The 138,596-nt window shown below is 43.7% G+C and overlaps 3 protein-coding genes across 3 annotated transcripts; 2 read left to right on the forward strand and 1 right to left on the reverse strand.

The window, feature by feature from the left end:
- Positions 1-27,529: 27,529 nt before the first annotated feature.
- PEX10 (peroxisomal biogenesis factor 10) lies at positions 27,530-35,657 on the forward strand. Its single transcript, XM_043998928.1, has 5 exons — positions 27,530-27,726; positions 28,699-28,779; positions 30,608-31,014; positions 32,582-32,893; positions 34,930-35,657. The coding sequence occupies exons 1-5, from the start codon at positions 27,615-27,617 to the stop codon at positions 34,996-34,998; spliced, it is 981 nt and encodes a 326-aa protein (XP_043854863.1). The 5' UTR covers positions 27,530-27,614; the 3' UTR covers positions 34,999-35,657.
- Positions 35,658-37,584: 1,927 nt separating this feature from the next.
- Positions 37,585-54,964, reverse strand: RER1 (retention in endoplasmic reticulum sorting receptor 1). The gene is made up of 7 exons (XM_043998929.1): positions 54,758-54,964; positions 51,089-51,176; positions 48,907-49,011; positions 41,613-41,712; positions 40,276-40,354; positions 39,461-39,596; positions 37,585-38,705 (listed from the first exon to the last, which is right to left on the reverse strand). The coding sequence occupies exons 2-7, from the start codon at positions 51,167-51,169 to the stop codon at positions 38,616-38,618; spliced, it is 591 nt and encodes a 196-aa protein (XP_043854864.1). The 5' UTR covers positions 51,170-51,176; positions 54,758-54,964; the 3' UTR covers positions 37,585-38,615.
- Positions 54,136-120,969, forward strand: MORN1 (MORN repeat containing 1). The gene is given in 16 exon segments (XM_043993864.1): positions 54,136-55,069; positions 62,154-62,225; positions 63,125-63,223; positions 64,573-64,662; positions 64,665-64,682; positions 68,902-68,992; positions 70,291-70,378; positions 89,797-89,893; positions 98,177-98,287; positions 106,755-106,878; positions 111,282-111,460; positions 114,652-114,778; positions 114,880-115,115; positions 115,224-115,304; positions 120,713-120,833; positions 120,957-120,969. Coding segments are annotated over 16 exon segments (2,481 nt in total).
- The last annotated feature ends 17,627 nt before the right edge of the window (positions 120,970-138,596 follow it).

The raw sequence follows: 138,596 nt of genomic DNA on the forward strand, positions 1-138,596 counted from the left end.
GCCCAGTGCAGTGGGGTCAGGATACAGCCTCGGAGTCCCAGGCCTTGGATTCAAATCCTAATTCCACTATATGAAATCAGTGTGACTTCCGTCAAATCACTTCCTTTCTTTGGGCCTCGGTTTCCCCATCTGTAAAATGGCGGGGAGGGGGGTGGGGTGGGTGGATGTAAGATATCTAAATCACTTCCAATCCCGAATCCCTCCCCTGGCTCAGGGGTCTCTCCTTAGTCTTCTGCCCAGTTCCAATTCATTGTCCTACTGTTCCTCACCCAGAATCCTAACAGGGCTGGTACTGTGACCAAATTCAGTAACGTAGGTGAAAAGCGAATATTTTAATCATGTCCTAATCAATAGAATACGGGCACTTAGGTAGTTGAGTGGATAGAGCACTAGTCCTGGAGTCATGAACACCTGAGTTCAAATCTAGCCTCAGACATTTACTAGCTGGGTGACCCTGGGCAAGTCACATAACCCTGTTTGCCGCTCATCTGTAAAATGAGCTGGAGAAGGAAATGGTAAACCATTCCAGAATCTCTGCCAAGAAAACCACAAATGGGGCCACAGAGTTGGACACAACTGAACAACTAAACAATAGCAACAACAAAATCAGTAGAATCACAAAAATCTTACAGAGAGACCCCAGAGTCTAAACTGTACCTGGGGGGCAGCTAGGTGACGCAGTGGATAAAAGCACCGGCCCTGGATTCAGGAGTACCTGAGTTCAAATCTGGCCTCAGACACTTGACACTTACTAGCTGTGTGACCCTGGGCAAGTCACTTAACCCCCATTGTCCCGCTTAAAAAAAATTTTTTTTTTAATTTTAAAAATTAAACTGCCCAGATCCTTTCAATTTCTCCAACAAGGGTAGGACTAGGGACAACGGGGAGACATTACAAAGGAGAAAATTTAGATTTAGGATTAGGAAAAAATCTCCTAGCAATTAGAGCTAGGAACAATTTAAGAGGTCACCTCAGAAGATAGGGAGATCCTATATAATGGAAGGTCTTTAAGAGGGGGCTGGGTAACCACTTGTTAAGGGGTGAGGGAGAGGACAGCCATGTTTCAGGAATGGGTGAGACTCACGAGTCCATTCCAGCTCTGAGAGTCAACAATTCTATAAAAGAATGAAGGTAAAAGTAAATGGAGTGAGGGAATGAGGGAATTCAGTGAATGAATGAATGAAAGAATGAACGAATGAACAAATAATGAATGGAGTGAAGGAGGGAATGAAAATTGGAATAACAAAATGAAGAATTGGAGTAATTGAATGAATGAGCAGAATTAAGTAAATCATGATGTGAATGAAAGAATGAGGATGGAATGAATGAATGAATGAATGAAGTAAATGAATCAAGTGAATGATGGGTTACTTAAAACCAACCTGCTATAACATATCGGGGTCTTTGCATTGTACCTGGACAAGCTCTTTGCCCTTGTAAGAGCACCTCTACCTGAGAAATTTATGTGATTTTATAAAGATTAAGGAGCCCATGAATGGAAAGAACAACTCCAGTGTCCTGGCTGCCAGTTCATTAGACAGTCTGCTTCCAAACTTGGACTTGTTGTCAGGAAAACCTTCCTAATTGTGAGAGCTCTCCAACAGTGGAATGAGCTGCCTCAGTTGGAGGAGCTGGGTTCCCCAGGAGGTCTTCAGGAAGAAGCTGGATGACCAATGGTCTCATATGATATAGAAGGGATCCCTGATCAAAGTCAGTTTGGACTAAATGGTCCCTGAGGTCCTTTTTTTTTTTTTTTTTGGTGTGAGGCAATTGGGGTTAAGTGACTTGCCCAGGGTCACACAGTTAGTCAGTATTAAGTGTCTGAGGTCAAATTTGAACTCAGGTCCTCCCGAATCCAGGGCCGGTTCTCTATCCCCTGCACCACCTAGCTGCCCCTCACTGAGGTCCTTTTTAATCCCAAAATTCTCTGCAATTTCTAACACTGTTGTCTACCCTTTTCTGTTAGATGAGAGGTTCTTCTTTGATCCTGGACCTCTTGGGCAGTGTCCATGGAAGCCTGTGGACCCCTCCTCAGAATCATGTTTTCAAATGCATAAAATAAAACATATCAGAGTACAACAGAAAATTATTATAGTGAAATATTTATCAAAAAAAAAATTTAAGTCCACAGGGGGCAGCTAGGTGGCACAGTGGTTAAAGCACCAGCCCTGGATTTAGGAGGACCTGACTTCAGATTTGGCCTCAGACACTTGACACTTACTAGCTGTGTGACCCTGGGCAAGTCACATTGCCTCGCCAAAAAAAAAAAAAAAAGTCCACAGGCCTCAAGTTAAAAATGCCCAACCTAGATCATTTCCCTTAACTTCACTAACACTCTTTCTTAGTTTACATTTATTTGTATGCAATTATTTATGTCTCTGTTGATTAATTTTGGATTTCATATCTCCTCTGACAGAATATGAGATTCTTGTAGACTGTTTCCTTTTTTTATTTCTGTATACCCAACACAGTGACTGGCCCATATTGGAAGCTTAAATAAATGGGAATTGATGGATGGATGGATTGATTAATTAGCTTTCTGATTGCCTTCGCTGGGTTATCAACTTGCTTTTGTCCACTAGGGTGGGCATTACTCAAAATTCTGTCTTGGACCATTTTCTCTTCTTCTTCTCTTCCTACTCTCTCTCTATTCATGACCTCATCATTTCCCATGGATTCAATGATCAGCTCTATGTAAGTGACTCCCATATCTGCATAGCTGGCCCTCATCTCCCTCTAACTTCAGTCTTGCACTACCAAACCCATGCTGGGCATCTTTGCCTGAATGTCCCATAAGCATTTCAAACTCAACATGTCCAAAATAGAAATGATTCCCACCCCCACCCCCACCCTCCTTCTAACATCCCTATTTCTATCAAAGACACCACCACTCAACTTGACAACCTTGGACTCATCCTTGACTTCTTTCTCTCCTTCATTCTGCATAGCCAATCAGCTGCCAAATTCTGTCCCTCTGTGCTTGTCCCTTTCTCTTCCCTCCACTTCCACCACTTTAATTTATATTCTCATCACTTCTTGCCTGAACTATTGCAATAACCTCCTGATCAGTCTCTCTGCTTCCAGTCTCTCTGCTCTCCAATCCAGCATCCACATAAGTGCCAAATAGATATACCTGAAACAAAGATCATACCTGAGCAGTCATCTAGGACACAATACAAAATCCTTGAGCTGCCATTTAGAACCCTCTACAATCTGTCTGGGGGCAGCTAGGTGGCACCATGCATGGAGATTCATCTTCCCTAGTTCAAATCTGGCCTCAAACACTTAGTAGCTGTGTGACTTTGGGCAAGTCACTTCACCCTGTAAAATGAGCTGGAGAAGGAAATGGCAAACCACTCCAGTATCTTTGCAAAGAAAACCCTAAATGGGGTCACAGAGAGTCAGACACAACTGAACAAAAACAATCTGTTTCCCACCCTCCCATTTTTTTCTTCATACTCCCTTTCAGGCACTCAGCATTTCAATCAGATTTGCTTACTACCTGTTCCCTATACATATGATTCCATCTCTCTCTCTCTTTTTTTTTTTTAGTGAGGCAATTGGTGTTAAGTGACTTGTCCAGGGTTACACAGCTAGTAAGTGTTAAGTGTCTGAGGTCAAATTTGAACTCAGGTACTCCTGACTCCAGGGCCGGTGCTCTATCCACTGCACCACCTAGCTGCCCCATGATTCCATCTCTTACCTCTGTGGCCTTGCACTAGCTGTGCCCTATGCCAGAAATGCATCCCTTCTTACCTCTACCTCTTGGTTCCTTTCTAAGCCTGACCCAGCAAAGAATTGGAAATCAAAGGAATGTCCATCAATTGGGGAATGACTGAACAAGTTGTGGTATATAAATGCAATGGAGTACTATTTGATGTAAAAAATGACAAGCAGGCAGATTTCAGAAAAACCTGGAAAGACTAAGTGGACTGATGCTGAGTGAAGTAAGCAGAAGCAAAAGAACATTGTCCACAGTAACAGCATACCGTTTCTACTTTTTGGTTGTTTTTTTTTTTCTTTTTTCTTTTTTGAGGTTTTTCCCTTGTGTTCTGATTCTTCTTTCACAACATGACTAATGCAGAAATATGTTTAATGTGATTGTACAGATATAACCTATATCAGATTGCTTTCTGTCTTGGAGAGGGAAGGGAGGGAGGGAAAAACTTGGAACTAGAAATCTTATGGAAACAAATGTTGAAAATTATCTTTACATGTAACTGGAAGATCATAAAATACTTTTATGAAAAAAAAATCAAAGCCTGACCCAGGTCCGAATGGGACCTTTTCATATTCCCCAATTTTTAGTGATCCCTCCTATTTGAAATTCCTTTACTTTATTTTGTATATATTCTACAGCATATATTTCCATCAATTAGTATACTACTATGTGCCAGGCACTGTGCTAAGCATTAGGAATACAAAAAGAGGTAAAAGACAGTCCCTGCCCCAGGGATCTCATATAAGGGAGGCAACATGCAAACAAATATAAATAAAACAAGCTATGTATAAGATCAATAGGAAATCATTAATGGATGGAAGGCACTGGAATTAAGAAAGTTTCCTGTAGAAGGTGGGACTTTTGTTGGATGTAAAAGAACACAGGGAGGTCACTAGTAAGAAGGAGGGAGAGTCTGGGGGCAGCTAGGTGGCGCAGTGGATAAAGCATCAGGCCTGGATTCAGGAGGTCCTGAGTTCAAATCTGGCCTCAGACACTTAACACTTACTAGCTGTGTGACCCTGGGCAAGTCACTTAACCCCCATTGCCCTGCAAAAAAAAAAAAAAGAAGGAGGAGGGAGAGCCTTCTAGGCATGGGGAACAGCAAATCCTTTACCTTCTCCCAGTTTCTTCATCTAGAAATAGGTATATCATAAGGAAACAAACACGGCAGTGTAGTGACTGATCCAAGGTCAGAGAAAAGATTTTAACTCTTTCTTTTAGCTTCCAGAAAGCTCTCTGAAAACCTTCAAGCATTATGTCAAAGTCAACTTTCACAACATACTTACAGGCCAACATCTGTACCCCAGAAAAATGTAAACTCCTTTAGGGCAGATGCATTTTTGCTTCTTTGTATTCTTAGCAACTAAAATCATGTCTGGCACCATTTGAGCCATTTTCAGTCCCCTCAGACTCTTCGTGATCCTATTTGGGGTTTTCTTGGCAGAGATACTCAATTGGTTTGCTATTTCCTTCTCTGGTTCATTTGACAGATGAGGAAACTGAGGCAAACAGGGTGAAGTGACTTGCCCAGAGTCACACAGGTAGGAAGTATCTGAGACTGGATTTGAACTCAGGTCATCCTGATTCCAGGCCTGGCACTCTATCCACTGTACCACCTAGCTGCCCTGCTTGATACCTAGTAGGCCCTTAATAAATACTTAGTGAATTAAACTGAATCCACTGAGACCATGGTCCAAGCCCAGATTGACTCACCTGGAACACTGAGCTGGATGGGGAGAATGAGGCTAGTATTTCTTTCAGGAACATTTAAATACCACCACCACCCCCTCCAGTCTCCTAGCCATCCCTAAGGCATGCCCAAAGGAGATCTCTAATCAGATGCCCCAGCAGCTAATTGTAAAACACAGCAAATGACTTAAATTACCCTGCCTTCTAATTGCAGTGTCTGAGAGGCCACTTGCCTGGTATTATCTAAATTCCATAAATTACCCGATCTTAGAGACTCAAATATTTCCCCCTGACTCCTCTTAGTTCTGGGAAACCTAGAGATTTCAAATCACATTGAGCAGGAATTAAATGAAACTTAGCCTTAAAGAAAAAGTGAATGCCAAACACGTCTGCTCATCTCTGGAGACTCACCTACAGAAGGGATGAAATTGTTCAGGGAAAATATCTCCTCCAGTGACTTAATAGCCTTCTGTCTCCAGGATGGGAGAGGAAGGGATTTTTTTAAGGAAAGAGAGGGAGGGAGGGAGGGAGGGATGGAGAGAGAGAGAGAGAGAGAGAGAAGAATGAGGAGGAAAAGGAATGGAGGGAGGAAGGAAGGAAGAGAGACAGACAGCAAGAGACAGAGAGAAAGGGAAGAGAGGAGAGGAGAGGAGAGGAGAGGAGAGGAGAGGAGAGGAGAGGAGAGGAGAGGAGAGGAGAGGAGAGGAGAGGAGAGGAGAGGAGAGGAGAGGAGAGGAGAGGAGAGGAGAGGAGAGGAGAGGAGAGGAGAGGAGAGGAGAGGAGAGGAGAGAAAAAGGGAGAAAGGGAGAGTGAAGGAGGTAGGGAAGGGGAGAAAGAGGGAGAGAAAAGAGAGAGAAAGAGAGAAGAAACAGAGAATCTGAGAGAAGTGGCTTTTACAAAGATACAGCTCTCCCTTTACCCTTAACTAAGACAGTCCTGCCAGGTTCTGCAGATCACCGCAAGTGACAGTGAACAGCTGGCACTACCCACACTCCTGGCAGCCATTTGGACAGAGAGTTGACCCTGGGGATGGGTTGGAGTCACTGGGTCAGGGCTCCCTAATCCCCAAGGGTGGTTCACAAAGAAGTCAGGTTAATTGAGGTCTCAGCTACTGAAGGTCTGGTATCTTAGGAAGCACTGGTTCGGGATAACTCAATTCCATTCATTCAGCCAGCATTTATTAACTGTGGTACCATGGAGAGAGAGAGAAATCACTATGAAGTCAAGAGAGGGGGCTTTGAAACCGCAGTTATGCCTCTTACTGTGTGACCATTTACTGTGCTCTTGCTACCACGTGACCTTGGGCAAGTCACTTCACCCTATTGGCCTCAGTTTCTTCATCTGTAAAATGAGCTGGAGAAGGAAATGGCAAAACCACCCCAGTGTCTCCACCAAGAAAACCCCACAGAAGTGTTGGGCACGACCGAACAACAATAAAATAAGGGGGTAAGACAACATGACCTCTAAGTTCCACTGTAGTTCTAAATCTATAAAGCTAAGCACCTACTATGTGCCAGGTGTTATGCCAGTTGGGAGAGAGTATTACAGACTACAGAGGATTAGGAAAGGCTGCCCATAGAAGGTGGCAGCTGAGTCCATGTGAGCCCTGAAGGAAACCAAGGATTCTGGGAGGCAGAAGTAAGGGAGGAGGCATGGGATACCTGTGGGAAGGCATTGCTGAGGGGGAGATGGAGGGATAGAATATCACGTGTGAGAAGCAGCAAATAGCTGGGGCTCTGCAGAGTCTTCTCCCTCCAGGACGATCCCCGGCCCGGAAATTTAAGCCAGTTTAGACAAGGAGGAGGAAGAACAAGGGGGCCGTGGGTTTTGAAAGATAAACAAAATGAAGTCCCAGGCAGAGATCAAGGCAGGGAAGGATAATGGAGGGTGGAGACCTCTGCTTCAGGTGGTGGGCCTCCTTCCGGGAAGGGGGTGGAGAAGGAATCTGTGCCAAGCGACCTCGGGACTAACCTGCCCGCAGGGCAGCGGAAGAGGCAGCCAGGTCAGACACAAGGCCCCAGGGCCTCCAATGTTGGGAATGTGCCCAGAAAGCTCCTGGACTTCTCCCCATCCCGATTCCTGAAAAGAATAGGAACAAAGGAAATCCTGCTCTTCTCAGATTGGGCCCAGAGCCTTTGTCCAGCTTCAAGAATCACCGACTAGGCTATGTTTTCCCTCCTGGCCAATTGTTTCCTACATTCAGACAAGGCCTGTGAAGCAGGACCGGGATGGACAGCAAAGGGAGGGGGAAAGATGGAGAGGGGAGAGAGCGGGATGAAGTAGAGAGCAAGTGTTGGCCTCAGGTCATGCAGGCTGTGGGAATGTGGCCAACCCGCCCCCCAAAGCACCCCAGGCATCTTTCTGAGGCTCTAAGTGAGAGAGAGGCTGCCTCGGATCTGCCAGAGAGGGACAGTGAAAGTCCCCACACAGAGGAAATAGGAGGGCTGGTCAGGGAAGGAGAGGAAGAGATGGGAGGCTGTCCTATCCCCAGTAGTTATACCTAAGGCTGAGCCCTTCATTGGAACACCAAGGCACCAGTGTGCTGGAGTCTTCCGAAGGGGGCCTCAGTTTCCCCTTATTTAGAATGAGGGGCGTGGGGGATTGACTGTTATCTCTAAGAGCCCTCCCAGCTTTGCCATGCTATGTTCTAAAGCCCTTCCCAGCTCTGACATTCCCTGTTCTAAGTTTCTTCCCAGACCTGACATTCCCTGTTCTAAGTTCCTTCCCAGACCTGACATTCCCTGTTCTAAGTTCCTTCCCAGACCTGACATTCCCTGTTCTAAGTTCCTTCCCAGCTCTGACATTCTACAAGTATCTGACTGACCCTGGCACATTTCTTTCCTTCCTTCCTTCCACCGCATAACCCCCTTATTACCACCCCGTGGCCTCTCAACAGACTCGCTCTGGGTCTTTTTTCATCTAGATCTACTCTGTGAAGCCCTTTTTCATCCTCAGTGTCTCCTCCCTGGGGAATGTGATGCAGGCAAGAAGTCAGCCATGAGGAGACTGAGCTCATCAGGGACTTTCATGTGTCCCCCCCTCCCCCCTTCAACCGCCAGAGGAAACGAAGAGATGATCAGAGCTTGGCAGCGGCAAGAGAATAAATTTCCATTCCAGAACTAGGTGCACAAAGGTCCCCCCACCCTCCTTTCCTGGGCAGGGGGTGGGGGTGGGGGCCTGTAATATATTTTAATTATTGGTGCGGGCAGCGACTGGGACAACCCCTAAATCTTAAGAACTGGCTTTGAACAGAAGTCACAGTTAAGGATTCCTACATGGCTGCCCTGGTCCTGACCCTGTCCTAGGCACACCCTTTTACCCTGATGCCCTGGTATCTCTTGCCCTTCCGTCTTTGTCTAGGCCATTCCGGCTCCTGGTTCAACTGAACCCTGCTTGGGGACGGTTACGAAAGAGTATCAGCCCTGGCTTAGAAGGTGAAAAAAACTGGGTTCAAGGTCAAGTGAGATCACGCCTAGGAAGAGTTTTTAAAAACTTGAACCTGCTACACAAAGACAAATGCTGGTTTTCTCTTTCTCCTACTTACTCTTGTTGTGACCCTGGGGACTCTACTACCTCAACTCAAAGAGAAATCTGTAATAATAAGATAATCTAACACCCTTTCCAGATTTGAGAGAATGGAAGGTCAGAGCTGGGAAGGACCTTAGAACACATAAGATCATAGCTAAGGAGGAACTTCAGAATGTCAGTTAGATGATCTCTAAGGGTCAGTCTATGACCATTACCTTTCTCCAAAGGGAAATAACTCCAGGGGCAGCTAGGTGGCTCAGTGGATAGAGCACCAGCCCTGGATTCAGGAGGACCTGAGTTCAAATTCAGCCTCAGACGCCTAACACTTACTAGCTGTGTGACCCCGGGCAAGTCACTTAACCCCCAATTGCCTCACTTAAAAAAAAAAAAAAGGAGGAAATAACTCCTAGGAAGAAAGGTGGAGTACTGGACAGCATCAGGAAGACCTTAGCACAAATCCATCCTTACACATTTCCTGGCTTTGTGGTCCTGGACAAGTCACTTTTTGCAGCCCCAATTTCCTTATCTGTAAAATGCCAATTGTTGTGAGGTTGCTATTTATATGTTATATATGTATTGTTGTGAGGTTGCTATGTATATGCAATTATTGTTATTGTTGTTACCCCGCCCCTCCACTTGTCAGGACCTTCTTAGGCTGCCACTGCCTCTGTTCTGTTGCTGCCGGCCACAAGTCCTCTCTCCCTGCCAATTTCAACACAACAGGCATTTGCTCTTTGCAGAAACAAGCAGGTGCTGAATTTGGCACAGAGACCCTAACCTTGAAGTCCTTTCAAAACCTTCATCTCCGGATCGGAAACTGAGAATTCTCCCCTTTCTGGGTGGAAGTCCATCTCTGCCAAACAGCTTCCACAATACAAAATAAAACACAAGCACCTCTTAAATCATAGCTTTAGGAAACAATTGGAGTCAATACCCCATAAATTAGCAGGGCTGTAGCCGGGCAGGCTTTTTCCAAGTTATAACTACAGTAGGGTAACTGAAGCTGCACAGGAAGGCACAAAATTGTGAGAAGTCTCAAATTTGAGAAAATTATTGGAATTTTCAAGATTCTAAAACTCAGGATTTGAAAACTGTTGGTTCTTCACTTCTTTCTGCCCCCCCTCCCCCTTCTCATGTTGAACTCTATGCCAGCAGCCTTCGACCAAGGGGGCAACCTGGAGGCTCTGCCCTCCCTCCCCAAGGGGTAGTGTCTCAACCCACTACCTTGGTTTTAGGGCACCTCAAAGGCTTCTTGCCTTGGGCACCATTTGTAAAGCTTACACAATTCCCAGATCAAAAGGGATCTGCCCCTTCCAGGAGAACCATAGGTTTCAAGCCGGAAGGGACTTCAGGTCCAACTCCTTTATGATTTCAGAATAGGAAACTGAGGCACAAAGAGAAGTGAGTGAGGAGCATAGAACACACCTGGGAGGGACCTCAGAGGTCTTGCTGTCTTATTTTGCAGAGGAAGACAGCTAGATTGTGCAATGGATAGAGCGTGGGACCTGGAGTCAGGAAGTTGTGTCGTCTTAAATTCAAATCCAAACTCAGATACTTACTAGCTGTATGACCCTGGACGAGTCACTTCACCCCGTTTGCCTCAGTTTCCTCATCTATAAAAATGAGCTGGAGAAGGAAATGGCAAACTGCTCCAGTATCTTTGCCAAGAAAACCTCAAATGGGGTCATGAAGAGTTGGACATGACTGAACAAAAAATCATGCTTTTGCCTTTCTTTGTATTCCCACTCCTAGCAAACATTAGGCACTTAATAAATGCTTGCTAAGTGACATGTAAGGATTAGAGTTTAACACATTGCCTGATCCATAGGAGTCCTTTAAAAAATACCTGCTGATTGATTTATGGGTGTGGACATGCCTGTAAACACCTAGTTGAAGGATTAAGGATTAGAGATTGGGGATAATCCTGGGCCCAGGCAGCATTGAGTTGAAGATGGATGAATTGTTTATCTTGGGTTCTCTTCAATCAGAGCCAGCCCTTTGAGATGGGCCCAGAAGAAGGGCATGGAGGGTGGGGGCAATGTTAGTCATGTGTTTGACTCTTTGGGAGAGTGAAGCGGTGACATTTGGAGAGAACCACAGACCTAACTGGCAGGAGAAGCATTTCATGGGTTTTCAGCCACGTTTCTGACCTCCTTCCCAAATTTTGGGCATGGAGCCACATGACTCAGCTTCCAGGGTAGAAGAGGGGAGATGGACCATGTGAAGTTCTAGGACCAATGAGTGCAGTAAACCCAGTTACATCAAATCTAAATTTTCCTTCTTACAACTTCTACCCATTGCTCCTAATTCTGTCCTCCTTGAATACAACTCACATCCCCTCATTTTCTTCTTCAAAAGCAATTCCTTCCTATAACATTAATTCGTTGTTTCAGTCTTGTCTGACTCCTCATGATCCCATTTTGGGTTTTCTTGGTGAAGATACTGAAACAGTTTGCCATTTCCTTCTCCAGCTCATTTTTATAGATGAGGAAACTAAGGCAAACAGGGTGAAGTGACTTGCCCAGGGTCACACAGCTGGTAAAGATCTGAGGCTGGATTTGAACTCAGGTAGATGAGTCTTCCTGACTCCAGACCTGACTCTCTATCTACAGTACCACCCAGCTTCCTGAGGCTGGCATAATTTTAGGACCTCAGTTCCCTCTTCTGTAAAATGGGAATCATAATGTTATCCCATTTCACAGAAAATATAAGAGCATAGATTTGGACTCAGAAGATGCCCAAGAAGTCATTTAGGACAAAACTTCTCATTTGACAGATGGGGAAACTGAGGCCCCAAGACATAGTGACTTGTCCAAGGTCATACAGGGTGTATCAAAGGTGGGATTTGCGCCCAAATCTTGTCTCTAAATGCAGCTGCATGATGCTGAGATCCTTGCATGGAAAGCACTCTGCAGACTTCAAAGGACTGGTATAAAAATTGGCTCTTAGTATTTCCCCGGGAGGACTTCTCTAATACTCAAAGGCAGCTATCACACCCCATCCCCTCCACTCTTTTTTTTTCCCAACAGGAAAGTCTAGATTTCCTTCATTCATCAGTTGCCAATTGCATTTATAAACTGTAATAGGACCACAGAACCTGAATTGAGTTCAGAGACCAATGTACTCCCAACCCTTTATTTTACAGATGAGTAAACTGAGGCCCTAAAGAAAGGGGACTGGCTTGTCCTGGGTCACATGGAAAATGAATGGCAGATCCTGGGACTCCAAGGACTCTGTTCATGATACCACAATGACTGTCCCTTAGATCACATGGCGGGAGCTGGTGGGTGGCTGTTGTTGGGTGTTGGAGGGGTGGGAAGCATAAATTAAGCCAGGATTTCTATCGGCTTTATTTCATATGATTCCTCTTTGCATTCTCTACATTCTAGTCCAACTTGGCTGGTCTTTGTCCTTGGAGTTTTTCTGCCCTCCCCCATCACTTTTTCTTTGCTCAAATTCTTCCTGATATTTGGAATAGATTCCACCCACTCCTCTCCATATTTATCTGGTCAAGGTCCTGGGAAGTATCTGAGACTGGATTTGAACTCAGGTATGGATGACTCCAAGCCTAGTCCTCTATCCACCTTGCACTCTAGTTGCCTTGATTTTATTCCCAAGGCAAAAGCATATGCGTTAGATAAGAATGCATATGTGTATGTGTCTATGTGTATAAAATAATTAAAATACATATTAAATACATATAAGCACAGTGGATAGACAGAGGGCCCGTGAGTCAGAAGACCCTGGCTGGATGACCTCCAGCAAATCTCTTCCCCTCTGGAGGCCCCAGGTAACTTTCTGACTACAAATGGAAAAGCAGGTGCCAACCTGCATGGAGAGGGAGTTACCTCATCAGTTCTGTGGACCAATGAAATCATATGTCTAGTTCATCCACTAGTCTGAGCAGACTAAATCTTCTATCCTGATCTTTGCCAAAACTTTCTGGAGCTACACGCTTGGTCCCATGATCCCTTCTAGGCCTTGACCAACATTTGGTGGTACCCAGTCCCCACCACCACCACCCCACCCCCTGCATCAGGAAGGGGCAAGGTCCCTGGACAACAGCTTAGGAGTTTGAACCAAGTTTGGACCTCCCAGCTCAGTTCAATTCCACAGCAGGACCTTATACATTGAAAAGATTTAATAATAGAATATACTTGTGTTAAGTGCATAGTATGCAACAGGCTCTGTGATGTGCACTTGAAGCTTCTCCCCTGCAGACATTTAGACCATCTCTCCCCTGAAGAAGTCAAAAGCACCCAAGCAAATTAGAGGATTGGCATCCTCAGTCCCCTCCTGATTTCTATAGGCAGCAGCCTAGTAGATTAAAAAAAGAAGACAAGGACTCCTTGAACAAACCAATTACCTACCATGAGCCTCAGTTTCCTCATTTGTAAAATGGGAATCATTCACATTTGCACAATCTGCCCATCTCCAAGGATTATGTGAGGCAGCTGGTGGTAGAGTGGATACAACCTGGAGTCAGGAAGACCTGGGTTCAAATTTGGCCTCAGATACTTACTAGCCCCTTAATCTGGGCAAGTCACCTCTGCCTCAGTTTTCCTATCTGTGAAATAGGGATGATAATAATAGCACCTAGCTCCCAGGGTTGTTGTGAAGCTCAAATGAGATAATATTTGTAAAGCATTATATGAATACTAACTGCTATTATTACGAAGAGAACTCAACCTTAAAATGGTCTAAAAATGTAAGGTTTATTGTTATTTTTTTAAATGGTAAACACCTTCTAACACTTTTGCAGGCACTAGCTCAGGGAGGATCACTTCATAAAAGCCTCAGATTGGGAACAGAAACTGGGTGAGGTCCTGCCTTGGTTATTGGAATTCCAGCAATAGCTTCTCCCAATCTGCTAGGTGTTTGCAGCAGAACGGAGAGAGGGGCCAAACGTGGGTTTTCCCAACCCTGCCTCCAGTGTTCCTTCTTCATCACCCCCACTGGCTTATCTGGTGTGCTTCTGATCCCAGAAGCCAGCTGCCACTTCTTATCTCCAAATGTGGTGCAAGGAGAAGATAGTCTGAACTCCAGCTGATTCACTTACTGCCTGTGTGACCTCTCTCTGGTCCTCAGCTTCTTCTACTATAAAATGAGAGGGTTGGGGGCAGCTAGGTGGCGCAGTGGATAGAACACCGGTCCTGGATTGAGGAGAACCTGAGTTCAAATCCGACCTCAGCTGTGTGACCCTGGGCAAATCACTTAACCCCAATTGCCTCAGCAGACAAAAGAGAGAGAGAGAGAGAGAGAGAGAGAGAGAGAGAGAGAGAGAGAGAGAGAGAGAGAGAGAGAGAGAGAGAGAGGGTTGGACCAGATGGTCAGTCGCACAGATCTCCAAGTGTAATAACATAATAATTATTCTCTTTTTTTGTTTGTTTGGTTATTGTTCATTTTGATTCAGACCCAGGGGAGGAAACCCCTGATGAGGAAAACCAGGCTAACCAGTGCAGTCTTAGGAAGTTGCTCGGGGGGGCCCATGAAGTTAAATGACTTGCCCAAGAACACACAGCCAGTATGTGGGGAGGGCAAGATATAGACCCAGGTCTTTCTGACTCCTATATGAACACTCTGTTTTATGCTGTCTATGTTTTCATCATCACCACATTACTGCCGCCATCCTCATCTTCCCCCTCCTTCTCCTCATCTTCCTCCTCCTCATCATTTCCCCAGCCTCCAGTGAAGCTCCCCTGCTCCCAAGAAGTCTGCTGCTTTCTACCGTTCACCTACAGTGAATGATTAGAACTGCTTGTTAGATGGAAAAGCACTTTCCTTGAACTTCTCAAGATAAAAAACAGCGGGTGAAAGGGAGCAGGCAGTCGGAGCCCCTGAACTTTACTCTAAGCACCGACAGTCTTATGAACACCGAGTTCACAGGCTTCTCACTCCCCAAACCCCAGCTGCAGCCCTGTACTCAGGTACAGCTGCTTCCTAGAAAGGCCGGCACTGACTGAGCCCCAAGCTTGGAGCCGGGCTCCCTGAAGGGCTTGGCTGCTTCCCCCCACTTCCAACCATTTGAAAAGAATAAAGAGCCCATGGGGCTCTGGGCCCTGCAAATGCTGCCCCCCTCTGCCCCCACCCCAATACCCCTGAACGATCTCCTGGATCCTGCCCGGGGCTTCAGTACCTGCCCAGGGGAGCCAGATGGCCCAGGAAAAGAAAAGCCCCCAGGAGTGGTGGTGACCTACCCTGTGCAGCAGCTTGGCTAGTGGCGGGGAATTTCCAGGGAAAGGTCCTGCTCCCCCAGCTCTCCTGGCCCCACGCTGGCTGCGAGGTTCTCCCCAGCAGTCCTCCCTGGGACAGCTCGGCTCCCCAGGGAGCCAGGGCCAGGGGGCGGGCCCAAGGGATCTCTCCAAAGGTGGCAGCCACTCCCCTCCCCCGGTCTGGACCTGCCCCGCCCAGCCCAGCCCAGCCCTGGTTTCTATGTAGGCACAGTTCTGGGAAACCTGTTCTCCAAGTTGGAAAGCGAAACATCTGCAGAGCTCTGGGAGCCCAGGGCCAGCCCTGCCTGCCCTGCCTACCCTGCCTGCCCCGGGGCCAGTGAGTGGAAGGAGGTCTGTCGTTTAATTACCCGCCATCAGAGAGGAAGACTGGGGGAGGCCAGATTAATAATTAGCTCGTCCCGGGCTCCCTGTGGCTCTGGTCTCCCTCGCACACCCAACCAGGGGCCAAACCCTTCCCTGGCGTTTGCCAGGCTTCCCTGAGTCACCTGGACTCCTCCAACGGCCAGCCGCTCTTAACTAACCTGCGCTGGGGAGGCCGGGGGTCTTGGTCTGCTTACTAGGGCAGGACCCACTGTCGGATCTTGAAGCCCCGTTTGTACTCCTGAGACCTGGAGCTGGACCTTGCTTTAGGGAAGACAAATGGAGATCCAGAGGAATGAAGTGCCGCAGGCCAGAATTCCAACCCGGGTCTATACCTCCAAAGCCCTGCAGACTGTGGTTATAGCGGCTCTCTGATCTGCCGGAGCCCCTAGCAAGGCTAGTGCAAGGACAGGTATCACACTCCCCATTTCACCCCCGTGGCCCAAAGATGAATTTATTCATTCCAAAGGCAAGTAATGATAACAATAATAACAATAATAAAAGCTAGCACTTTGTGGTTTACGAAGCATTTCACATGCATATTTCTTGATTCCCACAAGGGGGGGGGTGGTGACATTATTCTCCCCACCCTCAACTAAGTAGAGTCAAGTGATTTGCCCAAGGTCACACAGCTAGAAAGGGTTTGAGGAAAGATTCGCTCTCAGGAGCTTCCTGACTCCAAGTCCAGAACTCTTCCCACTGTGCCACCTAAGCGTCTCAGCTCAAGCACCCCAAGAAGGTCTGGAAGCCAAGTTCAGGAGTAATCCCAGTACCTTCCTCCTTCCAGCCTTCTCCCCACCTCCCCTACACACACACACACACACACACACACACACACACACACACACGAATCAAAACAGGGCAGTTCCTGTTAGTAAACAGTTTTGTGAACTGATGGAAGAGGCAAAGAATGGGGAGCCAGAAAATCTGGCACTCAAAGGCTGTTAATCTTAAGGGAGGGGGCAGCTGGATGGCACAGCAGATAAAGCTGTGGATTCATGATGACCTGAGTTCAAATCCGGCCTCAGATACTTGACACTTACTGGCTGTGCGACCCTGGAAAAGTCACTTAACCCTTATTGCCCCGCAAAAACAACAACCCCCCCACCCAAAAAAAATCTTAAAGTATTTATTCACTCTCTGGGCCTGGATGGAGTGGATAGTTTCTGAGGTCCCTCCCAGCCCTGACTTTCTCTGTTCCAAGGCCCCTCCCAGCCCTGACAAATTCTAAGGATTTAGATCAGGTCGGACAGTTAATACCCTAAGCCTCCTCCTGGCTGCTATTCTGTTCTAAGGCCCCTCCCAGCTTGACTGGCTCTGTTCTCAGATTCGAGCCCACCTAGCCCTGACATTCTTGTCTGGAATGCTTCAAATCTCTTAGCTCCTCCTGTCAGAGATACTGGGTCGGTGTTGTCTGGGAGAGAAACAACCACAGACGTGACATGGTGTTCCTGGATTCCCCCACACCTGGGCTCCCACCCTATCTTCTGCAGACAACTGTGAATGACCAATTGCCCCAGTGCAGGAACACTGCAGCCACTTTCCTCTGGCCCTTGAGGGTCAGAGCAGGGAGAAGCTGGCTGGTCATTTTGGCAGCAGCTTCTGTTCAGTGGGCTGGGCCCCCAGTGCTATCTCTGAGAGCCCTTAACATGCCCAGCTTACTAGAGAAACTGCATGACAGCTACCCCCTGAGCCTGCTCTGGAGCCGAGAGGGACTCACAGACCATCCCCCTGAAGCGTAGATTGGGAAATCAATCCAAGACCCGGGGCGTGGTTCCCAGTTCACTCCCGGGACCTCCTCCAGAGAGTCATAGAGTCTTCCAGCTGAATGGGACCGATTGTTATTAAGCACTTCCTGTATACAGAAAGTTTAAAGTAGCTGCTAGGAGGAGATAAGAAGTTGAGTTCAATCAGTCCAACCTGGGCCAGTGCAAGACTCCTCCCTCTATCACCCCTGACCAGCAGTCAGCCTGGCTTCTCAATGAACACTCACACACAGCCTCTACCCTAACTCAAGACCTCTTTACTTCTTTTTTTTTTTTTTTGAGGCAATGGGGGTTAAGTGACTTGCCCAAGGTCACACAGCTAGTAAGTGTTAAGTGTCTGAGGCTAGATTTGAACTCAGATACTCCTGAATCCAGGGCCGGTGCTCTGTCCACTGCGCCATCCAGCTGCCCCCCTCTTTACTTCTTAAATGCAATGTTGCAACAACTTCCTAATTGGTCTCTCAGACTTTGGTCTCTCCCCTTTCCAATATGTCTGCCAGACAGCTGCCAAAGTGATGTTCCTACATCATAGACCATGATATTCTTAACTGCTGAGAGAGACAGCAAGAGAGCAAGAGTGAGAGAGAGAGAGAGAGACACACACACACACACACACACACAGAGACAGAGACACAGAGACAGACAGAGAGAGAACACTCTCATGGCTCTCTATTGCCTAAAATGTAAACCCCTCAGCTTCACATTCAAAGCCCTCCCCACTCTGTTTCCCAATACATATTTCCAGTTATATTTCATATATTCCCTTTCACATACTCTTCTTTCCAGTCAAATTGGCCTAGTGGCTCTACTCTCATAAGGAATATTCCATCTCTGGTGTCTGTGTATCACTGATGGTCCTCTATACCCAGAACACAGGTCCTCTTTATTGTCACCTTATAGAATCCTTGGGGCAGCTAGATGGTGCAGTGGATAGAGCACAGGGCCTGGAGTTGGGAAGAGCTGAGTTCAAATTCAGCTTCAGACTATTTGTTTTTGTTTTTGTGGGGCAGTGAGGGTTGACATGCCCAGGGTCACACAGCTAGGAAGTAAGTGTCTGAGGCCACATTTGAACTCAGGTCCTCCTGAATCCAGGGCCAGTGTTTTATCCACTGTACCACCTAGCTGCCCCCAGCTTCAGACTCTTACTAGTTGGATGTCCCTGGACAAGTCGCTTCACCCTGTTTGTCTCAGTTTACTTATCTGTAAAATGAGCTGGAGAAGGAAATGGTAAAAGACTCCAGTATCTTTGTCAAGAAAACCCTAAACAGGTTCATGGAGAGTTGGAAACAACTGAACAACAACAACATTATGCTTAAGGAAAAATCTACTTCCCTAAAACTCCTACTTAGAGGTCTCTGCTCTTCTCCCTTAAGACAGCCCTTCAGATGCACGAATATAGAATCATTCCCCTCTCTCCAGTCTTTGCTTTTTCAGGAAAAGCCTGCCTCTCGCTGAGGAGGGACTTGGTACTCCAGTCACATCCAGTGATTTCACGCATAGAAAATCAATTTAGTTCCTCAAACAAACAGGATTTGGAAAGCCCTTTCACACATCCTCCAGATTTATTCAGAGTGAGTAGCCTTTCCCGGTAATGAACATAGACAGACCAGTAGGTCTGGTTAACAAGACCCTCAATGCTGCAGGCTCTGTTTCCTTACTGAGAAGCATGTGGGACTAAGGGAGAAGACCCTGCCTCAGAGAAGAGGAGCTGACATCTTGATATCAGAGAAGCTGATTGGAAGCATAAGGGAGGTTCAGAGCCCAGAGCCTTATCTTCAGCACAACCTGCATGGCCGATCCATAGGAGGCTCCATAATGACAGCTAACATTTCTATAGGTCTATTCTCAGATTCTATTTCTATATTCTAAAGCCTTCAAAGTGATATTCATAATTAGCACCCACTCCAGGCTCTCGCCTTAGTCTTACTTGAACTTGTTGTGGGGTGCTGGATCCCTAAAGAACAGATACTCTTCCTCTCTCAGGATTTTAGGGGTAATCCTGAGGAGCTATGGTTCTTGAACTGTTGTTCCTGAGTCCCCACCAATGTGCTCCTCAACAACAATCAATCAGTAGACTCCATTACCTTTTAGAAAACTGATTTATTGAGAAGTGATAGTATGAACATTTGCCTCAAATCAGGGACTTACCATTCCCTTATACACACAAGATCCCTAGGAAGAATGGTCTGGAACTTAAAGTAAAGTGATAATGAAGCACGTGTGGTAAAGGGGTATCTTGCACTCCTTTTCTCCCTCGGTATAGTCTTTACCAAGTTTCCCTTAGGCATAGCTCACTGTCAGGTGGGGATCTCGTAACTATGGAAGTACAAACCTCTATGCGACCATACTTGCCTCTTATCTCTATCTTGAAGGGGTCATGGAGATCCTGGAGATGCTGATGTCCTTAGATCATTATCTTTTTTTTTTTCAGGGCAATAGGGCTTAAGTGACTTGCCCAGGGTCACACAGTTAGTAAGTGTTAAGTGTCTGAGGTTGGATTTGAACTCAGGTCCTCCTGAATCCAGGGCCAGTGCTCTATCCACTGTACCACCTAGCTGCCCCCATTATATGTGTTTTTAACCAACCATTATTAAAGTAATTTAAATTAGATTTTTATGGTTCAGAGGGATTTAATACATTTTTTAAAAGGAAAAAAAAAACCCTTGAACCTCCTGGACTAAGCCAAATTTAGGTTTAGCCCACAATAACACTCATGGTTGTTTTTTGGGGGGTTTTTTTGGTGAGGCAATTGAGGTTAAGTGACTTGCCCAGGGTCACACAGCTAGTGTCAATTGTCTGAGGTCAGATTTGAACTCAGGTCCTCCTGAATCCAAGGCTGGTGCTCTATCCACTGTGCCACCTAGTTGCCCCCCACAATAACATTCTTAATGACATCTTGGACTTTCTGACATTGTTGATCACCCTGTTCTCCTTGATGCAGTCTTCTCTCTGGATTTTCATGACCTTTCTGTCTCCTGGATCTAATCCTACTTGGCTATTCCTTCTCAGTCTCTTTTGGCTTCTCAAACGAACAGAATTTCAGAAGTCTTTTCACACATCCTCCAGATTTATCCAGAGTGAGTACCCTCCCCTAGTCACCAACATGGACAAACCAGTAGGTCTGGATAATGAGAAGACAGCTAGGTGGTGCAGTGGTTAAAGCACTGGCCCTGGATTCAGGAGGACCTGAGTTCAAATCCGACCTCAGACACTTGATGCTCATTAGCTCTGTGACCCTGGGGAAGTCACTTAACCCTCATTGCCCCACCCAAAAGAAAAGGGGGGTGGGGGGGAAGAAGAAAAAAAAAAACATAGTATACTGGATAATGAGACCTCCTGATCTTAAAGCTGCAGGTTTTGTTTGCTGGACCTTCATCTAGGTCATGCCTGCTAACTGTGAGTGTCCTCCACAACTGTCCTGGGCCTGCTTCTCTTTTCCTTCTATATGATTTCGCTTGGTTATCTTATTAGCTCTCCTGTATTCAATACTCATCCCTATGCAAATGATTCTTAGATTTCTTATTTGGCCTTGACCTCCACTCTTCCATTTTCAATTGCCTTTTGTTTTTTGTTTTTTGGTGAGGCAATTGGGATTAAGTGACTTGCCCAGGGTCACCCAGCTAGTAAGTGTTAAGTGTCTGAGGCTGGATTTGAACTCAGGTCCTCCTGAATCCAGGGCTGGTGCTCTATCCACTGCAGCGCCACCTAGCTGCCCCCTTCAATTGCCTTTTGGACATCTCAGATTGAATGTCTCATAAACATCTTAAATACATGCTCAAAAGAGAAATCATTATCTTTCCCTCAAAACCCTCCCCTCTTCCAAATTTCTCTCTTATTGTTGAGGGTACTACAATTTTTCTAGTTACTCAGGCTCCCGACCTTAGTTGGGACCCAACCTTTTTTTAGCTTCTCACTTTCTCACAGTCTCCATGTCCAATGTGTTGCCAAGTCTAATCGATTTTACCTCATAATGTCTCTTATATACTGCTCCCTTCTCTCTGACACTGCCACCACCCAGTGCAGGTCCTTGTCACCTTCAAAAGTCTCCCTGTCTTGGGCAGCTAGGTGGCACAGTAGATAGAGCACCAGCCCTGGATTCAGGAGAACCTGAGTTCAAATCTGACCTCAGACACTTGACACTTACTAGCTGTGTGACCCTGGGCAAGTCACTTAACCCAAATTGCCCCGCAAAAAAAAAAAAGTCTCCCTGTCTCAAGTCCCCCCCTGCTCCCAGCTCTAATCCATCCTCTACTCAGCTATTAAATTGATCTTTCTAAAGTACAGGTCTTATTATCTCACAGACACCTCACCCCCAATCAATAAACTCTAGTGACTCCCTATCACCTCCAAGATGAAACACAAAATGCTCTGCTTGCCTTTTAAAGCCTCCCATAACCTGGCCCCGTCCTACCTTTCTAGTCTTCTTGCACCTCGATCCCCTCCACCGACTCTGAGATCCAGTGACACAGGCCTCCCAGCTGTTCCTCATTGGAGATACTCCATCTCCCATTTCCCTGCATGTTCATTGGCTGCTCCCACCCATGCCTGATAGCTTCTTCTTCCTCACTTTCTCTCTCCTGGTTTCCCTGAAGTCCCAGCTAAAATTCTACCTTCAGCAAGAAGTCTTTCCCAGCCCCGCTAAATGCTAGGGCCTTTCTTCTGGAATGATCTTCAATTTATCTTGTATATATCTTATATGTACATATCTGTTTACATGTTCTCACTCTGTTTCTCTTTGTTTCTTCCTCTCTTAAAATATATATATTATATATACACACATATATACACATGTATGTATATATTCATGTATATAATTATGTATATGTGTGTGTGTGTGTGTGTGTGTGTGTGTGTGTACTGGAACTGTTTTTGTCTTTCTTTATATCCCCACCAGACTCTGTAGAGTGTTATTAAGCACCTCTTGTATACTCGGAACCCAAAGACAAATAATTCCTACCCTTAAGGAGCTTATATTCGAACAGATGCAATATGTGTGTGTGTGTATGTATGTATGTATGTATATGCGTATACATATGTATACACACATATGTAAAATAAACAATAGGTAATTTGGAGAAGAGTATGTAGTAGACAGTAAAGATTTTATGTTGAAAGTGGAACCTAAGCTGAGCTTTGAAGAAAACCTAGGCTGTCACGAGGTGGAGATGGGGGAGGGGGGGCTCATTGCAGGCATGGGGGTGGGGACAGATTGTGTAAAAGTAAAGGAGACCAGGGGCAGCTAGGTGGCACAGTGGATAAAGCACTGGCCTTGGATTCAGGAGGACCTGAGTTCAAATCCAACCTCAGACATTTGACACTTGCTAGCTGTGTGACCCTGGGCAAGTCACTTAACCCCATTGCCCCGCCAAAAAAAAAAAAAAAGTAAAGGAGACCAGAGATGGAACTTTAGTGGCTATAAAGACAATGGTGCCTGTCCTCAAGAAGCTTATGCTCCCCATTTTATTTTTTTTCTGTTTAAAAACAGCCTATCTTGCTCAGGGAAAAGTATGGATAGGTTCCATAATGTTGGTTTTTAAAGAATACTATTAGGTTTTATTGTAAATATTCCAGATGAGCTAGAAGCAAATCTGCCCTGAGAAATATAAGACCTGGGCTCTAGACCTAACTCTGTCATTAACTGACAAATCTCTCTAGCACTCGTCTGTAAAAGAGGGTGGGGTGGCACTCTTGGAGTAGACTGTCTAAGCTCCCTCTCAGTTCTCACCCTCTGTCTTTCTAAGGCTCAAATGTGATTGAGTGTTCATATCGTTCTCAGAGTGTGCCTTGGTCGGGGCTTTCCTTAGCTCCTGGCGCCATCTGCTGGTCTGTATGGGAACTGGTCCCCAATCGATCCCTTCTCTAGGGGTGTTTGCATTCTAATGGTGGGGTGGGGAGACAACCTGGACATGAATGAATATACACAGAAAAAATACAAGGGGGATAGATACAAATTAGTTAAAATACAAGGTAGTTTGGGAGGAAGGGCACTAGTTGTTGGGAGCTCAGATGAGTTTGAGTGGAGTGTTGGAGAGCGATTTTATCAGTCTATCACTACTTATATATGCCAGGCATCGTGGTAGGCACAAGGGAAACAAAACCAAAGAATTAAACAATCCCAATTCCTATTGAACTTTCATTCCTAGGGGGAAACAAACACAGATATGAATATATACAGGGTCACTATACAGGGAATAAATACAAATGTATACAAGATATTGTGAGAGGGAGGGAAAGAGTGTTTGGAGGAATTAGAAAAGGTTTCATATAGAAGATGGCACTTGAGCTGCATCTTAAAGGAAGAGAGAGAGAGACTCTTTATGGTGGAAATGAGGAGCCAGTACATGCCCAGTATATGCGACATCCGATGCAAAGACAGAGGGAGAGAAAGTCAGCTTGGCTGGATAGCTAGAGTGTGGGAAGGAGAGTAAGGTCCAACGAGTTAGCTTGGGGCCAGGTTGTATAAGGCTTTAAAAGCTGAACCGTGGAATTTCTATTTCTAGAGCAATGGGAAGCTACTGGGCAATTTGTGAGTAGGGGATCTGGGCACAAGGAAAATTACCTTGGCAGCTCTGTACAGAATGGAGTGGGATGCAGAGGTCCTAGAGACCAGATAGGAATCCATTTCAAGACTCATGGCAAGGGTTGATAAGAGCCTCAAATAAGGTGGTGACAATGTGAGGAGAGAAAATAGGTCAGAGGTGGAAGTGGTTGTGAAGGTAGAAACCGCAGGATTTGGCAAATAACTAGTTGCGTGGGTGAGGGAGAGACAGGTGTTGAGGATAATGCTAAGGTTATGAATCTGGGAGACTGTAAAGATAGTGATGCCTTCAGCAGAAATAGGGAAGCCTGGGAAAGGGGAAGGTTTATGAAGTTTGTCTTTGTAGTCTTTGCGGGGGGAGGGCAATGAGGATTAAGTGACTTGCCCAGGGTCACACCACTAGTAAGTGTCAAGTGTCTGAGGTCGGATTTGAACTCAGGTCCTCCTGAATCCAGGGCTGGTGCTTTACCCACTGCACCACCTAGCTGCCTGCTGAGGTTTGTCTTTGGATGTGTTGAGTTTGAGATGTCCAGAAGACCATTGTGAAACTGAGGGAAAGGCTGAGGCTAGAGACAGACATTTATCCCCCAACCCTCCTCCCCCTCCCCTCCCCCTCCCACACATACAATGAAGGCTCCCAAACTCTCCCCTTCCAAACCAGGTCGTTGGCCCCTCAGGGCAGTTACAACCTAAACCAAACTCTATCCATAACAGATGCAGAATTGCCTCAATTTCCTCATCTGCAAAATGAGTTGGAGAAAGGAAATTTCAACTGCAGTTGCCCAATCCCTGCCAGGTCATCTCATGACCATGATTGGGGGCAGTGACCAGTAAGGACCCTATCTCCCTTCTTTTGGTTTTGACTCGGAACAAGGATACTAGAGCATGGCTGGATTATGATCTGGATTGCAGATTTTATGACATCATTTCCTCCTCTCCCAACAAAACCCACCCATCTCTCTCTCTCTCTCTCTCTCTCTCTCTCTCTCTCTCTCTCTCTCTGCAGGGCAATGGGGGTTAAGTAACTTGCCCAGGGTCACACAGCTTGTAAGTGTCAAGTGTCTGAGGCCGGATTTGAACTCAGGTCCTCCTGAATCCAGGCCCGGTGCCTTATCCACTGCGCCATCTAGCTGCCCCCCCCCCAATCTTTCAATCTTGCCTAATACTGTGCAAGGCATTACTAACCTGAAGTTTTCTACAACCTCTTTTCTTTCCCCAACCCTACATCCCTTGAGCCAATCAGTTGCCAAATTGTCAGACTTCTGCATCTCTCATATTTCTCCCCTTTTCTCAACTCACATAGATGCCACCTTAATTCAGGACCTCATCACCTCTTGCTTGGATTATCTGTAGTAGCTTCCTTATTGGTCTCCCTGACTCATCCCTATGCCCCTCTGTTAGCCTTAACACCTCTAATTCATCCCCTACCCAGCTGTTCCACGACTTTCCTAAATCACTGTTCTAACCATGTCACTCCCCTCTTCAATAAAGCTCAGTGGCTCCCTATTGACTCAAATATTATTCCATCTTTATTTTAGCCTTTCATAATTTCTATTTTTGATTAAGTTTTAAATTGTACATAAATAGTAATAATACATTAATAATAGTAATAATAATAACAGCAAGCGTTTCTATAACATTGAAACTTGCAAAGTGTTTTTACAAATATTATATAATTTCATCCTCACAACAACCCCAGGATGTAAGTGCTATTATGATCCTCATTTTATAGAAGAGGAAACTGAGGCAGATAGAGGGTCACACAAAATAAGTAAATATATACATACTGGAGGTGCCTGCTCAAAAAATCTTTACTGATGGAGTGCAACATCAAAAATGTTTGGAGAGAACCAGAACAATAGCAACAACATCGTAAAGGCAAACAACTTTGAAAGACTTGGGAACTCTGAGCTACACGCTGACCAACCACAATTCTGAGCAGCCATGAAGAGATCTGCTCTCTAGAAAGAGGTGATGGACTCAAGTGTGCAAATTAAAACACATACAAATATGCATGTGTATGTATGTGAGTGTGTAAATATCTATATCTATGTCTAGAGCTGGGTGGCAAAGTGAGCCTGGAATCAGGAGGACCTGAATTGAAATCTGGCCTCAGACACTAGCTGCGTGACCCTGGGCAAGTCACTTCACCCTGTTTGCCTGTTTCCTCATCTGTTAAATGAGCTGGGGAAGGAAATGGCAAACCACTCTATTGTCTTTGCCAAGAAAACCCCAGATGAGATCGGGGAGACTTGGACATGATTGAAAAACCAAACAACATATATTTGTATGTATATATGCATATATGTGTGTGCATACATATACATACATGTATAATAAAGCAGATATAGCTAGATGTAGTGGATGGATGGATGGATGGGTGGATGAACAGACTGAGGGTCAGATAGACATGACTAAGGCAAGGGGTTGCTTGCTTGTATGTATTTGTAACTTTTTTTCTTGCTTTCTCAATGGGAGGCTGGATAATACAGAACTGAAGATAAATCTAATTTTGTTTTTGGACCGCAGACCGCTGACTTTAGTCCAGATGACTCTGAGGTTGGGTCTTGCCCACTAGGTCACCTAGACCAGGGCTTCTTAAACTTTTTCCACTCGAGATATAACCTTTGTTGCCAGATTTTTCTCGACGCCCACATTCAGTTACCCACAGTTTAAGAAACTTTGACCTAGATCATAAGCAGTCCATCCAGGTAGTGACATGAATCCAAACAAGGCCAGGTGGCCCCTTAGTTGGAAGCCCTGTCCAAGGTGCTGCGTGCTTTGGCTCGGGATGGACACCACTACCCTTAGACCTCCATTCAGAGCCCTTTCCCAGCTTGTCAAACCGGACACAGGCTGTCTGAAGCGGGAGGGACCTTGGAACCCAGAATCATAGAATCTTGGGAGGGAGTAAAGACAGGGGCAGTCCGATCCAATCCTTATTTTATACACGGGAAAACTGAGGCTCAGGCCAAAAGTGGACCCAAGTCTACTGACTTCCAGCTTCTGCATCTTTCTGCTACAACTCCCCGCCTCTCTGCCTTCTCTGGGTGGGTGCAAGGCGGGGGTGGGGGTGGGTGGGAGATTCAAGACCGGGGAGTAAGGGGTGCAAGGCCGGGGGTCATTCGTTCTGGTCACGCACGAGGGCACTGGGAAGGTGCGGGGTGGGCTATCCATATCCGCGGGAGGATGCAGGGAGATGTGCACCAGAGCTGGCATTTCAGGGTGACAAGGGAAAGCCAGGGACCCAAACGGTCCATTAGTCAATCGACAAGCATTTATTAAGTGGGGGAGGGGAGAAGACAACAATCCCTGCTCTCGAGGAGTTTCCATTCAATGGCGGAGACAGTGGGTACGGCCGGACACCCCGTCTACACACAAACACACATACACAAAGGGGATCCTGGGGGGAGGCACGAGAGGCTGGGGGAGGAGGGGTTATCGAGGAAGATTTCGTGTAGGAGGTGGCTTGATCTGAGCCTTGCACTGCAGCCTGTGCAAAGGGGGACTGAGAGACAGGTCCTCAGGCCCGGTCTTCACGACCCCCAAGTTCGAAATCTTCGTTTCTCGCCCCACCCCACCCGTCTCGCCAGCCCGGAGCCTCCACAGCGTTCGGCCCCTTTAAGATCTTCCCCTCCTCCGTCCCGCCCCAAACCCTGAGCGAACGTGTGACGTATAATCCCCGAGACGCGGTTCCGCGCGACGGCGGTCACTAGGCCCCGCCCTTTGGGCGCCGTGGGGCCCTGCTCGGAGCCGGGAGATCGTTAGGAGTCGTGGCCATGGCCCTGGCGCCCGCCAATCAGCCGGAGCTGATCCGCGCCGCGCAGAAGGATGAGTATTACCGGGGCAGCCTTCGGAGCGCAGCCGGAGGTGCCCTGCACAGCCTGGCAGGTGAGCCCGGGCCAGGGAGTGCGCAGGCGCAAGTGGGCGCGAGGGCGGGGGCGACTGCTGGAGGTAGTGGGCGGGGCGGGAGTGCGCAGGCTCAGATGTGCGCGAGGGTGGGAGAAAGGACTAGGTGGGGCATAGCGGGAGTTGGAGTGCGCAGGCTCCGATTGGAGAAGGCGGGGCCGGGCAGCCCCCGAGTTCGCAGACGTGAGAGGGAAAGTAAAACAGAAGAGGGGGCGGGGTAGACCCACGTGTGTGCCCCGGCCTCCTAGATTCTCTGATTTAGCTGTTGAGATTGTTTTCCACAAGCCCCGCCCCCACCGCCAGCTTCGTTCACCAATCTTCTGAAGTGTTTATTCCTCTCCAGCTCTAGATCTCTCAATAGCTCCCTACTACTACGAGAATAAAATACAGACTCCTCTCTCTGGCACCCAAGGCTCTTTACTATCAAACAACAAACGTTTTTAAAGTGCCTGGTATGTGTCAGGCACTGTGCCAAGCGCTGGGTATACCAAGAGAGGCAAAGGGCAGCCCCTGCCTACAGGGAGCTTACAGTCTTAACAGAGAAAACATCCTGTGAATAATTGGATACTGACCAGGCATAAATGGGATAAATAGAAAACCATTAACAGAGTGTGGACAGTGTAATGGGGGAGGCTTCCTGTAGAAGGTGGGATTTTAGTTGGTACTGAAAGGGAACATTCCCAGCCTGGGGGATGGCCCTGGAGAATATGGCGAGAGGGAGGGTCTGGTTCGGGAGTGATTGGCCCCAGCCTGTCTTTGCAGACTCACTGCCCATCACCCACCCTGGGGAACTCCTCACCAGTGCCTGTTCTCCTTATGGTATATGCCATCTCTGAGCTGTTTGCCCTTGCTTCCCTCCATGCCAGGGCTTGGCACAGAGCCTGGCACACAGCAGAGGATAATAGGTGTGCATTGACCGGTTGCTCAGATTGCTCTGCCCCTTTGCCCTTTCAGGTGCTAAGAAATGGCTAGAGTGGAGGAAGGAGATTGAGCTGCTGTCAGATGTGGTATACTTCGCCCTCACCACATTTTCAGGTAGGGTGGGAGGTGAGGGGTGTGGAGAATAGAGGCTTCGTCCACAAAGGCTCAGGGACTGGGGGCGGGGGGGGGCCCCCCCGTGGGCCGCGGGATTTGTGGGGGGGACTCTCCAACCCCTCCTCTGCCTTTCCCTCCTTCCTCAGTTCAGCACCAGGGAGGCCTCCTCTGGTCCCAGTTTAGGAGAATACCTTCAGGGGCAGCAAAAAATAACGTGCATTCCTCTGTTTTGTTGCTCACATGCATAGCTTGGAAGTCGTCTTATGAGACTGAAAGTGGTTCTCATGACCAGGGTTAGACTCCCTGAAAGGACCCTGTGCCCTCCCTCTTAACACTGTGGCAGTGCCAGTGCCTCCTTCCCCTCTTGGCCTGGACATGTGCCATTGGCAGCCTGCCAGTCACTTGATAGTGCCTTGGCCGCCCCCTAGACCTGCCACCAGCCTTTGTGCGGCTGGCGGTGGGCCTCTGGGCCTCGGACATCAACTCTTGGTTCTGTAGCCAGGCCCGTGGTCAAAGCCTGCTGGAGAGTCACTGCCCAGCCCAGCCCCTCAGTGTGTACTGGACACCTTGATCCCCCATGCCTGCGCATCCCTGAGTCATGGGTCTCTTACAACATCCCTGGGGAGCCCTTTGGCCCAGAGAGTTGATTAAGTGACTTGGCCTGAGTTCCAGCCCTGTCACTGCTGACTTAAATGACTAAGCTCAGTTTAGCCAGCATGCCTAAAGCACCCACTGTATGCAAGCTCCCAGGGATACTAGCCAGTGAAGTATGTGGAACCCTATTGAGGGCAAGGGTGAAATATTAGCAAAATGCCCCTTAAAGAGAATGTTCTCACTTGTGGAGATGAGGGCATCAAAGAGAAGGATTCAGAACAGCGGAGATAAAACCGATAATGTTGTTTTTTGGTTGTGTACAACTCTCCACAACCCTTTCTGGTTTGTTTTCTTTTGGCCAAGATACTGGAGTGGTTTCTCATTTCTTTCTCCAGCTCATTTGAGGCAAACGAGGTGAAGTGACCTGCCCAGGGTCACACAGCTAGGTAGTGTCTGATGCAGATTTGAACTAGGTCTTCCTGACTCAAGGTCTGGTGCTCTATCCACTGTGCCTCCCAGCTGCCCTAATAATGACAGCTCGAGTTTGTATAGCACTTTAAGGTTTGCAAAGCATTTCACGTGTCTTCTTGTTTGATACAACAAACCTGTAAATAGGTCCGCTTATTATCTCCATTTGACAGATGAGGAAATTGAGGCACAGAGGTAAAGTGACCTGTTGAAGTCACCCAGCTAGTGACTGTCTGAGACCTAATTTGCCCAGCGCTCTGTGAGAAGGTAGTGAGAACGGCTTGAGGCCAGTTTGTCAGACTCTCCAGGACGAGAAGTTCACGGGTTTTTTTGTTTTTTGCAGGGCAATGAGGGTTAAGCTACTTGCCCAGGGTCACACAGCTAGTGTCAAGTGTCTGAGGCCAGATTTGAACTCAAGTCCTCCTGAACTCAGCTAGAGCCGGTGCTTTATCCACTGCACCACCTAGCTGCCCCCAAATCCACATTTTATCCTGAAGTCAGTAGGGAGGGATGTCTGGGGTCTGGCCCTGTGGTCTGCAGATTGCTGTGGAAGGAGAGGAGCCCATCAGGAGGCTGATAAGCTGGTGCTGGGGAGAGGTGATGTGGGTCTGCTGGAGTGGGGAGGTGTCAGAGCTGCGAGGGTAGACTCCATCTTTCAGGTTGACTAGGAGAGCCCCTGCATGTTGGCTCTGGGCCCCCAGAGCCTGGAGCCACCATCTGGGGAGAGAACAGCGCCCCCAACGTCCCATGCACTGTTGCCTTACAGGGTACCAGACTCTCGGTGAAGAATATGTGAACATCATCCAGGTGGACCCATCTAAGAGAAGAGTCCCGTCTTGGCTTCGCCGAGCCGCGCTGGTCTCCTTGCACACTCTTGTACCCTATGCGCTGGACAGAGTCCTCGTACATCTCGAGCAGGAGCTTCAGACAGAAGTGGAGAGCTCCAGGCACATGCAGAACAGCTTCCTGCCTGGTGTCCGAGGGAGGTCGGCGGTGCGACGGTGGCTTCACAGACACATCCGCCATCTGTCTGAGGCGCAGAAGAAGACGCTCCTGCGCACTGTGTACGTTCTGAAGCAGAGCATCACCTGCCTCCACCGGCTGCACGTTGCCATGTTCTACATCCACGGCATCTTCTACCACCTGGCCAAGAGGTTCACGGGCATCACCTATGTAAGTAGTTTCGTGCTCCCCTTGGACAGCACAGCTGGCCTCCTGGCCAACACAAGTGCAGAGCGGGTTTCAGACTGGGAGGCCCCAAGGGCAACATCTGTCACACCAGATGAGGGACACACGGTATCCTTTGCCACTGAGTTTGGGGCATTTGGTGGTGGCTTTCCATCCTGGTAGCAGCCTGATTCCCACCCCCCCATTTTCAGTAGTAATCCTGCCCTTGAATGCTGTGACTAACCAGGAAGCACCATTCCATACCCTGCATTCTTCACACGCCAGGTCAGTGGCAGCAGCCTTCAGGTGGGACTAGACACCCTAGGCTGGCATTGTGGCCATTCTCTAGCCCAACCGCAGGCAAAGTCCTCCTCCTTCACCTCCTCCCTCCCCCTCCCTCCTCCCCCTCTCTACTCCCCCCCTCCCCCTCCCCCTCCCCCTCCCCTTCCCTTCCCTCCTCTCCCTCCTTCCCGCTCCCCCTCCTCCTCTCTGAGTGTGTGTCTCTGTTTGCAAAGTGCTGGGTCTGGCCTGGGTGGCCCCTTTGGTCCTTTCCAGTCCCAGCTGGGATCTTGGTCAGAAGTGGACTGGTCTCCCCTCACTGCAGTCTTTACACCGTGTGTATGGAGCAAGCTCATGGGAGCTCTGTCACAGATTCAGTCGAGGCCGGCTGGGCCTCATGGTGTCACTGGCTGCCTCCTCTGTGCCAGAGCCTGCCTGCTCCAAGCCCACCTGTGCATCTTCTGGCTTTCTGTCTCAGGGCCCTTCCCTGACTCCCCAGTCCTCATCTCCAGTCTCTGGCCAAGTCCTGCCTGTTCTGTCTCCTCACCACCTTTCCCACCGTCCCCTTCTCTCTACCTTTGTTCAGGCATTGAAAGCCTCCTTGGAGTCTTCACTATGACGCAGGGTCACCTGAACAGCTTTTACATCTTTCAGTAAGACCTTATTAAAAGTGGAAAGACCATTCTTGGCTGAGCAGGTGGGCTCTAGTTGACCCAGCCCAGTTGCCAGCCACCTTTCTGAGGTGCAGTGACCGTGGTCCCCTGCCCAGAAGCCTACAGGCTTCCCTGTAGCCCCTGGGCTAGAATGCCAACATCTTGGCCTGGCCTTTAAGCTCCCCTCAGCTTTGGCTTCAGCCAACCTTTCCTGTGACTGCATTCGTGCACTGTGCTCTAGCCCAGCTGAATGAGGGATTGTCTGGCCTCCTGGCCTTGGAGCCGGAAGCCCTGGCTTCTACCCTGCCTCTGACACAGACTGGCTCCAGGCTGCTTTCTAGGGCTCCTGCTTCAAAATTCACTTTTCCCCCTCTCACTCTACACTATCTCCCCACCCCCCAGCCCCTACCTCCCTGCCATTACTGAGTCAAGGTTCAGCCCGGATGCCACCCCCGCCACACAATCGATGATGCACAAAGGTGCGGCTGCTCTCCCCCTTTGGCTCTGTACTGACTTAACATGCAGGCTTTGCCTCTGGAGCCCAATAAAAGCCACCCAGGGTGGGGACTGTGGGTTCTTCCCTTTGTAACGTAGTACCTGACCCATCCATCCTGGGGTGGGGGGCTCTCTGACCTCCACAGCTCCGTGTGCGTGGCTTCCCTGGGGACAACCACAGCATCCGCTGGAGCTACGGGGTCCTGGGGACGGTGTCCCTGCTGCATCTCCTGCTCTCAGTTGGCGTCCAGGTCTACAGCTTCTCTCAGAGGCAGAGGGCACGGAAGGAGTGGAAGCTGCACCGCAGCCTCTCCCACCGCAAGAGCCACGTGGAAGAGAAGTGTGTGGGCAGGAGCTCCGTGTGTACCCTGTGCCTGGAGGAGCGAAGGCGAGCCACTGCCACACCCTGTGGCCACCTCTTCTGCTGGGAGTGCATCACAGAGTGGTGCAACACCAAGGTAAGGGTCAGAGCGTGGAGGCATCTTCAGATGGCTACATCTGAGGAACGCCTAGAGCATGGTTTTGAGCCCCACCTTCAGCCCATGGTGGCACAGGTGTCCTCATTCTTGATTCCAGCTCTGAGATAATTTCGCAAGTCTTCAAGCCTCTGCTTCAGTTTCTTCTTTTTGTTGGGTTTTGGTTTTTTTTTGGCGAGGGAATTGGGGTTAAGTGACTTGCCCAGGGTCACATAGCTAGTGTCAGATGTCTGAGACCAGATTTGAACTCAGGTCCTCCTGAATCCAGGGCCGGTGCTTTATCCAGTTGCCCCAGTTTCTTCTTCTTTAAGAAGGGGAACAGCAACATCTGCTTACTTTACAGGGCAGCTGGGAGGCTCAGATGAGAACCTTAGCCCACCAGTGTGTGAACCTGATCTATCTTTTCCTCATTCCTGTAAGCACTGAGCCAAAGCAAGATTTCCTCAGCTTGACATCCTTAGACCCCTGTGACAGGCTGATGAAGCCTCTGGTCCCCTTCTCAGAATGAGGTGTTTACATACGTAAGAGTACAAAGCAAACAAATACATTTAAAGTTCTTGAAAGAAGCTCACAGACCACACCCCCCCACCCCAGACCTCACAGGTTAAAAACCTCCTGATCTGGGGGAGTCCTGGATAAGTTCCCAGCCTTAGAGTTGCCCTGAGGTTGTGACATCTGTAAGGTCACACAGCCAGGAGATATCTAAGACAGGACTGGAACCCAGGTCTTCTTCAGCCCGTTTTCATGACAGGCTCTGTCCATATTCAGTGAAAAGGGAACAGATTATTCTAGAAAGAGAGCAGGACACCCTCAGCAAGCCAGGTGCAGGTTTTGACTCAGTTCTCAAGCAGCCGCTTGTGAAAACTAGCTACTTCTCCCTGGCCCTGCAGGAGTAACAAAACCACTCCTTAGGAGACATGGCTACATTTCCCCTCCATTCTTACTTCTGTGAGGGCTTACAGTATTCAGTCCTCTAGAATTTGTCCCAGTCACCAGGAGACCTGATGAAGATGAAAAACAAGTGGTTTTGTTAGACTCAGTAACTAGTCTTCTCTCTAAGCGGTCAAGATAGGGGCATTTCAGCATGGGAATCTTAATGATCTATGGGGCAGAGACAGGTGGGTAACTAGTTTCCAAAATAAATAGCATCAGCCAATTGAAAGCAGAATCCTTTTTCTGGATCAAACACACTGAAGAACTAGAACCAGGGGTTCTGATTTTGGCTGAATTGCTTCCTTTAAGGAAAAACCCAAGTTGTCCCCTTCAGTGCCCAGAGCCTGATGATGTAGAAAGCACGTTTAGAAGGAACACCCTCGTGTGCACTCAGTGGCCCTGTCTCTGGGGTGAAAGGTGAGCCAGGCAAAATCTCTGTCTCATAAGAATAAGCGGATGCAATACCGAAATGGAGTCACACTGGAATTAGGACCAGCTCTGTGAGCTTCAGAAATCCTCTTCCAACTTCCTTGTTTTAGAGAGGAAACAGGCTTAGAAAGGTGATGTCTAGGAGCACAATTGGGACTCTGAACCAATCCTCCTTGCCTGCCCCTCTCACCACATCCAGGAGGCTGGCCTGGGGTCTTGCCTGTGACAGAACCACCTCAATCTCCCACAAAGTTGGGGAGCGGGGGAAAGGGGTTGCTAGTGTCTGAATTCTATGTGAGGTTGATGAATATGTTACTTTCACTGGCCAGACTTTTAAAAACAATGCAAATACTTTGCTTAATTTTAATCAGGGACAAAAATGCAAATGTAAGGCATTCTTGCCTTAAATAGACTGCAATAACAAATTTTAAAAGCTGGATTAGTCCAATCAGGGAAGAAATGCCGAGGTAATCTTCATTTCTTCATCTTGGAAACCACACAAACATAAACGTGAATGCACAAAAGGGCTTAGGCTTTTTAATATCCTGCATGTTGTTGGCTTTCCCACAGCATGTAATCCTATTTTCCTCCTAGAAGGCAGCGGGAGCTTCAGAAGGTTAAGTGCACAGTTTGATCCATCTTCATTTTCCCCACAGACAGAATGTCCCCTCTGCAGAGAAAAGTTTCATCCACAAAAACTGATTTACCTGCGGCATTATCGTTAGTGCTAACAAACCCAGCTCAAAGGGCAACAGAAGAAAAGGAAGAAGCTCTCAAGAGATCATGTTTTTATTAATGGACCAAAAGCAGAGTTCATTTTAATTTATCCAGAATCATGAGGGTGACTTAACTTGCACTGAAATTATTCAGTTAATTTGTTTTTGAAATCACTGCATAAGGTACTTTGTCCAGTGCTCAGATATTGAGGGAGGTACAGTGGGCAGTTAGGCCTAACTTAATAACTTTGGGGAGTATCCTATCCAAGGAGAGGACTTCAAACAGGTATGCATATATGCACTGGAACATATACACCAAGGCAAGCTCCATTTGACTCAGAAAATTCATCCTGGATCTTAGACACTGTTGCCCAATGTATGAATGTCCCATCTTCCTTTCTAATTAGGGTGGGATAATTGAGTTGATTATTTTAGACAAGTAGCCTTCTAACTTCCTTTCCCCCAATTTCTGTGCTACTTGAAAACAGTTTCTGAGAAGTCAGCATTTTGTGTATTCAGAAAAGGGCTCACTGTGTTTATCAAAAAAGCAAAGTTTTAGGTTTTCTTTCCTTACCCCCCAACTAATGTGCATCTGAAAGTAGATTCTTTCGAATTTACATTCTAAGCAGTCAAAAATAAAGGTCTGTGTATATATTATGGTATAATAATTTCACTATCAGGTTTATTTATGAGTGAATGATTGAGAAAACTTGGTCATTCATTCAAATGCAAACAATTCGGTTTCAGTGGTTGGTTGCCAAGTGGTGAACTGCCCCAAATGTTCTCTACATGTACTAGGGTTTGCTTGCGTGTCAACCCAGGCTCATCTTGGGCACGTCAGGTTATTCTCCTGTAAAACAAAGCAACAAAACCTATCCTTCAGTCCACTGGACCAAATCTATCTATCTACTCTGTGACTGGAGAAACCCACGCTCAGGCTGGTGATGCGGTTCTCTGCCTCTCAGGGTTGCCAGAGGTGCTACACCATGGGGGTGACCCTGGGGAGGGGCTCTTTTCCTGCCAACAAAGTCAGACCAACTCATGAAGACATCTGTGATTTACACACATGATGACTGTTAATGACACTGACCTCCACAAGTCTTTTCCACAGACCGCACAATCACACAATGTTCAAGAGGTGGAAGGAGCCTGACAAAAATCCAGGCTAACCAATCCAGAACCATCTGCCGTCAGGTGTCAGAGTGAAGCTGTGAATGCCCCCTACAAGCTCCTGATAATCTCTTTCTTTTGGTCCATCTAATATCTACTTCCTCAATTCATGAATTGTACCAGTTCACACAAATCTGTGGAAAAATAAACTTCTATTCCACCAATAGCAATAATCATTGTTATTGGTCAGTGAATAACTTTCCTAACAAATGGCATTTTAAAAGTGCAACAGAAAAGTGTCTCATCTTTAAATCTAGTAGAAAGATTATTCCTGTTACATCTTCAAAAATATTCTAAACAACCCCTCCATTGGCATGCTAGAAGCTTAGAGAGGCAGAAGGGGACTTTTAAGACTAAAATATTTTTTGTTTCTTTCCAAAGTAAACTATTTCCCAATTAACTTCTAATAAAAGCTGCCTGCAATAACCTGTTAGTTTAGAGGATAACAGAATAGTTAAGTTTCATTACAGCCATACTGAACTCAGTGGATTTACATTAGAAGTCAAGTATAACAGGTTACAAAACCACAGAGAGGTTATTAATACCAGCCAAACAGAAGGATTCCTGCCAAGACAGTAGGAAAAAAACACAATTAGCTTCTAAGTAACCATCGCCCCAAAAAAGTACTCACCATGAAAGAAACGTGTCTAGTGGAAAAGCTAAATCCAGTGGCTTTGCCTTTGCCAGATTAAGCTTAACTGAGGGCAGAATTTTTAAGGTAAGTGTTGAAAAAAGTTCTGAACATGCTTATACTGTGTATTTTTAAAAGTTATAAAAATCCTGTAAATTCACATTTTTGTCAAGTGTGCAATATGGTACTGCCACATCTCATTGATTTTAAAAAATCATTTACTAGGGAGTGCGTGATTTAACTACCAAATTAACAATACTTGGAATGTCTTCAGGAAACAAATCTATATATGGCAGAAAATGGCTTTGTTGACAACTTGCCTTTAAAAAGCACAATGTCTCAATTCTGATGACCATTTAAATATGAACTTCACAGAGGGCTGAAGTTTTCAAGAGTACTTTTACTATATAATCTCTTATGCAGAACAAAAAAATTTTTTCAAGCCTCAATTCTAGAAATGCCATAACTGAACACTGCTTAAATACCTGGGTAATATTAACCACATTTATATAAACCTCCAATCTTAGCACTTACAATTAAAGGATATTCTTAAAAATAGCTCTCAAAGTTTCTGTTACTATGCATTGCTCTAAGATTGGAGAACAAATACATTAATTTTCACTAAGGCATATAATACCATAGTGGTAATTCATCCAGAGATTTTGGTGGGGTTTTTTTTCTGTAGCTGTCAGCTTAAATGATTCAGTTGCAGAAAAAAATTAATACTTTTACCAACTGGGTTTTCTTATGGTGTGTGATGAATTGTAGTGTTCTTATATAAAGACTAACACAAGAAAGGGGACACTATCTTTAATAAAGTCTGGAATTAAAAAGTCACTTAATAAAATTTTAGAGTTGTTTTATCACATCAAAAAAGTTTACATGCAGGTCATAGTTCTATTTTTTTTTCCATAGAAAATGAAAAGCTATGTGTTAAAACCCACAAAATTGGTAAATTACTGCCAGTTGTGTTGAGTTCTGAAGGGGATGCATAAAAGAAAAAAGTTAATTAAAAAAAACAAAAAAACAAAACAAAACAAAAACCCAACCCCAAAAGAAAACCAACCCCACTTATTTAAGTATCAAAGAAATGTGCCAAAATAATTTCAAACAATGAAAATATATATATTTATATATTTATAATTCAGGGCCCTCAAAAGAAATCACGATCATTAAGAACAAAGTTTTGAGTCATTATGAAAAGAGCCGAACTTTAAACATCTCTAGTAAGATGCAATTAGGAAACTGGCATTAGATCCCCATACACAGTTACTTGAAAATCACCTTTAAAATGTTAAGTTCTTTAGGAAAAAGGCAGCATTCAATTTATCAGCAGATCTACTATTCAATGACTTGATTATGGCCCCCACATATCATGCATGTGCCCAGACAGCTGAAGGTTGTCGACTGCATCTGAGGGAGGCCTTCGAGATATCCCCATGAAGACACCATTTAGGAAGCAAAAAGCAGCTCCCAGCAGGCTTCCCTCCCTCTTCCCCACTCACACTCGAGGGCCATGCTAACAGATTGTGATGGTGACACGTCACCTTAACATAAGACCGTTCACCCACTGTCGCAATCTACGAATCCCTTCAGAGTGAAACACGTGACATGACCGAAAAATGAATTCGATGCAATTTGGTTTAAATGCCAGCATCTTCAAGAACCTCTCTGACATTTCAGTTACAAATAATTGAAGATCCTTTTTACAAAGAAAATTTCGACTCCCTCGTAATCAACTACTTTATATGAAGAAAAAAGGCATTGTTACAATGGCTCAAAACGGTTCTTCTTGGATTATGTGGCGACAGGGTCAGTTCAGATTCTAACTAGCGAATGTCTTCCCCATGTCTTCCTTCCCTTTGTATTTCCTCTTCCCGTGTGTGAATGGTATATACCTGTATTTTATCATATGCTGCAAGAGAAAGATAGTTCAGTTACATAGAGGTACAAAGTTTTCCAACAGAGCACACACCCCCTGAAACCCATGGGACCAAACCCTCTCAATGTCCTAAGAAAGGAGTCATCTATGACACTATAACCTGGCTCTTCTCACCGTCACTATAGGACAATGTCATTTATCTGGAATTATCAGGCACAACAGCCTAGAGGTGCCAAAGTCCAAACCCTCCAAGAAGTTGTCTCAGAGCTGGCAGCAAAGCTGATGTGGGCCAGCACAGCCTGGGACAAGGCACTACAGGGCAAGATGAAACACTGTACTCAGGTGTGTATAATTCTCTGCCCTAAAAGAGGTTCTGAACATGTGGTAATCTGATCAGGACAAGTCAGACAGAGCCAAGTGGGGCCCAGAGAAACAAAGGCAAGCAAGTTACTGATAAATGCTAAGTAATTTACCAAAAGGTAAAGGGTGGCTGCCACCCCCCCCCCCACTTGAAGGGTTTCCTAACTGCTGGAACCCCATCCCAGATTATCTTGTACATATGGAGTGAGTGAGTGAGTGAGAGTGTCTTCCACCTGCTAGATTATAAACTCCTTTTGTGCAAGGACTCTTCTGTCTCTGTACCCACAATGCCTGACACATAGTAGGTACATAAAACGTAACCTTCCCCTCATTTGAAAATTGCAGCTGAACAGTATGGTAGCATCTTTTCTGAGGCACCCAGTCACTAGAACTGGGGCACAGTCCAACATTCGCTCATTGAATCTTACCTTTATTTGCCTCTTCATGGTGATACAGAAAAGCATGACAAAGTACATCACAAGGATCGGCCAGAACACTGGGACATTGAAAGCGTCAAAAAACGTACAGATCATAGCAACAAGAATGCCCTTAGTAGCAGAGTGCCTAAAAGCCAAGAGAGAAGAAATGAATGCAGCCAACGGCATGCCAGCTAGGGCCTGGCTTCCGGGGCTCAGCAGTGTCTTTGAAGTTCGAGGGAAAGGAATATGAATCTACTATGGGAAGTACTTCTTGCACAGTTGTCATTCACCTCTATCTAACAGCATAAAGTACTGTCTATCTGGCTACCAAAACATTACCACTTTATTCCTTACATCTCAAAGTTGTTTTTTTTTTTTTCCAATTTCTACTTAAGCAGAGATATAAATAGTACCGTGACAGTTACTCAGACAAACTCCACCACAATCGATGGGTTTCTGGCAGCATTTTGGACTGAGAACAGATTACACGTTATCACCTCTGCTTATACAGATATGGTGGCTATTTCCATTCAAAATCTAGATCAGGAAACACTGTATCTTAATATTCAGTACAGTGATAGCACAGGTTCTATAAAAGAAACTCCTTCAACTATGGTAGTCCCCTTAAAGAAAGAAAATGCATGCAGGATTTTGGTTTGTTTCTGTACTCAGGGATTACAATTAGTCCCTTGAAGATCAACATTAAATGAAAGACTGAATCCATCAAGACAATGCAAAAGTTTGGAACTAAAATTATGAATCTAGCCTTTACATTTACATTTCAGTGTGCCTTGCTCGAAGCTCAACAATGAGAATTCACTTACCAAAATTTAAATTCTGGAAGCCTTCGAATGAAAGGACGAAATTCCTCATTTTGTTTTGTTGGTAAGGAAGGCCCTTCATCTACAAAGTGTCACATAAATTTAAGATGAGATACCCTCCTTCCAAATAAGCAATGTTCAGATTGCTATCACAATTATTACATGTCTTCTAAAATCCACTCAAGACATCACTAAAATTAGTAATTGCAAACTCCATACATCAGAGTCTAGGAAAAGGTTATTCACTTTCAAAACTGGTCCTTTTGTTTTATAAAAACAAACTCATTCTGTGTGTCAGCTCCCCTAGTGTATTTTATTATTTTTATTCAACTTATAGACATTTAATGGCACACCAGTTGGAGAAAGTGAGAGCTATAAGGACCACATGAAACAAAACAGTGATCCTATTCAATGCATTCCAAGACTTAAATAGGTAACAAATACCACTCAGTACACTTTATTCATAATAACTAGTCTCACAAGGTCGCTCATTCCTTTCCTAGTATCTTTCAAATGTCATCATTCAAAAAAAAAAGGGGGGGGAGTATAGGCTTGTTTTATCTATCTATCTATCTATCTATCTATCTATCTATCTATCTATCTATCTATCTATCTATCTATCTACCTATCTATCTACCTATCTATCTACCTATCTATCAATCAATCAAATCAATGTTCTAATGGAGGAAAAAAAACACCAATGACCTTTTTTGATAAAGGAACGTAAGCTGAAGGTGAGCCTCTCTATGAAATAAAAGCTTCAACTGTTTTTCAAAGATGGCTCTTCTTCCCATACAAAAAGGGAGCTTATCTTCACAATTGCTTTTCCATCAGTGATGCTGAGATTCCCCCTTCATGAAGAAGTCCTCCACCCTCCCTGCTCTCTGGTAAAAAACCCCTTCCAGGGAGATACTGAGTAATCCTAGAATAGTGACCCCAGCAGCTGCTTTAAGTAGAGACCAAACCCAGTAAGATCAGGACTCCTGAAGAGCCAGCCGGTTTTCAAAAAACAAATAAGTAATTCGGAAAGCAGAAAGCACAAGCCTAACTTGTTTCTGGATTATTGAGCCAGACTGACAAGTGGCTCACAATTTAGAGGAGCTGTGTGAAAGGTCTATTTCACCAGCGGGACAGAGCACACGGTGTAACTGACACCAACGCCCAGGGTGGTGGCAAGCTGGAGAGGAGGCTGGTTACTGTAAACTACCATTGGTAGCAACCAAACCTTAGCTAAGAGCTTTAACCACCAAGAAGAAACCTGACATTGAGGGTTGAGGAATGAGGATCTCCCCAGCTCCCCTACCACCAAACACTCCCAGACAATGGACAACCCAGCATACCTGAGTCTTCCATTAAGGAGGGATCTACCTTTGGCGAAAGGAAAGCTATGAAAAGATTGAGGTGGTAGATTCCCAAGGCGTATGTTACGATGTACCAACCCTGAGAGAGAACAAAACCAAAAGTCACAAACATATCTGCCCCAGTCAACAGCTAGAACGACCTAACGGGCTGTTCTTTTCTAAGGGTTTCGTTGTTGTTCTTGGAAATCTTTTCTTTGACTAAATCATAAGCTATTTGCCCATATAGACTTGTCAAAATCATAAAAATTTCTATCACATAGGGAATACAAACAGCACTGATTTCAGAGTAACTTACCGAACCTACTAATTTCTTGGGGTGGACAACCTAGAACCCAAATTGAAAATTTTTTCAAGGCTATCATTAGGTCTAAATCTATACCCTCTCAATCAAATGTAGAATTTGGAAAAGCAAATGAAGACTAGTATTAAGAAGCAGAAATACTGTTAAAAGATGGCAGCTAGGGGTTCAGACACTTGACACTTACTAGCTGTGTGACCTTGGGCAAGTCACTTAAGCCCCATTGCCCTGCCAAAAAAACCCAAAAAGATGGCAGCTAGCTGGTTTAGTAGATAGAGCTCTAGGCCTGGAGTAGAGAAGACCTGTTTTCTTCTTTCTTTTTAAAAATTTCTACATTAGTCATGTTGTGAAAGAAGAATCAGAACAAAAGGGAAAAATCTCAAAAAAGAAAGAACAAAAACAAAAGTAGAAACAGTATGGTTCAATCTGCATTCAGAATCCACAGTTCTTTTTTTCTGGATGTAGAGAACATTTTCCATCATGAGTTCTCTGGAATTGTTTTGGATCACTGTATTGCTGAGAAGACCTAAGTCTATCACAGTTGATCATACAATGCTGCTGTTACTGTGTACAATGTTCTCCTGGCTCTGTTCACTTCACTCAGCATCAGTCCACTTGAGTCCTTCCAGGTTTTTCTGAAATCCTCCTGCTCATCATTTCTTACAGCACAATAGTATTCCATTACATTCATATACCACAACTTGTTCAGCCATTCCCCAATTGATGGGCATTCCCTCAATTTCCAGTGCTTTGCCACCACAAAGAGAACTGCTATATATATATATTTTTGTACATGTAGGTCCTTTTCCTTTTCTATGGTCTCTTTGGCCACTGGGTCAAAGGGTATGAACAGTCCCATAGCCCTTTGGGCATAGTTCCAAATTGCTCTCCAGAATGGCTGGACCAGTTCACAGCTCCACCAACAATGCATTAGTGATCCAATTTTTCCACAGCTTCTCCAACATTTACTATTTTCCTTTTTTGTCACATTAGCCAATCTGATAGGTATGAGGTGGTACCTCAGAGTTGTTTTAATTTGAATTTCTCTAATCAACAGTGATTTTGAACATTTTTCCATATGGCAATAGATAGCTTTGATTTCTTCTGAAAACTGCCTGTTCATATCCTTTGACCATTTCTCAATTGGGGAATGACTTGCATTCCTATAAATTTGATTTAGTTCCCTACATACTTTAGAAATGAGGCCTTTATCAGAAACAATGGCTGTAAAAACTATTTCCTAGCTTTCTGTTTCCCTTCTAATTTTGGCTGCATTGCTTCTGTTTGTACACAACCTTTTAAACTTGATGTCATCAAAATCATCCATTTTGCATTTCATAATATTCTCTATCTCTTGTTTGGACATAAATTGATCTCCTCTCCATAGGTCTCAGAGGTAAACTATTCCTTCCTCTCCTAATTTACCTATAGTATCACCTTTTACAAGGCCTGTTTTCAAATATGACTTCAGACATTTATTAGCTGTGTGACCCTGGACAAGGCATTTGTTTGCCTCAGTTTTCTTATCTGTCAAATGGGGATAATAACAGCACCTCCCTCCCAGGGTTGCTGTGGGGGGGTCAAAGGAGAGAATATTTATAAAGCACACAGCACAGTGATCGCACATAGCAGGTGCTAGATAAATGATGGTCGTGATTTTTACATGCATTACGCTCATCAATTAACAATCTACTTCCAAATTCATGTTACTAAACACACTGTAAAATGTGTCCATCTTTGCTCAGAGGGAGAAGTAGAACCAGGAGATGGAAATAACTTTTTTTTAAAAGGTCTCCCAGGAGAGAGGCAAGGATGTGGACAATACCTGTCTGCCCCAAGCTTGCTTTTAAACAAGCTTATTTTAATAATGTCAAGTTCACCCAATGAGAAAATGGTATGGTTTTATTTTCCTGTATTAATTAACTAAAATATTAACTCACATATGAACCATACAGAAAGTCACAGGTTGTATATAAGACTCAGTTATAAAAGCTGAATGCTACTGAAGCCACGAAGGGTGAAGATAAGGATTTCAACCACTATCCATTTCCTATTTCTTACTGAGATTACAAAATTTATCTTGCTTTTGCAAAAGGCCTCTCTAAAGATCTGGGGGGAAAACTGGACAAAGCACATTCATAGTGTCATTCTAGCAAAAGTCACATAAATAAAATATCATAAGAATTCTTTTCAGTATTATTAGTTATATCCTTTTAGATTCAAGGTTTTAATAAGACTCAAAATATCTTAGAGATGCAAGAAGACCTGAAAGTTCTATTTCAACCCCCCTCATTCTGAGGTGAGCAAATGGGGCTCAGGAAGTGGAATGATTTGTCTATCTCAGTGGTCAACTCAGATTCTAACCAGGGTCTGACTCAAAATTGCTGCCAAAATTCTTGCACCTACTAGAAGTATTTCAGTATTACCTTCTGAGAATACACAGTCTATACCTGAATTCTATACAGTATAACTGGAAGTGAGTAGACTGGCAGCATGCACCTATTTCTGTCACATGATCAGTCTTATTTCCTTCTTGCTTTGGTACTTACCCTAAAGATGCCTTCCCTCTAAGGTGACCTCTCATCTACCCTGTCCTTGTTTGTACAAAGTCATCCAAATGGTGTCATTTCCCCTACCCCCTTCAAACTGACTCCATGAGATGGGTGTGTGTGCATGTGTGGGGGGGTGGGGTGTTTGCGGCTTTTCTCTGTATTCTCCGGTCTCACCACAGCACCTGGAAAAGGCCGGGGCTTCATAAATGCCTGTTGATTTGAGCAGGCCTTGATCTAGTGGAATCACTTGAATCTTATGCTCAATACAATCATGGTTGCAGCAGCTGCTTTCATTAGACAACTGAACATTTCTTAGACAAAGCAGGCCCTAAGAATTCTCCCTGTACTGGCCAAATGAGAAACAAAGAAAGAAGAATGACTGAGCTGAGAAGTTTATTTCCCAATAAAATCAAGTCAACATTTTTCTTCTCTATCAAATTCTGTGGGGCACAGTGGAAAGATCACTGGAAGTCAGAGGACCTAGATTCAGACTGTGTCTCCACTAACAGCTCCTTCCTCCCCTGCCTGGGCCTCTATCTTCCCCATCCCTAAAATGAGGGGCTGTGCTAGATTTCTGAGATAGATCCCTTTCTGCTCTGAATCCCAGGACCCCAAATGCACTTCATGACCAACTCACTAGGTACAAGGAACAAACAAAATGCCCAATTATCCTTAGTGGAAATAAACACATAACTTTTAATCTGATTTTCTACTTTTGAACATCTCTATGTGTACGAGTGCTGTTTAAATTAAAATGACTAGCAGATAAATAAGAAAATAATCAAATTTATTTATGAAGTTAGGTTCTAAATCTGACCATCTGATTGTTAACTTATGGGCTATGAGTTCCAATCTGGGTTCTATCATAAGATAACAAGTAATGGATTTCCTGGGGCCCTTTTTTTGTTTGTTTTTTTCCCCCTTTTTTTTTAAGGGCAATAGGGGTTAAGTGACTTGCCCAGGGTCACACAGTTAGTAAGTGTCAAGTGTCTGAGGCCGGATTTGAACTCAGGTCCTCCTGAATCCAGGGCTGGTGCTCTATCCACTGTGCCATCTGGCTGCCCCGAAGTTTTTGTTTTGTTTTGTTTTTTTTCCTTTTTTTTGGCCTTTTTTTTTCTCATCTGCATATTTGGAACAGCGATACCAACTGTAAAATCTGTAATCACTCAATAAAGCAACAAATTCACCACAAATATAAAAATGTCACCAAAATCTATACTGTTCTTACTTCAACTACCACTCCTAATGCCCTTGCAATCCAAAACTTAGATCACGGTGTGTGCAACACAGCTCATTAGGTACACTTAAGGCAAGTCTCTTTGGTTTTTATTGTCTCAGTAGCCCCAGTGCCTTAAACACACAGAAGCATTTAGTAAACATTTGCTAGAAATCCAGATCTCATCCCCCCAATAAAAACTTAGAAAACTTAAAAATGTCCCCCAAAAGTCACATTAAATAACCATTTTGACAAGCGGAAAGCCAGAAGTTACAACTGAGTGTGAAGAAGCGCTGAGCCTACAGCTGCAATTTGAAAGGCCCAAGAAAACATGGTATTGCCTGAATTTCATTCTGAGCCTGGAATATGATGCCAGCCTCTCCTGGACTTCTTTAACTTAGAAGTTGTGTGGCCCCTTCAGACATGCCCTGCTAATTGTCTGCTGCATCAAAACAGACATGTGTTGCCGTTTGGTGGTTCTTCAGTCATGTCCTGCGTTTTCTAAAGACATGAACGCTTCATGTGGCCTTCCACTTATCTCTCCCAAATGAAATGCAGCAGACTCTGTGGCTAATTAATTTAAAGCATCAGCATTCTCCGAGTTGGGAACTGACAAGAAAAGAACCTCTCTGTTACAACATCTTTGTTGCATGTAACATGCCAACCAAAACACAGTATCTGGAAATTACATTCAACAAGAATATACTAAGTGCCTACAACGTAACTACCCAAGACAGTCACCATGCTATATCCGAGGAGCACAAAAGTGAAAACCAGTAGACCTTGCCCTGGAGGGTGAGTATGTGATGTGAGTGTGGTGGGGAGGATGACATGGGAGAGGCCCATGTGGCAGACACAAAAGAGAGGAACAGAAGAGTGCTATGAAACACAGAGAAGAGTTCACTTTCACAGTGGGAGGAAGATGGTGTGCCAGAGTATAGAGAACACTGGGCCTGGGTCAGGAAGACCCGAGATCAAATCTGACCTCAGACACCTGCTAGCTACATGACCCTGGACAAGTCATTTCACTGTATTTGCATCAGTTTTCTCACTCGTAAAATGGGGATAACAGCAGCACCTTCTTCTCTGGGTTGTCGTGAGGATCAAACAAAGTAATGATTCGGAAGTGCTTCACACAGTGCCTGGCATTACATTATTATTAATATTTCCAGCACTACTATTATTATTGTTATTAAGAGAGATGAAACTGGGCCTTGAAGGAACAATGTGCAATATAACGTAAACCAAGGATAAGCTGACAATACTTAGCTGGATGGTCATGTACAAAGAGTAGCCCTTAATGGTTTTGTGTCACTGTGGAGAGTATAGTGCCCCATGGATCAATGCCAAGCCCTGTGTCATTTAATGGTCTTATCAATGACGAGTAAAAAGACAGAGGAACAAGCTCATCAAATATGCCAATGATAGCTCTGAAAGGGACAGACAACACACTGAATGATCATCAGGATTCAAAATCTCGACTGGCTAAATCCCTGGGCTTAATCTAATAGCATGAAATTCGGTAAGGATGAGCATGTAGTCTTACACTTGGGTTCAAAAAGCCCACTGCAGAAGAACAAACTGGCAAAGACATAGCAAGGAGCATTTTTCTGAAAAAGACATGGTGCCTCAGTGGACAAGGTGAGACAAAGGTATAGAGAGCATCCAAGAAAGCCTGGGCCCCCCTGAGAGGTGTAGCCAGGACAAAGGAACAGAGTCTTTCTGTGGTTCTGGGTGCCACATTTTAAGAACATGACAGCTCTGCCTCCAGACAATCCAGAAGAGGATGAGCAGCATGCTGAGGAGCTTGAGGGGGACACAATCAAAGGTGGTTATTGTTTGCCCTTTGTTTTCAAAGAGGACCCTGACAGATGTCATGACTTGCACTGAACTGGATACTGGATTTAAGGTGAGTCTCATTTTTTCCTCCAGAGCCATGAGTCCAGTGACAAAATATGTTATCAGGACAACTGAAGATGGCCCTGGATATCTAAGGCTAATTCATTTAGTGACTTGCCTAGGGTCACACAGCTATTAAGTGTCTGAGGTGAGATCTGAACTCAGAGCCTCATGACTCCAGGGCCAGTGCTCTATCCACTGCACCACCCAGTTAGGTAGCTCAAAGGACTAAGGAGATGATAAGACTTAGAATGGGGCATAAGAACCACAAGAGGGACTTCCCTATTCTATAGGGCCCCAGAGGCCAAGACAAGCCATGAATCGAGAAGCTGCCTAAGCACACACTGAGTCTGGACACAAGCAAAAACTTGCCATCCAAAAATCAATTGGCTGCTTCCCCTCTCCAGAGAACTTCAAGTGAAGGCTGGGGTAGAGGATTCTTTCAGTCATGGGGTGGGCCTAGCTGGCCAGAGAGCTCCCTCCCTGCTCTGAAACTCTGGCTTTGATATGGTTAAAAGGTCTTCACTAACTCTTCATTAACTCGCACATACACACACACAGGCACACACCAGAATTTTCCTAAGTGCCTCAATTCCATTTCTTAACACACTGCTCTTCTTCAGTTGAATTTTTTGCCTTGTCAAAGATTTACTATGAGGTAGTGTAATTCTTGTTTGAAAATACTAAAGACATGTGAAGATGCTATATTCAGGAAATATAGTAAAATGACAACTATAACTTATTTCAAGGGTTACTGGCTTAGAGGTCATAATTCTACCTAAATCCAGGAATAGATTCTCTTTAATGCCATCTCTGGCCTAAAGTGTTATTAAGATAAAATACAGGCACTATATGCTTAAATAACAATGTAGTTATAGTCTAGGCTAACACACTGAATAAAATCATTGAAAATGCTGAGACAGATTTTTTTTTTTGGTTTGGTTTTTTTTCTTTTGTGGGACAATGAGGGTTAAGTGACTTGCCCAGGGTCACACAGCTAGTAAGTGTCAAGTGTCTGAAGTCAGATTTGAACCCAGGTTCTCCTGAATCCAGGGCTGGTGCTTTATCCCCTGCACTACCTAGCTGCCCCTGAGATAGATTTTTAAAAGATAATCGCTGAAATTTACTGTTTACTGAAAAATGGTAACTGAATTGCATATCCCATCATAAATAAATCAACAAGCATTTAAGCACCCACTATCCTCATAAACACACAATTCAATAATATAATATCCAACACTGCCTTAACTAATACCGTTTTAAATAACACATTAGCTGGATATCACTAATATCTCAGTTCTTACCTACCTGTAATAGATAAACTCTAATCATGTAGATGAAACTTAGTCCCAAAGTTACAACCCATCGCACAGCTGTATAAGGAGTAGATTTGTCTAACCAGGACTGGTAAATCTAAAAAGACAAAAATGGTGAAAATATATTATACAGACAGTATAACTCCTGTTAAGGTTTTCCTTTAGTTTAAAGTATATTTTCTTTACATATAACACAATGCTCCAGAAACAGGCTTCATTCATCTTTAAGCGCGCGCGCGCGCGCGCACACACACACACACACACACAGAATGCAACAATTAGATCACAAATGAATCAACAACAAAAAATAGAAGCATAAGGATTCTGCTACAAAAAAATGCAGCAAAGTTCATTTTGGACTTCTACTTGAGGCAAACTAGTTAATGAAATACCAAAAGAAACTTGTAATGAAACAATTCAACCAATGAGGTCATTTTTTTTTCATATAATTCCTGAGTTTCATTACTAGGCCCTGGCTTATTTCCACAGGGAAAATGGATACTCCAACCCGTTTTTATTCAATGTAAAAACAATGGGACACTTTAGAAATCAGTTATGTACTATTATGAGTTCGCAAACACGTCCATGTATATGTCTATGTATTCCAAGGAGCAAGGATCTTGATTAAAAATGTCACTATACATAATTATGCATTATAATTATATAATTACAAATATGTTGATATTCATTAACACTATCAGCAGCAGAGGACCAGCAAATTAAAAGACTGATTCAATCAGTTTTTAAAAATGAATTTGTATGGCGTATATGAAATTGCTGGCTGAACTTGTGAAATCAAACATAGCTTCATTTTGATTGGCCAAAAAGCCTAAACACTGACACACACAGGTGTCCCAATATTAAATACCAAGCCTTCTTGCATTGTGTTACCAATGCCTCTCTTCCTTCCTCTTCACTCTTAAGCTCCCATCCAGACTCCTCCTTCCCTTTATATCAGGCCAGTGTCTGAAGGAAGTTTCTGCAAAGTCATGATCTGTGAGCAGACCAAGGCTATCTATGACCAGTTCTCTGCATGAGAGCATTCTGACACTGGTCTGAAAGATGGGGAAGTTAAGGAGATTGTACAGGTGAGAAGAATAGTTGGGCTATTGCAGCATGGGCTGGTGATACCGAGGGCCTGAATTATTGGGGGTGGGGGGACAGAGACAGAGAGAGAACCTTCAGTGCCTCCCCATTTCTTACCCAAGTAAAACTTTCTGATTCCAGCATTCAAAGGCCCTCTACAATCTGGCTTCAATATTGATTTCTGCACTTGTACTCTCCCCTTCACATACTCGATATCACAGGTAAACTGTGCTACTTCCCATCCTCCACTCATCCTACACTCCACCATTTTCATGTCTTTGATCATTTCTTTCCGCCTTTCCCTATCTCTACTGACAAAAATCATTCCTTTACTTTAGGGCCCAAATAAGGTGCCCAAGGCACCACTCACTCACCTCTGCATAAAGCCTTTCCTCGAAGAGCTCTCCCTCCTCAAACATCTTAAAACATTTGCCACTACACTGTACTCAGCTCACTATTCCTTATGCCCATTACTCCCCAGCACTTACTGTGCATTAAATAAATAAACCATGTTAGCTAAACAATTATCAACATATGCAGACCAAATGACTGCTGGCTATAGCAGTGGTAAAGAAATACAAACACACTATCCTGGTTATATATCCTGGAACTTAGAATCTTGTTAGAGAACACAAACCCTTGAAATGCTCAATAACACAAGACATAAATGACAATCTGAGGAGATCCCTGTCCAAAGATAATTAACTGCTAAATAAATGCAACAATATTTAGTAGTTCAAAGGAAGAAAAGACCCCTGTAGACTGGAGTGGTGAGGAAAGGTTTCCTGGAGAAAAGATTTATTCTACATCTCAAAGGTTAAGTGGGACTTGGCTATACAAGAAGAAACAGTAATGATAAAAGTACACAGGCCAAAGTTTTTTGTAGACAGCAATTAGATCATTTTGGAAAATGAAAATGTAAACAAAAAGAATAATTCAAAGAATTCCTTCTCCCTCTTCATGTGGGCAGTAATACCCATAGAGATGTTATAAGCCTATAATTAACTGTTTCAGGAATACAATTACGAATAATTGTTCAAAATCATTAGTCAATTATTTGCTCTTTCAATTACCCACATAAAACCAACCTGTCCAAGTCTTGTGAAAAATCTAAACACCACAGAAGGCTTCCCATGAACAGAATCTCCAACGCTGTCTCCTTCGGACATTCTGTTGCTGCAAGCACATACAAAGTATTTATAAGTTAAAGAAACCCAGAATGTTTGAGCAGTGTTTGTAGATTTTATTCCCGATAAAAAGTGCCTTGGTAGCTGCATATACTATTTCTGGGACACACATTAGACATTCCTTTCCATGGTGGTCTAGAAAAAGACATGGGCTGGGAAAACAAACTGCCCCATAGCTAGCAATTTTAATTAACATTGTGATCTTGATGCACAAGGTATCGAAGATTCTTGGATCTCTAAAATAAAGAAACAGACTGTCTGCTCAATCTCGGGAAATAAATACACAACGAATTTGGCACCCAATCTTACATTTAGTCTTTGTAACCTGCCTGCTTCCAAAAATACAATATATATATGCAGACTGAAGTTAAAATAGATGAGACTCTGTTGATGTACTGGATACTTTTGCTGAACGGCTTCTTTCCTTTTTTAAAAAAAATTTGTTGTAAAAAGGGATGGCCCACTAGATAGGGGGAGTGGGAGAGAGATATTTGGAAATGAGGATGTTAAAAACAGAAGAGAGCAATAAAAATGTTAAAATAGAAGTAAATACTTCTATGAAAAACATTTTCCTCTCCTAATTTAAAAATCAAGAGTAGTATTTAAAAAGAATTTCCTCTACTGGAAAATACCAGGACTCTCAGTTCTATAAATCATTTTTATTCTTAGCACTTCAAAGCAAAAAATATCATGTGTACTTCCTGGGAGGTGTCTCAGGTTTCTACTTGATAAAGCAAGGGCAACAATATCTATTCTTATTAACTTCATTAGGTTATTGTGAAACCATGAGGAGTAACATAAGTGAAAGGTACTCAGAATCAAGGTGCTAAGTAATAATATCCTGTACCCATTTTAAAAAGAAGCCCAACGTCATCGTTATCATGAATGGAAATAGCAGAAATAAAACTTATGCCCTGGCCCCTCCCTTTATCTCCTGGACCAATCTTAAATGTCCCATACAGGACAAACATTCCTTAAAAAGTCAGTTTTTGACATGTAAATCTGCTGGCTCCAGGGTACTGATTTAGATCTTTAAAGCAGGTCAGAATGGACTCTGAGCAGCTAAACTGTGCCACATCATCAAATTCACATGGTTAAAAAGGTTCTGAATGTGACTATACCATTACTTCCTGGAGCTATCACCAATAAGTGGAACACAGTAACCTGGCTCAATGACAGATAATAAAAGCTACTTCAGCTTCAGGTAAAACAAAGCTAATAAGCAAAAGTGTTAAATTGTGGCTGCATTATGAAATTTTAGGAAAAGACTAACTTCAACATTTGGGAGGAGGAAAAAACCAGTTCTAAACAGTCAGGATAAATGGGGATCTAGAAGTAGTTTTTCCACCAGGCCTGCTAAAGACGGACTAAAAGAGGGTCCTTTAGCAATGGCTTGAAAGCCTGTGGAGTAAAACTAAAAAGTCCTAGGATGAGACTTGCTCTATTAATTTTTGTAGCACTTTCAAATGACTTTCTTGACAAACCTGAATACTGGCAATTGCTAGCTCTCTCAAAATTACAAAAGCTTTATAGTCAGACAAATGTAGTCATTTAAAAAAGAAAACCTACTGAGTGAAGGTTGATCATGTCTCAGAACCCCAATACCTAAGGTACTACCTCCTCTTTTCACTATCACTCTGAAAGGTTACAAAGATTCATTAGCCACTGACTTGTTTTATACATAACACAGAAGTCTTCTGTGGTTAAGCATTCCTGGTCAATGTTTCTACAATTTCACTCAGTTTTACAAAGATATACAATGACAACACCATTTGGGCAAGGGGTAGGGAAATCATTAAATTCCAAAGAGCATTTCACAATATTAAGACATAAGATTCAAGATAATTTTTTTTAATAATTTAGGTGCAACTGGCAATAGGGCTTTTCTAACTAAAGAAAAAAAATAAGGCTAGTTTCTAAATACCAACAACAAATGTTTCAAATTAGTTAACATCCCATAGTGAACTGGAAAATTTCAAGAATCTCCAACTTCAAGCATACTTAAACAATTGGGGGAAAGAATTTCACTAAAAGCAAGCACTTGTTTTAATCAGTTTTAGCTCTGAAAGTGAACAAATCAATTAAGTGGGATTGGGGGGGGGGGAGGAGTTAACCACTAAGGGACTTAGACTAGAAGTTAAAATGGGGGACTTTCAATATTTGAAGAAATAAAAGTAGTCCTGATAATTTCCAGTTTGACAAACAGGATATAATAGTCCTTAAAAAAAAAGTGGTTAACTGGAGGGCTTAAACCCTGAAATTCAAAGATCTAAATTGATGTCTTCATTTCTTTGGCAGTTGCTTTAATGAATAGGGAAAGGATCACAACTATATATACAATTCGGCTTTTGAAAATGAAATTCCAAATACTAAAAGTCTATCCTATTTCGAAATTAATAGAAATAAAGCCAATAAAGGCTTCAGATAATTCAGGAAGCAGGCTACATTAAGGGCTATATCGTTAACAGTTACATTGCTCCAAAACCCAAAATCTAAGTTATTAGGGTGACCACCGAAGAAAGTGGATTAAATCCAAACATTATTAAGCTCCAACTGTAAGCAACAAAGCTACAAATGGAAGTCCACCACCTTTGGTTTTGCAGACATTGAGTAATGGGTTCACATATCTATTTAAAACACCTTTAACAATATCATTTGGACAGCTCTCTCTTTTTTTATCAACTCAACAGTTCGCACAAGCCTATTAAAACAATTAAGTTGTCCAGACACGAAGCTCCCAAATGCTTCTAGTAACCACACTCCGGAGCAGCTCAGGGGAGAGGCTGGGTTCAAATTGACCTAATTATCGTCTCAGCATCGTGTGTATGCAAACACACACACAAATGTGTCTACACAGTATCTCATCTAGAACACGTAGCACACACATACACTCTGCACGTCACCGGGCGTGCTAAGTGCTCTTCTTCGGCGGCCTCCCGAGTGTGTGCATGACCATACGTCCCCGGAGGGTGCACACGCACCAGCTTACAGGTGTGCACACACTAGGCTTCTCGAGGACGCTGCACGGCCCGGACACGCGGGGCCCGGGATGTGCACCTGCAGACACACGGTCACGGAGCCGGGTCACGCAGGGAAGCGGCGGCTCAAAGCCCTTAAGGCCCCGGTTGTCACCTCGGGTCTCGGGCTTAGGTCTCCGGGAAGGTGGAGAAAACATGACGTTTCCCGCCGGGCCTCGCCGGCCTCTCCACATCCCGGCGGCCTTTGGACCCCGAGGACGCCGCCAGGGCCCACAGCTCCCCGCGTCCGAGGAGCCCCCCGGGGGACCGGGGCACCGGGCGGGGCGCGGCCGCCGCCCCCCCTTCCCCCCCCCCCCCCCCCCCCCGGTTCGGGCCCGGCCGCAGTCTCCGGCTCCGCCCCGGGCGGGCTGTCAGCTCTCCGGGGGCGGAGGAGGAGCCGCCGCAGCCGCCCAACTAGGCCCCGACCCTGGCTCGAGCCCGGCCCCACCGCCACGCAGCCGCCCAGCCTCCCAGCCTCCCAGCCCCGGCCCGGCCCCAGGCCCCGGCCCAGCGCTAGGCCCCGCCTCCCCCGGCCCCGGCCCCGGCCCCGCACCTCGCTGCGCTGCTGCAGCCCGGCCACGACTCCCCTCAGGGCCACGGGAAGGAGGAGGAGGAGGAGCGGCCCTGCCGCCGCCGGTTCGCTGGCTTTGGGAGGCTGCCGCCCGGCACTTCCGCCCCCCAGCCGCTCCTCCCGGGCATCCAAGATGGCGCCCCACAGGAGGCGGGGCTGCCGGGCGCCAGAGAGTTCCGTTTCCGGCGCCGGCAGCCGAGCCGTTGGGCCCTGCGGGACCGGCCGCGGCCTACCGGAGCAGGGGAAAGAGGAAGGGGAGCCAGGGGCGGGCCGCACAGGCGCACTGCGCTGCCTGTGAGTCGGGTTTTTTTTCTCCCCTCCCTCCCCTCCCACCCCCCCCCCCCCCCCCCCCGCCTCCTCTGCTGGGTCATCGCCCGAGGTAGACGAAGAAGCCCCGCCCCTAGCAACCAAGCGCCCAATGGGAGAAGGGGCTGAGGTTGTTAAGGCAAACTGTGGCGGGCAAGATGGCCTCGGCCGGCAAGGAGGCTGAGGACTCCCGCTCGCCTTACCAGGGCTCGATGCGGAGGATGGTGCGGGACGGTAACGGCTGTGTGTGGGAGGCGCCCGGGGTCCCGGCGGAGAAAGGGTGGATTTGGGCCTGACGGACAGACTGGCAAAGACCCGGCCCCCATCGCCCCCAGATCCCTCCCCTTCCTGGTCCCCAACCCCTCCCCTCATAGCCCCCGAGCCCTACTCCTAGCCCCCAGACCTCTCCCCTCAAAGCCCCAAACCCTACTCCTATAGGACCTCTCCCCTCAAAGCCCTGAGTCTCATCCCTGTAGCCTCCAGATCCCCCAAATATATAGTCCTCCTCTTGGCATATAGAACACTACCCACTTTTCTTCCGCTCTACTCTCCACAAACCATCGGCCCACACCCCGGTATTCCATCTCCCCTCTTGGTGCCTTTGCCCTGGGCTGAAATGCTCGCGACCTCCCCCGCCTTCCTTCAATCCGAAGCCCAAATCCCATTTTGTGCAGGGCGCCTTTCCCAGTTCCGTCCTGACCCCATGCCTCGCTAGTGCCTCGGCTCCAGGCGGACCACTTCTATATCGGTACAGGCTTGTGCGCACCTAGCTAATGGACTGTAAGCTCCCTGAGGGGAGCAGAGGCAGGGCTCAGCCCAGCGCCAGACACGCCACAGGTGCTTAATCAGTGCTTGTTGACCGACAATGACTATCAGTAGATATCACTTAGCCAACCAGACTTAATTAGTTTTGGGGAGTAGGCGCGCAGTAAGAACTACAGCTGGTGTAAATCATTCCACTCAAACTGGGGACACGGTCTCAAAAGTCCTAGGGAGAATGGGGGTCAAACTCAGAGCACGTGATGCAGCAAAGGGGGTCAGTCACAGCTCCTGCAAGTCCTTTTCTTCCTTTCATGCTGCACGTAGAAAGTTCCCCATTGACATGATGTCCTAGCCTCCCAGTCGAGTTCTGAAGCTGCTTCTCCTCAATGGGTCTAGTGTGTCCTCTGCTGTTCCAGAGACCCCCTTGCAAAAGCCTCAAAGCTTCTGACCTCTCAGAATTCACAAGGTCATCCTCTGGTTCAAGGGAGCAGAGGATGCCGGGCCTGACCACCATCCGTGGGAACTCCAATCCTATATCCAAATCCCTAAGGGAGAATCCAAAGACAAGTGCTGTGAACTGACTCATGGGAGCCCCTCTGCCTCCTCCCTCCCTATTTTTGCACTCTTTCTTTTGCTGTTGGTAGCAGAAATGATAAACTTTGTTGGGCTTGACAAGGTTGATTACAGAACATAAAGAGAAAAATGCACTCCGGGGGTGAAAATGCCCAAAGAGTGGGTGCTGACCTGATCCTACTGTAGCCCATTTCTTCTCTTCTTTTTTTCATTTACATGGGATCATTAAAGCAAAAAAGAACCTTAGAAGACATGTAAGACAATCAACAATACAGAGTAAACAGGCAAAAGGACAATCTACACAAAGATTCCAACTATATAAAGTCATCATGGAGCAGCAAGAAAAAAAACCCTCAATATCGTATTGTCAAAACTAGAGGACAAAGAAGGACTCTTTTTGTTAATAATCAATATTCCCTCTCCTCCAGAGTCCAGTGTATTTTGTGAGGAAGGATGTGTTGTATCAAGACAAAATGTGGCTAGAGCTGGGCCTCATCTTACTTCCCATCCTTAGAGGCCTTATATTCAGCTTTTCTTTGTCTTTTTCTTTTTTTTCTTTTTTTTTTTTTTTTTGGTGAGGCAATTGGGGTTAAGTGACTTGCCCAGGGTCACACAGCTAGTAAGTGTTAAGTAAGTGTCTGATCCGTATTTGAACTCAGGTCCTCCTGACTCCGGGGCCAGTGCTCTATCCACTGTGCCACCTAGCTGCCCCTCAGCTTTTCTTTTTCAAATTTTCTTTTTTGTTCCTTTATAAACTTGATAAACATTAACAAACAGGAACATTTGAAAATACAAAGGAGAGAAAAAGGATTCTGTATGAAGTTGCAAATCTCTATTAGGTATAGACTGTTTCTTTTAAAAAAGTATAAAATTTGTTGTTGTTTTTAAATTCTGAACTTAAACCCCCCAAAAAGCATTTCTATGCATAGAGCAAAACACAAAAAGAAAATTCTACAGGAAACCATGAATTTCCATTTCATACTAATTGCTGGCTTTGGGAGGCATTCAAAACATTATAATTATTATATATATTATATCAATATTATGTGCTATAACAATATATGTTATACCAATGTGATTGCAATATTATATATGATGCTAGAATTATAATATAATACATGATATAATGTGATAGTTTACAAATTATAATAATTATTAAAAATAATCACGATAAATCAAACATGCCACTTTCAGAACTGTTTTGCTTTTGTCTATGCTTCCTTCAGCTCTTTTCTGTGAATTTAAAAATATGTCATAATGACTCTCTTTTCTTTTTTGACATCATTATTTGTAATTCCCCCCCATTAAAAACCAAGGGGAAGGGGGCAGCTAGGTGGCGCAGTGTATATTCTTTCTTTCTTTTTTTTTTTTTTGATTGGGGTTAGGTGACTTGCCCAGGGCCACACAGCTAGTAAGTGTCAAGTGTCTGAGGTCAAATTTGTAACGATCGGAATGACACCACCTGCTGGAGATTTACTGTAGAAAAGCTCCGCCATGAGGTGAATATCTCTTAGGGCAAGATGATGAGTCTTTTCTTTGGTGTCAGGAAGTGACATTTGCTGGTGGGAGGAAGAAGGGGGAGCCTGGCACTCTGTCTTGCTCTCTTTTTGTGTGGACTCTAGCGGAGAGGGGAGCTAGGAATGCTCTCTCCCTTTAATAGACAGATGAATGTAGGCCTTTCTCTCTCTCTTTACCAAATTCTTTTTCTTTTTAGTTCTTTTCTCCAGAGTTTTTATTTCATTTTAAATCTCTTCTTCATTTCTACTAAGTGTTCATGAAGTCCTTGTGCTAGGTCTACGCTCTGCCCCTATTACACTTTTTGGTGAAGTGGAGGCAATGATGCAAGCTGGTAAATGCTTAACCACCAACTCTCTGAAAAAAATATATGAATGACACACCTTTAAATTTAACATTTTCTCCATCGCTTTCATTCTAGAGCAGGGGTTGGCAAACTGGATAGCCAGGGAGCCAAATCCAGCCTACCACCTGTTTTTGTAGGGCCTGGGAGCTAAGAATGGTTTTTACATTTTTAAATGGTTGGGGCGGAAATCAAAAGGGAATATTTCATGACACATGAAAATTGTATGAAATTCAGATTTCAATGTCTATAAAGAAAGTTTTATTGGAGGTCATTCATGTACTTGTCATCTATGGCTGCTTTTCATACTACAATGGCTGTGTCCAGTAGTAGTGACAGTGGGGTGGTGCTCTTGTCACCTCCCCCACAGTGCATGCATCACAACTTTCAGTGACACCATCGTAAGTTGGCAGCATTTGAAGTTTCATGCCTATTGTGGCATTTTATTATTACTTTTTATTATCAGTGTATTTCCAACGTGTCAAAATAAGAAAAGAAAAAAAATGTTTGCCATTTTTTTGAGCTCAGGACCAAGGTTGAAATTTTTCTGAACAAGAAGGACCACCATCAACCACTGTCATCCAAACCCTGAATGGCTTTGGAAATTAACTGTCACTACCAACTAGATACTATTTCTTAATTCAACTTACAATTACAAGGCAAAACAGCTATTATACACACAACATGTAAGTACAGGAAGTAAAGTCAATTCAACAAACTAGCACAGTTTGAATCATGTGATGGCAAGCTGCTTTATCCACTTTCTTTGCTGTCAAAAGTTAAAACAGGAAGAGCCCCATTCCTGCTCAAATTTGTAGCTTTAGGACTCTTTAATTTGTACCTTTAGGACTCTACTGGGAGTCTAAGAGAAAACCGCGCCATGTATATGGGAAACTTCTTCTTCTTCTCCTTCTTCTTCTTCTTCTTCTTCTTCTTCTTCTTCTTCTTCTTCTTCTTCTTCTTCTTCTTCTTCTTCTTCTTCTCCTTCTCCTTCTCCTTCTCCTTCTCCTTCTCCTTCTCCTTCTCCTTCTCCTTCTCCTTCTCCTTCTCCTTCTCCTTCTTCTTCTTCTTCTTCTTCTTCTTCTTCTTCTTCCTTCTTTCTTCTTTCTTCTAAATTTTGTGGGGCAATGAGGGTTAAGGGACTTGCCCAGGGTCACACAGCCAGTAAATGTCAAATGTCTGAGGTTACATTTGAACTCAGGTCCTCCTGAATCCAGGACTGGTGCTTTATCTACTGCGCCACCTAGCTGCCCCCTGGGAAACTTCTTAAGAGCACCATGAAGGGGAAAAAAGGACTTGCAGGAGCTGTGAATTTGCTGGATGACACACTCTGAGTTTGAGCCTACTCTCCCCAGGACTCTGAGTAGCCTCGTGTGAGAGTGTGTCCCCAGCCTGAGTGGAATGTTTCACACCAGTTGTAACGTTTACTATGCTACTTTAGTCAATACCTGGTATTCCTAAAGGCTAGTTAAGTCTGGTAAGCTAAGTGATAGCAGATTGAGAATCATTGGAGGGAAGCACATTATTGGGATCTACATGAACTACAATAGCATCCCTAACCCTTTAGAGTTATTCCCTAGAATCCTGAGGGGAAAACTAGGCAGCTGCCCTTGGAGGGGACAGACGTCAGTTGCCACTGTACCTGGGGATTTGGGAGTGTAACCCCAGAGCCTGAGCTGCACTTTTCTCTTTTTGTTTCATCCCTTTCACTAATTTTTCCCTTTCAAACCTCCCCACTCCACAAATTAAGTCCCTCCTTTGTAAATAACAAGGGCAGCTAAGGAAAATCAATCCTACACCAGCTGTGTCTGAAGCCACGTGTCTCCTTTACACCTACAATATTCCACTCTGACAAGAAGTGGGAAACATGCTTCTTCCTCTGTCATTTGGAGTTAGGATCGGTCATTTCTTTGATCAGATTTCTCAAGTCTTCCACAGCAGTTTCCTTTACAATGTGGGATTCCTTGCATGTTCTGGTTCTGCTTACTCCAGTCTTTCCAGGTTTCTCTAAATCCGTCCCATCTGTTGTTTCTTACAGCACATTAATATTCTGTAATATTTCTATAACACATTTGGTTTAACCATTTCTCAGTGGATGGGAATCCACTTTGTTTCTCATTCTTTGCTATAACCAGTAATGTTTCTAAAAGCATCTTTGTACACCTAGTTCCTTTCCATATATCTCTGATCTCTTTGGGTGGGGCAGCTGGGTGGTACAATGGATAAAGCATTAGCCCTGAAGTTGGGAGGACCTGAGTTCAAATCTAACTTCAGACACTTACTAGCTGTATGGTCCTGGGCAAGTCACTCAACCCCAATTGCCTTAAACATCCAGAGCCATTTCCAGTCATCCTGATATGTTTTGCCCCTGGACCCAGATGGCTTTAGAGGAGAGAGTGAGGCTGGTGACTTTGCATAGCCCTGCCTCACTTAAAGCCAATTCACTGCAAGTCATGACATCACCCCGATGTCATGGTCCTCTTTAAGAATGAAGGACAGGGAGCAGCTAGGTGGCGCAGTGGATAGAGCACCAGCCCTGGATTCAGGAGGACCTGAGTTCAAATCCGGCCTCAGACACTTAACACTTACTAGCTGTGTGACCCTGGGCTAGTCATTTAACCCCAGTTGCCAAAAAAAACCCAAAAAGAATGAAGGACAAACAACAACAGTATGGGTATAGCTAGGTCAGAAGGGTAGGCATATCTATCAAGAGAGGATAAAAATTGGAAGAGGCCCCAAGCTCGCTCTTTCTCAGCTGGTGCTTGACTCTCTTGATGAGGGCTCTCCCCCTTAGAACAGAGTAGCTTTTCTGAACTCTCCTTAAGACCACATGCTGGCTTTCTTAGAGACAGCATGGGTCTTCTGGGACTTTTCTCCTGCTTGTCAGTTCTTTACTGGTGTGTGTGTGTGTGTAATATTAATAATAAATGCTTACTGCCAAAACTGGTGCAATAGCAATTAATTTTTAAAAACACAGTTTTAGTTAATTTTTCCAAAACATACCCTATTTGGGGTTTTCTTGGCAGAGATACTGGAGTGGTTGCCATTTCCTTCTCCAGCTCATTTGACAGATGAGGAACCTGAAGCAAACGGGGAAGTGACCTGCCCAGGGTCACAGAGCTAGGAAGTGTCTGAGGCTGGATTTGAACTCAAGATGATGAGTTTTTCTGATTCCTGGCCTGTACTGCACCACCTAGCTGTGACTAAATGTATGAGTCTGGGAGATATCTGAATAGAAATGATCATTGAACCTGTGGGAACAGATGAGGTTATCAAAAAGAGAGAAGTCAGCGATCCCCGACAGCACTCTGGGGGTGTGCCCACACTGAGCGGACATTGTATGAACCAGCAAAAGCTATCTGAGAGGGAGCAGGGAGGCAGGTAGAACGAGAACCAAGATGCAATTCCACAAACATTTACTAAGCACCGTTTATGTGCTTGGAACAGTACGAAGTTGACAATTTGATGGGAAGAGAAAACCCCCAAAAGGAAGCTGGGAGGGGAGAGGGGCCCCCAGGGTGCGAAGCATCTTGTTCCATAATGTCCCAACGAGGCAGAGATACAGAGGGAGGGTGGAGGGCAGAAAGGAAAGCTCTGAGACCTGTAGCAGGGCGGGGAAGGAGGCTGCTGGAGCCGGGTATCCAAGGAGCAGGATGAGATCAGCCATTTCAGCGGACTCTGCAAGGGGCACAACAGCAGCAGCAGAGGGGAGAAAGGAAATAAAATGAGTACAGGGTAAACTTGGGGGCAAGGGCTAAATGCCCATTTGGGGGGTCATATCCCCAGTCTGGGTACAGTGCCTGGCACATCCTAAGTATGGAATAGACAGATGCTCATTGAACTCGGTGGAAATACATCTGGCCTCTCTTCTGTCTTCAGGTTATGGGCACTATCTCTATCAAAATACCTTCTTTCGATATGAAGGAGAATGGAAAGATGGCAAGAAACATGGTAAGAACAAGAGATGCATTCCCCCCCCATTGTCAACAGAGAAGGAAAATTGGCTCAAAGTCTAAAAAAAAAATTAAAGAAATAAACCAGCTTTTAAAATGTTGGCTAAATCTTCTAAAATGATAGCAACTTCTGGGCTTCTTAGCCAGCCCTTCAAGTGGCAGCCCCCATAAGCTGCAAGATGAGAGCCTTGTGTGCCAGAGTCCATGGGAGATGGTTGTATAAGATGTTTAAGAATTGTCATTCTTAAATTCGGAACCGTGTCATGTCCTTTCTGAAACTGTCTAGAAGATCGCCATTTCTACTCAGTTTCAGTTTGACTCTCGCACCCCACCATTTGTTTTCTCAAAGCCTTACTTGGATGAAGGACCTTTTTAGCATCATTTTTTTCTTTCCTCCTTCTGTAATACTACTGTGGCTACTGAACGTGTTGTTGTTTTGACCTCATACTAAGAGAGATAACGATGATCAAATGTGTATTCAGGGGGCATTTCTAGAAGGACTCCCAAGGTTCTTGAAGGATACTAAGCTAAATATTAATTGCATTTTAATGCCTTTATCATCGTTGTACACATTGGACTGAGACACAATGATATCAAAATGCCTAATAATATTTTGGTTAGTATTGTAGAACTATCTGGAATGCTTTGCATTCCGGTGACTTTCAAAGGTCACATGTTGACTTTGTGTGGTGGGCCCAGATAAAAGAACCAACAAATCTTGAGGCCAGCTTCCCAACTCTGAAACCCGAGTATCTACCAACTTAAAGATTTATTATTATGGGGAAAAGGTTTTCATATTTTACTGAGCTGGAATTTGAATTACAATGATGTATATGAATCACTTTGCAAACCTTAAAAATGCTAAATAAATGTGAACTATTATTATCATTTCATTAGGTCATGGAAAATTGTTATTTAAGGACGGAAGTTACTATGAAGGTGAATTTGTAGATGGTGAGATTATAGGAAGGGGAAAGCGTTACTGGGCATCATCAGGTTAGTTTTTGTTTGATTGTGTCCTGTTTGCTAATTTTCACAAAGCATCTGTATTGTAAATGGATCCCCAGCTTTGGAAGGGCCCAGGAAAGATTTTCTATCTGCAGCTTGAGATCAAAGATCGTTTGCAGCGGCTGCATTCTACAAGGAACCCCTTCCACACACTGGCGAAAACCCTTGAGAAGTTCAGTCGATATTCTGTGAACTAAGACTGGAGATTCTCACATGCTGTTCAATTCCATTCAACTGAGTGTCTTCATGCCTACCTCTATGCTGAATGCTATAGCAGATAGGAGAGGTTATAGCCCTATTGGCAAATTAGATTTCCCTAGCTCACTTTGTGGGGAAGGGAAAGAACAATTAATTATTCTTTCTTTATTTTTCCTTTTCTTTAAGTTATTAAAGACATAGTTCATTTGTAGGGAGGTGAGAGAGAAAGAACAAAAAAACTAATGACTTTAGCTCTATACCACAATCAGGAACCCTAGCATAAAATGAGTTTTCAGGGGTGTCTGGATTTGCTGGGTTTAGTAAAAAATTCTTTTCTCTTCCTTCCTTTCTTCCTTTCTTTTTTGTGGGGCAATGAGGGCTAAGTGAGCTAGTAAGTGTCAAGTGTCTGAAGCTGGATTTGAACTCAGGTCCTCCTAAATCCAGGGCCAGTGCTTTATCCACTGTGCCACCTAGTGGCCCCTAGTAAAAAATTCTTAAAGAATTTGGTACAAACTCCTGAGAGCATCCTCTGCTAGAGTTCTGATTTCATTTCCCTAGCAAATACAGAGTGAATCAGGTATTCTGTGAGTGACTTGGATCCACACCATGCCTTCAGGCAAAGAGTGGGTCATTCACGGCCAAACTTCATATTTCTAGGCATGGATATAGAAAACCGAAAGAACCACACACACACACACACACACTCTCTCTCTCTCTCTCAAATTCAAACACATACTCACACTCACACTCACACTCACACAGGGGTAAGGGAAACACAACATTGAAGTACTTCCTATACTACCTACAAAATGTTTCATTGAATCTAGGACCAACAACTTTTAAGGGCCTTTAGTTTTCCCAACCTCAGGGAACATAGATTATGATTTATTAGTTTTAAATAATAATAGCCCTGTTCTCCCATTCATTACACAGAGTAGGTAATTTAAAAAGAGAGAGAAGATCACTCTTCATTCAATGAATCACTATTCATTCCAACAGTACAGTGTTGGCCACTATTGGTCTAAAGGCAAGAACGACATTGCAACAGCACCTGGAACATTAAAAACAGAAATAATAAACAAGAAAACCATTGATGAATCTGAAAATACTTCTTTCCTTTCTCTTTTATCTGATTCCAGGAAACACCTATTCTGGGCAGTTTCTTTTAGGTGAACTTCAAGGTCATGGAATAATGAAGTACAAAGATGGAGGAAAATATGAAGGGGAATTTTCCATGGAGTGAGAGAAGGTATGTTTTTGTTTAAGCATAATTAAGCACCATTTACAATTGTCTAGAAAATGCCCATTGCCAAATTCAGTCTCAAGGAAATTTTTGATGTCCTTTCATTTCCAAAGACTTCTGGCTTTTTTTCTTTTATATATAATCTGGTCAAGGCACAGCTACTTCTGGGTAACTGTGTCGACCGTGACTTGCACGTTCAGATTTTGAAAAACACCAGTGAAATGATATAGTCTGACTATCTCAATATCTGTGAGAGGTTTTGATAAGTTTATGCCCATCTCTAGTGTCGCCTAAAGCCATATGAATGGAACTTGGGCTCAACAGTCACTCCAACCAGCATCTGGAGGCAGTGTAAGCTCACTCTTAAATGCTTGCTCGCTTCTACTGACCAGTGAATGAAAACATAACAACAAATCCATTCTTTTTTTCTTTTTTGGTTTGTACTTGGGGTTTTGTCAGTGTGGGGACCCTCTTCGTGTAGAGAATCCCTTTCATCATGCAGATTGGCCACTCCTCTCTGTCTTGGCCTTAGAGAGTTTCTTGGGATACTGAGAGTTTAAGTGGCTTGCCCCTAGTCAGACATCCATATGTCTGAGGCAGACGCCCTGGCTGGCCTTCTATCCATAAAGACATTTCCTATCATCCCTTCCATAACTCTTGTAAAGTCAGGCATATTTTATTTTAAACACAAGCCGGATTGTCATCTTAAGTATCCTTTGCTCAGATCAAAAGATTTTAAGCATAATCTTTGCAGAAAGGTTCAATTTTTCAACTTCTCTCCTAATAGCTAACAGTATTGTCATATATTCTTCCCCCCTTCCCCTATCTTTGTGTTTAACCCTCTTATTCTGAAGGTCATCCATGCCAATAAGTCCTATGTAGTTTGTTGAATTTCCAATGACCACCTTCTGGTAAAACACTCAAATCTTCCTCTTCTCGTAGGTTATAGTCTAAAAGAAGGAGAGATATATCTAAATATGAGAGAGTCACAAACTCGGCTTCCTCTCTACATGTTACAACTATAAATATTTTCATAGTAATTTATAAAAATATAGGTTCCAGTTGAGGGTCTCTGACTGAAAGACAACAATGACTTATTTTGCTTGACCGAAATGGACCAGCCCTTTCCTTGTTTTTCTATTAGCCTTTCCCAATTGTCATTCTTCTTGGCTCACCCCTTTGTAGTCGAGTCTCTTGATCACCCTTTCCTCCTGGATGCCCTAGTCTTTCATAATACCCTTCTCTCCTGGGTCTCCTCCCATCTGTCCAACAGCTTCTTCCTGGTCTCCTTTGCTGGTTCTTTATGCTGGTTACTCTACAGGTGGTAGTCCTCCAAGGTTCTTTCCTGGCCCCTTTTCTCTGTCCTGTGTCAGTTAGTGATCTCACCCGTTCTCATGGGTTCCATTATCATCACTATGATAGATGGATAGATAGATAGCATTATATATATATATATATATATAGTTACATATGTCATTGGATAGATATATATTTTGCTACCTATGTGTATCTATAAAGATATTTAGATATCTTCTCTATAAATATATACCTATATAAAGACATTTACATATATCTCAGGAGAGAACAGATTTTAAATACATATGTACATATATACATATACACGCATGCACACATAGATATATACACGCATGTATACACATTCCTAGGCTCTCTCCTGAGCTCCAGTTACCTTTGGAACATCTTAAACTCTTGAATTAGATGTCCTATAGGCATCTCAAACTCCACACATCTAAAACAAAATTCATTCTCTTTTCCCCCCAAGTCATTTTCTCTTCCCAATTTCCCTGAAATTGTCAAAGGCAGCACCAACCACCCGGGCATCAAGACTCACAACCTTGTTGTATCTAGCCGGTAGGGTGGCTAGAGCTCTGGGCTTGCAGTCAGGAAGACCTGAGTTCAAATCTGGTCTCAGGCAGTTACTGGCTGTGTGATGCCAGGCAAGTTACTTACCTCCTTAACCTTAGTTTTCTCATCTGAAAAATGGGTATAATAGGAGCACCCACCTTCCAGAGTTGAGTGAGGAACAAATGAAGCAATATTTGTAAACCGCTTCACAAACCTTAAAGCACTTGAGAAATGCTGCTATTATCGTTGTTACTATTCTCAACCCCTTATTCTCATTACACACATGCAACTGGTTGCTAAATAGGGTCATTTCTATCTTTACAACATCTCCGGTGTGGATCCCCCTCTCCCAAATCAATCAAGCACAACCCTAGTTCACACCCATATCATCCCTCACCTGGACTATGAGACCGTCTTCTCCCTGGTCTCCTGGCCTTTGATCTCAGCCAGCTCCCATCCAGCCTCCACTCAGCTGAGTTTTCTAAAGTGCCATCTGACCATCTCACTGCCCCTGCTCCGGGAGCTCCCAGCATCAAGTATCGGCTCCTCCGCTTGGCCTCCAAAGCTCTCCGCCACTTGGCCCCTTTCTGTCTCTCCAGTCTCCTCCTACTCGTCTCTCCTCCACCTGCTTTGCCGCTGGCCTCATTGCAGTGCCCGGCGTAGTCCCTCCAATGGTTCCACCTTCTGTCTCCCTCTCCACACCTGGAATGCCTCCCTCCTCCCCTCTGCCTCTCAGCTTCCCCAGATGCTGACACTTCCCTATCCCACATGGCCTTCTCTTTCCTCGGGGTGTAGCTTGTGAATGCCTGACGGTTTACATGTGATTTCCTCCCTGACCACATGAGCCCTTTGAGGACAGGGAGATAAGGATGTACATATATACACACATATATATTATATATATAATTATCCATTGTCATATATGTATATATGTCACACACACAGTGCACACCTTTCTTTGTATCTCAACTACACAGTACAGCACCTAGCACATGATACATGCCTAATAAATGCTTGTCACCTGGCTGACTGAATTTGTTCTTCACTATTTACATCTGGAGAGACCTGTTGATAGTTTCCGCCACAGAAGAGGAAAGAAGAAAAACTCCCCTTCTAACTCAGTAGGACTCATGCCCTGTGATCTGATCCCAAGGTCAAATTCCAGTGTATGAAAACCCAAATACCACAGAGATACGTGGAGTCCTTCCATCATTGGTCCTGCAGATGAGTCCTACATTCCCTTCCATTTACACCTCCAAGTGATTACCTATTTTTATTTATTTTTTTGTTTGTTCTTGTTTTTTGGTTTTTGGTGAGGCAATTGGGGTTAAGTGACTTGCCCAAGGTCACACAGCTAGTTAGTTGTCAAGTGTCTGAAGCCGGATTTGAACTCAGATCCTCGGGACTCCAGGGCCGGTGTTCTATCCACTGGGCCACCTAGCTGCCTGGTGATTACCTATTTTTATTTTATTTTATTTTATTTTATTTTTGGTTTTTTTTTTTTAGTGAGGCAATTTGGGGTTAAGTGACTTGCCCAGGGTCACACAGCTAGTAAGTGTTAAGTGTCTGAGGCCGGATTTGAACTCAGGTACTCCTGACTCCAGGACCGGTGCTCTATCCACTGCACCACCTAGCTGCCCCGATTACCTATTTTCAAAAGATGCCAAGTTAAATGCAAATGTTTCTTTATCACTTTCTAGCTATTTAACAACTGATTTTAAGTAAAATGACTATGGATTCTGAGATTCAAGAAATCACAGATAAACCCTCAAATTATAGCACCACAGAATGTTCAGTGGCATCTCCTTTTACAGATGAGAAAACTGGGCACAGTAAGATGAATGTATCTGCACTTCATAAAAATGCCTAAAATGGACCCAGATCACTCCTCCTCATATAATGTGCTAGAAAGGTACTTTGATTATTGTTACTGAGAAGCCCCCCGGAGTAAAAAAAAACAAACTATGATTTTAATAATTTTGGTTAAAAGTTAATCAAACTACCTACAGCGCTTCCATTTTTTAATTTTGTCAGAAAGGAGAAATGACAATGGAAATATTCCCATGACATTTCTGGGCTTTCCAGAACCACCTGAAAACAGTGAAAAACTTTGATGAAGCCATATTCTCTTGAGATTTATACTGGGCCTGTAAGGGGTGAAAACCCATTAAATGGACTATCTAAACTAAAGCACCCCTATCCTTATTGGGAAGTGAAGATTTCTTCTGTAGTTAAAAAAAACAAAAACAAAAACAAAAAACCATCTTGGCTAGAGCTAACAGATTTTTATCATAGCCATAAGGCATGATTTTTTTTTTATCATATGTATGAAATTTAATTTTCTTTTTCTTTTCTTTAGGGCATGGGTCCCTCATTGATAAAAATGGACAAATTTACGAAGGCTCATTTCACGAAAATAAAAAGCATGGTGTGGGACAGATGATCTTCCAGTAAGTCTTATTGATTCAGGATCCCTAAGAAAATTGTTTATTTCCTTGTGAAATGTTGTGTCAAGTCCAAAAAGATGAGAAACAAATCTGGGCTCAAATTCATGAAACCCAGGCTTCCTATTCTGCATTTTCCCTACCTAATGGATTCATTGAACACATGAGATATCTTTTGTAATCGATAGAACTCTGTGTGTGTGTGTGAGATTATATGGAGAATCATATATCCTGAAAAGCACTGATATATAAACCACCCCCCCCACTGTTTTTAGCCATAGTTTTGCTTCCCTCTCCAAAACACTCATATGCTAGTTAAAATACATTTTAAACCGCTTGCTTCTTTGTTAAAAATCAGTCATCACTATACTTGTTTAATAAGAAAAAATCCATACCCTTAAAAAACAAACAAACCAACCTCTTCTCTCTTTCCGCCCTCCCCAAACCTTGCAACCTTATCCTTGAGTATCTATCTCGATTTTAGTCTCAAGATCACTCAATATCTGTGTAGATTATACAGTGAAAGCTTGTAAGAAATTTGAAAGATGACACTCTCTGGCAATATATCGGCTTTCTCCTTTCAGAAGCAAGGCAGAATGTTATATGTTTTAAACATATTTAAAACAAATTCTTCAGGCAGATTCTCACATGCAAAATTCTGCTTGTGGCATCCTTATATGCAGTAAAAACTAGCTAATGTAGTGAAAAATATGAAACATCTTTTTCTTTTTATTCTTCTACATTCTTTTTTTATTGGAACTTGCCAACCCCGTACCTTTTCAACCGAATAAAACAGTCTGCACTGATAGAAAGGAAGTGTTGGGGACCTCCCAAGGGTTAGAAAAATACTGATCTCCCTGCACTGTAAGCAGGCCCGTCCCAGCCTTTGTGTGAGGAATGACAAGCCTTTCATTTGAGTGACTGAACAGCAAGGTTCTCAGGACTTTTCCCTTTTGTGGGCCTTCCAAAATCAGGGACGAGGCAAAAGGTAGGATTTCATAAAGAACCATCTGTGCGGTATCTATTTTTGCTTCAGTCGCTGGTGGAAAAGTCTTGAACACTAGTCACAGGAATCCATCTGAATCACTCCCTGTCAGCTGGTCTCCCACTTCCCCAGGCGAGTGCCAAAATCTTGTTGTGAGGCCCATCAACTCATCTTCTATAGGATTCCATTTTCGTGAGGGAACCATTTGCCGCCCAACAGCAGGTGACTAGGTGGAAAGGCCTGGGCCAGCAGAACGTTCTGTCTAACCAACTGGTCAGCCTCTCGCTTCCAGCCTGATTCCTCTCTTTATGTGATTTAGCAATGGCGATAAATATGAAGGAGACTGGATTCTGGACCGGCGCCAGGGCCACGGGGTGCTGTACTGTGCGGATGGATCGACGTATGAGGTACCTGGGAAGCCTCTTTAGGGGCGTCACATGAGGGGCCCCTCCAGGGAGGGAATGGCCACATCCAAGCCGATGGTTTCTCAGGCAGGTGATGTGTGTTCCCTGTTCTCCAGGTCAGTATTGCGATGGACCCATGTGACCTTGGGCTAGTGCTTTCCCTGCTCCGGGCCTCACTTCTTTCACCTTCCACTTTAAGTGTTGAGCGCAATGCCTTTGGAGGTCCTGTCCATCATTAGCTCTGTGTAGCCCCATGAGCCCGCCCATCCGCCTCCTACTCTGGGAAGACCGAGAATCCGTCTGAGCAGAATTTCTGAGACCTTGCTCCATTCGAACCATCCTCCACAAGAACAACAGGCCCCTCATGAGTCTTTGCCACATGAATTCATTTCATGGCAAATGTCGCATTTCCTCATCGTTTCAAGGAGGAACTCTCGCTGCCGATTCACACTTTGGGCAAAATGGCGTTAGGGTTTTATAAAATGCACTTCACCTGCTCTCGTGGCCCCAGTTCAATCTGCCTCCAGGTTGTTTCTTTAGTCGAGACAAATGGTTTTATTTTCTAAACCTCAGATCAGAGGCCACAGTGGAAGGAAGCCACAAGGAGACCTTGCTAGGTTTATGTAAGAATGAGAATTGGCGTTCCCTGGCTCCCTTCCACACCGAGAGCAGTGACTAATGGAGAGTTCTCTTCCCTGCAAAGAGTGTGCACCATAGTGCCCTTCAGAGCTGGGGCAGCCAAGAGGTATTGGGCGCAGAATGAAAAAAAGAAACTTGGGCGGTGGGAATGATATTGCAATTTGGGAATAATCACCGTGTTTGGCTTCCGGGAAACCTGTTTTTAGACTCGATGCCGCGTTTCATTAAGGTAAGCAGGAAGACTGGCAAAAGTGAGATTTAAGGCACAGGTTTTCACACAGGAGAGCAGGCCCTCCCTGGTGCCCCTGGGAGCACATGATCTGTCGCCTCTCATTGCCCAAGAAACGCAGGAATGCCATCCATGCATGAATCCAGGAAGTAGAACGCTCCTCCTGCTGATTATCTATCTGTTAACATGTCTGCCATGCTCCATGCCCCAGAATGCCTCACCAGGGCGATTTTCAAGGGCTTTATTCTCCGTCCCCAGGAAAAACAAATGGCCGTGAAAATAACAAAGTGCTTTGCCAACAGCAAGTGACCTTCCCAGGACTTATAGTCTTTCTCTGCCTGGACCTCTTGGCTTGTCTGCGCAGTCCTCAGCCGCATCCCCCACAGCTTCATGGGAAGGTGCAGGACCACAGTCCAGCGGGGCCCGCTTGGCCACCTGGCTCATCAGCAGGTTTCGGTCGCTCTGTCTGCCCCTTTCTTGGGAGCGTCCATAGTTACTCAGTTGCTGCGGGCAGCAAGCGAGGGAGCTAGGGCATGGGATTATGGATGCAGGCACTTCCTCTTTCTGAGTTCCTAGGGCAGGACCCCAGGCCTGGGGTAACTGAGTCACTCTCACCTTACACAGGGAAGAATTACCCACCCTTCCAGAATACCAGGGAGCCCATAAGAAAAGAATGACGGGCAGGTTGATAGCAAGGGAGCCCCATTTCTACCTTCCTGAAAAAAACTGCTAAATGGTATTCTATGGTAATTACAGCAACGGCCTCCTCCTGGCCTTGGCAGCTCATGTCCACTAGGTGGCTCTCTAGCATCGGGGTAGGGTCTCCCCACCTCCGAGTGAGATGCTCACTTCTCCCTTTGGGGTTGTAAATGTTTAGAACTATACTTAAATTTACAATTTAAATGTGTTCAAAAGTGGGGGAATACGTTCAATGGGAAAATGTCACACAATTTGGGATCCAAACAATGCTTTGCTGATTTATTGCTGATTTATTAAGCATTCACATGGAAACCCACAGATTTATGAAATGTGCAGAAAATAAATTTCAATAAAAACATGCTCTTAGCATTCCCCTCACACATGCGATTTTAAAGAGTGCATTGGTATGTCAGAAAGTAATAAAAACAAGGAAATTCACGGGTAAGTTTGCTATCACGATTTAACTACTTGTACTGTCTTAACTATAATGTATCATACTGTCATTAGGCATGCATAACCAGTCTATAAACCCCGTCAATCTGCCTAACAGAAGCCTGGTAAGGACTGCACAGTGTTTTCAATTCCTCTGCTTGTTAAATCAGTATTTTCTACTTGTGGGCCCCATACAAATTTGAATCACGTTTCTTCACAGTTCTAAAAGCTTGGTGCTCCTTGGCGTGTTTAGTGAAGGGTGTGTAAGAATGACTCTCTGTCCATGATGTATTTCTCCTGCATTTTACCCAGTTTGGCAATTGCTGAGGCTTCCCCTCAAATGTAGGAAGTTGTCAACGGTAACTAACCGTGACAGCTCCAGGGCCCAAGGGAGAGGAGATGACACCTACATGCAGAAGACAAGCCAGGCCTCGTGCACATGGTCCCAGAAGGAGACACCCAGTCCAATCTCCCTTTTAAATGATGAAGAAAATGAGACCCAGATATGGAAAATTCCTTTAAGGCTGTGTCTCCTCCCCACCCCCATGTGCATGCACACATTTCAGTCAAAAACTGGTTATTGGGGGCAGCTAGGTGGCGCAATGGATAGAGCACCGGCCCTGGAGTCAGGAGGACCTGAGTTCAAATCCGGCCTCAGACACTTGATGACTTACTAGCTGTGTGACCCTGGGCAAGTCACTTAACCCCAATTGCCTCACACACACACACACACAAAAAGCTGGTTATTGACCGGATTGATATTTTTTCCCTGATAACTGGTAGAGGCATGATGAGAGTCAGGCAGGCCTGGGCTGAATACTGACACGGAGGGGCCATGTGACCCTTGATAAGTCACTGGACCAGAGTCTGAGATGTAGAGCAGATAGCAAAAGGAGTTCCCTATGCTGATAAAACCACAGGTCTGGTCCCAAACCAAAAGCCTAGGGGTCAGCCCGGATCAGCCTTTTGTTTTCCCCTTCAGCTCTGAGAAGCTTAGCAAGAGAGCTGTCAGCAGCCAGAGGGAAGGCACACAGGTGGATTTTACTTTCAGATTGATGTAAAAAGCAGAATTCTGTGTCCAGCGATCGGGGCCACATTTAGAAGGGACAGTGAGGGGCAGCCAGGTGGCACTGCAGTGGATAAAGCACTGGCCTTGAATTCCGGAGGACCTGAGTTCAAATCCGGCCTCAGGCACTTGACACTGTGAGATTTAAAATTGGATATACGAGCATTAAACCTTCCCTTTAACTTTTCCCTTATATATCTCCCAGACCACTAAGAAAAAGAAGCCTCTGAGCTTTAATCAGTGAGAGATTAGCTTTTATTGTTTGGGAATTAATTAGACAACAAAAAGGTGATACTGATTATGGAAATAGGAAAGTAGAAATACAAATGAATAATCTTAGATCTAAGCTTAGTCTATATTCCATCATAAAACTCACCAAATCCCAAAACTGCCTGCCAGGCCGAGAACCAGAGGTGACCACCAAAAGCCTGCACTGTCAGGGCTAAGCTGCAAAGCCAGAGTGACAGCGAGAACTTCTGTTCCACTCTCAGTTTTAAGTTGGCGTCCCGGAAGTACGGCATGCTTGGCCAGTTCTCCAAGCAGCAGCAGGCGCACGGCCATTCGTCGTGGTCTCCTCCCCAAAAGGGCGGTCCTTCAAAAGCCACTTCAGTAGCATGCGCTCAACTCTCAAATGATTAAGCTAAAACTTACGTTTTTTACCACAACACTTACTAGCTGTATGACCCTGGGAAAGTCACTTAACCTTTATTGCCCAGAAACAAAAAAAGGGACAGTGACCAGCCAAAGCAAGTGCTGGGAAGGACAGCTGGAAACAAGAGAGTCCTTGAGCCTACCTCGCAGCAGCCCCAGGTGAAGGAGCCAGGGATGTTCAGCCCAGAGAAGGGAAGATTGGGAGGGGACATGGAAGCTACCTTCCAGTATTTGAAGGCAACTCAGGCTATAGCCTCTGCAAAGGGTAAGTCCTTCAGGAATGGAGAAATGACTTCAGGACAAAGCATCCGTTTGGGGATGTTGCCCTCAGTACCAACAATTCTCTAGCCCAGTGGTTTTATCTACGTGGGAAGATGATGTGGAACAAGGGAAAGCCCACAAAACAACCAAGAGAACCTCTTTTTAACTGAGGGGCACCATAGTGGGGCCCATATGCAGATCGAGGAGGAGAGATGCTTGAGGAATTCTGCACCTCTCTGGTGAAGCTGGCTGGGAATATGTGCATTCCCTTCCATTTCCATGGACTCTCACTGAGGTCAGGATCATGGAACTGGTTCCTTCTGGTGTCTCTGTGTCATTAACACATGGGTGCCTTGCACCCTCTTAGTCGTTTGGAGTCCAGGGTGCTCCATTGGCTCTTTCCCCGCTGGGCTCAGGTCCTCTGCCCTAACTCTTGCTTTTGCTGCTTCTGGACTGAGGGAATGGCCTGTGGGGAAAGAGAATAGACTTGTCCAAGTAGTCCCAGAGGGACAGAGTGAGGAAGGAAGTTATAAGGAAATAGATGTTGACTCTCAATAAGAAAGAATCTCCCAACAGAACTGTCCAACAACGGATGGGATGGGTAACCTCATTGGACTTATTGATATGTTGCAGACAAGTCTTTACTACCTCAAAATTTGGAGATGATCTGAGAGGGAAGGAACTGTAATGGAGAGGGGCTGGGAAAGACTGCTTGTAGAAGGTGGGATTTTAGTTGGGACTTAAAAGAAGTCAGGGAAGTCAGGCATGGGGGACAGCCAAAGAGAATGTCCAGAGCCCAGAGATGGAGAGTCTTGTTTGAGGGACAAATAAAAGGCATTTTGTATTTGCTCCTGGAAGCAATAGGGAGCCACCGGAGGAGAGAGACAGAGACAGACAGACAGACAAAGAGACAGAGACACAGAGAGACAGAATGTGTGTGTGTGTGTGTGTGTGTGAGAGAGACAGAGACAGAGACATGGACTGTTATCTGAAGGGATAACAGAGAAGTGAATTTTTCTATAACTGTTTTTCCATTTTCTCTCATTCCCTTTAAGCCCTTTGGCTCCAATTTAGGGTTTTATTGCTCACTTTGGAGTTCTCATTTGGCCACATCTTGCTCCCCATCTATGCTACATCCACAGGCTGAGGAGTAAGCTTTCTTAAGGCCAGAACTGGAATGCTTTTATTTTCTTTTTCTTTCTTTTTTTTTTTTTAGTGAGGCAACTGGGGTTAAGTGACTTGCCCAGGGTCACACAGCTAGTAAGTGTTAAGTGTCTAAGGTCGGATTTGAACTCAGGTACTCCTGACTCCAGGGTCAGTGCTCTATCCACTGCGCCACCTAGCTGCCCCTGGAATGCTTTTCTTTGTTTTACTGTAGCATCTCGAAAAGATAGGACTGAAGCAAAAATGGAGGCCAGTGGCAACAGGGCCGCTCATCAGACACAAGGCCATATGATATAAGCTTGCATTAACATTTTCTAAAAATTTTCCCAAGTTAAAAATCATCTGAGAGCGAGCTATCTGGGCCATGCCATCGTGGTTCTATTCCCCGCTGCAGAATGCCCATGCTGAGTTACCACTGAATTTTTTGTCTCCAGCCTTTTCCAGGAGGGTCCCCTTGAATAGCTTCCATGTCTTGCAGAACTAGTTCAGGGCACTGTGGATTCTGTTGCCCAGTGTCCCTTAGACAAGGTCTCGCTTGATATGTCACTGGCTCAGTTTGGTTTCAGGAAAAAGGTTTGTCTGTACAGATAAATGTCTTTGTGTTTTCTTTGGTCAGAAAAAGAAAATCACAAAGCCCAATGGGTCTGATGCTTTTTTCCTTAGCCAACTGGATACCGAGAGTCATCTCGTCTCTCCCTCTCTGCTGCCTGATAGTGTCTCCTTACTAGGCTTCTGTCAGTCTCCAATCTGTTTGGGATCCCTAATTATTCAATTTTGCCTTTCATTTAATCTTATAAACTGTCTCCAAACCTTTGGACATTGGCAGGGCATAAAGCCTCGATGAATAAATACAAATAGAACGCAGGTCCCTGGACTGGAAATTCCAAGATGGCCTCATTTGAACACGGCCCCACTGCCAAGACTCCATGGTCGGTATTAAGGCTATGTTTGATTTGAACACATGAATAAATATCTGTACACAGTTGAGATGAGGAGATAGCCTGATGGCGTGTAAATGGAGTCGGCGTGTTATTTAATGAACTCAAACATTTGTTTTCACATTAGAAATGTTGCCTACCTGTTCTTCCTTTTCTCCCGCTTCCTCTGGCAGTTGTGCAGGGCCCAGGAAGCAGATGCTGTGTTCCGGTCTGTCCCCGTCGCTGCTGCTTTGTCTGTTTTGGCTGGGTTTAGTTTATCTTCTTTCCCAGAGGAAGGCCTGCTGTTTGGTACACCTGTTAGCTGCACTAAACAGGTGGCTAGCCGGATGGGCTTTTTCACCTGCAACATTTTCCCTTAGAATCAACTTGAGTTTCATTGCCTGCTTGTTTGAAGCAATACAGCCCTAAATGGTTGCTTTCTTTTTAGTGGGCAGATGGAAAAGTAACCCTGAGCTAACCCCATCTATACCCCACATCTTGGAGGACCGGTACATCACAATTCTGGGAAGTAGAGAGCTGGGATCACAGCGAATAATACAGTCACCTAAGCTGTGGTGTTGTTTTTGTTGTTGTTGTTGTTGTTTTTTGTATTTTGACTTGTTATTCGCATTCTGAGGATAGATAGCCTCTCAGCCACAGGAGAAGATGAGCTGGTTTAAATGTTTTGTAGGCTTGGGGCAGCTAGGTGGTGCAGTGGATAAAGCACCGGCCTTCGATTCAGGAGGTCTTGAGTTCAAATCCGACCTCAGACACTTGATACTTACTAGCCATATGACCTTGGGCAAGTCACTTAACCCTCATTGCCCCACCCAAAAAAAAAGATGTTTTGTAAGTTTGTAAAGCAGTTGGGCTTATTTGCAGGGCTGTTTTATTTGGTAGACTATTTGAATGTCTCATATCTTCAAAACTCAATTTCACAAATATGAATTCTCCAGCTAGATAGAGTGGCATATTGGATAGATAGATATTCTTCAGATGCCCAGCTTTAACATTTGACAGACTTCCTTTCTAAGATCATCGAGCTCATAATTTCTGATCGCACAATACTATTTCATCACAACCATACACCACAATTTGTTCAGCCCTTCTCCAATGGATGGGGATCCCTGCAATTTCCAGTTCTTTGCCACCCCAAAGACAGCTGCTATAAACCTCCCATTCACATTCAACAGACTTCCATGACAAGTCTCATGTTAGATAAAGAAGATTATTTTAAGGATCTCATTATTAGATAGAAAGGGTTTTGGGTTTGGTTTTTTTTGAGCGGGAAGGGCTAGAGGGTAAAAGAGGTGATTTAGAAAATTTGGGCTATTGATACAGATACATATCAGGACATAATTACCACATGAATAACAATTCTCATTTGATGATATTGGTATGGGCTTGGAAAGCTATGTATGAATCAGATTTTGTAAAGGTGCTTTGTTAATTTTGTTAACTGTCTCAGGGCCTTTTAGAAGCAGTAAAGACAGAGCATTATGGTGAATGGGAGTGGGAGGTTGGGGTTCAAGGCCCATCTCTGCTAATCAGCCAAGCAGCTCTGAACAGACCCGGCCTCAGTCTCTTCATCCATAAAATGTACCATTTTTAGATATTGGCTTAGATGAGCTCTAGCAATCATCCTATCTCTAAAATTCTGTGGTTCTGCCACTATAAACTGAAGTATTTCTATTTATTTTTTATTTATTTATTTTAGTGAGGCAATTGGGGTTAAGTGACTTGCCCAGGGTCACACAGCTAGTAAGTGTTAAGTGTCTGAGGCAGGATTTGAACTCAGGTACTCCTGACTCCAGGGCCGGTGCTCTATCCACTGGGCCACCTAGCCGCCCCTGTATTTCTATTTATTGAGCATGGCTGAAAATATAGTCTCAGTTGAAGATGCATGTCTTTTAAATACACCAAGGGAGCTCACTGTTTATAGCAAAAACGCTGGGGAATGAATCTTTTCTGTCCGTGAGCCCTTGGTGCATCTTTCTGCAATGGCAAGAACAACTCTCCAATGACCTGTTTTTTCCTTTCAGAGGCCAGCACATGGAGTTTTCCTAAAGTTTTCCCAATGGATAGCACTTCTCTCTGGAGCATCCCACACAGTTTAGAACCAAAGAATTTTCGTGTCAGAGAGAGAGAAATGGATGTACAAAGAGAACTGGCAACTTCTTTACAAGTATTAGGGATCTCCCAAGCACTCCTGGGAGAGCTCTGCTGGTCTGTAGCTTCCTTGTGGAGAGTACTCCCTCCAGTGATGCAGATCACCACCCATGCCCTTTCTCCCTCCTGTGGATTCCTGTGGATTCCCCAGTATGGAGCAATTGGGTATCTGGAGAGGTCACGCCCCCCTGGTTATCCCTTCCTCCCACTACATGACCCACCCATCTTTTTTTTTTTTCCAGTCATCCAAAAAAACCCGAAACCAAACCCAGTCCATGGCTCCTAGTTTTCTTTGCCCCTCCCCAGCTTCTACAAGGAACTTTGCAAAAAGAGCCAGCATTTCTGTGTGTAGTCAGCAAGACACATGACAGATTTCCTCTAAGATGCTGCTTCACAGGCATTATGGGAACAACTGAGGCAGTGTAAGCCACTTGGAAAGCAATTCATCAATAGAGATGGCAGATCGAAATTTAATAATTGAGGTGTTTATGTTCAGCTAGGAAGCTTGAAAATATCATATCAGTTGAAGACTAGATGAGATTTAAGTAACCAAAATTAATTCCAATAAAAGCATAAAAGCTTCTCACTCGGAAAGGGAAATATCATCAATTCACTGGAAATTGCTTCCTGAAAGAAGAGGAAAAAAAGTTAAGTACTTGTTTCTTGCGATTTATTCAAAACGCCTTTCCTCATTCATAATCAGATATCTCTCTGCATGGTAGCCCTGAACAGAATTCTAAAAGAAATTAGCATTAAGAATAAAGGGACTTCCAGATCAAAACAGAACATTTTTATATTTGTCCAAACAAATTATCAATGAAGGTGTTATTCAACATAATACTGGTCCTTTGTGAATGACAACCAGATTTTCTGTAGCAATTATTCTGTGATTCAATAACTCTTAGTATGTTAGACTTGAGAGGAAAATGTTCTCTTCTTTCATTGCGTATCTGTGCATACATGTACACACATATAAGATATGTAATACATGTGTAACACTTATAGATTAAATGTATGTCCCCTGTGTTAAAAATGAAGCTACAGTACAGCTGACTTTGGTCATTCTTGATGTGGTCTTGTATTTCAAGGCATAAAGAGATGATGTATATAGCTTTCAGAGCTTAATCAAAGCTCAGCAGAAATTGTATTGTTCAGTCATGTCCGACTCTTTGTGACCCCGTTTGGGGTTTTCTTGGTAAAGATCCTGGATTGGTCTGCCATATCCTTCTCCAGCTCATTTGACAGATGAGGAAACTGAGGCAAACAAGGTGAAGTGATTTGCCCAGGGTCACACAGCTAGGAAGTGTCTGGGGCCAGATTTGAACTCAGGATGCTCAATGTGCTATGGTGTCACTTAGCTGTCCAGTCAGTAGAAATTAGGAATGGTATGAGTTAGCCAGTATATATGCTTCTGATGAAAACTGAAGGCATTTTAGAATGTATCAGAACATATGCTGCCCTTCATTGGTATTTATTCTCTAATATTAATTCTACCCATAATCTTTGTCTTTCCCTTGCTTGGTTTCTGTCCAGAGGATGATGGCAATAATTAGAACAATTCACATTTCTATAGTGTTTTAAGGTTTTCAAAACATTTGACATACACTATGTAATTGGTTATTCTCAAAGAGAATCCTATTCATTCATTACTTTTATCATAGGGAAGCAGAGAATTTAGAGTCAGAGGACCTGGGTTCAAATCCTGACTCTATACTTACTACCTGTGTGACCTTAGGCAAGTCATTTAACTGCTGTGGACCTCAGTTTGCCCATCCACATAGTTAGGGGTTTGGGCTTGACGTCTCTCTCTCAGCTCTCAATGGGCCTATGACGCATCCATCTTAGAGACAAGGAAGAGCTGGGCTTCAGAGAGGGGCACTGACATAGCCATCCAAGGTCCCATACATCAGCACATGCTTCCTGAGGCTTTGCCCGGTGTGAGACGCTGCACTAGACACTGGGAAACTGAGGAGACCCAAGCTACCCCTGCGGTCCTTAGACAGCTCACACTGAAAGCATCCCCTGGGTTCCTTGGTTGGACGAATTCACATGTGCTGGTTTAAATGAATTCTCCCCCACTCTCACCTCCAACAAGTAACAGCTTCCTAACAGGCTCTTTTCTTTCTTTCTTTCTTTCTTTGTTTTTTAGTGAGGCAATTGGGGTTAAGTGACTTGCCGGAGGTCACACAGCTAGTAAGTGTTAAGTGTCTGAGGCTGGATTTGAACTCAGGTCCTCCTGACTCCAGGGCCGATGCTCTATCCACTGCGCCACCTAGCTGCCCCACAGGCTCTTTTCAAAACATCTGATCATTAGCTAAAACTGGCCCTTGTTTCCCATCCCCATCCCCATCCCGACCCCCACTCCCTCCCCCAGTCTTCCTTTTAATGTGTGAGTATAGATGCGGGTTGGGGGGGGGGTTCCTATTTTTTTTTTTGCTTCCTTTTGTTTTCAAAGTAAAATAAAATATACTTTCTTTTTAGTCCTAAATTGTTTCTACTCTTAGTTTTGGCTCACCCGGCCAAGATGTGTCAAGATAGATGCCATCAAATGCTAGAAATGAAATGACCCTTAGAGATTTTGTAGCCTGATCCCCTCATCTTAAAGATGCAGAGGTTGAGACTCAGAAAGGGAGAACAAATTGCCCCAAATCCTACAAGTTCTTGGCAAGAGTGGGGGCCTCGAACCCAGGTCTAGATCCCCCACGACCCCCCAGTACCATCCTTCAACTTCATCTCATTGTCATTTCATCTCCTCTTTCACAAAATAGCCTTTATTAGACTTTCTGCCAGAATGTTATCCCACTGATAAGGTAAACTTTCCCCAGAAAATATGAGGCACCCTCCATTAGGAAAGGAGGTGAAAGGCCCAGCCAAGCCAATCACGTTGAATAGGAGTGCGTGGCCCGGAATTCTTAAGCCGTACTGCCGCACGCTGCCACAGCCCACGTATTATTACATCTGGTGATAAATGGCCCAGAGACAAACTGTGGGCTGCCAGCCTCCTTATTAATACATATTTGTTCATTCTTTGGGTGCATGTCAATTAACGGAGAAAGGATGGAATTTTTAAATCTATGATTTATAACATTAATTAGAAAAGATTCTACACTATTTGATTAGTTGCATTGCTCATTTGAATATATTTATACTGATTAATCTCAGTATTGTGCCCATGAATATCTGACTATCCCAGATATCTATTTATATATTAATGTATTCCCGGAATTGCTATATTAAATGATTGCCACATCATTAATAACAATGGTAAATATTATTAATTTTAATCATTGAGTAGCCTGTTAGATATCAAACCTTGATAATTCTGCTCATTGTTGAAAAAGGCATGAAGTGGTTTAGAATATTCTAAAAAGGAATATATTGCCTTTAAATTAAGTTGATTAATATTACATGTTTACTCATAATTTTTCACAAATTAATAGAGAATTAATTTGCATCACTAGTACTTATTTCGAGGTTTTGTATGGTTAATTAACTTTTTTGCATTCTATTTATCATCTTACTTCTATATTATATATGCTGATGTGTTGTTTCCAGTTTTCGCTATCCAAACCCACATCCTGTCTCATTGTTTTCTTTATTTCTCTATGAAAACCACAGTAGTATCTAGAGTCGTCATACTTTATCTGTAAATATAGAACTGAGGAACAATTTTTAAGACAAGAGCATTGAGACTTTTATTAATTACAGTGACATTGTCATTTCAAAGACAGAAAACAAGACTGGCATGGGTTATCAGTGTTTCTGGACTTTTTCACATTCATGGTTCAGCTTTGATATAAAACAGCTGCCTTTTGGATTGGTGAATGCATCCTGTGTCTTAGGAGCTTCAGCTGACAATTACTCTTACTTGTTGGGGTCAATTACTTTCCTATTAAGGCAAAGGAGGCCATCAAAGGCACTTCTTTTGTGATCTCAATCCTTCTTAACTCCAGTTTTTCAATATCTCACCCTGTAAAACCAGGGATGGGCTAGGGGTTCTTTGAGGGGCATAAAACAGAGAGGGGGCATAACCATTCTCCCATCTGAGCATGCCCAAATTGCATTTCCAGGCTCACCACATGACAGAAAGTATCAACGGGCAGAAGTCAATATCTTATCATTTCCCTTTGAAAGAAAACACAAGATCCACTTGGCTGGGTCTCTACTACTCTGTACTTGGAAAACCATTTCTTTTTCTTTTTTTTTTTTTTTTGGTGAGGCAATTGGGGTTAAGTGACTTGCCCAGGGTCACACAGCTAGTAAGTATCAAATATCTAAGGCCCGATTTGAACTCAGGTACTCCTGAATCCAGGGCCAGTGCTCTATCCACTGTGCCACCTAGCTGCCCCCAAAACCATTTCTTTTTAAAGCTAAATGTGGGACTTTAGAGTCTCCATGTTTGGTTTCATTTTGTTCATCAGGGCTCAGATTTCCCAACTATCTTGATGATTTTGAATCGTGGCTTTGTCATTTCTGGGATATCAAACAGTTACCTTCCTCTCTGTGCAGTCTACAGGTTATCATCCTTTATGTTCATTTCTAGGAACCATTTTTTTTTTTTTGGTAGGAGTCACTTTTAAAAAAGGATTTTTTATTAATAGCTGTTGTTTTTATATTGCCCGGACATTCTTCATAGGAGAGCCTTTGTTACCACAAAAAGTGCTGTTGTAATTATTTTGGAATATATGGAGCTTTACTCTTTGTCATTGACCTCTCTGGGATATATGCCTAGCAGTGGATTTCTGGGTCAAAGGGTAGGGACATTTTAGCCACTGTATTTCCATAATTCCACAGTGCTTATGCCAGCAGAAAGTTAATGTGCGTATTTCTACAGTCCTTCTAACATTGGCCACTCCCGACTTTGATGATCTTTGGCTATTTGGGGCCCTGGGTTGTTCTGATTTGCATTTCTCTTCTTATTAGTGATTGGAGCATTGATTGCAATTTTATCAAGAACTGCTTCCTAAGAGGTAATTGACAAACTGATAAATATTCATTGGAGGACAAGACAAGTGGGGTAGGAGGTTCTAATGACCAAACAACAATGAGAACAGATGGGATGTTTAGGCAGGAGAGAAGACAGGGTATGTGGGGAAGGGCACAGAAGGGAGCCCACTGATGACAGAGGCTGTCATGGAGAGCCAAAAGGGTGGTAGTGGTATGACTCAGTCAATCAACAAACATTTACTAAGCAACTGCCCTATGTCAAGAGCTGTTCAACAACGGGGGTCTCCCTGAGAGGTCATGGGTTTTCTGTTCCTGAACCATATGCCAGGCCCTCACAGGATCTCAGAGAAACCAGCCCTCTGCTGCCTTGCTCACCACTTCTGTGACCCTGCCTCACATCCCTTTGAGAGCCTTGGGAGAGTCCAGAATGACAGTCTTCCCAGGCATACGGCTGCTGCCGTTGAATAACAGGTTATTTTCCATTAAGGCTTCGACTTGATATCTTTTGTGAGACTTCCAGGCATTGTGGTTAGTAGAATATAAACTCCTTATAGAGAGGGACCCTTTCTGTTTTGTCTCTGTGTCTGTGGTACCAAGCACTGTGACTTGCATATAGTAAGTACTTAATACATGCTTTTTGAATATTGCCACATAGTTAACAGATAAGGAAACAGAAGCCCAAACAAGTTAATTGACTTGTCCAGGGTCACACAACTAAAAAGTATTTGCAGTAGGATTTGACTTCAAGTCTAGCATCTTGTCCACTGTGCCATGTGGCATACAACAGGCAGTTAATAAATGCTTATTATATATTGTCAAGTTCCATAACATAGTTTTGAGCAAGCAGCTATGAGCAGCAGCATTTCATTATGAATCAAGCCTGAATATCTACTATGTTCATGATGTTGTTGAAGGGATTTCTGTTCATATATAGGTTGGACTCAGTGACTTAGACCTCATATCGGCATTTTGAGAAGAAATAATTGATGCATTTTTTTCTGGCTGTAGTCCCAGTTCTTTTGCCCTCTGGAATATCATATTCCATGCCCTCTGGTCCTTTAATGTAGATGCTACTAGATCTTGTTTTATCCTTACTATAGCTCCACAGTATTTGAATTCCTTTTTTTCTAGCTGCTTCTAATATTTTCCCCTTGAGCTGGGAGCTCTGGAATTTGGCTATAATATTCCTAGAGGTTTTCCTTTTGGGATCTCTTTCAGGAGGTGATTGGTGGATTTGGAAGCTCAAGGTTAAGTTTCTCTGGTGCAGCCTGCCTGGGGACTGTGTGGGCACGATCACAGGGTTGGACTCTTCTTTCAGCCCAGCACAGCCCCCCTCTAATCTGTCTTTGTCTAGAAAATAAGCTCAGCCCATCTTTTTGTGGGTTTTGCTGCTCCAGGGGTTGTTTTATGGCTGTTTGGGGAGTAATTGTGTCAGGAGCTCTGTGCATTTAAAGTCTTTCCTCCGCCATATTGGCTCCACCCTATCTGATGCATTTTTTTTTCTTTGAAAGATAATTTTGACTTTATTTGTATTTGGAAATGCATACACATTGCACATACAGGCAAATCAGAGGATTGGGAAATAGCAAAGGCCAAACACTTCCTGGAGAGTAGCCTGATAATTCCAAACCAGAAATAAATCTTTCATGGATAGAAGGTGGGTCTGCCTTTGCTCCCTCTATGTAATGCATTCTATGCTCTCAGCAAACCTGTTATCACCCACACTTAGTGCTTTTGTCCAGGATGCTTCGTCAGTCCCTGGAATTGCCTCCCTCCTCACCTCTGTTTGGAACAAGGCTCCGACCTCAGGCTGATTTAAGCTTTGGGGTGGCACAAAGCTGGGAGGGATCAACCATGGAGGGTGGGATCCAAACACTTCTCAACAGGCTGGAGCATTGAACAGGATCCTTAAAGAGAAACAAGAGGGATCAACAGAAAGTTTTGTGCTTGAGTTTCAACAAGCCACTTCACAGCTACAGGAAAGGGAGCAATGGTTAGAGGATAATTTGTTTAAAAAATAAAGCTCTGGGGGTTTTAGGGAAATGCAAAGTCAGTAGGAGTCATCTGAGTGATGTGGCAGCCCCCCAAAGTCAATGGAACCTTGACAGGGCTGTGCTGGTGAATTGGTTAATGACCAGCTGTACCCGCCAGCACTTTTGTTCGTTTTTTGGTTGGGCAATGAGAGTTAAGTGACTTGCCCAAGGTCACACAGCTACTAAGTGTCAAGTGTCTGAGGCCGGATTTGAACTCAGGTCCTCCTGACTCCAGGGCCAGTGCTCTATCCCCGCCAGCACTTTTAAGCTTAATCTACTTTATCAACATTTTCTCCCTCACTTTCCAAAGTCTAGAAAATCAAGAAAACACTAAATCAAGCCTTGGTTTGTAGCCCTTACAGATTTCCAACATATAAATGCTCACACTGAAAATTTCATCATCGTTTCTCTCAAGCCCTTCAAGCTGACTCCTGTTTATTCCTGGATCTTGTTGTTGTTGTTAAGTCATTTTTCAGTTGTGGCTGACTCTCTGTGACCCCATTTGGGGTTCTCTTGGCAGAGATGCTACGTTGGCCATTTCCTTCTCCAGCTCATTTTACAGATGAGAAACTGAGGCAAACAGGGTGAAGTGACTTGTCCAGGGACACACAGCTAGTAAGAGTCTGAGACCAGACTTCTGCTCAGGAAGATGAGTCTTCCTGACTCCAGGCTCAGCACTCTATCCATTGTGCTACCAAGTGGCCCACCCATGGATCCAGGAACAAGGAAGTGACAGTCCTCTGTCCTAATCAGACCTCATCTGCAGTATTATGTTCAGTTTTGAGCACCCCAAGTATAAGTAGGTCATTGATAAACCATAGAGAGGTTAGCCCCGGAGCTGGGAAGACCCAGGTTCGAGTCTCACTTCTGACACATAGAAGCTGGAGGACCCTGGACAAGTCACTCAACCTTTCAGTGACCCAGGAAATGCTAAAACTATATATTGCAGAGAAGGCGCCAACCTACATTGATAGTGCTATTCCTATTGATAAACTGGAGGGACTCTAGAGAAAGATAACTGAGAGAGTGAGAAGGGCCTTGAGGGATGTATAACCCTGAGGAGAGAGAACTCAGAATTTGGGGGGGGGGGTGCATGATAAGTGTTTTCAAGTATCTGAAGAGCTATCCTGTGACACAGGGATTAGACTGGCTCTGCTGGGCCACAGAGGGCAGAAGGAGGAGTGATTGCTAGACACCAGAAAGAAACGTGGAACAAAATGGAGATTCTGCTTAATCTCTATCATAGTCTTCCTCCATTTTAGTTTGATTTGCAGACCAACTCCTAGAACAGTGTAGAATTGCAAGTTTAGGGTTGAACAGGGTCAATTCTATATGTGAAACGGCAGAGAATTCAAAATGTCCACTAGGAAAAAAAAGTGTTCCGAAACGTGGCATTTGAGAGTGGTGGTGTTAGCCTTCCTTACCGCATAGTGGACCGAGAAATTAAGGTAAGAAGAAGTGTTTGGGAATATGGTGAAGAGGCTCATAGAATCTCAGAGAAGACACTCCCAGAGACATCCGCTCCCACCTGCTACCGAATGAGACTGCCATCAGAAACCTGCCTAGCTCCTGGTGGAAGCCCTTCTCTAGTGATGGGGGGACCAAGGGACCCCAGATCCAAGACAGACCGTTCCACTGCGGAACAGTCCCACTGGAAGGCTTGTTTGCTCTTTGTTTTTCCGGCTTCTAGCCTAAATCTGCCTCTGCAACTTATGTCCATAACTCCTGCTCCTGCGCTTTTAGCACATCCGTTTGGAAGGTCTGCCTTTCTCTCTCTCTCTCTCTCTTTCTTTCTTTCTTTCTTTCTTTCTTTCTTTCTTTCTTTCTTTCTTTCTTTCTTTCTTCCTTCCTTCCTTCCTTCCTTCCTTCCTTCCTTCCTTCCTTCCTTCCTTCCTTCCTTCCTTCCTTCCTTCCTTCCTTCCTTCCTTTCTTCCTTCCTTCCTTCCTTCCTCCCTTCCTTCCTCCCTTCTTTCTTTCTTCCTTCCTTCCTTCCTTCCTTCCTTCCTTCCTTCCTTCCTTCCTTCCTTCCTTCCTTCCTTCCTTCCTTCCTTCCTTCCTTCCTTCCTTCCTTCCTTCCTTCCTCCCTTCCTTCCTCCCTTCTTTCTTTCTTCCTTCCTTCCTTCCTTCCTTCCTTCCTTCCTTCCTTCCTTCCTTCCTTCCTCCCTCCCTCCCTTCCTCCCTTCCTTTCCTTCCTTCCTTCCTTCCTTCCTTCCTTCCTTCCTTCCTTCCTTCCTTCCTTCCTTCCTTCCTTCCTTCCTTCCTTCCTTCCTTCCTTCCTTCCTTCCTTCCTTCCTTTCTTTCTTTCTTTCTTTCTTTCTTTCTTTCTTTCCTTTTTTTGGCAATGAGGGTTAAATGACTTGCCCAGGGTCACACAGCTAGTAAGTGTCAAGGCTGAATCTGAACTCAGGTCCTCCTGAATCCAGGGCCGGTGCTCTATCCACTGAGCCACCTAGCTGCCCCATTTTGTGTGGTATTTCCAAAATTTTTTAGATACTTTTGTGGGTCCTCAGTCACAGCCCATCCGTATGTTCCCATATTGGGTTGTGACCTTACTCTCCTTTAAATCTTCCACAGGGGCTCTGCCTGATGTATCCAGGCCTTCCTCTGGTTCCCTTAGCTTGTGTGTGTACCAGGAGAGCACGCAATTCATTCCTCAGTTATCCCTTGCTCTCACTGCAAGGCCAGCCTGTCTTCTTTCCTGGTTGTACATGTCTTGGATGACACTCCTTGCACTGCTTTTCTTTTATAATTCTTGGTTGTGGTAGCCTGCTCTTGGTGGTCTTGGACCTTCCTTTCCATTGCCTTTTGTCTCATCCTCAGCTTTTAATTCTTGCCGAAGGCTATGCCCCATCATCAAGGACAGAGTCCAAGAAGACATGCAATTTCCTACAGAAGATGAAGAACTCCCAAAGCTTCCCTTTGTGGATGACATTTGTGCTGATGGCATCAAACTTTAGAACACACACAGATGCCCAGATGAGATCCATCGCCGTTGCTCAAGGGGCCTCCCTATCCACACTGGAAAAACCAAATGAATTCTGAATGTCCAGGCAGTGGGATAGAAACCCCGCAGAATGGGTCTATCAGCACCTAGGGCTTGAATAGACACTGCCCTGGGCTCAGCCTAAGCTGACCTGACTGTGGGGTAATTGGGCGGTGCTTCTGATGACCCCCCACTTTCCCCTGAAACAAAGATTCAGATTTTTAAAACTCATATTCTTCAAGTGATGGTGAAGGCTGAAGGTGTCGGCTTTGGAATTGTGGTTCTAGAGAAGTGGAATTACCCAAAAGACAGCACTGAAAACTAAAAGATGGAAAATGGGCCTTTTCAGAAGGGTCTCTGCTTCCATTCTTGGAACTCAAAGGAAGACACGGTTACAGAATCATCCAGGAATGTTGTCACTTCAAGAAAAGGATTAAGGTTAAATTAAAATTTATAACATTTGGGTTGAATTCTCCTAGTCAAATGCTCCTGAATGGTCTCTATTTGAAAAGTTTCATGGAAATAATTTCCTGCTTTTGTTTCTGATTGGTTTTTCTGAAAGCCACGCTCATTATGAGAGACATAGTTATAGTGTGCACAGGATAGACACGTTGCTCCATTTGTTCAAACTGTGTTTTTTAATTGGGCTTTTTATTTATAAGTGAATAGTGTAACGCAGTAATTATTTAGCCTTAATCCTAACACTGAGTACTGTAGGTGCAGAGTTTTTGTCTCTTTTATGATACTCTGCACAAATGGAATGACTTTGCAATAAAAGAATTCTTTCGTACTCAACAGTACACCATTTGTACCGTGTTTTGATTACATTTTATATACCGCACCATTTTCCACATGCTTATTGGCGCCTTTGAGATTCAAAAGGGAAGCCCTATTTAACTAAACGAAATTGATTGCATTCTGATAAAATATAATTTCTTAGCCTCACTAAAAGGGTCTCAAACAATACTAAAGGAAGCTTGTTTTTTCCAGAAAATCTTTTATTCTAAGAGAATACTGTTGAATGGTCCATAATCTCTGAATGTTTCCCAGTCACCCATTCAAATTTTCACTGAAAAGTGTTTGCAGTGTATTTCTAAGTCGCTCCTGGGCTCTGAGGACCACCCACTCAGCTATTGAGAGTTCTTAAGAAGAAAAAGGACAAAGCACATTGTTCTTCAAGTTTCCTGTCCTGGGACCCAGGTTTGAAATCAACGTGTCATTTCATCTGCAGGGACAGTGGCGGAATGGCGTGTTCAATGGCCAAGGTCTCATGATTCACTGCTCTGGCACCATCTATGATGGCTTGTGGATCAATGGCTATCCAGCAAGTAAGTCGTTTATTTTGTTTTTCATTTATTAAATAGATTCAGTGGATTGCTTTGGTTGTCCGTCCCTCAATTAATATGGCTTCTTGGTTGTGTTCCCATTTCTGTGTGACCCTGTTCTAAATTAGCCTGATGGGCATAGGGTTGGAGCTCATGCCAGTAGCTGTTAGATTAAGTGGGCATTCAGGGGAGACTATTCATAGAATTAAATTAGATGAAGAGCACTAATGGAATGGGAAAAGCGATTCTGGAGTCTTTTTTGGAAGAGCAGTTTGCTAATTTCCCTTTTAAATAGGTGCACGTTACAGCCCAGGTTCAAATCTCTGTCCAAATGAGATGTGACCTGCCTATTTGCAGTCTGGCCAGCACTTGGAGGGGAGAATGATTCTGGAAACAAGCAGCTTGGAGCACAGTTGAATGGTGAGGCTCCACACACCAGAGTGCAAACTCGTCTGACTTGTCCTGTAGCATTTTCGCTATGAATTAGCTTCATCTCCGTGTTCTTGAGGGCCCTCCTGCTTTTCGCTCCACTGTTTTATTAGAACAAAATGCTGAAGAGCAGTGGGAGAGGTGGAAAACCAGCAACATTAAGTGTAGTTAAAATGCTAAGAGCAGGACAGTTTTGTTCCAGTCAGAGCCCCTGGCCATTTTCAGTGGGGACTGCGAGGGGCAAAACCTGGAGCCAGGGAGAGGTGAGAGGGTAACACCACCTGAAGAAAGCTCTGGGGCTCTCTCCTCCCTGCTGCTAACTAGACCAGCCCAAGAGCAGGTCCCAGAGCACTCCTCAGCCCTGCGTGAATGTGTTCCATGGATCATGGGTGGCCAGCACTGCAGATGGAATGCTGGGCCCAAAAGTCAGATGTTCTACAGCATGCAAGGGGAAAATCTGCTGTGAGGACTATGGTTAGGCCCTGTTTTCGTTTCTACTTCATCAACTCAACCCAAGTAGGAGCAGTAAAGATCTTTCTAATTAATTTCTTCAAAAAGTGTTTTCTAATTATATTTATAAACATCTTGAGCATGTTAAGGTAGGTTAACCCCTAGGTATTTTTATGCATTTTGTACTTTTGTCGTTGTTTTAAAAAAATTCGATTAAAGGGTTTTTAATCAACAAAAATCTGCCTTTTCTCCCTCCCAGCTCCTCTCCCCTCCACCAAGAAACAAACAAACAAATCTCTGTGGCAAACATATATGGTCAAACAAAACAAATTATCTCACTGTCCATGTCCAAAAGAAAATATACGTCTTCAGGTTCTCCCAACTTCAGGGCCAGTGCTCTGTCCACTGCACCACCAGACATTTGCTAGCTGTGTGACCCTGGGCAAGTCACTTAACCCCAATTGCCTTAAAATCTGGGGCCATCTCCAGTCATCCTGATGTATATCTTGCCACTGGACCCTGATGGCTCTGGAGGAGAGAGTGAGGTTGGTGACCTTGAATAGCCCTCCCTCACTTAAATCTAATTCACTGAAAATTATGGCATCACATCACCAATGTCACGGCCCTTTTTGAGAACAAAGGACAAAAAACAATATGTCTTAATTTGCATTGAGAGTTCATCAATTCTCAGCTAGCATATCCTAAAGTATTAACCATGGGATGTACTATGTAAAAGAGAAGCTAGATGGTACAGTGGATAGAGCACCTGGCCTGAAGTTGGGAAGACCTGAGTTCAAATTCAGCCTCAGGCACTTACTAGCCATGTAACCCTGGGCAAGTCACTTAACCTTGTTTGCTTCAGTTTCCTTACCTGTAAAATGAGCTGGAAAAGGAAATGGCAAATGGCAAATCTTTGCGAAGAAAACCCCAAATGGGATCATGAAGATTCAGACACAACTGAATTAACTGAACATCAGAGTACCATGAAAAAATAGTGGGTTTCAGAGTTAGGAGACCTAATCTTTCTATAAATAACATATAAAGATCCTTTTTGAATACTTGAAGGTAAGACTAGTATTAGTTGTCTCACACTGCCTTAGAAATAAAAGAATCAGAGTCATTGAGTCCTAAAGCTGGAAGGAATGAAGGAAGAAAGTAAAGAAGGGAGAGACAAATGAAGGAAGGAAAGGAAGGGAGGGAGGGAAGGAGAGGAAAGGAAGGAAGGAAGGAAGGAAAGAAAGGAAAGAAGGAAAGGAAGGGTAAGAAGAGGGAGAAAGGAAGGAAAGGAAAGAGGAAAGGAAGGGAGAGAGGAGGAAGGGAGGGAGAGAGGGGGAAGGAAGCAAGGAAGGAGGAAAGGAAGGGAGGAAGGAGAGGAAGGAAGGAGGGAGGGAAAGAAGGAAGGAAAGATTTATTAAATATTATGTTTCAGACACTAAGTACTAAAGACACAAATAGAAGCAAAAAGAAAAACTGTCCCTGCCCTCAAGGAGCTTACATTCTAAAGAGGGAAGATAAGTACAGGAAGGGGACTGAAAAGGGAAGGGCTGCAGGCTGGGAATAGGACCATCAAGGGAATGAAGGCCCCTCCACAAAATGCCCCAGAAGGAAATCATCCATGGCAGATGGGCACGGGGGCACCCCACAGAGGGATATTCCAGGCTGAGAAGGCTGCAGGGATAACTGGCTGTCCCTGATCCGTCAGGCCTCAGGCACTGAGGGAGTTCTAGCATGAAGTTGTCAGGAACAGGGCCAGGAGGAGAACACAGAGGCCCATCTTTGAACCAGCATCACTTTTTACGCCAAATGCTGACCCAGCCTCTGCTTGCAGACATCCAGCCCAGGGAAGCCGACTGTCTCATGAGGCTGTTCGTTCCACTTAGAGCCCACTGATAGTTAGTGGCACACCCAATACAGGCATGGCCCCCCCAGCCATATGGCACCATATCAGTTAGTCCTGTGGTTAGACAGTCTGGTTTATGTCCTAGACTTCTGGCCAAATTATGTTAAATTATTATTTACATTTTTGAATGGTTCGGTTTTAATATCAGAATGGCATCATTATGAAACGTAATGGTTTGGGGTTGTGTTAGGTGGAATATTCCTATATCATGTATAATGAGAATTTTTGATATTTCTATAGCAGTAAGGTTTACAAAACATTTCACATTATCATCTCATTTGACCCTAAACAATCCTATGTTAGAGAGAGGTCAATGAAAATTCATCAGTGACCTTGGATGAGCCTCTTAGTTGCTCCATCTTATAAATGAAGGGGTTGGATGGGATGGTTTCTGAAATCTATCCTAACTCTAACAATATGTTCTTTTTAAAAAAAATAGCATTAGGGGCAGCTAAGTGGCGCAGTGTATAGAGCACTGGTCCTGGAGTCAGGAGTACCTGAGTTCAAATCCGGCCTCAGACACTTAAGCCATGTGACCCTGGGCAAGTCACTTAACCCCAACTGCCTCACTAAAAAAAAAAAATAGCATTTAAGTTTTCTAATTACATGTAAGGTAGTTTTCAACATTTTTTTTTTGGCAGGGCAGTGAGGGTTAAGTGACTTGCCCAGGGTCACACAGCTAGTAAATGCCAAGTGTCTGAGGCCAGATTTGAACTCAGGGCCTCCTGAATCCAAGGCCACTGCTATATCCATTGTTCAACGTTCATTTTTTTAATAAGATTTTGAGTTCCAGATTTTTTTCCCTTCCCTCCACTATCCTCTCCCCAAGACGGCAAGTAATTTGATATAGGTTCTACATGTACAATCATAACAATATGTCCTTGTGATCTATGACTTGGATCCAAGTGATTTTAGAGCTAGTAAATGTCAGAGGTAGAATTTGGACCTAAATCTTTCTGAATTCAAGTCCATACTCTATACACTATGCCGATGGGGTTGGTATTATAGTTATTATCCCCATTTTGCAGATGAGGAAATATTAAACTTTAAATAGATTAAGTTTCTTTTATTGAAGAAATATGGGGGAGGGGTACAGCTAAGTGGTACAGTGGACAGAGCACTAGCCCTGAGTTCAAATCGGGGCTCAGACACTTACTAGCTGTGTGACCCTGGGCAAGTCACTTAACCCCTGATTGCCTCCAAAAAAAAAAAAGAAAAGAAAAGAAAAGAAAAAAAAACCCTCTCATCTTTTATCTATTTAGAGGACAAGGGTTCAAAGGTATCACAGAAAGAAAACACATGCTAAACACAAAACAAAGGAAACATCACAGTTGTCTGGCCCGCTGAGAATACCTGTGAATTCTTGCCTTTGGGCAGCTCATGGCATTGCAGGAGACAGCCCTCGCTACAAAGAGAGTGTTGTAATCACTTTGAGTGGCCATAAATCTGAGCTCAGTATTGCAAATTATTTTACTCATGTTGATGAAACAATCAAAAGAGCTTCGAGCGGCACTCTGTCTTGAGGAACAGCCTAAAGTTGCTGACTCAGACGGAGAAGATGCTAGGTCTGAATCAGATCCAAGTCAAGGAGACATACTAGAATATTCCACTCAAATGGTAAATCTAAATACCTTTCATGCTGTTCACCTTCAGCATTTTCAGCATGTATTAAATCAGCAAAGCCATGAAATCTATATTTAATATCAATTCACTTGTGTAGTTGAAATGCTATAAATAATTTGGCCGAACCTAATAAAGCAACATTGTAAAGTCATAGTTTTAATTTTAGAGGTATTTGTCAAGTTGCTTTAATATGCTTGGTATTAAATATTTTTTTAAATCTTTTCTATCAAAGCTATCTGGTACTGGCTAAAAAATAGAGTGGTAGATCAATGGAATAGGCTAGGCTCAGGAAATGCAGTAGTAAATGACACTAGTAATGTAGTGTTTGATAAACCCAAAGACTCCAGCTTCTGGGATAGGAACTCAGTATTTGACAAAAACTGCTGGGAAAACTGGAAGATAGTATGGCAGAAATTAGGCATAGACCAACATCTTACACCTTATACTAAAATAAGGTCAAAATGGATACACGTTTTAGACATAAGAGGTGATACCATAGGTAAATTAGGAGAGAAAGGAATAGTGTACCTATCAGATCTTTGGAAAGGAAAACAGTTTTTGACCAAACAAGAGATAGAGTATATTATATAATGCAAAATGGATGATTTTGATTATATTAAATTAAAAAATTTTTGTACAAACAGAAGCAATGCATCCAAAATTAGAAGGGAGGCAGAAAGCTGGGAAACAATTTTTGAGGCCAGTGCTTCTGATAAAGGCCTCATCTCTAAAATATATAGGGAATTAAATCAAATTTATAAGAATCCAAGTCATTCCCCAATTGAGAAATGGTCAAAGGATATGAACAGGCAGTTTTCTGATGAAGAAACCAAAGCTATCTATTCCCATATGAAAAAATGCTCTTAATCTCTAATGATTAGAGAGATGCAAATTAAAACAACTCTGAGGTACCACCTGACACCTATCAGATTGGCTAAAATGACAAAAAAGGAAGATAATAAATGTTGGAGAAGCTGTGGGAAAATTGGAACACTAATGCATTGTTGGTGGAGCTGTGAACTGATCCAACCATTCTGGAGAGCCATTTGGAATTATGCCCAAAGGGTGATAAAGCTGTGCATACCCTTTGACCCAGCAATACCACTTTTAGGTCTTTTTCCCAAAGAAATCATGGAAGGGGGAAAGGGACCCACATGTACAAAAATATTTATAGCTGCTCTTTACGTGGTAGCAAGGAATTGGAAGTTGAGGGGGTACCCATCAATTGTGGAATGGCTGGACAAGTTGTGGTATATGAATACAATGGAATACTATTGTGCTGTAAGAAATGATGAGCAGGAGGAGTTCAGAGAAACCTGGAGGGTCTTACGTGAGCTGATGATGAGTGAGATGAGCAGAACCAGAAGAACATTGTACACAGTATCATCAACATTGAGTGTTGACCTACTGTGATGGACTATATTCTTCTCACCAATGCAATGGTACAGAAGAGTTCCAGGGAACTCATGATAGAAGAGGATCTCCAAATCCAAGAAAAAAAAAAAAAAGAACTGTGGAGTATAGATGCTGATTGAACCCATACTATTTCTTTTGTTTTAGGTGCTGTTGTTTTTTTTTTCTATTTTGAGGTTTTGCATCACTGCTCTGATTTTTTCTCTTGTAACAGGATTAATGCAGAAATAGGATTAATGTTATTATGTGTATATATATGTGTGTATATATATCTATATGTATATGTATATAGATATATAGATATAACCTATATCAGATTACCTGCTGTCTAGGGGAGGGGGGAGGGAGGGGAGGGAGGGAGAAAAATCTGAAATTGTTAAGCTTGTATAAACAAAAGTTGAGAACTATCTTTACATGTAACGGAAAAAATAAAATACCTTATATGTAAAAAATTAAAATTAAAATAAAAAGAAATTTAAAAAAAAAAAGAAAAAAAATCTTTTCTAGCTGAACTAGCTCTTGTTATTTGTACAATATCTCACTAGGGAATGATGCCTTGTTTTTTTGGTTTTGTTTTGTTTTGTTTTAGTGAGGCAATTGGAGTTAAGTGACTTGTCCAGGGTCACATAGCTAGTAAGTGTTAAGTGTCTGAGGTCGAATTTGAACTCAGGTACTCCTGATTCCAGGGCTGGTGCTCTATCCACTGGGCCACCTAGCTGCCCGATGCCTTGTTTTACAATTCTGAAAAGACACTCAAAACTTTGTGCATTTCTCAGGATTTCCTCAGAGAGTATTTGGTATTTTTCAGAATAAGTTAGGTTAGAGTTGTTTTACCTATTTCACACGTATGGGAATTTTGGCATTATTAGAGGAGTGAGAGGAAAAAAATCACTAATATAACTCATGCTTGCTGGTGGAATTGAAAAGCAGTGGACTCTTTTTTTGGTCTTATTTTTATTTATTTTGTTTAATATTTTCCAATACATTTTTAATCATAAAAGTATTTTATTATCTTCTAGTTATATGTAGAAATCATTTTTGCTTTTTTTAATTTTTAAATTTTTTTAATCATAAAAGTATTTTATTATTTTCCAGTTACATGTAAAGATAGTTTTCAACATTTGTTTCCATAAGATTTCTAGTTCCAAATTTTTCTTCCTCCCTCCCTTCCCTCCCCCCTCCCCAAGAGAGAAAGCAATCTGATATAGGTTATATATGAACAATCACATTAAACATATTTCATGTTGTGAAAGAAGAATCAGAACACAAGGGGAAAACCTCAAAAAATAAAAAAATTTTAAAACCAACCAAAAAGTAGAAACAGTGTGGTTTAATCTGCATTCAGAATCCATAGTTCTTTTTTTCTGGATGTAGAGAACATTTTCCATCATGAGTTCTTTGGAATTATCTTGGATCATTGCACTGCTGAGAAGAGTCAAGTCTATCACAGTTGATTATCACACAATGTTGCTGTTACTGTGCACAATGTTCTCCTGGTTCTGCTCATTTCACTCAGCATCAGTCCACTAAAGCCTTTCCAGGTTTTTCTGAAATCTACCTGCTCAGAATTTCTTACAGCACAATAGTATTCCATTACATTCATATACCACAACTTGTTCAGCCATTCCCCAATTGATGGGCATTCCCTCAATTTCCAATTCTTTGCCACCAGAAAGAGAGCTGCTATAAATATTTTTGTACATGCAGGTCCTTTTCCCTTTTCTATGATCTCTTTGGAATACAGACCTAGTAATGGTATTATTGGGTCAAATGGTATGAACAGTCCCATAGCCCTTTGGGCATAGTTCCAAATTGCTCTCCAGAATGGTTGGACCAGTTCACAGCTCCATCAACAATGCATTAGTGTTCTAATTTTTCAGTGGACTCTTTTGAAGAAAAAGCTGTCAGCATGATAACACTCTAAGAGCAATAACATTAATCATATCTTTGACCTAATATTCTCATTTGGACTAATATACCAAGAGAACATTATAAAAAAAGAGGAGAGACTAACTGTTCAATTTATAGTGAACCGAAGAAAGCAAACCCAAAATATCAGTATATGCAATGACTCTGACTCTTAACATAAAAACACATCTGTACAAATATAGGCGTAAATGGATGACTGAAGAACAGTGTGTAAGATGACACGAAGGGAGGGAATCACTAAGAATTTGTCATAGTTATCTGTGTCGAAGGTAATTTTTTGAGAAAAGTTTAGCCAGTTGTAAAAATAAAGTTTAATGATTTTTGTTACAACTTAAGGTTAAGTTACTTCTTTTAAAAAGGAGAGAAATAGCATTAAAACAACCAGGAACTGGGCCCAACTCTTCCTTCTCCCTCATCTAATAATGCTGTGGAATCACATTTCCTCTCTGGGAGTCATCCATTAGCTGGATAAGAAATTCTAATGTGACACAGTCGAGCTAGTTATTACAGCCTCAATGCACATTTATTCTTCTCTGTTTTAGCTCAAGCCTCAAAGATTGTGATTTTGGGTCCAAAGGTGATTAAGTTGGTACAGGGATCTTCGATCACCTTGAGGGTTCAGCTCCAGACTGACGACGGGGAGGTTGTCAAAAGTAAGCACATCTTTAATGCTTATGGATGTACATATATTTTAAAGTGTCTTTTCACAAGGCAAGTATCAGCAACGTGAATGAGGTAGTACCTTATAGCTTCCTTTTGCCCCAGCACACTGTGGTCTTTGTTCAGAATTTTTCCCACGCTTAGTGACCTTTTTTCCCCACCCAAATAAGGAAGCCTTGTGGTACAGGTAGAGGAGAACAGCCTTGGAAATCAGGGGGGCTGGGGTTCAGATCCCAGCTCTACTACCTGTGTGACCTTCAAAGAACCATTTCCCTCACTGGACCTCAGTTTCCTTTTCTCTTAAAGAGGGAGTTGGATTAAGCAACCCCTAAGGGTTTTTCCAACCGTAGATCCTATAAGCCATTCTTCAGACTCCTTAATAACTGCACCAAAATGGCAGGTTAAGTTTGAGCCCTGGTGTTGTTGGAGATATCTATTGTCAGAGAAATAACTAACTAACTAACTAACTAACTAACTAACTAACTAACTAACCAAACAAACAAATAAATAAATAAATGTATATAAATAAATAAATAAATGGATGGATGAATATAATACTTATTTATAAACAAATACATATATATATATATATATATATATATATATATATGTGTGTGTGTGTGTGTGTGTGTGTGTGTGTGTGTGTATAGGCATGGGTGTAAGTTGGCTTCAGGGGAATGACTAATTTGCTTTAATTTATGTCAGTTTACCATAAATATCCTAGAATGCAAAACAGAGAAAGGAAAGTATTCTAATAGGTCTATTTGTGTGCAAAAGACATGGCCTAGGAAGAGCCGGCTGCCAAGGGCTCAGGCTGCCGTGGGAGGGTTCTAATTGCCCTCATTGGAGGTATTCAAGCAAAGACCAGACATGCATCTGTCAGGGGTGGTTTACAAATAATTAAATCAATCCTGCCATGACGCAGAGGGATGGACTAGATGACTTCCTAGATGTTCCTTCCCACCCAGATGAGTCAATCGTAATTGGAGAGAATTACTGACAGCAAATATAAAACAGAAACCCTCGTTTCAGGGCAGCTGGGAGTGGGAGTTCTGAGTGTGTGGCTACACCCTTTCAATGTGGTACAGAAAACGCTGTCACCGTTAAAGAGCCTGACCCTGTCTTGCTGGGACAGCCACCTCTTCCACTGACATCACTGAGGCTTGTAAGTGGGGGGGCGGGGGTGTTGACCATTAAGAAATTCTTCACAGGAGTAGATTAGGAGTACAACACTGCCTTAGAGGCTCTTCTCCAACAAGGTGTCCCCCATTCATGTGTCCAAATCCTAGAAGACTCCCTGAAAGAATTGTTCAGTGACCTGATTATTCATATTCAGCAAGATATAACACGTGTCTGCCAAAGCACAAATGTGTTTGTGGTGACGTTGTGAAGGAGGTCTCGCATAGAGGACAAAGGAAAACTTCCCTTTTAGTTGATGAATGCCTGCACATTCTCCTGTCCCTGGAAGGCATCATGCTGATGACATCAAACCCTAGACCTCTGTCCTTTTAAATAAACTACGTAACACCCTCAAAAGGGCTCAGTCTAACTATCCACACTGGAAAAACCAAGTGGATGAAGATGCCCCATTATAGACCATGCTATGCAGTTGGATGGACAAGCCATAGAGCTAGTCCACCGGGACATATATCTCTTGGGAAGACACCAAAAACAGAGCGTTTGTCCTAGAATTAAACAAGAAGAGGAGAGCAAACTGGACAACCTTTGGGAAACGGCACGGAGTTTAATGATCCCCACACTTCTCCCTGAAACGAAGGCTTTCTCTTCCATGCAGTTGTATGGCTGAGTCTTGGAATACCACGGTCTTCAAAGAATTAAAGTTAAGCTCCAATAGAGAAGATGGTTTATGTGGGTACTAGCATACTTGAACATAGAACAAGTGAGGAATTTCCCAGGAGAAATGGTCCAAAAGGTATCATCAGAGAAATGTATGATGAGAAAAAATCATGGGCTGGTCCCGTACAGCCAGTGATAGTGGAAGGGCAGGTTGTGTGTCCCATTGGTATCCATGCAATGTCAAGAAGTCTAAAAGATGATCACCACAACATGTCATGTCTCCTGGCTGGAGAAGGACAAGAGCAAAAGCCACACCGCATGGACAAGCATGGATAGGTTGGAATTTGTATTCGTGGATCTAGAGCCCACCTGCATTAAAGCTTGTGTGTGTGTGTGTGTGTGTGTGTGTGTGTGTGTGTGTGTGAGAGAGAGAGAGAGAGAGAGAGAGAGAGAGAGAGAGAGAGAGAGAGAGAGATTCAGTACTTAAGGTATCTGTGATCTTATTGAGGTGGGTTTTCCCTCTTCTGACACTGATCCCGTGCTGTCAGTGACATTCCACAGGAGCTTCATCAGGATCACAGTTCTGGAGCTAGAAGAAACCATCCCGTCCCCCCTCTCATTTTACAGAGAAGGAAACAAATCTACAGAGGTGAAGTGTCCAACCCAAAGTCACAATGTCAGTGCTGGCGTTCACATTCAGACCCCACGACCCCAAGCTCAGAGCCCTGACCACTAGACCACGCTGTCTGGTGGCCAGCATTCTTGCCCCACAATTGAGATGGTCTTCACATGACAGACACTCAGAGTCCATCCCTGGCCGGTGCTCATGGCCTTTGCAGGCCCAACGTTGGGGGAGCTGCCAGGGCTTGGCTTCCCAAATCTAGGGTCACCTCCTGCTACAGGGAGGAGTTGATACAAGTACTGGAGGGATGACCAACGGGGCAGAGGACAATTTGGGTTTCTCATGGGATGGTTAAAGTCTTCTCTTTCAAAGTCAGAGACATATCAAGAGGCAAGTAAGGCTTATCTAGATGGCAACAAATCTTGCTTACAAGTGCCTATTAACGTAATTAAGAGAATAAAGTCCTTTGCTGACACTATTTAATAACTCTTATTTACTTTTACTTCCCTGTACAACCTTTAGCCCAGCAGGAGGCTTTTAAAATGAAAACATTTCATTATCTTCTCTATCTCAGGGAAGGTATGAACCACCAACACAGCGCTCTTAACCAGACAGAACAACTCAATCTCCCTGATTTCTTGCTTCGGACTGAGGGATGAACCACTGCTTTTCCAACATGAAGCAGGAGCCGGGAAGATCTCTGAACAAAGGGACAGGAAAAGGAAACTCGTCCCTTCGGCCAAGTCTTCTCATTAGAGATGGCATGGGCCTGCCCTCCTGACTCCTGGCATGTCATGGTCTGTGCTGAGAAATTCCCTGGTCCTGTCTGAGGGACTAGCACCTCTGGTGTGCAGGCTTGCTAGGCCCTTTTCAGGGCTACTCATCTACCTTTGGTGCATACTCTGCATTAAACTCTCATCTGTGGCTCCAAGAAGCTGGGGCATGTTCAATGATTAGACCCTAGGAAACTATCTCAGCTGATGGGCTAAACCAAGTGGAGGGTAACTGACGGGTCACAAACCCATTGGTGAGTTAGGAGGGTGACTACCCCAAGCATGGAAGACCTTCCCCGGTAGAATGTGTGGATAAGAACATTTGTTCCAATGGCCAAGAAGGTGGCTAAAGAAGGCCCTGTGAACACTTGGGGATTGGTCAGACATGGAAGATGCCAAGGGCGTCTGAGTCATCACCTGTGGTCTTGACTTTTGTCCTGCCACTGGACTTCAATGACTCTGGAAGAGAGAGTGAGGCCGACGACTTTGTGCAGCTCTGCCTCACTCGAATCCAATTCACACACGAGTCAGGACATCACCCCATGATGTCATTGGTCCTCTTGGAAAACAAAGGACAAACAACAACTGCCTCTGACCTGTTTCCTTTCTCTTCTCGACTCTGGACTTCCCACCTGAGCCCACAAAAGCAGCTTGGCTCTTCTGGGCAATGCGCTCTGCAGCTCTAAGATGGCAGAGCTGTCTGAATTCAAATGGAAGCTTGAAAGCTCATTCCAAAGCTAAATATGAATACATCCATTCAGAAAATATTTATTAAGCAGCTATTGTATGGTAGTATTACTAACAGTACCTACTGTACAGTGCAGAGGGAGCTGGTCTCGGAGCCCTGAAGGTATGAACTCATATCATCAATTAGTAAGCATTCATTAAGGATCTACCATATCCTAAGCACTTTGCTAAACACTGAAGAAACAAGCACAAAGTAGAAAAGAATCACTCCTTGCAAAGAGATGACCTCCTAATGGCTCGCCATGATTGAGCTATGTGTGTGTATGTCTGTGTGTGTGTATATATGTCTGCATGATTTTCAGCACACTAGAGATCACAGTGATACTCTATTATATATTATATAATTATATGTTTATTATACATATATTATATTACATATATAATTTATATATTATATATATTATAACTCAATAGCATTTAAAGTGCCCCTCATCTCACCCTATGACAACATTTTATTTTTATTATCAAGGAACACCCATTATGTCAAAACAAGAAAAGAAGAGGGAGAAAAAAGTTTTGTTATGATTTTTTTTAGCTCAAAGCTGGGATTGAAATATTTCTGAATGAGGAGAACCATTCTCATCCACTATTACTGAACGTGGAATGGCTTTGGAAATTAGTTTTTGCTGTAGACTTGATAATGTTTCTTAATGAGTTCAGCCTAAAATTACAAGGCAAAACAGTGCTTATGTGCAAAACTCATAATTCAGTAAAAGTTGATTCAAAAACAATTAGCATTGTTTGAATCACATGTCAAGCTGCTGGTACAGTGGATAGAGTGCCAGTACTGGAGTCAGAAAGACTCTTCTTCCTGAGTTGAAATCTGGCTTCAGACACCAGCTGTGTGACCTTGGATAAGTCACTTAACCTTGTTTGCCTGAGTTTCCTCATCTGTCAAATGAACTGGAGAAGGAAATGGCAAACCACTCCAGTATCTTTGCCAAGAAAACCCCAAACATGGTGTTGAAGAGTTGGATACAACTCAACATGCTGTTAGAAGTTCAAACAAGAAATGAGATCTTCATTCCCAAACAAATTTGCAGTGGATATATTTTCTGAGCTCAAACTACGGTTCTATCAAGTGTTTTTTGGGCCTCAAAACAAGTGCAGAAGAATTATCCAGATTTCAAAATCTATGAAACTGAACAACTGAGAAGTTTTTACTTGTCCTTTAATTGGAAGTGATTAAGCTGTATTGTAGTGACATGCTAAAAGACAAATATCCAGAGAAGAATAGTAGAATTCTATAAATACTTTTCAAGTGATGAATGTGCTCATTTAAAATAACATACTCATATATTGATATCAGTATTTGGCAGTATCTATCTATATGAAAAGACATTTTTCAAAGGTAAAAATCTTCTAAAAGAATTTACAAAAAATGTAAAATCTCATTACAGAGAAGCATTCATTTGCAATCAGATTTGAGAATAGGAAAGATTTAATTTTGAACCACAATTAAGTCAAATATTATCTCCTCTAAAAGAATTGCATCCTTCTTATTAGTAGAACAATATTATAAAAATTGTATTCAATTACTATTATTATATTTTTATTTTTATCAATAAAATTGTGATTTTTTTCTCTCTTGTTATATAAGCACCTACATACTATATCCTCAATTTTGTCTCTTGGTCCACAAATCTTAAGATATTTACTGTTTGGCCTTTCACAGAAAAAACTTGCTGATATATAGAATCAATACATGAAGAATAAATGGAAGGGAACCAAGTACAAGTAATTGGGGAGCTAGGGCCTAAGCAGTTGGGGATGGAGAGATCAGGAGAAGGACATTGTGCTGAAACCAGTGCTTGAGTTGCTTCTTGAAGAAAGGGAGGGGCTCTCTGAGGGGGAGGTGGGAGGCGAGAGCAGTCTAGGCATGGTCATCCTGTGCAAAGACACAGGGCAAGATGGTGGGGGTCACCTGTGAGGAACAGAGAGAAGGCCAGTTTGGCTAAAATATAATGAGACTGGAAAGATAGGTTGGGGCCAGGTTGTGAAGGGCCTTGAATGCAAAACAAGTTTATATTTGATCCTAGAACTGGATAATAGTGAGTTGGGAAGTGGTGTAGTCAGATCTGTGCTTTAAGATCATTGTGGCAGCCCTGTGGAGTGTGGATTGGAGGGGGGTGAGACTCGAGGCAAGAAGACCACTTAGGAGTCCATTTGAATAGGCACAGCAAGAGGGGGTGAGGGCCGGGAATCAGATGATAGCTGTGTCAGTCGAGAGGAGTCAGAAACCATCAGCTCTGCCAGCTGGCTAGCTATGTTAGGTGAGAGAGAATGAGGAATCCAGACTACTGACATGGTTATGAACCTGGGGTGGAGCCCCTGATAGAAATGGTGAAGGTTGGGGCAGAATATGACAAGTTCTGATCTGGACACGTCAGTTGTAGATGCCCACGGCCTATCTGGTTTGAAGTGTTTAATAAGCAGTTAGTGATGTGGGATTGGAGCTTAGGAAAGAGAATACGGTTGGATATACAGATCTGGGATCATCTGAATATATAATTAAACCCCTCAAGCCAAGTGAGAGAGAAAGAGAGAGAGGGTCCAGAACAGAGCTTTGAGGTATAGCCACAGTTAGTGGGCAGGACAGGATGTGAATGATGACCCAGCAAAGGAAACTAAGAAGTGATCAGATAGATAGGAGGAAGAACAGGAGAGAGGTAAAATGCCCAGAGTGAGGACTTTTCCTAGAGGAATGCATCTTCAATAGTATCAAATGCAGCAGAGAGGCCAAGAAGGATGAGGACCAATAAAAGACCATCCGATTGGCCTACAACATCTTGACAAGGAGTCAATCCTTCAGCACCCGCCTGAAAACCTTCAGGATAGGGGATGAGGAGAAATATAGGACATTAGCTTCAGGGTATTTTAAGGTCTATAGGTAGCTAGGCAGCACAGTGGATAGAGCACTGGGCTTGGAATCAGGAAGACTCATCTTCATGAGCTCAAATCTGACCTCAGACACTTAGTAGTAGTGTGACCTAAGCAAGCCCCTTAATTCTGCTTACCTCAGTTTCCTCATCTGTAAAATGAACTAGGAAAGGAAATGGCAAACCATTCCAGTATCTTTGTCAAATAGGGTAATGAAGAGTCAGACACAACTGAACAACAGCAAAAAGAAAAAGGTAAGGTCCATTACTGAAGGATGGAAGAGGGGGAAGGAAGGCAGGAGGGAATGAATCAATTGATGGAAAGAGAAGAGTCCACAGCTAGAAGGTATCTGAGGTGGGATTCCTGACTCCAAGACCAAGTCTATCCTCATCCTTTCATGATGTCCATTGTGTGTTTCTTTTGCCTTCACACCCTTGAATATCACTTCCACGTTCAAGTTGTTTTCTGATCACAGGAGCATGAAGGCATGCACCATGTTTCTTATTTGCATTTTAAGAAATGTCCCTCATGTTGAATGGAAAATGTTGGTCAACTCGAGCATTTATTTGACATTTATTTTGCCTTTGCTAGGAAGCAAGCACGCAGATTTCACTTCATAGGTTTCCTCACTGAAGGCAGGACAAAATTAATCATGAGCCATTCACCATGCCCAAGTCAAGAAGAGTTCAGAGGTTAAAGCATTTATGCTGGGATAGTGTCACCATTCCCCAAGATCTCCCATACAAGAACCCCAGGGCTCAGGGGGAATTTGAGAATTCTGGGATGACAGGGAAAATGATGAAGAGAAACCTTTTCTGAAAAGTATGACACAGGGATGAAAAGGAAAATGTCATTTGACAAGATAAAAGAAGGTAACCCAAGGAGACAGGGTCCAAAAAAAAACCTCCTCTGAGAATTAGAACTTGGGGGTTGTGCTCTTTGTGAGTAGGATGGCCACAGTAAAAACAGGGGTGCTGTGGGGGAGGGAACCAAACAAAACAGTCAAATATTGGCCAGTTGGAAACCCTCTTTATGAGAAATTTTGATATAAGAAGGACAAATAAAAGCCATGATGAGAAGAGGAAAAGGCATTTTAGCAAAGGCAACTGAATAAACAATGAATGAAATGGTTTTATATTATGGAAGTGTACTTCCAGGTGTTCATATGTTTACACAATTCTCTTTTTTAGGTGATCTTACTCTAAAGAGTCTTCTCCCTCCTGAAATTTTCCTATAGCACTTGGGGTGAACCTCATCTTTGCCTCCAGTCATCTACCTTGTAATTATGCCAGTCATCTACTTTAATTATGTAATTATCTTCATTTTATGTCCCCCTAGGTCCATGCTCTCCTAATAGAATCCAAGCCCCTTGAAGGCAGGAACTCTCTTTAAAAGTCTCATCTCCTTTCCCTCGTCTCAAACTTAACAAATGTTTAAAGGATAGAACGCAACATTGATTTGAGTGTCAACTCAAGCATATCCTCTTGTGAGTGGCCTTCAAGGAGTCTTCCTGAGGGAGAAGCTTTGCAGGATAAAACAGTGCCCCGTTAGAGCTTACAGAACTACGGATTTGATGATCTTCATTTCCAAGGTCTCGAGTCTTAACTATTGCTTTTCTTGCTTTCTCTGTCTTTGGGAAAGGTGAGAGTGGCCGAGCTTTAAAGATCTGGGCTGGAGTCCGATACGTGCAGCTGCCGGCTTTCTCGAATTTCAGTTTTTTCAAGGTGATTGGAGATACTGAGGTGAAACCGATCCAAACTCCCTTGTAAGTCATGGATAGAATTGCCATCCCCTTCTGTCTGTCCCCCACTGGGGTAAAGAGTAAGTTTGTGTAAGGCATTCTGTTCTGTTTACCACGTTAGGCCTTCTGGGCTTCCAAGAGCCCCCTTTCCCTATCAGAGTTCGGATCTGATTAGAAAGTGAGTTCACAGACTTCTCAAATTCCTGCTCCTGAATTTATGCAGGAATCTGGTCTTTTTTTTAGTCTTCTTTTGTCATAAGCATGCAAAGCCCTCTCAGGAATGTCAAATTACCACCACCATGTTGAATTCACTTATAGAGTCTTAGAAAGTAGAAAAAGGAAAGTTAGAAAACCCCAGTATTTGAAAACCTTAGCACCAGAATGTTCTGTGGTCAATTGTCAGGGAGAAAGCAGATCAAAACTAGTTAGTTGCTCCTTTAATCTTTTTTTTTTTTCCATAGGATTTTCTTAATTGTCATGAATATTCCTAGGGTTTAGCATTCAGGAAGGTGGTGTTTGTCAGCCCCTAATGATTCCTGTAGATGCGTTATTCTTTACTTCTTAGCTGGTGGTTTTTGGGGTTTTTTTTAATCTTCAAAGCTCTCTCTTTTTTTAAAGTAAATATTAACTGAAGCGGAGATCTCGATTGAGGGATTTATCTGAGGTCAGATGGCTTGTTCATTTCAAAGAGAAGGTTAGCCTTCCTAACTCCCTGTCTACCAATTTTGTGCTGATGTCACTAGTTCACAATCTCTTTGGAGAGTAAAGTGGAACATAAGTGATGAGTTTCCATTTTCCTAGTTCTGATCACTGTGTGATCAAAGTTAAGACTACTTTGAAAATTCCTTACATACTGTGACTTTCCTCCAGTTGAGTTAGTGCTGAGTTCATTTCGAGAATCTTAATTCTCTGTGAGATTCTCAGAAGTAGAGGTGGCACAGCAGAGTGAGAAAGGCTCTGGATTTGCCATCAAGAAGGAGCAGGGTTCAGATACCAGCCTTTGATGCCTCCTCAGTGTGTGACCTTGGTAGGTCAGTTCATCTTGAGGGCCTCAGTTTCTTTATCTGTAAATTAGGAGCAACAGTACTTCCAGTGTCCACTTCAAGGGATCCTTGTGAGTTAACTGCTTTGGAAACCTTGATGTGCTGTAAGTTATTATGGGGCAGCTAGGTAGCACAGTGGATCAAGCACTGGCCCTGGATTCAGGAGGACCTGAGTTCAAATCTGGCCTCAGACACTTGATACTTACTAGCTGTGTGACCCTGGACAAGTCACTTAACCCTCATTGCCTCACCAAAAAAAAAAAAGAAGAAGTAAGTTATTATTATTATTATTATTATTATTTTCTATTTTTTCAAAGGTCTTTCAACATCAACTACATGTACATGTTGACTCCCTTAATGGAATTTAAGCTCTTGGAGGACAAGGATGGTTCCCTTTTGGCCTACCACAGGGCCTGGCACAGAAGAGGTGCTCAGTAATTGTTGGTTGACTGATTGATCAATATGGTTCAGATTGTTACTGATAAGAACTTTTGCTGCTTATTGAGAAGTAACCAGTCTTCTGTGATTTCAAGCAGCTGAATTTAAGAGTTGTAGGGGGGACAGTTAGGTGGCACAGTGGATAAAGCACCAGCCCTGGATTCAGGAGGACCTGAGTTCAAATCCACCCTCAGACACTTGACACTTAGTAGCTGTGTGACCCTGGGCAAGTCACTTAACCCTCATTGCCCTGTAAAAAAAAAGAAGAGTTGTAGGGAACCTCACCAGCCATCTATGAAGTCTTAGAGACTTCACTGGGTATGAGAGAAGGTTTCCTCTCCAATGTATCTTACCAGTGGTCATCCAACCTCTGCCTAAAGCCCTGGAGCTTACTGGACAGCCAGGGAAGATTAGCACCTCTGGTGGGAAGGGGGGGCTGAGCCCTTTGGGGGAGTGCTCATCCACCTTTGGGGTCTACCTAGCACCCAACTCTCACCTGTGACTCCAAGCATGCCACACCCCAGTAAGCCATCTCAGCAGATGGACTAACCCAGGTTGAGGGTAATGTGAGTTAAAGGGGTGTCTGCCCCAAGCACATGAAGACTACCTCACTCAGAATGGGGGAATGAGAACAATTTGTTCCAAAGGCCATGAAAGCAGTTGAAACAGGTGCTATGGAGGGCTTGGAGCTTGGTTAGACATTGAAGACTTCATGCTAGTCATCCTCACTTTTGTCTTGCCACTGGGCGTTGACAACGCTGGAAGAGAGAGTGAGGCTGACAACTTTGTGCAGCTCTGCCTCATTTCAGCCCACTTTCCAGTGAGTCAAGACATCATCAGTGGTGTCATTGGTCTGCTCTGAAAACAAAGGACTAACAGAGACCATAGCTCCAGTCATTTGGAAGGATAGCCTAAATCGGATTCTTTGCAATTTCTACCCATTATTACAAGTTCTGATCTTTGGGGCCAAGCAGAATAAGCAGATTCTTTCTTCCATGTGATAGCCATGAAATGAATGAAGACAGCTATAGATAATATAATAATGTTACCTCCTAAGTCTCCTCCTCCTCTTCCTCTTCCTTTTCCTTCTCCTTCTTCCTCTTTTTCTCCTTCTCCTCTTCCCCTTTCTCCCCCTACTTCTCCTCCTTTTCTCCTTCCCTTTCCCCTTCCTCTTCCTCTCCTCCCTCCTTCCTCTTCCCTCTTCTTTCCCCCATTTTACAGATGAGGAAACTGAGGCAGAGGTTAACTGACTTGCCCAGGGTCACACAACTAGTAAGTGTCTGAGGCAAGATTTGAACTCATATCTTCCTGACTCTGGGCCCAGCACTCTATTCATTGTACCACCTTGATAAATATCCCTGGTTCCTCCTATGGCATGAAACTAAGGCTCTAACCTAATTTAAATCTTCCCTCTTGTCTCCTCTTGATTTTTCAGAGCAGCAGCAGAGACCTCCCCACCTGTCAATGCTAGAAATTCATTTGTTTTAGAAAGTCCATTGTAGAGGCCATTAACTCACAGAGCCACCTGATTCCAGCCTGCTAGTAGGATCTAGTAGAATAAAATATTCAAAGGCAGGAGATAAAGGGCTTGAAATGCAGGGTCTGAGAACCCCAGTCTGAGAATTATTATCTTAGGTTCTTTGTATACTTATAATAAACCAATATATTGCAGTAATTTAAGTCGTAAGCCACCGATTATGGAAAACAGTGCTCAGATGTACACTTTTAAATAGTGTTTTGTTGTTATCATTGTTGGTGGGTCTCCTCCTCTCTCCAGGGCTGCAAGTGCAGGGGCTGCTTGTAGTCTTGGCCCCACCACTGATGGGCTCACAAAGTTGGGCCTACTCTATTTCTCACCTAGGCCAGTTATGCCCTCCTGGGGCAGCCTGGTGGCCCTCCACACCCACAGGCTCACCATGCTGGTGCTGGACTCAGGATAGACACCCCATCAGCTTTCGTCCCACTGCAGCTCAAAACTCCCAAACTCCTGTGATTCCCTGATCTCAGCAGCGGGGACTACAGACACACACCACCACACCGGGCTTTAAAACAGTTTTTAAAGCAGTTTTTTCTAAGGTTGATGATTGACCTCATTACCCCATGGTTGACTGACAGGGGAGCAATTCTGTTGGCTCCAATGGCTTATGAAGGATTCCTTGTAAGGAGTGGAGGGAGAGGTGGTGGCTTTGTGTTGAAATTGATGAAATTGAGAAGTCCCTAGATTCCTGAAGAGGAAGGAAAAAAAAGAAGAATGCATGGACCATCTTCTATAAATGTAGAGTCACAATCTACAGCAGAGACCATGAGGGGAACACCCCTCAAGATTGGGCTCTTTATCACTCTTTGCTATTGATCAGGGAAATCAGCATCGTGCAATTCAATTCCACAAATACTTATTAAAATTTAATTTACTATTATGTGGTAATAGTAATGCCTGTTATTGGCACAGTGCCTTACAATTTATAAAGCATTTTGACATACACTATCCTGTGCCTGTTTGCTTTGGATTCAATGACCTCGGAGATCTCTTTGGACCTTGTGAGGGAGGTAGGGCAGGATTGGTCATATTCATTCTACAGATGAGGAAACTGAGGCTCCTCTTCGCCAAGAAAAGACAGAGCTGGGACCAGAACCCAGGCTTCTGAAGTCCCTGTTCAGTCTTCTTTCCCCTTCTCTCCATAATGTCTGAGTGAAGCAGCTTAGTTAGAGGGGAGGAGACATTGAAGCCCGGGGATCAGGGTTAACCAGCTGGCAGGCAAAGTCCTCCAGTCTAGTGAATTCCAGCTTGTCCAAATGTCTGAGCCCCCTTTTTTTCTGTTTCAAGCCCAGAAGATGTTATAGCATCATCACAAGTCACACATTCTAACTGGATGCTGTTATGAACACCCTAATGTGTCTCTGCACCTCGAGTAAAGTGTCAAACCTTTTTTTTTTTTTTTTTGGCAGTGGATTTGAGTGCATTACCTATCCTTTGATGCTTCCTGTGTCTGAAAGGCCAGAGCTGGAAGCTTCCAAATCAGAATGTCCTGAAGATACCCCATGCCTCCCAAAGGAAGATTTGGAACCAGAATCCCTACTGGAATCCCTATTGTATCGTGCAAGAGACGACTCTGAAGACCTGGATGGTAAGTAGAGACCGTGGCTTAGTCAACTACTTGTCCTTTTTAATACCTCTTAAATAAAATGTGTCTTCTAACAAATCATTGGCATACTTTTGGGTGCAGATGTTGGAATTTCCAAACACCACGGCTGTTTCCTTCCCTATCACCCTCTACTTTGTGGTACATCAGTGATGATCTCTGGAGGATAATATGGGTGGGAGCCATTGGTGTGTTCGGCTCCCTTAGCTCTAAATACTTCCTCATGCAATCCCTAATTCATATAATGATGGAGCTGGAAGGACTCTCTTGGCTCTGAGCTAAGAGGGAGGGAACTGGTTATTGTGGCAAGAGCATTGGGCGAGGAGTCAGAGGACCTGCATTTGGATTCCAGCTCTGTTGTTTCCTATCTTTGTGACTCTGAGCAAGGTACCTCTCTGGGCCTCAGTTCCCTTATCTGTAAAATGAGGATATGGGATTAAATGGTGTCTAAGAGCTCTTTTAGCTCTAAATCTTGGGGTTAGCCTGCCATGCTCCCATTGTACTCTGCCCACCGCCATCTTCTTTCTGGTCCTCAAATCTGCCTCAGCCTCCCAGACCCATTATAACCTCTTCAGTGCTCTGAATGTTTGGGGGGGAGGGGGAAGAATGTGGGATGCTTTATTACGCTGATTTCTATCTGTGAGACAATTACGGATTTCACTAGGGGACCATAAAGAAGTAATGGAACAGCTTCAAGTACTCGTGAAAGGAAGTAGGATGACATTCCGGTTCATTTGTCCCATTCTGAACATTAATCAGCTTGCTGCTGCCTTCTTTTCCAAAGAAGTAGAAACTAGTACATGAAGAATACTGGTTTTTGAAAGTTCTTTCAATAGATAGACAGATAGACCAGACTAAATAGACTGATAGACAAACAGACAGGATAGATAGATAGATAGAGATATATACAGATTAGATAGACAGGATAGATAGACAGGATAGAATAATGGATAGATGGATGGACGGATGGATGGAGAGATGGACAGACAGACAGACTATAGTTATCACTTCCATTTCGTGACTTTCGCCATTGCAGTTCTGATATATCGTGGATTGGCATAAGAAGTTAAATGGGAATTTGGGGGGAGTTTTGCAGAAGCTGCAGCTGACACACAAAAGCCAGCAGATGACATAGGAAAAGTTTAGAAAACTCAGAAATGCATAAGGTAGATGTATAGTATTGTATAATATCAACATATTTTGTCTTTTAGTACCTTAATAATTCAGACTTCTTCTCTCGTATAGAGGAAGGGCCAAGACATTTTATGCACGTTTTCCAGATGGAGAAGGCCCCGGTGATGTGGAAGGGATAACTTTAGGTAGATAGCTGTGGTTACACCTGGAATTCAATTGTCTAGGAAACTACCCCCAAAGAACCTCTTTCTCCTAACACTCAGTAGCCATGATCTTCAATGGATAATGGTAGAGAGTTACCCAAGGTACCGAGAGACTGGCCAAGGTGCTTAGGGTCTCCTGGCTAAGATAGGGATATATCAGATAAGGGACCTGAATCCAGGTCTTCCTGGTTTTGAAGCCAGCTTTCTATCTATTCCACTGCATTCTTAGAATGATTTTTAAAGAGAAATTCTGTAAATGCATAAATAACTTTTTGAGTGAATCTGTTAAATTCATTTATTTTGTCCCATGATTTTGTAAATTGCCCACAACCTACTAGGATAACAAAAGAGATTTTCCTTTTATTGTGTAAGCACCAAGCCCTCAGTTGTTTTACCAGTGTGAACCCATGATTTAACCCCCCCCCAAAGTAAAATTAGTGTTAATAATAACTGAAATTTGGCCACAGAGAAGAGGTATGAGAAGCTCCTTCTCCCTATCTCTCCAGAGGTTGGAGGTTCATGGGTACAGAATGCTGCAGATTTTTTTTTTTCAATGAATTGACCAGTTTTGCTGATTGTTTTTCTTCTCTTCTTTTTCTTTTCTTAAAAAGAAGTTCTTTGTTATAAATGATAGAACCATGAGGCCCTTTGGAACAGGGAATGTTTTTTACCTTTCTTTGGATCCCTGTGCTTAGCACAGTGTCTGGCACATAGTGTTTGTGGTCCGGTTGTTTCAGTCAGGCCTGAACTCTTTGTGGCCCCTTTTGAGGTTTTCTTGGCAAAGATACTGGAGTAGTTTGCCATATCTTCTCCAGCTCATTTTACAGATGAGAAAACTGAGGCAAACAGGGTGAAGTGACTTGTCCAGGGTCACACAGCTAGTAAGTATCTGAGGCTGGATTTGAACTCTGGTGTTCCTGACTCCAGGCCTATCGCTCTATCCACTACTTAATAAATGTTAGTTGATTGACTGAATTAATGAATGAGAAGAGGTTGAGTGATGGACATAGGGAAATCTGAAAACAAAATATATCAATAAAATTTGATAGAAAAAATATAAAATTAATTTCCTATACTGCACCATTCCATTGTATACAAAGTCCACTGCGAAAACTGCATTTCCTGTGTTAAAGGAACTATCACTTGGAGAAATTAAATTGTTTCAACCATGGAAGGAAGGGTACTGTGAACTTCAATGCCTCCCTCAGTGGCAACCAAGGGGAGCCCGTGGCAAGCCCACAGGCTCAGGGCCTGCAGGAAGGGTGGACTGTGGGCAAAAACACTGAAAATCTATCCTAAAAACACCATCCTTATTCACTCCCTGTCATCAATGGCCCCTGATTACAACATGGGGAAATTACTAAAATGTTGACATTCTTATGTGGTTGAAAGCCATAGACATCTCCAGGAGAGACAGGGCCTTCCTTCATTCATATAGCTTTCCTTTATGTGGCACTTCAAGGTCTGCATATATTTTACACACGTTATCTCATTTGATCCTCACAACTATTTGGGAGGTAGGTGCAATTATTATCCCATTTTACAGGTAAGGAAGCTGAAGCAGACAGAGATTAAGTGACTTTTGCAGGACCATAGAGGTAATAAGTGTCAGAGGCAGGATTCAAACCCAGGCCCTCCTGATTGTAAAACCTGGGTTTTTTTCTAATATGCTACACCATTGGCCACAAATTTGTAATAAACCCCCACAATGCCTGGGGCAAGTCCTGGGCTGGGATGAGGGATGACACCACTACACGGGGCCTAAGACCAACCTGAAGAGAACAGAGTCTGTAGCACCAGAGGACCAGCTCTCCACGTCCCCTGAGTCCCTGACCCCAGACTCCACGGTGCCAGTTATTACTTGGCTCCAGTTCACTGAGTCACAGTTCAGAGTTGGAAGGACTTCAGAGGCTGCAGAGTCCAACCTGCCTCTAACCAAAATCCTGTGCTGCAGCATCATTGACAGGTACCTCTTACCAGCCTCTGCTCCAAGGCCTTCTGGTGGAGGGGAACAACTGGGACTGGGAGGAAAGCCACCCCTCCAGAGCCCCTTCCGTTTGTCCATAGCTCTAAGCGACGGATGCCTCCGTCTCCCTCGGCAACTCCTCTCCATTGCTTCTGGGACCACACAGAGCAAGTCTCTTCTCCACAGGAAGGCCTCTTAACTTCTTGCACAAAGCGATCCCCCCCCCCCCGCCTCCTCATCTCCGGGCTAAACATCTGCAGCCTCTTCAAGGTGTCCTCCTCTGGGGTGATTTTGTGGCCCATCACCACTCAGGCAGCCCACCTCCAGACGCTCTGCTGTACCCGTTCTGGATTTCCCTCGTTCCTTCTGTCCCTGCCTCTTCCGTGGCTGGATTCACATCTGATCCCTGGTCAGGCTCTCTCAGATTCCTCTTATGGCCCTTCAGGTGCCTCCTCCAGACAAAATCCCAAGGGATGGTCCCATCTTGGCCTGATCAGCCCAGGACCTTGGAGCCTGCTGCACGATGGTATTGGCTGCATCTCTGCTCCTGCTGATCTACCAAGTCAACAAAGATACAAAGAAAAAAAAAGAACAGATTCTAATAAAAGGATATGATATGTAGCACTAGCCCTGGAATCAGGAGGACCTGAGTTCAAATCCGACCTCAGGCACTTGACACTTACTAGCTGTGTGACCCTGGGCAAGTCACTTAACCCCAATTGCTTCACCAAAAAAACTAAAACAAAACAAAACAAAAACAAAAATGGATATCATGTGCACAAATAACTGCAACATGACTTACATTATGCAGTCCAAAATATTACAAAAGATTTGAGGAGAGAACAAGGAAGGTTTCATGGAGAGGGCAGCAGGGAAGTTGGGTCTTTTCTCTCCACCTTGTGCCTGTCCCTTTTTACCCTTTTTTTTGGGGGGGGAGCAGGGCAGTGGGGGTTAAGTGACTTGCCCAGGGTCACCTAGCTAGTAAGTGTCAAGTGTCTGAGGCTGGATTTGAACTCAGGTCCTCCTGAATCCAAGGCCGGTGCTTTATCCACTGCACCACCTAGCTGCCCCCGTGCCTGTCCCTTTTAAAATATATATATATATATTTTTTCAGCATTCATTTTTAAAAATTGAGTTTTAAATCCTCTTCCTCACCCACCAAGAAGGCAAGCAATATAGTATCAATTATACATGTGAAGTCATGCAAAACATATTTTCGTATTAGCCACATTGCAAAAATAAAAAAGCAAGAAAAATAAAAGTTAAAAGGGTGCTTCAATTTGCGCTCAGAGTTCATCAGTTCTCTCTGTGGAGACAGATAGCAGTTTTCACCATGGATCCCTTAGAATTTTCTTGGATCATTGTCTTGAGCAGGCTAGCTAAGTCTTTGACTTTTGATCATTGTGTAAGTTGGGTCTTAGAGGGGGAAGTGGGTGATTCTAGTAGGTGGAGTCTTGAGAGGCAGTGGTGACTGATACGTGGAGACTAAGAGTTCAGGATGAAATCAAGGCACAGTCTGAGAGAATAGTTCAGAAAATAACATATATGAAGGTGAAAAGAGTGTGAAATAAGGTTGCAAATGTTAGGGCAGAGCCATATTGTGAAGGGTACTGAAGCAAGCCTGAAGAGTTTAGAAATAAGTAATGGGGAACCACTCGGGATTTTTGAAGACTAACTTGATTAGGAAGGTCACCTTGGTCTTAGTGTTAAGAATGAATTGGAGAGGGGCAGCTAGGTGGTGCAGTGGATAAAACACCGGCCCTGGATTCAGGAGTACCTGAGTTCAAATCCGGCCTCAGACACTTGACACTTACTAGCTGTGTCACCCTGGGCAAGTCACTTAACCCCCATTGCCCTGCAAAAAACAAAAACAAAAACAAAACTAAGTGATGGGCCCTAGGCACAGGAACACAAAAGGAAGACAGTCTCCACCTTGAAGGTGATTACGTCCTACTAGAGAGAGATGACATATTCATGGGACGAGCAAATGCAGGGTCTATCATACAAATAAAAATAGAGTCATTTCCAAAGGTGGACTAACAACCGGACCTCTTGGAGGAGGGGACACCTGAGTTGAGCCTAAGCAGCAGAAGTGAGATGGGAAAGCATTCCAGGTGAGGAAAATAGCTTGTAGAGAGGCATGGAAATAGGAAATGGAATCAGTCCCACCTCCAAGAAGGGGAAAAGCAAGTTGGCTAGTTTGTCCAAGTGTAGAACGTATTATGTAATCAGCCCACAAAAATTGGCTGGTGCCATATTGGGAAAGTCTTAAAATGCCAAACAGAGGAGCCACTGATGTTTTCTGACCAGGAGGGTAGCATAGTCAGACCTGTGCTTGATTAATACCAGTCTTCCTTGTACTATCTTTATTTGTAAACATGATGTACATGTGATATCTCTGCAATAGACTATAAACTCCTTGAGGGCAGGGACTATTTAATTTATGTCTTTGCATTCCCAGTGTATGCTTCATAAATTTCCGTTGAATGAAATTACTGTAGGATGTGGGAGACAGAGACAGACAGAGACAGAGAAAGGAAGGGAAGGAGACAGAGGGGGGAGAGAGAGAGAGAGAGAGAGAGAGAGAGAGAGAGAGAGAGAGAGAGAGAGAGAGAGAGAGAGAGAGAGAGAAGATGATGATTTTTATCAAATAAATGGGAAAATCAGGAAGCAGGAAGATTTAGAGTGAAGGGTGATGAGTTGTTTTGGAGTGTTAAGTGCAGTGTTATCAATACATTTCTGTGCAGAGAACCAGCATGTAGTTTAAAATTCAGGACAGGGACCTTCAGGGGGCTTAAGGCTGGAGCCGTAGAGTTGGGAGTCATCTGCATGTAGATGATACTCTGTGTCATTTAGACACTTTTCAAATTTAGTTTTTAAGGATGTAATATTTCTTTGTACATTGATATCTTCTGTTTTTAAATAGCCTTCCTTTCCGTGTATATGCCCCTTCTCATTCCCCTCCCAGAGAGTCTTCTGCTATGATGAAGAAAACAAAAGAAAGAAGAAAGGGGGGTGGGGGAAGGAGAGAAGTGGTTCTGCAAAACTTCCAAACACATTAGCTGAAGCCGGTGGCATCCAGGGGATTCCATCTCTGATAAAGAGAGGACAATACATTTTCTCATTTCTTCTTTGGGACTCAACGTAGTCATAATTATTGTTCAATTTCTTTTTTTGGTAATTGTCCTTTCCATTTCCATTGATACAGTCCTTGTGTCATTTGTTTCCTTGGATTTGCTTTCTTCATCGCATCGATTCATACAAATCTTCTTACGCTTCTCTGCATTCTTCATGGTCACCATTCCCCCACCCCCTGCAGGGCAATGAGGGTTAAGTGACTTGCCCAGGGTCACACAGCTAGTAAGTGTCAAGTGTCTGAGGCCGAATTTGAATTCAGGTCCTCCTGACTCCAGGGCCAGTGCTTTATCCACTGCAGCGCCACCTAGATGCCCCCTAACAGTCACCATTTCTTGCAGTTCTGTAATATCTCATTACATTCATTACATCTTAGGGCATATACCTAACAGTGTGGTTTCTGAGACAAAGGGTATGGCATAATTCAGGCACTTTCTTAGTATAATTGTCCATTGTTTTCCAGAATAATTTGACCAATTTACAGTCCCACCAATGATATAATAGTGTGCATGTCCTAACACTATTTTCATCTTTATTTGAAGTCTGAAAGTTATCCCCCCTTCAATCCTTCCCCCCGCCCCCATTATTTTCCTTGAGACTCTAGATCTTTTCTTCATTCAAGTGAATTTTCTTATTCTTTTGTCTAGCTCCATAAAGTATCCCTTTGGTAATTTTATTACCATAGCTCTAAATCTGTATATTAATTTAGGTAGTATATTCTTTTTTAATTATTATATTCGCGTGGCCCATTAACATTGAATCTCTCTCCGATTATTTCAGTCATACTTTATTTTTTGAGGAATGTTTCTTATGGACTCTGAGTCATTTTATATATTTTGTAATATTTCTATTTCTATTAATTCCTCTTGGATTTGGCTTCATTCTCATCTTACTACTTTGTCGAAGCTGTTGTCTCTATTAATTTTTCTAATGACTCTGTGGAATTCTTCAAGTAAATCATGTTACCAGTAGAAATATTTTTTCCTCTTTACATATATTTATGGTTTTATTTTTTTCTTATTCTATTGCTAACATTTCTAGAACTATGTCATTTTTGAATAAAGGAAGAGCACAACTTTGCTTTACTCATCTATTTATTAGAAAACATCTAGCATATCCCATTGCAAATAATGCCCGCTTTGGGATATATATGTGTGTGTCTATGTATGTATGTAAATATCTTATACACACATATATATTTACATACACACATACAAACATATATGTATATGTATGTAGGTATATATATATATATATATATATATATACACTTTATCTTCTTTAAAATAGCCCTTCTTTTGTAGGGTTTTTAGCCTAAATTATTGTAGTTTGTCGACAACTTTTTCTGCAACTATTAATAGAATCATAACATTGGGATGTTTATTTTCATAGGATTATATTGTTTTCCTATTGTTGAACCATCTTTGTATCCTTAGTATAAATCCGATTTGATCAGAATGAATATATTTTTCGGATCCATAGCCATAGTCTTTTTACTAGTATTTAATTTTAAATTTTTGGATTGATATTCATTACTGATATTTGTGTATAGTTCTCTTGCTTTGCTCTTTATCTTTCTCCAGTTTAGATATTAGGACTATAATTATCTCATAAAAAGAGTTTGTTAAAGTGTTTTCTTTCTCAATTTTGAGACTAACTTAGGTAGTATAAACATTAATTATCTTGAAATGTTATTGTTTGCCATTTAAATCCCCTCACAATCTAGCTCTGTGACACAGTGGCACAGTGGCACAGTGGCACAGTGGATAGAGCTCCAAGCCTGGTGTCAAGAAGACCTAAGTTTATTTATTTATTTATTTTTAATTTTTTTTAGCGAGGCAATTGGGGTTAAGTGACTTGCCCAGGGTCACACAGCTAGTAAGTGTTAAGTGTCTGAGGCCGGATTTGAACTCAGGTACTCCTGACTCCAGGGCCGATGCTCTATCCACTGCGCCACCTAGCTGCCCCAAGACCTAAGTTTAAATCAGGCATTAGATACTTAGTAGCTAAGTGACCCTGGGCAAGTCATTTCCCCCCATTTACTTCAGTTTCCTCATCTGCAAAATGAGCTGGAGAAGGAAATGGCAAACCACTCCAGTGTCTTAGTCAGACAGGACTGAAAACAACTGAACAACATCAATCAAGCTCCAGCCTCTTTTTCCTGATTTATTTTACATTTTTGTCTTTCACTCAGTCTCTGTTCCCATCAAGTTACTACTTTCTGTTTCCCTTGTATAATATCCCATCCGCATGCCTTTACAAAGGACGTACCCATGTCTAGAACACGCTCTCTCCTCATCATTGCCTCAAAGAATCCCCAGCTCCCTGCACAAGCCTATTCCAATCCCCAGAGTGGCCAGTTCTCTCTCCCTCCCCTGGAAATTACTTTTACTTACTTTGCATATACTTTATTTATCTGTATACATGCTGCCCATCATCCCTGTACAATATGAGTTCCTTGAGGGGAGCAAGTGCTTTGTTTGTTTGTTTTGGTATCTTCAATACTTGGTACATTATAGGAGATGGGGTGGGGGGTAGGAGGTGGTGGGAGGGAGAGGCCTCAGGCTGTTATGTCATTGATAAAAGGAGATGCAGAGTGAAGTGCAGTGACCCCTCATTTGTCTCTGGCGTTGTCTGGGGCACTGAGGGGTCAAGTGCCTTGTCCAGGGTCAGCTGTGCAGCATGTGTCACAGGAAGGACTTTTAACCCAGGCAGTCCTGCCCCTCAGGATGTCCAGGAAGGACCCAATGAACGCTTGTGGGCTGGATGGGCCCCAGCGCATGTGTTTGATTTCCGAAGGAGAGAGTTTGAAGGCTGAGACATGGCCTTGGGAAATGCCCATGCCGAAGGACTGGCAGGAGGAGGGAGACAAACAAGGAGCAGACAGAGGTCAGCGGGTGACCAGGAGACGTCAGAAAAGGTGACAGTGTCAAGGAGGGCAGGGCGGACCGAGGTCAAGCCCTCCAGTAAGATCAGGAAGATCAGGCCTAAAAAGGCTCCTTTGGTTTGGCTGTTTGAAAGTTCTTGTTTGTTGATCTGGCAGGTGTCCGATTTAGCCCAGGCTGCAGGGGGTTAAATTTGTGATCCAGGGCTGCCCCTGGAGCCCAGAGAACCTGGGTTCAAATCCTGCTCCTGCCGCCAGTTATGTGACCACAGGCACGTTGCTAGGGAGTACCCACCTCCCAAGGCATCAGATGGGGCGGTACAGTCAAGTGCTTCACAAACTCTAAAGCGTTGCACACGTGTTCCAAATTAATAGTATTGATGGAGAAGGTGATGAGAAACCCAGGGGGAGGGGCAGTCATGCAGGCTACTCCTTCTCGAAGTGTGCCTCCTGAATGTCCACCCCCCCCCCTTGGTGCCCACACTGAGGCCGAGTGATGTCCTGGGAAGAGCACCAGCCCGAGGGGTGGGGGAGACCCTGCTGCTGCTCCAGCTCTGCGGTTACCTCGTGGGCCCGGCTAGTCCATGGACTAGGTCTGAATTTTCTCTGTTCCATGAGAGGTGGGATTGAATGGTCTTTTGAGTTCCCTTTTAGCTCGGACAGTCTGAGTGCAGCCCTTCCGTAAGCTCCTGCTTAGTCCAAGCCCACCGTGGTTTAGTAAATACTTGTATGCTTAGATTATAGATTATAAATTGGAGAAGTCAGGGGCTTTGGATGCTCATGGGATCGTAGGCTTAGAGCTGGAGGGACCTCAGATCATCACCCAGCCCCTTCCTTTTTTGTTTTTGTTTTTGTTTTGTTTTGTTTTGTTGGTGAGGCAATGAGGGTTAAGTGACTTGCTCAGGGTCACACAGCTAGTAAGTGTCAAGTGTCTTAGGTTAGATTTGAACTCAGGTCCTCCTGAATCCAGGGCCAGTGCTTTATCTACTGCAGCGCCACCTAGCTGCCCCCCAGCCCCTTCCTTTTTAAATGTCACAACCAGTGAGGTGCAGGGGAGGAAGCAGAGTTGAGATTTGCTCCACTCAGAGCTCTTCCCACCGTGGGTGACCATGTAGGATGAGACATAGCACCCTCAACCTGCTCCCCTCCTTTCCTGCATCACTTGAGGTCTCTCCCCTTCCCTCTGGCCTCCCTGCTCCCACCGAGCTAGCACATGGGGCTGGTCTCTGGCCCTGGTGATCAGGGGTCTCTTCCCTGGAGCTCGTCTGCAGCCTCTTCTGCTGCTTCTTCTAGATTGTCATCCAACAGGCCTCTATGGAGTGTTTACTTTGTGCCAGGCCAAAGGCTGGGCATAGACATCACAGCCTGTTCTCAAAGAGCTCACACTCTCATGGGGGAGATAACATGCATACAATAATATGCACATGATATGTCCAATGCATGTGGCAGAAGATCTCAAAGGGAGAGGACCAGGGGCCTGGGGGTGAGCAGGAAAGGTCTCCTGCAGAAGGTGGGACCCGAGCTGAGTCTGGAAGGAAGCCAGTCAGGAAGGATGACAAGGGAAGGGCATGGAGACAGAGTGTTGTATGTAAGGAATAGTGGAAAGACCAGAGCCCCTGATCCACAGAGCTTGTAGAAGGGCATGGTGGGAGAGGACTAGAAGGGGAGCAGGGACCAGGTTGTGAAGGGCTTTATTGAGGTTTTTTTTGCAGGGCAATGAGGGTTAAGTGACTTGCCCAGGGTCACACAGCTAGTAATTGTCAAGTATTGGAGGCCAGATTTGAACTCAGGTCCTCTTGAATCCAGGGCTGGTGCTTCATCCACTGTGTCACCTAGCTGCCCCCTTATGGGCTTTAGAAGCTAAACAGAAAGAATAGGGAGCCACTCCAACCTCTCATTTGACAGACGAGGAAATGGACTCCCAAGGTCACACAGCCAGTAATGTGGGGGGTCCCTAGGCCTCCGACTGCCCACCAGTGTTCTGATTGATATTGCCATAGGACACAGCACTGCACATCTGCCAGCTCATCGTCTTCTCTCCTCACTCCTTGTGGGGGGGGGTGTTCTCTCACCAGCCTGACAATAAAGGCAGTCGCCAATCTATTCCCGATGGCCCCCTGCACCCTCCCACAGTGCCAAGCCCATCTGGGGCTGCTTTGTGGCTGAGCACATGTGCTCTGTGCCACCCCAGGTCTGGGTCCCAAGTTGCAGATCTCTCCTGTTGGTGCTTCCCATACATTCAGGAACAAAGCCAATGGCAATGCTCTTCCCGTAGGACAGGCGGCAAGGGCTCCAGCAGCGGCACTTACAATCCTTCTCAATGGGTTGGCATTCTCCCTGGCATTATTCATGGGAGCCTGATGCTGAAGCTCGGAGTTGAATCAAAGTTTAATCACTGCAGTTTATTGTGAACAGTAATATTCAATCCTCCCATAGAACTTGATACATTGTAAATACATGATTTGCATCTTAATATGAGAAAAGGAGCAACTGTGTCGATGAAGGCTGGGGTTAGCCCAGATATGAATGCATCAAAACAAAAGGCAACTCCCTTCGATGAGGAAAAGGCTTGTTTTCTCGGCCACAGATTGGGTGACAAGGGGGATTTCCTAAAAAGCCCTGGTTTGTTTAATTCTGGTTTAGTCACACTAGTCAGCTTTTATGGTATTTCATGTTGTTGACTTGCTGTGATTTCTTTTATTAATCACAGTAAACAGAGTGAAGAAGAACCATTACTAAGCACCTGAACCAATTTTAAATCATGACAAGAGTAAGGATGTAAAATAAATATGTCTCTTTTCTCTTGGCACCCCGCAGGGCAAATTAATATTGAATTTCATGTTTCAGTGCGTGTTTTGCTCTTGACTTCTCAGCTCTTTGAAGTCGGTTCCAAATTCCATCTACAGAAGTTACAACGGACCCCTTTTGCCTAAATAATCTGAATCTCTACTCTGTCAGAGGTCCAAAGCCCAAGGATCATGGATTTGCTATTGTTTTGATTCATGCTTTGCAAGCATTGGAAGCAAAATAATATACAGCTCTGAAATATCATGAAGTCTGCTAAAGCCCAGCATGCGATTTTCCTTTCCCTATAATACTGTCAGTCTTTATAGCTCCCATCTTAATTCTGAGGGGGTAAAAATATAAGTATTCACCTTAAATGAGAAACCTTATCAAGCCGCCCCAAGCTTGACAATTTTAGGCATGGATAATAGGGAGCATCCTATAAGTGTTTTCTATGGGTGGTACATTAATTTGTGAAGAAAGGAAAGCGATTCCTTTTTTTTTTTATTTATTTATGCATTTGTCATTTATTTATTTATTTTTGCGGGGCAATGGGGGTTAAGTGATTTGCCCAGGGTCACACAGCTAGTAAGTGTCAAGTGTCTGAGGCCAGTTTTGAACTCAGGTACGCCTGAATTCAGGGCCAGTGCTCTATCCACTGCGCCACCTAGCTGCCCCCAAGCGATTCCTTTTTGAAGTTTTCTTTGCTTTCTCCAGAGAATGTATTCATTCCTCTTGCCACTTTCTAGGGGTAGTTGGCTTTTCCTCTTGTGGTATATGTGTGTGTGTGTGTTGCCCGATGAGTGTTGGTGATGGTCAGGTACCCCGGCTGGAGGGGGGAAGATGGATGTCTTTGCTATGGCTGTCGGGGTAGCCTCTCAAAGACAAAGAACTGAGACCAAGGGCTTCTCTGTAAGCTCTGTTTTTAAGGTGTGTTTGCACCAGTCATTCTCCAGCAGAGAATTTTTCTGTGCCTTTGAAATAGCTTTACTTTTATAATATATTTTTTATTTTTATTTTTTTTTAGTGAGGCAATTGGGGTTAAGTGACTTGCCCAGGGTCACACAGCTAGTGTCAAGTGTCTGAGGCTGGATCTGAAATCAGGTCCTCCTGAATCTAGGGCCGGTGCTTTATCCACTGTACCACCTAGCTGCCCCCGCTTTACTTTTATAACATAAAGTGAGGGGAAATGCATTTCAACATTTCAAGAATTGGTGGCTTTCTCTTCACTGTTGCAAAATATGGCCCTGTTTCAAGGTAAGAGACGGTCTTCAGGAGTTGCTGTGACTGAGAAATTCACCACGGTGTGACGATGAGCCTCTCAAAATTAGGGGGGATTGTCCTTAGATGATAGACGCAGGCCGTGCCCAACCTTATTCTTTTGGGTTTGGTAGGACCAGACAACTTTTTCTTTGATGAGATAGCCCCAGTGAAACATCTGGGCAGGTCTTGGGTGGAGTGTAGGGACAGGCACCTTCCGTCATAGGATAACTTTTTAGAAGTCCTAAGACTGGGCTAGAGTCTGGGTTGAAATCCCACCCTGTTCTGTGGTTGTTGAGTGCCCTGGACCAATCACCACCTCTCCCTGACCCTCTGGCTCCTTGTTTGTACTTTGGAGCACCTACCTTCAAGGCAATTGTTAAGGTCAAATGTTTCAAATAGCTTGGAAGTCCCCAAAGTGGCATAGGCACGCCATCTGTCATCATCCCACCTCTCCCTGGGGTTCTGTGACTTGAGTCTCCTGGGCTAACAGGAAGATACCCTGGCCTTGAGCTTCTGTGTGGCTGCTCAGTGCCTGCATTGCCCCACTTTCCTAGGGGCAGGAGGCAGGGGATCGGACCTTGGGCTCTACCCCTCACCATCCCCATGTCTGTCCTGGCCCTTTGCCTGGAGGACTGTGCACTGTTCCGGGTGCTATGATTTATGAAAGCCCGGGAAGTGTTCAGAGGAGAGAAAGCAGGAAGGCAGAGGACCTTGTCCCCATCTCACACAAGGGTCAGCGAAAGGAACTAGAGGCTTGAGCCTGGGTGAAAGAAGACTCACAGCAGTCACAGTGGCTGCCTTCGAGTATTTGAAACACTGTCACATGAAGCACGGGTGATGGGGGGAGTTGCAAAGGGAGTAAATCAAGGCTTGATTTCAGGGGGCAAAAGCTTTCCAACAAATAGAGCTATCGCCCAAGCAAAATGCGATGTGTCTAGCTGCAGTGGCTTCCCCATCTTTGGAGGTCTTCAAGCAGAGGCTGAACCACCCCTTATGGGGAAACTAGAGTAGAGATTCTTTTTGTAGATGTAATGGACCAGATGGCCATGGAGGGTCCTCCCAACTCTCAAATTCTATTATTCTCTCTCTTTTTTTTTTTATTTTTTTTGGTAAGGCAGTTGGGGTTAAGTGACTTGCCCAGGGTCACACAGCTAGTAAGTGTTAAGTGTCTGAGGCCGGATTTGAACTCAGGCAATCCTGAATACGGGGCCGGTGCTTTATCCACTGCACCACCTAGCTGCCCCCAAATCCTATGATTCTCTTGAGAAATAACATGGAATCTTCTGTCCAGAGGGAAGCGTCATGTGCTTGGGGCCAAAGGCAAAGATGCACTGAAATGGACACCGAGTTTCTATTTCTTTATCTGCAGGATGGGCTCACAGTTTTACATTGAATTACACAAGTTTGCCGAGCAGGATTGTAAAATGGCTGGAGAACTAGCCTCAGACTCTGGGAGGCCGGGGTTCAAGGCCCAGCTCTGATATTTACTAGCACTGGACAAAATCCTTCATTGCTCAGGACCCCAACCCACTCTCTTAGTGGCAGGACTATTGCTGGTCTCCTCTAGTAGAGGGGATTTCCTCATTGTACATTCCCTAAACCAGTGAAATCACAGGCTTGATTAAAAGGATAGGGACACAGGCTGGACACCTAATTCCGTCGATATTGGAAGCTCCCAGGTGAGGAGGCTGCCTACCAACACATGTCAGCCCCTTCCCTACAACTTGCTCCTTGAGCATGAAGGTCATAAAGTACCTGCCCAGGGTCTTACAGCTAGGATGGGTCAGAGGGGGACCTTGAATCCACATCTGCCTGGCTCGGAGGCTGGCTCTCTGGGCATTATGACACGAGGACTTTCCACACATCTGGACTCCTTTGTGTAAAAGAAAAGAATTGACAAGATAAGAACATGTCCAAATAAGATTCATAGTAAATTGGCAGATGCTCATTTTCATAGCTTCAAGTACTTTTGTTTTGTTTTGTTTTTGCGGGGCAATGGGGGTTAAGTAACTTGCCCAGGGTCACACAGCTAGTAAGTGCCAAGTGTCTGAGGACAGATTTGAACTCAGGTACTGCTGAATCCAGGGCCAGTGCTTTATCCACTGCGCCACCTAGTCAAGTACTTTTTAAAATAAAAAATATTAGAAGTTCTCATGTTATTCTATGAGATAGAGAGGAGGGGCTTCCTCTCTCTCCTCACCTTTGTGCCCAGAGGAAAAGACTTCAAGGTTTCACGAAAAGAGCTCAAGAAAAGGAACAGGAGCGTACTGCCTTCGGATCTGTACAGTACAACATGGCATTTATTAAATGCCTCCTATGTGCTAGGCTCTGTGCTAAGTGTTGGGAATATAAAAAAAGAAAAAGAAAGGCAACCCCTGCCCTCGAGAAGCCTACAATCTAATGGGGGAAGACAGTACATGAAGGGAAACTAAAAGGATGGTGGGTAGAAAGTATACTTCTAGTAGAGTGGGATCCAGAGAGTGAGGCTGATGGGAAACGAAGGGCATGCTTACAAAGGGGGTTTGCTGAGAGTTCTGCATTGTACTGTAGTGATGAGGGGTGAGGGAAGCGAGTGGGTCAATGACCCAGCTTGTACCAGACGCACCTCAAGCCCATTTGCCCAAAGAGTCTTGCTCCCAGAATACTGGTCTCTTTCTTTGTAGTAGTTCCTTCTGTTCAGAGGGCAATAGATAGAGTGCTGGGCCTGGAGTCAGAAAGATTCATCTTTGTGAGTTCAAATCTGGCCTCAAATACTTACTGGCTGTGTGACCCTGGGCAAGTCACTTCACCCTGTTTGCCTCAGTTTCTTCATCTGTAAAAATGAACCGGAGAAGGAAATGGCAAACTACTCCAGTATCCTTGCCGAGAAAACACCAAATGCAGCTACACAGAGTTGTACACAACTGAAACGACTCAACAGTATAAAACCTCTGCCCAAGCTTCTTCTCTCTTTACTCCATGTGGCCTCCTTCCTATAGCACCTCTTGCTCCATGCTGCTTTCACTCAGCCAATTCCTTTTGGAGTTTCTCTCTCCTGGACCCGGTGGACTGACTTTTAAAGGTCACCTGGGGCCTGATATGTCATTCTTCATCCTCTCTCTGTTGTTTCCTTTCTGATTCATTCAAGGAACTAATTTGCACCTCATAAAGAAATCACTTGGCCTGGCTGCATCTTTTATAGTTGTTTTAACACCTTCTGGTAGGCAAGCCCCTTTTCTATGATTAGGTGCTGGGCTTCAAGCAAGGACCACTCCCTTACCAATGGAAAACCTGTTTAAAATTATTTCCCCATCAAAGTCTACAGGTTTAGCCTAGAATTAATACAATTTAAACTATATGAACATGCACATATATGTATATTTATAGATGTGTGTGTCTCTCTCTCTATATATATACATATGTAATTTTTGGTGGATTTGGGGCAAAGTAGCAGCTTAGAAAAGATCAAAATTTGAATGAAATTGATGTTACCCTACCCATCCCCCTCTTCCGCTCTCCCTGTACACTGTTGCTCATTGCCCAGGTTTCCCTTTGGTCTATTTTAACCTAAATTTATAGATGCTTTTTTTGCTGTATCAGCAGAATATCTCTCATATTTCTGCATAGAATTTTCACTGTATACCATGTCTTGGATTTTATGCAGTTTATAGGGCTGAGCAACAAGCTTTCAATTGAAACCAGGGATGGGAACACAAAGCACCTTCATCCTCGAGCCAACAGAAACTTATTGCCCCCATTAGTTGAAAACAGACTGAACCTTTGGAGAGTTGGCTCTTTTCTCTTTCTTTTCTTTCCCTTTTTTTTGAGAGCCTAAGCAATTCCAGCCCTGTTAGTTGCCCATTTTATGCCTCACTCATATTCTTCATCCAGCGACATCCTGGTATCCATCTTCTCCTCCTGACAGACTTGGTTAGTGTTAGGCTGTAAACATCTTCATACCACAAGGTACTCTGAGTGCCGCAAGGGCATTGATTAATAGTTCAAAATATTTATTTTAAAAGCACCTAATAGCATTATAATTGTTACCATGCCATAGTTTTTCCAGGATCAGAAAGAGATTCCTTACGGGAAGCTAGTCGGGGAAACTAGATCTTGTTTTTCCTAAGTCTATGAGTTTCGGTCCACTTAAATTTGCTTTTCATAAAAGTATCTTTTTAACATGCAGATTATTTGCAGTTATTTTCCAAGAACTATAGATTGTCAGGAGGAGCGTTAGAGGTCACCCAGTCCCATGCTGAGATCTTTCCCAACGTTTCTCTTTTTAATGGTCCTCCAGTCTCTATCAATCAATCAGTAGACATTTATTAAGCACAGTACTTGTTTCTTAGTACCATTACTTATCATTTTTACCATTATTTAATAATAGCACCTATTATCATTAGAGATATTGTTGTTTAGTCATTTCGGTTGTATCTGACTCTTCGTGACCCTCTCTGGGGTTTTCTTGGCAAAGGTACTGGAGTGGTTTGCCATTTCCTTCTCCAGCTCATTTTACAGATGAGGAAACTGAAGCAAACAGGGTTAGGTGACTTGCCCAGGGTCATCCAGCTAGTAAGTGTTTGAGAGAGTATTTGAACTCAGGTCTTCCCAACTCCAGGCCCAGCACTCTGTGCCACCTAGCAGGGAATATTGTCTACAGCACCTCTGATGACAGGGATGTTCACTATAACAATATTTTTTTTTAGTTCTATAATAATAATTTAAAGTTGGCAAAGCGCCTTACTTCCATTGTTTTATTTGAGCCTCATAATAACCTCTATGAGATAGGAACTAAATATATGACCCCCATCTTACCAATGAGACCGGAGAGAGGCAGTCACTTGCTTAGCAAGTAGGATCAAAGGTGGGCTTGGAGGCCTGGTCTTCTTGGCTTCGGGTCCAGCACCCCATCTACCATGCCAGTTCTCTTGAGTGAGATCATTCCACTGATGGACAGTCGGAATTCTTGGAAAGTTCTTCCTTATCGCAATCTGGACTAATCACAATGACAGCAGCCCTTTGGACATGTGAAAACTGCCCCAGTGGCTCCCTGTAGTGGTTTCCCCTTCAGACACAAGACCCCCAGCTCCATCAACTGGGTCCTTCCTCCTTCCACGACGTGGTCCCCAGGCCCAGTCACTTTGCTCTGGGTACATTCTGGTCTGTTGTTTTTCAAGATAAGTGTCTCACATCGATCGCGACATGCTCGCTGTGGCGTGACTAGCATAGAATTTAGGGCTGTCTCCGATCCACGAAAGAAATACACAAAAGACTTGTCCAGACATTCCGAAGGCAAAGAGGTGTGTGCATCGATGTCCTGTTTGTTACTGAACAACATCACTTTGCAAATGTTCCTCTTACAGAATGGAGAACTCGGTTTGGCCGAATTGTGTACTTTTGTCCACTTGGCATCCGTGTCTCTGCAGCCAGAGGTCTTCTTTCCTGGTGGATCGTTTATATTCCCTTGAAGCAGACTCAGCTGACAGGAGCCTGAATCTCCATTTAAAAATGCCACAAAAAGGCCATCAGAGAAAGCCGGTCACATATGCCTCGAAGCAGGAAACTTTTGGAACTTGATGTGTCATGGGACTGGCCATTGTGTCCCTACTGATTCTGCACTAACACCTTTAAAGCAGCCGTTTAGGGCTCAACATCTTCTCAGCTGAGTCTATTCCAAAGAATAACAATAGCTAACACTTTTATAGTGTCTGCTATGTGAAAGGCACCGTCCTAAATGCTTTATTTTGTTTTTGTTTTTGCAGAGCAATGAGGGTTGAGTGACTTGCCCAGGGTCACACAGCTAGTAAGTGTCAAGTGTCTAAGGCTGGATTTTAACTCAGGTCCTCCTGAATCCAAGGCCTGTGCTTTATCTACTGTGCTACCTAGCTGCCCCCCTAAATGCTTTATAAAGATCTTATTTGATAGAAGAACCCTGGGAGGGAGATCCCCATTTTACAGTTGAGGAAGCTGAGGCAGAGAGAGATTGTGACTTGCTCAAGGTCACATAGCTAATGAATGTCAGAGGTTAAATTTGAACTCAGGCCTTCTTGACTCTAGACCTGGGTTAATATCCACTGTACCGTCTAGCTGCCTTGGGGGAAAAATATGATGCCTTATGCATCATAAGGCATAAGGAAGAAAGCCCAGGACCAGGTGGGGCAGAGCCTTTGAGACAGCAGAGAAGGCTAAGATGCAGCGTGGTACCCAGAACTGAGAGTCAGAAGACTTGGGCCTTTTGTTTTTGTACTCCACAGGGCCTGACACTGTACCTGGCCCATAGTAAGTACTTAATGAATGCTTATGAATTGCTAGATTGGGCTCTAGTCCTGGTTTTGCCACTTACTCCTCAGGCAGACTATGACTGAGTCCTTTAAGCAAATCACCTTGGGAGTTAGTCCTGCCTGGCCCCCCTCCACCCCACTTCCCTAATAGGGTATTCACAGGCATCCAATGTGTTTTATAGACTTAAAGTACAGCACAAATGTGAGTTAATTGTTCATCAAGCAGCTTGCCCTTCCAATCACAATGATTTCATACTGTTTGTATCAAAACCTTTTTTTTCTCCCATAGGAATACACCTGAAATTTTTAATTGTGAGTAAGTGACAAAGTCAAGTTTGAGATGTAACATTCCCAATTGAAATAGTCCCAGAAAACATGGTAGAAATACTATTTTATTTCCTCAGTGAAGGAACAACTTGTCTGACATCATTAGGAATCATAGAATCTCAGAGACCCCCTTGTCCAAGCATTAAATGAACAGCCCTATAAACCACTTTATAGTCTTCTCTACACAGGGTCAGGTTTTTTTGGAAGACCCACCACCTCCCAAGGCAGCCTACTCCATCTACGGTTGGCCAGTTGACATCATTTGAGTTGCTTGTGGTCCTTGGGGATGTATTTTTGCTGATCCCACCAAACTCTCCCAAGCAGTGAGCACCACCCCCCATTTGGGGGATAGCAAACAACATGAGTGGTACATCTGTGGATATGGAACAGTAAAAAAAAAACCCTAATCCTAACTCAATTAGGCTTAATTCAATTCATTGAATGTTTATTCTATCCACTTTTCTGGGCAAGGCAAACAAAACATCCCCTGTCCTCAGCCAGTCAGTTATTTGTGTTTCTCTCTGTCTCTGTCTCTGTCTCTCTGTCTGTCTCTCTCTCACTATCTCCTCTCTCTCTGTCTTCCTTCCTTCTTCCTTTCTTTTTTTCTTTCCCTTTTCCCTCCCTTCTGTCTTTCCTTCCTTCCTCCCTCTCTCCCTCCCTCCCTGCCTCCTTCCTCCCTCCTCCCTCCCTTCCTTCCTTCCTTCCTACCAGTTGTTAAACATCTGCCTATATGTCCCTGGAAGAATTTCTCAGCATGGAAGGGTTCGGAAAGACCTGTGTAGAAAGTGGCAGGGTGGACGAATAGGGGTTCCAATGGAAGCTTAAAAAAAATAAGGCAGCCAAACTTTGGCATCATTAACCTGGGCCCTAGCCACCTGAGCCACACAGCTAGAGACTCATGAAGGGAGACCTGAACTGGGCCCAAGTGCACAGAACGTATGTGCTGCCCTCCAGCTTCACCTCCAAATTTATTCACATCTTTTCCATTACACTCAACCAAAATGAGAAGTTACCATAACAACTGACTCATCAACTGAAACTCTGAAAAGTAGATCATCTCCAAGGTACATGCATCAGATCCACGTACACATTAGAGCACTTTGGGTTTTCAAATTTTTTAAGAGATTAAAAATTTTTGATAGCAATACTGACTCTTTTCTATAAAATTAGACTTGCTAATAGGCGATTGGGGAAAACGACTTTGGTTTTATTAAGAAAAATTTCAAACCAATCACAATTAGAAGAGTGTGGTGTCAGGGGAAGAAAAGGGAGGTCATGGCTTTTGTTTTTATATCCAATGTCAATGGGCCCAAACTGGAATCAGTCTTTTCTCTCTTTAACCTATTTTGCTATCTCAGTCTTTCTTGTTGTTTGCAGATATCTTCCACTTTAAAATAGCTTTGTCTGCATTTGCTACTTGCCCATCATCATGTAAGCAAAATAACCTTCTCCACCCAGACTCCTCTATCTTCCACAGCAATTAATTTGTCAGACTCATGGCATGGAGAATATAGGGGGTCCAAGGTTGATCAAAATTGGCTTCTTACTTTAAAAGCCTACTGGTTCTCTCCCATATAGGCAGACGTGATTCTGTCAGATTCAGCCTACCTTCTGTCCCAAACCTTGCTGCCTCTGAGCTGTCAAGAGAAAAAAAAAAACTTGAAATATTGTAGATTATTTCTATAACCTGCCACTTCTGTCTATCTCCTCCTGGGTAGAAGTGCCAGGTTCTCCCTATGACAAATTACACCCTTGGCCTCACTTGTGTTTTCCATTTTGTTTCTAAATCATTTTTTATCTGACCCGTGTCTTTTGACTAGTGGAGAAGGGCTGTCAGGGTTGGTGATACTTGCTAATTCTTCTCCTCCTTTGTATAAAACATGTTCTATTGTGTAAGCCTAGCAGAGAGACATCTGTTAAATTTAAACTTTCTCCTCCACTTACATTTTCTCTGTCAATTATCCTGAGAGAAAGAAAAAATGAGTCATCCTAGGCTTGCTTCCCCAAGTGTCAAGGGACCCATACCATTGGAAGGCCAGGTCTGCACAGTCAAATTAGAAAAATCTGCATATTATCTTTGCCTGAATCACCCAGAATTTTAAGGGGAAAGCAAGGGATTTGGCTTGAATTTGTTTAGTCCAAATTATCCAGAAAATTATGAGCTCCCCTGCCCTTGACTTTGGCTGTGCAGACAGAACTGAGGTAACAATGGTGAACACACTTCTCATGCAAATTATCCTCAGAAACTAAAGGAGAAACCTCATTCTTTTAAAGAAAGGATAGAAATGGAGCACCCTCGTGGAGGCTGGTCTATTTTGAATGATATAGAGAAAATGAATTGTGAAGCCTCTCTTTCCAATATTCTTTACAATTATTATCTTAAGAAATGGTCATCCTGGGACGGCTAGGTGGCTCAAGTGGATAAAGCACCGGCCCTGGATTCAGGAGTACCTGAGTTCAAATCCGGCCTCAGACACTTGACACTTACTAGCTGTGTGACCCTGGGCAAGTCACTTAACCCCCATTGCCCTGCAAAAAAGAAAGAAAGAAAGAAAGCAATTTTGTTTTTGTTTTTTGTTTTTGCAGGGCAATCAGGGTTAAGTGACTTGCCCAGGGTCACACAGCTAGTAAGTGTCAAATGTCTGAGGCCGGATTTGAACTCAGGTCCTCCTGAATCCAGGGCCGGTGCTTTATCCACTGCGCCACCTAGCTGCCCCGAAAGCAATTTTAAAAAAAGAAATGGTCATCCTTAGTCTTCACCTGACCATCCTAACCTTTCCATGAGCAGGTCCAATATTCTTCTACCTTTTCATTCTAGTCCCAGTGAATCTCTGCCTCTAAAAATTGTCCTCAGAGTTGCATTTGTAGAAGACAAATCTTTTTGGCTATCTGTGTTCATATTCCTCTTTTTGGTTCTTGGATGTTGAGAAATGGTGGTATTTAAAATATTGTAGTTTCTTATGAAATGATCTAAATCATTGCCCTATGCTTCTATAAGGAGCAGTAATACTAACAGGTAGTAATCATACATGACTTTAAAGTTTACAAAGCTCTTTACATCTCTTATCTCACTTGAGCCAAATATTAACTTTGCGAGGTAGCTACTAGACCCAGACTGAGAGAGATTCAGTGACCTTTTCTTGATCCCCTGATATCAGATATCCCCTGATAGCTAGTGTCAAAGTCAGGATTTGAACCTAGTTCTTTCTGACGTCAAGTACTGCTCTCTTTCCACTCTATTGTACTTTTATTCATCCTACCTAGGAAGTAACTGGAAAACAATGGTTATAATTCTTTGGGGGGGAGGCAGGTGGGGCAATGAGGGTTAAGTGACTTGCCCAGGGTCACACAGCTAGTAAGTGTCAAGTGTCAATGTCGAATTTGAACTCAGGTCCTCCTGAATCCAGGACTGGTGCTCTATCCATTGTGTCACCCAGCTGCCCCCTTTGGTTATAATTCTTAAAGACAGTGAAGCAGCTCTTAACTAAACAAATGGATACTGATACACTTGCCTTCTGACTCTAGGGGTACATCGCTTAGAGATGATGCAAAAGTCAATTGAAGAAAGAGGCATGGTGGACATAAGGGGGCACTACAGTCCACAGAGCACTAGACTTGGAGTCAGGGAGATCTGAATTCAAATCCATCCTCATGGATGTGATCCTGGGCAAGTTATTTCTACCTCCCTCAGCCTCAGTTTCCTCATTTATAAAATGAAAATAATAGAACCTAGCTCCTAGGGTTGTGGTAAGGTTTGAGTATGATAATATTCTTTTTTTTTTTTTTTTTAGTGAGGCAATTGGGGTTAAGTGACTTGCCCAGGGTCACACAGCTAGTAAGTGTTAAGTGTCTGAGGCTGGATTTGAACTCAGGTATTCCTGACTCCAGGGCCGGTTCTCTATCCACTGCGACACCTAGCTGCCCCTGATAATATTCTTAAAGTGCTTTGTAAACCTTAAGGGAACATCAAGGTGGCACCGTGGATAGAGTGCAGGGCCTAAAGTCAAGAAGACTCATCTTCCTGAGTTCAAATAAGGCCTCAGACATTTACTACCTGTGTGACCCTGGGCAAGTCACTTCACCCTGTTTGCCTCAGTTTCCTCATCTGTAAAATGAGCCGAAGAAGGAAGTACTTCAGTATCCCAAATGGGGTCAGAGTTGGATACAACTGAAACAAATGAACAACAACAAAGTACACCTTAAATCACTATATAAGTACTAGCTATTATTATTACTATTATTTCTGACAATGACCCAAACATAAAGAAAGCCAAAAGAGATGGCATCCAGTCAATATAGTACCAGAAAAGGAGAGGAACCAGTCATATGTCAAGAGCCAGAGATGCCAGATGGGCAGTATGAGTCCTAGACTGTTAACTTACAAAAATGGGGGAGGAGTCAAAGACTCCAGAGCACTAGATGGAGCCATTGTGGAGGATCTGTGGGACCACCCACACAGCCACAGAGCATAATTAATCATAATGATAAGAACAATAATAACCCTTCTATCTACTTTAAGGTTTGTAAAATGTTTTGCATATGTCATCTCCTTTTGACCTACCTGAGAGGTTGGTGCTACAATTATTCCCATTTTACAGAAGAGGACATTGAAGCTAAGACAATTTAGTGACTTGGATGGATGGGTTGCATTTTGTACTGCTAGAGATAGCCCTCACAGGGATGAGGTCACAGGTTCTCTGGAAACCTCTTGGGCTTTTAAAGACCCAAGACAGCAACACCTGGCCCAAGGAGCAAACATATGACCAGATGGATGCATAAAGTGGTATTTTCTCCAAATTAAGATCAAAGACTTGTTATTATGCTCTTCAGCTTTGAAACAGAAGCTCTCCAAATGAATAATGTTGATGGATGCATGATCTGTCTCATCATTTTGTGTGATCCTTCCACCAATGAAGCCCCCTACACCTTCCCAAAACATATGAATCTTATGTTTTCCCATTATTTAGCTAGCTCTTAAGGATCTACCCAATATACTGGAGACCTCCATCTAGGGATCTCAATATACAGTGTATACCAATACAACACTAAAGCCTACTCATCCCTTCATGGAGTGGGGACATGATTGGTTCACACTATTTTCTGGTCATACATGTTTTGACCTAGGAAAAAATCTTAATAATGCCACATTTGCAAAGTTCTTTTTTGTTTATTTTTTTTGTGTGGGGCAATGAGGGCTAATTGACTTGCCCAGGGTCACACAGCTAGTAAGTGTCAAGTGTCTGAGGCCAGACTTGAACTCAGGTCCTCCTGAATCCAGGGCTGGTGCTTTATCCACTGCACCACCTAGATGTCTGCATAGTTTTTTTAAAGTTTGCACTGCACTTTCCTCACAATAACCCCAAGGAGGTAATATAGGTGTTCTAATCCCCATTTTACAGGTAAGGAGATTTTTGTCTCTGAAATGGTCATTGACTTGGCTTACATAAGTAATAAATGTAAGAATCAAGAATCATACCCTAGTTTCCTGATTTCTGATCTAATGCCATAATGACTCATGGGCAAATCCCCTAACTTTCCTCAACCTTGATTTTCTCATCTGCAAAATTAGAATGGAAGCAACAGGAGGTAGTATCAGGTGTGCTAAAGGTGAGAATGAGCCAAGGCTGGTGAAGAAAACAATAGAACAAAATATATAAATATAACAAAATATAACAATATAACAAAAAACATCCTGTTTCATTTTTAAACTATATTGGGGTAGGGATGAAGAAGGAAGATGAAGAGTAGGAAGGACCATAACTTGGGGCGGTTGGGATGGTGATGGTTGATGGAGAGAAGGGAAAGCAGTTTAATTTCCTTCAGTTTTCTCTGCCAGGGAGAATGATTTTTGACCTGATTAAGAACAGAATAATAATGGCTAATAGGAAGTTGATACCTAGAATAAATAGGGAGGTGGAGAGTAAGAGAACAACCAGATGCCACTGAGCAGTTCAAATCACCAAAGCCATATGACCTACATCCCAGGATGAGGAAGGCATCAAGCGCCTAGGGTATGATGAGGAAATGATTGATGAACCACTGTCAGTGAAAGATTGTGGAGACTAGAAAAGCCCAGAGAAGATCAAATACTCAGATTTTTGAAAAAGAGAAGGGAATGGAAACTTCAAACTATTGATCAGCGAGATTGATTCTGACACAACATATTATTAGAAGGATAATTAGAGACCATTTAGAAAAGGAAGGAGTGATCACAGAGAGCCAACTGGCTTCATAAAGAATGAGTGATGTTAGGCTAACCTGATTTCTTTCTTCCTTCCTTCCTTCCTTCTTTTCTTTCTTTCTTTCTTCCCTCCCTCCCTCCTTTCTTTCTTCCTCTCTTTCCTTCTTTCTTTCTTTCTTTCTTCCTTCCTTCCTTCCTTCCTTTCTGTGGGACAATGAGGGTTAAGTGACTTGCCCAAGATCACACAGCTAGTAAGTGTCAAGTGTCTGAGGCCAGATTTGAACTCAGGTCCTCCTGAATCCAGGGCCGGTGCTTTATCCACTGCGCCACCTAGCCGCCCCTTAACCTGATTTCTTTTTTTGTTGACAGGGTTACTAATAGATCAAGGGAAGGCCAGATGTATAGTTTATTTCCGTTTTGGCTAGATATTTGGCAATGTCTCCCATGCTTTTCACATGGAAAATCTGGGGAGATAATAGGATTCCAAACTGGTAGAGGGCTGGCCCCCAAAGTAGTGATTAATGACTCAGTATCAACAAGGTTTCTAATGGAGTTCTTCAGGAATCTTTGCTTCTCACAGGTTTATTGACCATTTTTATTACTGGTGTGTATACTGGCATAGATGGCATCGTGATCAAATGTATGGATGACAAAGAGCTGGCAGAGATAGCTAAAAAGCTAGAAGATAGAATCAGGGTTCCAAAAGATCTTGACATGAAAGATAGTGAGTTGTGTTTTGGATATGTTTAGGTTGGCACGCGCATGGGAAACCCTGTCTGAAATGTCTAATAGACAGTTGGTGATGTGGGACCAGAGCTCAGAAGACAAACAAGGACTGGATATATCTAGGGGTCATCTGCAGGGAGATGATCATTAAGCTGATAAGGACATCAAGAAAGAGATGGAGAGCAACAGGGAGGCCAAGGCCAGAGCTTATAGTTAGGGGCCATAGCCTGAGCAATGGTATAGCAAAGAAGATTGAGG

The sequence above is a fragment of the Dromiciops gliroides genome, chromosome 3, assembly GCF_019393635.1.
Source record: "Dromiciops gliroides isolate mDroGli1 chromosome 3, mDroGli1.pri, whole genome shotgun sequence".
NCBI lineage: Eukaryota > Metazoa > Chordata > Mammalia > Microbiotheria > Microbiotheriidae > Dromiciops > Dromiciops gliroides.

What these genes read in the sequence shown, in the direction of transcription:
- PEX10 (XM_043998928.1), top strand. Translation starts at nt 27,615, where the DNA reads ATGGCCCTGGCGCCCGCCAATCAGCCGGAGCTGATCCGCGCCGCGCAG. An exon ending in TGCCCTGCACAGCCTGGCAG is followed by an intron (nt 27,727 to 28,698) that starts GTGAGCCCGGGC and finishes TTGCCCTTTCAG; the next exon opens with GTGCTAAGAAATGGCTAGAG. An exon ending in GGTTCACGGGCATCACCTAT is followed by an intron (nt 31,015 to 32,581) that starts GTAAGTAGTTTC and finishes TGACCTCCACAG; the next exon opens with CTCCGTGTGCGTGGCTTCCC.
- RER1 (XM_043998929.1), bottom strand. Translation starts at nt 51,169, where the DNA reads ATGTCCGAAGGAGACAGCGTTGGAGATTCTGTTCATGGGAAGCCTTCT. An exon ending in TTTTCACAAGACTTGGACAG is followed by an intron (nt 49,012 to 51,088) that starts GTTGGTTTTATG and finishes TTGTCTTTTTAG; the next exon opens with ATTTACCAGTCCTGGTTAGA. An exon ending in TTAGAGTTTATCTATTACAG is followed by an intron (nt 41,713 to 48,906) that starts GTAGGTAAGAAC and finishes GTTCTCTCTCAG; the next exon opens with GGTTGGTACATCGTAACATA.